The sequence below is a fragment of the Peromyscus eremicus genome, chromosome 7 (assembly GCF_949786415.1).
Source record: "Peromyscus eremicus chromosome 7, PerEre_H2_v1, whole genome shotgun sequence".
NCBI lineage: Eukaryota > Metazoa > Chordata > Mammalia > Rodentia > Cricetidae > Peromyscus > Peromyscus eremicus.
In genome coordinates this window covers 5,989,297-6,102,668 of record NC_081422.1, presented here as the reverse complement: position 1 = coordinate 6,102,668, position 113,372 = coordinate 5,989,297, and the positions used below count along the sequence as shown (strand labels likewise).

The following is a 113,372-nucleotide window of genomic DNA, read 5'->3' as shown; positions in this document are numbered from 1 at the left end:
TTTTCTGATGGTGAGATTTACTCTGTGTCATTATTTGTTGAGGTTCCTTCCCTGAAACAAGACACAAACATGCTGGTTCATGTTGCACTTGTGCTTGAAGTTTTAACTTTTTAGATTTTTTTCTGTTAATTACCTGTGTAAGGAAATCGTGACAGTATATTGGAGAGAGGTTAGAGCTGCTTTCTCCATGAAGTGAGTATCCTACAAATGAAGCATTCAGGAGCACTGCAAAGACCAAGACGTGTGCTCTGAAGCCACAGAAGGTTGCTGTGTGAGAGAGCACTGCCAGTCAAGGAAGAGTCATGCCCAAAACTGGGATGCCATTCGAAGCAGTGAAGAGCGGTACCTGTTCAGAGACAGTGGAACATGTTAGAATGGTCATATCCTCACTCTGAACCCTACATGAAACAACACACACCCAGATAACTGCTTACAGTGTGAGGGTGGCGTTGAGGGTCTGGTGTAATCACCGTGGGTGTTTTGTGCATTTGAAACACTGATGTATTTAACAGGTGACTCTTGGGCTATGCCGTCATTCCACTAAGTTTAGTTCACATGCATTAGTCATTCAACTGAACGATTTCCTAATGTATTGTGTGTCAGATTTGAAAAGTAAAATAATCTTTCTATTTCTATAGTGTCCGTGCAGTGTGAAGAAGCGTAAGCTCTGTGTGTGTTGGTTTCCTTTGCTTTGCTACAGGCATGAATGAAATATTCACCAGTAGCCCCTTTGCTGACTGACTCTTCCAGGGAGAGTGGATTAAAGAAATGACATATAAATATACTTTATATTTCTCATAATCCCCATCTATCCAGGCCCCAAATAGTGAAGATAAAAATACGTGAAACCTCCTCCATTTTCTCTTCAGTAGTTAACCTCACATGTTATGACTGCCTACTGAACACCTGCTATGTTGGGAATAAACGAAATCTCTCTGTGCTTCTGTGACTATTCCCTGCTGCTGACCTTGTTCCCAACCACAGGCCTCACATATTTGTGTTGCACAGAGGCTAAGTTAGAAAAGCCATCAGACGTCAACTCAGAGAACTTTAATCTGTAGTGCAGTCTGAGCACACTTTATCTACAATTCTTGGGACCCAAGTCTTTTAAATTTTGAATTATTACATATAAATGAGACATCTTGTATTCTTGGAGATATTCTAAAATATGCAGTGATTATGGGGATGGGACCTAGGTCAAATCAGGAGACTTATTTCTGTTTCATATATCTTCTATACATAGTCTTAAAGTCATTTCAAGCAATATTTTTTTTTTTTTCGAGACAGGGTTTCTCTGTGTAGCTTTGCACCTTTCCTGGAACTCGCTTTGGAGACCAGGCTGGCCTCCAACTCACAGAGATCCGCCTGGCTCTGCCTCCCGAGTGCTGGGATTAAAGGCGTGCGCCACCACCTCCCGGCCTCAAGCAATATTTTTAATTCATGTACTGAAATGTCTTTGCAAGTGTTCAAATACAGCAGGTTTGGGGTTTTTGATCAGAGCTCCTTGCCTTTGTACCAAGCTTGAACTGAGGGAGCCTTAGCAGCTAGAGCTCCATATGATTCACCCAGTGTGTTGGCTAACACAGGAGCATGCAACCTTAGGAACAGAATCTGTCCTTTAATTCACAGCACATTAGTCGCTTTTTGCTCTTACCATGACCTCATGTCACCAGGTAAGACATGGAAATCATCTCTCAGTAAAAACAACAACAGGCTTGACTCCTGTCCAAAAATTACATTCCTGGTGACCATAGATGTTCCCCTAAGGGTTGAAATTTCACTTCCTTTGTTTTACTTTTGCTTTTCAAAATCAAAACACTTTTTAAAAATGAGATTAGTCTGCTTGAGCAGTCTACTCCAGCCAGCCGCTCTCTTTTACTCAGAGTTAATATCAGGTACTTATCAACTTCCTGAACACATTTAATGTGTTCATCCATTGTTATCATTACCTTCGCACTTTAAGTGGCAATACCTTTGGGAGAAGAGATTTATGAATGACACAGAAGATCAAGTCATTGAGTGATACTTAAAAAATGAATGGTAAGACAGCCACACCCATCTTTTTACGAAATCACAAGTAGGAATGTTGACAGTACTCACTGGAAGATGCTTGGCAAGGAACTAACCTATATTTGTTCCGTCAGTGTTTGTAAACTTCCCTATAGACTAGGGGCCCAGCAGAGTATGACTTCATTCCTCATGACATGACATGACTCATGACAGATAGGCCACGGTTTAAGGTGGGTATTTCTTGGAGTTATAGGGGAAGGTTGAATCTTGGTGCATACTGGACTGACAGTCAAGGAATCATTTTCCATGGTTTGTGATGTTCATGTGGAGGTCTACTTGAGGAAGTGAAGTGTGGGAGGGAGTTGGAGCTGAAGGTCCCTGGACAAACTCAGTTAGATGGTGGTGTTCTTGCCTTCACACCGTTGGCCATCTCTCACCAGTACTTCCCATAGTTTGCTCTTCCATGGTTGACATGGAAGCCATGCCTGAATCCACTTACCTCTGACGAAGATTGCACTGCTCTCTGTGCCATAGCATGATGGAGTTTCTCTGTGCCCCAGTATGTCCTCTTCCACCTACGTTTTAAGGAAAATGACTTGTTCTCTGAAGGGTCTGAGAGCACTGCTTGTTCATACTCTGTGCCTAAACTCTACAGTTCCAGCACACACTGCAGGATGGAGGAGTTTCAAGAGTCCTTGAACTCTAAGATGAAACCTTTATGAATAGTCTGACAGAGAAGACACCCATGTCTTTCATTTATAATCTATTTATGTACTGTTCAAGTCTATTTAAAAGTCAAATATTTAGGTACCAAACCAGGAGTTTCTTTGCAGCCATTAACATGAAGAATTAAGTAATAAATGTTGTAAAAACTAGTCAATAAATTATCATGCTGAATTTTTTTGCTTATTTTGTAGTGTTTCTGTATTTATCTGCACTCAGTATTTCTAGACATGCATACATATGTGGACACATAAATACCTTCATGTTATCCCTAATCCAACTTGCCACAATAGCTTTGCTGCATGTTTATACTGTGTCTCAAATGACTTTAAAAATAAGCTATATAAGCACATTTTAACTTAGTCTTTGCACTTGAAGACCCACTCCATTGAAGAGTAGCTTTCCTGACTCCATGTTGGGGAAAACCAAGGTTTCCAGTCAGTTCTGTCAACTATCATTTTTTATTTAGTTAAGTGACAAATTGTAGGAGTGCCTGGTGACCTTCTCTTGATAAGCTAGAACAAGAGATTAGGAAAATATTTCTCATGGTCTCAATAATGCATATCTCTCAGGAGAGAGCAGAAATGGGCCATAGAAGAAATGTTAACTATAACAGCTTGTACCTGAAAGTTTGTTTAAGATACTGTGTGTTCACAAGCACTCACCAGGGCCCTATGGAGGAAGTATCGTTGTGTAAGCATCCTTTGGGGCTGGAGAGATGGCTTGAGTTTTAGAGTGCATAATGATCTTCCAAAGAACTAAGTTCAGGTCCCAATGTCCATGTCTTCTAGAGGAGCAGCAAAGCATTAGACAAATGACCATCTTAGACCTTCCAGTTCAGCCCAGGGTCAGCCGAATTGAACTCAGCTGAATGAGGGGCCCCAGACAACTCACTTGTATATCTGTCTTCTCAACCAAGCCATCCCAAGTTCCTGGCAAAGTCACAAAATGTAATTATTGTTGTAAGCCACCAAAATTTAGTGTGGTTTGTTATGGAGCAATAAAAATTGAAAGTGGTCATTGTGAGGCCATGGCTTTAGAATTCCTTAAGCTCAGGCTAGGGAGATAGTTTAATGGGGAGATGGCTGTGCAAACACGAGACCTCAGTTGAAATACCCAGGATGCACGTAAAACTGGGTGTAGTAGTCCCAGTGCTCTTGTGAGATGGGAGGAAAAGAGAGAAGAATCACTGGAAGTTCATGGGCTAGCTAGCCTGGTGGTGTAATGGTGAACACTGAAGAGAATTTGCCTCAAACAAGACTGAAGGCAAGGACCTGAGGACTAGAGTTGTGTACCACATGCATACCTGTACTCACACACCCAAATATTAGATGTGTAAATACACACACACACACACACACACACACACACACACACACACATCGTACATACACAGATACACAGAAACACATATATACATCATGCACATACAAAAGATCATTTAAGATAAATTCCTTAATCTCTTCTGCTTTCTGGCAGCATATAGTAGTGACTGATGCTTGTCTTCTCACATTCTCATTGTTTTCTTTTTCTCTCCAAGTTCTTAGTAGAAGATACAAAAGCTGAAAATAAAGTTTATATTTTCTAGCCTCTTTTGGTGTCTGACCATGTTGGTGGGGAAAACATCCCCACCAACATCCATGCAACATCCTTGTTAAGGACTGGAGACCTCATTCTCCATCTTGCTGCTGAGACAAGGAACAATTTTGTGTCACAAAAGTTAGTACAGTTCAGATTGGGGAAAACAACAAAATAAGACTGTGCATCTTTGCATGATTCCACAGAGGAGAATGGCTGTATAAACTTTTGACATTGTGACATGATACCATCGTTTATGTTTGTGCTTGAGACCCTCACAATGGAGTTACAAAAAAGAAACACCACCCCCAAATGTCATAATATTTATCCTTGGGCACATGTGGTCTATTGGCTTCTTACATGAAAGAGAAAGATGTTTGCTAAATGTATTTTGCTTAGAATCTGTTCTCTATTATATGTATTTGAATTGTTATGTCAACTATTATGTTAGGGTTTTTATGGTCTCATCATCAGGCATCAGTAATGAATAAGGGAAGTTGCACATGTATCATCTCATAGGCTGCTCTGATGGGTAACTGCCATGAGTGAAACTTGGAAAGAGATATGACCAGCTGCTTAGCTTGAGTAGTTAATCATGAGCAAGTATGGTCCCACAGGTGATGAGGAGCTGTGTAGTGCTGCGGGGTGTTTATGTGGCTGGATTGAGGAATATATCTGTGTCTTGTGTCCTTCTTGACTGGGCATAGCCTTCTTGACTGCAAACCCTTTCCTGTGGTTCCATTGAAGGATTTCATGCCTGGATTACATATAACCATTGCCTATTTTGAGTTCACTAGGCTATGAGTGCCATATAACCACATCCAATGAGCTTAGGAAGGAACGCTATATGAGTTAATTACTCACTATCTGAGCCCTGCTTCCTCTAATTAATCCTAGAACTTCTATAGGTCTGTTTGAAAGCCACATCTCTTGCCTTCCTTACAATGCGGGGTTGTTGGATACTGTTTCCACCAATGGGATCCAAGCAAAAATTCTAAATGGCACATCTCCAGGGAAAATTCGGGTTCCTTGTAGTAGGGGCTACCCTTCTTCCTCTTGTGGTCCTCCTGCTCATCCTGCCTAGAAAACAGATGAGAGACTGAAGATGGAGCACCCAATTTGTGGCCCTAAAATTAATGCAAGAAAGGTCATACACAGAACCCAGGCTAGTTACAAATTGCTTATTTTATGAGGAAAGACAAAATAATTCAGGTAAATACTGTAGCAGTATTTATGTTCAGCTTGAAAAATACCTTGCTTCCCTATCAATCTATTAAATCATTCCACACAATCAGAAAAAAAGCACTACATGTAACACAATTTCTGAGAACCACTTTGTTTCACCCATTTTAGGAAAAGCTAGAATTCTGATACAGGAGAGTCTGTGTTTGTGAGTTATGACTCATCTATATAACGCATTTTAGACCTTCACTCACCTTGTGCTTCCCCTCAGAGAGGTTGAAACCATCAACATCGTGTCACAATTGTGTTTTGTTTATAGTAAGGACCTTTATGCGTAATGAATGAGACCATAAGTCTTTCACTTATTTATTTAGTTAGTTTGTTATGTATTTATTTACTTGGATTTTCGAGACAGAGTTTGCCTGTGTAGCTTTGGAGCCTGTCCTGAATCTCACTCTGTAGACCAGGCTGGCCTCAAACTCACAGAGATCCACCAGGCTCTGCCGCCTGAATGCTGGGATTAAAGGCGTGAGCCACTGCCACCTGGGTATAAGTCTTTTTAAAGTGTTGCTCATTGAAGCGAATGCCCATGGCATCACTATTGCCCTAGATAAAGTATGGTCTATGTGGTAAATGACCTCTCAGTGCCTAGTTTTAGACACCCACTTTCAGCAGGGCATCTCTATTTCAGGTGGGCAAGGTGGGCTTGTGGACAGAAAGGCAAAGGAAGATGTTGGGGCTAGGAAAGCTGGATTTGGGGGCCAGTGGGAATGAGGGAGAAAGAGGGGGGCATTTAGGGGCAGCCTCGTGTCAGATGAGGAGCGTTTCAGCAGAACCTTCCACAGCACATAGCCATTTAGGACCAGTATGCTGTGAAATGTTGAAAACAGTTCCAGAGGAGGAGTCTTCCCTCCTAGCTCCCATGGGCACTGCTGCGAATTCCCATGCTGGCCCTGAGAGTGAGGCCAGCCCAGTGTGTGTGTGTGTGTGTGTGTGTGTGTGTGTGTGTGTGTGTGTGTGTGGTTGGTGGTGGGGCGCACGGGGGGGGGGCACATAGGGTCAGGGGGGCTTTCTTAGCTGCATAGGAGGATTTAGCTCAAAACTGCGTTTCACAGTACGAATTAAAAAGACCCGTGTTTCCAGGAGCACGGGGAACCTCAGATGAGACGCTCACGTTCCTGCTGAGTGTGACAGCCTTGAGGAAGAAGGAGGGTTGCAAACACTTGGTTTCAAAACCCTCACGTCCTGGTGGAGGAAGGCGACACTTGTGTAAAACCTTGTTGTGCTGCTAGTAAATTTCAGCACGTAACAAAAATGGTTCTGTTTTCACAGTAAGCCACCTGACTGGTAGCTAGTGTCTCAATAGGTCAGAGCACAATATTCTCATTTCCAAACTGACCTACTCTAAGAGGGAAGAAGCAAGTCTAATCCAGAAGGAAAATGTAGATCTGGTTGTGGGGAAATGGGCCAGGAGGAAGACTGGGGCCTTATCTCTCTTCTTAAGCCCATGCATGTTCCCTTTGATAGGCATAAAGTCTGCCAGTGCCTCATTTTCCACCTGGAGAGTGTAGGGGTAACAGATGCCTGCTTTTCCTCAGGACTGCTTTCCTGCATGAGTTAATGCATGTGGGATGGTCAGCACAGGAGCAGGAAGCTTGTCAGATGTTGAAAGTCAAGCTGGCCTTGATGAGTGGCATACCCTGTGATCCAGCACTAAGGAGGGAGGCAGAGGGCATAGGATCAATTGCCACATGTTCACAGGTTTGAGGCCAGCCTGGGCTACACAGTGGGACTGTCTCCAGAAAAATGTTGGGGATCAATAAAAAGATAAGGAGTTATTAATAGTTCAGCTATAGTTGAAAAAAAAAAGAGAGAGAAAGAAAGCATGCTAAGTTAAAATCTTATTCTCACAGTATGGGATTCCCTTGATGTTATTTAAAAACTACATTCCTGGCACATTAGTTATCAAAGCCTTGACTTTCATCATTAATTGTTCTTATTTCTCTTTATCTTAAATTTAGGGATTTGGGCTAGTTTCATATATCTTCTTTGTAGTTGCTTGGTCACATGGGAATTATCACATGTTAAAGTTGTGTTTTATGGAGCAGATGTAACAAACACTAGACTTAGGGCTCTTCAGAAACACCTCCTTCCGCCTTGAAGCTGGCGTGGCTGCACGAAAGGGAGATGGAAGGAGGCAGGGGTGTGTAGATATCAATACACACTGAACTTACGGAACTTCCAAAGAGTAAAAACATACTGCTAATAAAAATGTGGCAGAGGAGAGGGTAGTGAGGAGATTAACTAAACTAAGGCTTTATGAAAAGCCTTAAGGAAAGCCAATGGACTTGAAAAAAAGGAAACTATCTTGCATGTGTGGCAGTGTCCTTCCTAGAAGTCATGAGTTATGAAATTAAAATCACAGTGTAAGGCAAGGGATGCCTCTTTTATGAGTTATTGGTCATGGTGACCTCATAGGTCTCCAAAACAACTCAGGATATTGCCACTGCCCTTGGTGTACAACCATGGCTCCTTGATAAAACTCTATTGGTAAAGACACTTCACACTTTGGCTGAAGGACATAGAAATCAATCTCAAACTGACTGAGGATCTTCTGCCTGGCTAGCTTATACAGTGTTGGAAGGTGCTAGCCAGGGTACTCGAGCAGAAAGCCGTGGTGGGCTCTTCTCCAGTGCTGGACCCTGCATGATGCAACACTACCCTAGCAGGCAAGAAGTGCCCACTGGTGCAGGAGTGGGGTGAGTGTTAGGGGGTAACTAACCATTGTCTGATTAGATCTGAGGCCTCCACTGTATGGAATGTCATGCCTGGTATGGTATTTCTGGTCAAAAAGCCCAAAGCTGAGGTGATAGGCCCCAGGATAGAACCTGCTACTGTTATTTTGCTAAATGATCATACTGTCAAACTGCCTTCTAAATATTTAGAGCTTATACGTAAAAATACTGATCCATGATTAGAAGTTTAGAACCTTTAACCCCATCTCCTGTCCTGCTGGTAGTGGGAAGATGAGAGCCGAAGAATAAGTTAGTTGATTGTGTCTCCCTGATAAGGTTTTCACGAAACTCTAAAGGATGTTATTCTGAGAGCTTCTGGCTAGTGAACACATCCACTTGTTGAGAGGATAACGCAACCCAAGCCAATGGGGAGGCGTCACTTCTGAACTTGGGATACTTTTGAGCCTCGCCCAAATGTACATCATAACCTATCCTTTCATCTTGATGTTTTATTTTATGTCAGTTTGGCAAACATAGATGTTTCCCTGTGTTCTGTGAGCTTTAGAGCAAATTAACTCTGCCTGAAGGGAGGGTCTTGGGATCTTCTGATTTGTAGGAAAGTTGTCCGAAATTCTGAGTAACCTGGAGCCTCACTGTGCACAGCTGGCCGCTGAGGAGACAGCAGTCTTCTGTGAAGGAACTGCAACTTGTAAGGTCTGAACAACTGCATGTAGGTAGTGTTAGAACTGACTTGGATTACAGGACAGCTTATTTATATCTACTGTGAACTGCAAAGCTGACTGTGGAAGAAAATCTTCCACATTTTTGTTAGCCGCAAAGTGACAAGCATAGCTCTACTAGAAAAGCACCTTGCTCATTCGTCATAACCTGTAAGTCAGTGCCTGTCCCCAGCTCATCCTTGTTCCACTCTGCCCTTACATGAGTGACAGACACTTTGGAATCTGAGGATCTCTGCGATGTGGGCAATAGAGATGATTCTCATTGTTGATCTTTCTAAAGTTTATGGGAACGGTGGAAAACAATGTCATCCAGACATTAATGAGATAGGATTTTCTTTTTCTGCTTCAAAACATGTCTGCAGATCACAGACTGCATGGACCACTTGGTATTTGGGTCTTGTGCCACTCTCATGTCCTGTAGTTCTCTGATCATCTGACATTTGAAGTCTGCCTGAACAGTGTACCTAGAGGTTAAGGAACCACACAAAGGAACAGAGTATTTACGAACAAGGTATTTCAAGCACAACACAGAACTGGGTAAGAAATGTCCATTTGGATACAAGGCTGCAGCTTCAGAATGTGGTGAAATGGTGAATTTGGCATTCAGAAATGAATATTGGAATTCAGAAGTCTGTAGAAGAGATATCAGAGGAAACAAACCAGTGTTTGTAATTATGATTGAAATTTATTATATGACTATTTCCTCATATTTTTCTCATGCCATTCAAAAGTTCATCTAGAACAACACTAATTTAAAGAATAAATTAAAACATAAGACTTCAAATTAATATAGAAGACTTTATTCATTTGAAATATGTATTTTGATTTTTCTTTTAGATAGGGTGTTATGTAGCCCAGGCTACCTTGAGCTTCCTAGGTAGTTGAGGCTGGCTTTACTCCTGATTCTCCTGCCTCTATCTCCCAAGTGCTTGGATCACACGTGTATATATTTTGAAATAACTACTTTATTACATTTGGCAGGCACACTGTTAAATGTTCAGCTGAAATTATTTCACAATTATTTTTAATCAATAAAGCTTCTGCATTTCTGTTTGAGTTTGTCCTTGAAGCATAGTGTATAGCCATTTACCTATTATTTCAAGCAATTAAAGAGATGGAAATTTCTAAATATAGGTGGGAAGAATTAAAGTGCAGATTAGTATTTTGAATTATAATGCCAAAATCAGTTTTAAGAATATGTAATAGAAAATGTTAGTTGCTTTTCAGAGCTAAGGTTCTATTAATGAAGATGGATAGAGAAAGTAGAAAGACAAAAGGCAAAATTGTTTTTTCCCCAGATTAAACAAAGGTTTTACACAGAAACTGTTGTTACAGAACGGCAAGTGTGCAGAAAGATGGAAAAGATGAGCATTCACACTGCTCTTCACTGAGTACAAAGTACTTCAGTGTTAGCATTACTCCCTGATTTTGCCAGGTTGTAACCAGACAGGATCTCATCGTGCAACCCTGATTAGCCTCAACCAGGCTGGCCTCAAAGTAACACAGATCTACCTGCCTCTGCCTCCCAAGCACTGCAATTGAAGTCATTACAAAACCTGGTTTAGAAGGAAAAATTTTGCACAGTCACACAGAATTTTGTCTTGACTAATGGCATCCTTTCTCTCCTTTAAATGTGTTTCATTCATATATGACTCACATTTATTAGAAAAAATTTTAATGTTCAGGGTGTTTATCATATCACACAAGAAATACACAAAAGAATACTTCTCACAGTAAAGATCTGAGTTTGTGATTCTCACAAGTAATTTTTGACATACAAATGATACCGAAATCCTTTAATGATAACAAAATAAACCTTTGGATTTATAATTTAATCTTAGCTATTTAACAAGCAGATATTCTATTATTTTTTTTATTAAGTACATTCAATAAACTCAAATTCCTTCCCTGTGTTCATATTTCCTTTAAAAACACTTATTTAATGTGTTGGGGGACTAGATGTGTAAACGTCAGCTATATCAGGTAGTCCTCCAACGTGCTCCATTTGGTGTTATTTCAAACATAGGAATCAAAAAGTATGGCCACTATTGGTTTTATTGGATTACATCAGGTTTAACTAACAGTGAGAAGGGATGATGCAGGCTGGGTGACCTAGGTGTCCTGTCACAGCACATTCATATGCAAATAACAGAAGCCAGCAGGAGAGGCTTTGCTTTCTGTGGTGTTCCTGTTTAAGCATTACAAATTGCAAACTACTCACACACGATGGAATTCTGCACTTTACAAAATAATTCTCCTTAGGTCAGATCACTTTTAAGATGAGATTTGACCACTTCTGATCAGGTAAAGTAACATCATGCTATGTAGATAAAACATTGTTTAAAAACGTAGACGATTTGATCTTGCACACTAGTAGTAGAGAGAAAGTGATACATACACGCAGGCTTAGGAAGTGACTCCAGAGAGAGGCATACTCTGGCAGCAGGGACTAAAGTCTTGCCTGCACGTTCACTGGGACGTACTGCAGTTTCTTTTTTAAAATCTGAGACAGAGTATCATTCTGAAGCCCTGGATAACCTAGAATTTATGCTGTAGTCTTAGCTGGCCTCAGATTTGCAGCAATCCTTCTGCCTCTGCTCACCAAGTGTTGGGATTACAAGCATGGGTCAGTAGCACACCAGCAGCACATTTTCCTTTTACATATTAAATAGTTAACTTAAAATAAAAATTACTTTATCCATAATTGTAATCAAGTATTTACAAAATAATTACAGCATATCACTTCATAGGTAAATAAGAAGTTTCTCAACATTATTAAAAATTTAACTGGTAATGTATTAATTAATTAATTAATTAATTAATTAATTAATAGGAAAACATAATGCTCAGCCAGGAATAAATGAAGTAAATGTTTTATGCTGTAAGAACAGTTTTGTGATCAAATAACTAAATAGAACATTCTACTTTCTCCAACCTATTACTTGATGGAAATTAAACAAATATATTTATTACAGTTTGTAATATCTGACAGCCAATTAAGTAGAAATCCAGCAAGAAATCTACCCTTTCATCTTTTTGTCTTCAAATCCCAGCATGGCTCACACACACTGCAGGCACTTGGTTTATTTATTGACTACCATTTATTTACAGCTAAATAATATTAATTTAATGAAACCAATGCAGAATAATAGTCTTAACAATTAGATTATACCTTTCCCTTTAATGTTTAGTACATAATTTCTTATGAAAATTAAATTGGTAGAACAACAATCATATTTTGGCCACTGTAACCAATATATATACATACATACATATATATATATTATTTTGTCTCACTAGATACTTGATATGATCTGTTTTGTGTTATCTTTATGATCAAAACAACTAGTTGGCTTCAATTTAATTGTCTTGAGAACCAATCCTTGCTTTATTAAAATGCATAGATTATCAAGAATGCATACCACCAAACCATATTAATATCCTACCTTATGTCACATGGTCTAATGGAAGCTGTAATACTGACTAGAATTAAAATGAGGAGAATGTCTTGACTATGCATATGTACCTGGTATGTAATTATAGTGAGGTTGGAGGTGATTCACTGATAAAGAGCTTATTCTTTATCATTACATGGTATTACACTGGAATCATTTAAATTCCCAATGTTGTTTTTAAGAAATAATTCATTTTAAACCTGAGCCTGTTTAACATATGACCTCATTCAAGGTGGGTAAACTAACTCAACTTTCTTGTGTGAGTCACAAAACATTTCCTCTGAAATCCACCCTTAGCAGAAAAGCTGAGATGTGATTTTTAATAACAGGTTGGAAATAAGTACATGATGATGCTAGTGCTGCATGCTCAGTTTTAACATTCATCACCTGGCCATTTCCAGGGAAACAGTGCCAGGGGTTCACAGATAGGGAGACAATTTTACCATCCTAGCACCACCCCCCCAATTTCCAATATATTTCAAACTATTTTTTTTTCCTACTCAGAAATTAGAAGCCACATTTGTATAATTTTACTTAAGGACATGAGACTAAATATCTAAATGTGCTGAATATTGTTATAAGGGATCTACTATTTACATAAAACAAACTAGTAACAAAAAGATCAGAGAAGGGCATGGGCATGACAGAGCACTGATGACTTCCTCTTCCCGGGCTGCCGTAAACATTATTTTACCAACAAATAACAGAGTATATTTCTCTGAGCCTTTCAACAACTTCAGCTTAAACTGTGAAATTCAGCATTCAAAGTAGTGAAATTATCCCAGGGGAAGCATAGAACATTAGATTAAAAAGAGTGTGTGATAGGTGTTATCCACAGCCACCCCCTTTTCACAGCTCCGTATGTCCCAGCACCCATGGAAGGAAAGCTGACGGGCATTGCAGATGAAGGGCTACCCTTTCGACAGACAACTCCAATAGAAATTCCCAAAGAACTGTGCAGCATATGCTTATATGTGTGTTGGGCCTTCTCAAGACACACTGGAGAAATGCTTAAAGAAAGTCAGTGTTCATCTTCTGACTTCTTGGGTTGGTCTTTGATTGGACCAGAGCAAGGCAAATCTGGAAGGCAAGGCTTTCTAAGAGAAAAGTTGTCCCCTAAGTGTTAAGCATGTAGACCTTGAGTTGGACTTGCATGCTGGGCATGATAGCTTACACCTTTAAACCTACACTCAGTAGGCAGAGATAGGTGGATCTCTGCAATTTCCGGGCCAGCCTTGTCTACATAGTAAGTTCCAGGACAGCCAGGGCTACATAGTGAGACCCTGTCTCAAAATCAAACAAAGTCAAGCTTGATCACAGGTATCTCTGAAGAGATATGACAAGAATCCACCTCAGATCCAGAATCCTGCAACTGACAGGAAGAGAAAAAGAAGCAGCCACAGGTGTGGCAGGGATATCAGATTTCTACACTTGGGGACTGATCTTGAAGAAGACAGTGTGGGCCACAGATAATCTGGACCAGGCAGGAGGAGTCTGTGAATGTGGTGGCTAGAGTTCAGTCAAGCTTTAAAACTAGGATGTCTCAGAGAAGCCTCTATTCTGCCAGCAGGGTGAGGTCACAGCAGGTAGTGAGAGGACAAAGTGACCCTACAGAAGAGTCCAGGCAGGAAAACCAGTTCATGTAGGAGAAATCTGCTGAGCCAGCGCAGATTAGAAAGTATCATGTCAGCAGACAACATGCTCTGCAGTACGGAGCAGAGACCTGATGATTTCAAAAGCCATGGTTGTCTACAGGAGATGACCCCTTTGCATTTGTGACCAGGCTTGGCAATTGCCAGAAAAGAAGAAGAGTCAGAAGAGTGGCCAGGAGGCCCCAGTTCCCACGGTCACCATGCACATAGAAAGCTTCTTCCCCTCCTCGCTGCTCTCTCGTTAGTGGGAATAAGGAGGAAGGTGAACTGAGTGAGGTAACCAGACAGTGCTCTGTTAAATTAAAAGAGACAACTAGAGCTTAAACTGCCAAGTTACTTTCCGGGCTATTACCCATCTGCTTCCTCGGATGGATCACGAGCAAGACCCCGAACAGGTAGTTAACCTTTTTATTCCTGTCCCATACAGCCACACTACTGGATAGTGGCATCTGAAGGAGTCATCAGACATGTTTGTTTTGTATATGTTTGTAGCTCAGTGTCTCTACTTCTCATTGCTGAGCTTGGAGCTATTTTGGCTTTCTCTCAGCTCCTAGACCAGGGCTTCGAGGTTGTAGGTACTCAAAATGGTGGGGATGTTGGAGGAGAGGTACAGCTTCTTAGGGTACTTATTTGGATTCTAGCAGTTGGTAAAACTGACGTTTCTTAGTTTTTATTTTCTTCCTCGATGAGGAATTTCAGTTTCAACACAGGAGCCAAACAATTAGGCATCTGGCCTCCTGTTGAGATGTTTATCTGGTGTGTTCATCTACTTTCGTCATTCGTCAGTGCCTCTCTGTTATGTCTTATAAAGCCTTCTGGAAAATTAAAGAGGTCATAGTCACCCCCAGCTCTTCATGTTTATGACCCATCATTTCACAGAATATTGTAACTTCCTTCAAAACATGCTCACTGCCTCCAGGATGAGCCTTCTCTAAGCCCACCATCTTTACTGCAGAAGGGAATTTCTAGTGCAATCACACAGAGGATGCTGTTTTCTTGCTCACACTGAGTCCTGTCTTGTGTGATAAGATGGCACACATGGCCACAGATGTTTGGGACTTGGTTTCTTTCCTGAGTCTCATCATCAACTTTGGCTCCATGCTCTCTGTGAGCATCACGTGCGTGTGCTCTTTCCTGTTGCTTGTCCCCTACTGTTAACAAGTTTGGAGTGTGCTTCCTTCCTTCTTGCCTGCATGCTAAGCTAATTCCCCAACCACTTCACATACAAAGTTTTAAAGGATATCTGGGCCCACCTGGAGTCAGCTATTCTAGGAGTTTCCTGTGTGTTTTCCACTCTCTTGTTCACAGTGGTACCCAGCTATCAAAACATCTGTCTTTTCTCTCCACCCAACTGTACCTCAGAGAAGAGGGAACTAGTCACTGCTAGGGTCCAGCAGGGTGACCGACCTACTCTCTAGAATTGCTCATCACTTGCAGTTGAGAATGAGTGACGCCTAAAGCACCACGTTTCAATGTCACCACCATCATCACTATCACCAACAGCATCATGTTGTTGCTGTGTTCAGAACAAGTTTTTCCTATACTGACAGAGACAGCAGAATTGGTCATGGTGCACCGATGTAAACGTTATAGAAAGTGGGAAGTTCCCGAGTGAAAAGTGGTGCTTTGATTAACTTTGGGAGTTGAAATAGATAATTTGCTTCTTGCCATTTTCTTCTCTGTTTCAAGTGGAATGTTATGATCTTAGAAAACTCAACTAGTTGATATCTAAATAGATGGATTGGTAACTTTCCCCCTAAACGATGTAGCCTCAAATTAGAACAGTGAGAGACTCTTTAAACACGACCAAAGCTCTGAGCATATTTACATTTCGTGTTTGGATAATGACTGGTAATTCTTCGAACATTTCCCATACAGTTATCACAGCACATCATCTTTTGGAGTTTGCATCATCCTGCCATGAATGTTGCTCAATAATCAAGGAGACAATATCTGCTTTTATGTCAGTGACCTTTCCAACTGGCCTGGCAAGCCACACCCCTTCTCAGCCCTTGCTTGAATCCTCTGTCTGTTTCAAAGTATCAATTTAGAAAAAAAAAATTAAAAATTGTTGTTCTGTTGAAATATTTTAAAAATAGAGGCCTGACTACTCTGATTTTTCCTGGGAATATGATCACCCCAGAAGAGTTAAGATTTACAGAATATTTGGGTCAGAAGGAGATACAATACTGATTAAAATGATGACTGGGTCAAAAGGAGATACAATACTGATTAAAATGATGACTCTAGAAGGCAGCCCATGGAGCTCTTTCTACCACTGCTTGCCACCTGAAACTCTGGGCAGGGTTTCTGCCCCATGTAGAAGGAGCAGGGTGCACCTCTGACAGCTATGTGGTGCATTGCTGTTAATTCACATACACTTTTCTTTCTGTCTCCCTTATCAATTGTACAGGTCTAGGAGGAAGAAAAGCTAATGCTCTATAATGGTCCTTGACCCCAAATCTCTAGTTGCCAACCTAGCTCAGGAAGGCTATGATAGAAGTTCATTAGCTGTTTTCCTATTTAAAAAAGTTAAAATTTGTGTTTACCAAATTAAGCCCATATTTTAAAAAATCCAGTCACACTTAATGTATTGCTGCATGGCTCAGCAGCTCTAATTGCTATGTATTGGAATAAGACAGAAAGAAAACAGAGCTTTAATAGAAACACAGTTTGAAGAATAGACATTTTAAAAAATCAAAGCCTTCCTAGGGCAAGGAGGATAGCAAAAGTTACCTTCAATGACAAGACACTTCAAACCACTGCTGGTTAAAATAGCTAATAAGAAAAACTCAAAAGAAAAACAACAGTCATAGACAAAGATGTGTTAAGCTTCATATGTACCTCACAAGAGAAAATCATATTAAAATGGGTCTCATTTAAAATACTGTTTGGAAAGTTGGCTACAGTTGGGGTTAATGAACAATTTCAAAAGACAATTAAAAAGTAAGCTACAATGTATTCCTGAAGACTATAATGCTGCTTACATATTTTACTTACATCTGTCTAAATATGGGCCATGACACCACTGTCACCCCCAGAGAGTTAATAGTATGGTTCAGCTTCCTGGAAGTACTGAGCAGAGTGGCCCTCCATAGCTGCCCTCTTCCTGTTTCTCTGAAAGTGCCCTGTCAGTTAAAAGCTTTCAACCAGCTTAGAAGTAATGTGTTCTCCATTTCACCATGAGTCGTAAGAAGGCAAACAAACCTGTGTTTAACAATAAGGTCAGCGTGACACAGGCAACCAGAGCCAGTAAATCGAAAATGAGGTTGACATTCTGGGACTCATCCAGCAGTCCTGCAAAGGTTTTCCAGACTCCCCAGCTGCGTGGAGCTTGGATGAGCCTGGGTGCATCCTCCAGCCATGGCCAGAGCTCTGCTTTGGAATGCTGTCAACATTAAGGGGGAGCAGTCCTGTTTGCCTCCCTTCAAAGCAGCCAGGCTGTTACTGTTGTTTAACTCATCATCAGTGCCCCATAAATGCTTAAATTCTTCCAGGGAAGAGAGGATAAGCAATGAAAGGAAACTACTCTTTGCCTTTTATTTTAAAAATTAAGACGAAGTCTAACTGTGTGGCCAGGCTGGTCTAGATTGTGCAAGACTGTCTCAGCCTACGCAGTCCAGGGAGGCATCGACACACAGCATTTAACATTAGCTTTGAAGACCTAACTTTGGAGATGGGTAGCCCAGGAACCTGGTGGTCTGCAGGGCCTTCCCCCTGAGTCTAACCTGAATCTGATTGTTTAGGTTTTGTTCATCTTGGATTCACAACATGATGTGGAGTGTAATCCATATTGAACTGTGTATTTCATTCTGTGGGTGGATCTATGATCTACGGCTTTCTACTTATTTTTATTTAACGGTCAGGGTGTGTGAAGCAATGTTACTCTAAAGAAGTGGCAGGTTGAAGGTAGAGGCAGACATTGCACTTGGTGCCCAACCTCAAATAAAGACAACAGCAATGTCACAGAACCCTGGTGATCTGCTAATGAAAATTATGCCATGATCTAGTCTAGCGCAAGTGAGCAACTTGGGAGTTTACACACCTTTTCTAGAGTATTTGCCTTTGAATTACTTTTGGAATTAAAAGATGCAGATGTTTCCTACATCTGAGAGGTTGATCATAGGAAAGAGAAAGCTGCACCTTCCTGGAGTCTTCCCCTCGTCCAACAAACTCAGTCCTTAGGGGAGTGGTTGCTGAATTATGGAGTAAAACAAAACCAAAACAAAACCAAGGTATCTTCAATATTGAAAACATATTTTCTAGTCTTGAGTGCTCCTTATATATGAGGCTATGGAGTTTTAAAGATATTTGAAGTATTCATATTTCAGCCTACAATCTGATTGAAAAGGGCAAACAGAGATGAGGCAAAGTGCCACGGTATTCATAGCGTCAATGGAAGGTGGAGCAGTTTTCAAAGGAATTGAAGCGCTCAGATCAAGCAGTCAGGGAGGTCTGGTATCATCACCAAATAGCAATGCTGTTTGGGAAGTTGATTTCAGCATGAGTTTTAGATCCCATTGTCAGACGTTATAGATGGAATTCCAGCCTAAGTTTTTGGAAGAGCTGTGTTCTAAAAAATTAGTACTATTACTGTTAGATATCATAAGCAAAAGGTGATATGTTCTTTAGGTTTCCTTCTCCCTTCCTTCTTTCTTTCCTTCCTACCCTCCTTCCTTCCTTTCTCTTTTAGTTTTTTCAAGACAGGGTTTCTCTATGTAGCCCTGGCTATCCTGCAACTCGCTTTGTAGACCAGGCTGGCCACAAACTCACAGAGATACACCTGCTACTGCCTCCCAAGTGCCAAGGTTAAAGGCATGTACCATCAGCACACGGCTACTCTTTAGATTTCTTATGAAACAGGCCCTAAACTCAAAAAGCTATATTCTTCTCAGGAAAAGAAATAAAGTAAATACATCTCAAATTAAGTCAAATATTTCACAGTAAATAGCAGAAGAAAAGCAAGTAGATTTTCCAGATTTCTTTTTTCACTAGCTTATAGAACTGATTAGTTTGACAAAATTATAGCCAAAACTATGGCATAATGAAAATGCATTTACGGCAATTGGCATTTCTGACTGCTTGTATGGATGGATGCAGATATATATTGTGTGCCTATTAGTTGCGAAGGAGTTGGGTAGCTCTAGCTTACACTCATGTAGCCAGCAAATGACCAAGACGTGGGCATAGTCCCAAGTTAGCCCTTTATATACATTGTTTAGTCCATCACTATAGTTGGGAATAAATTAGAAGTTACAAGTTGATGCACCATGGCTATTTAAAAAATATTTTATTTCATACCTGTACAGGAATAAAAGTTAAGGATAAGGGTGAAAAAACACAGTGGAAAAGCATCACCTAACTAAAGGTGCCATGTTTTTAAACACTGGAAACAAAATAGTTCCACAAAACAGTTAATACTGGCCATAATCATCTTTTGAGACACAGATGGTTTTTCTAACTTTTGTAAGGAAATCTATCATTAAGTAAAAAATCTGCTTCGGTGACATTCAAGTATTTCATGATATAGAGCCTGTGTTCTTATGCTTTAATTTTACTCTAGAGCAACCCACAGAACATGACCTGCAGAGTGGAGACAAAGGTTACGATGACTAGATAGGAATGGAGGAAAAGACTCAGCGATGAGGTAACTTCCATTCGGTCATGTCATGTTCTTCTGGGAATGTTTTTCTTTCTAAGCTTAGCCTTAAATAGTAAATCGTGGTGTTTAGACATCTAAACTATGGATGGAGATCAAAATCAAGAATATCAAATGTTTTTAGGCAGTTGCAAAACAGGGCCATAATAAACTCCAGCCCTGAAGACAGCACACTTTATTTACCCTTAGTTGAAATGAAATTAGAAAATTTTCATTATCTTAAAAATTAGACTGTGCTAGTAGACAATGGTAACTGTTATCAAATTAGTCCAAATTCAAAGGAAAAAGAATATGTTTGCATCCAGTGTTCCAGGGGCCATTACTTGAGTAAAAGAACTCGTGACATTAGTCTTGGCTACATTCAATTAATCAATCTTTCCCAGTCCATACAACTGCCACAGAAGAAAATTTTCCCTAAGTATTCTAAAAATTATTTTTATTGTGATTATATTTGTGGGGAAATGGTATTGAAAGCTTTTCCAATAAACAAATGTACATACCAATTTAAAGCAAATGAATTGATGACAGTTGCCTAGATTATACAGTTATTATTTTAAAATTCTATCCTTTTCTAGAACTTATCTTATTCAAATTGTACATAAATAATGTCTTGCACATATCAAACCTTAAGAATGAAGTTTATATATCCCACAAATATCTGATGGCCCTCTACTCAACAGACACTAGATTTATATTACTCCTGGGCTATACCTTTCTTGAGTTATATACAGTTTTTCTTAAGCTCCATGTTCTATTAAATCTTGTTAACATATTTTCTTATGCTAATAGTAGGTACTCAAAAATAGTTGTTGAATAAAATCAGAAATAAGGAGACAATTTTACATCAAGGTTTGCAATATAAAACAGTAAGAGTACTTAACTATTTGTAGATTCCTTTATAGGGAAGGAAATAATATTCTATTCATTCTGTTATAAAGTTCAGAACAGGAAACAGATCATTGTTCTGAATCCATATAAAATGTGCTCCCATGTCATAGCTAACAAAGGGCAAGATGTCACAGGATAGGATAAAAACAGCTTAGAAATGAAGAGAAGTGAACCTGCAGGTCAATTGAGTAACAAAGCCGTGAGAAGTGTCTCGATGTAACCCAGGAGAGCCACAGCAAGAGGACAAATATGACTGTCATCTCTCTATCAAGAAAATGTGGTTTTTCCTCAGCACAGCCCACAGACCTATGGGCCATCAGAGCGGGGCCGCAGCATATTATTGTAATTTAGATAGCCACAGGGAAACCTAGGGGCGATCTAATCACTGTGTGACAGACTGAGGAAGACTACAGAAACAATGCAGATATGGAAGGTTAACACATGCCTGGGTCTAGAGTGAGAATGGAGAAATTCTGGCAGAAAAGGTGATGTCACATAGAGACTGGCATGGCAGGAATGTAACAGCAGGGTAGTAAACTGACAGATTAAAGGGTAACTGTTAAGGATGTAGCTCAAGATTTTTTCTTAATAAATGTGAGGGTTTTTTTTCAAAGCCCACTTGGAAATTCTGATGTGTAGATGAGTGACGGATGAATGGAAGTCCCTGAACAGAAATAACAGAACCAGATCCTTTAGCCTGAAAAGTGACATGAGAATGTGTGTGTGTGTGTGTGTGTGTGTGTGTGTGTGTGTGTGTGTGTGTGTGTATGTGTAGATTATGAAGAGCCAGTCAAGAGTGTAGTGTATTTCAGATGCTGGGCAGGAGAAGGTATGTAGACTAGAGAGGAAGAGCATCTCTTTACTAACGCTGATGGCTGGAGTACCTGGTAAAACTCTGTTTAGCTACTCTACCTGAGGTACCGCACAGCAGGTAAGCCAGTATGATTTTCTCATGTATGAAATGAAAGAAGCCAATGAGTCCTGATTGGTCCCTTATTCTAATCCCTCTTCTAAATATGCTAAAGAACTTATTGTTTATGGATATACCACAGTCAGTTCTTTTTTTAATTTAGAGAATTTATTGTTAATTTAGAGAAATTATTGTATAATATACATATATGTATATATTATATATATATAGTATGACTGGAATTGATATCAATGATTTGAGAAAAGCAAACAGTAACGGACTTTTATTAAATTCACCAGTGGTGTAAACTTGGTATGTACACACATGTGAGACTTTTATTAAACTATCAGATCTCCAGGAACTCACTGCAGTAAAGAACTGTTGTCTGTCTTTCAAATGAGTATTTTAAGTAGAAATGATAAAGCGAGTTGTGTGTTTGATCATCACTGTATCTGGTTGTGCTATTTTCAGCAAGTATCTAGGATTTCCTGAAGCAACTCACTTAGAATTGGGTCATAGGCACTCAAAACTTTCCACCTGAGATTTGTCTGTTTCTAGAGCATGTCTTTCAGATTCAGAGGCACTAAAAATATTTTCCACCTGAGAGTCACTACTCATATTTCCCTAAAAAACCCACTATCCCCAAGAAGGGAATGTATTTACCCCTCCCCTCCACCCTGCTTCCCTGCCCCCACTCACTTTTGCCCCCTTCCCTCCCAGTCTTCTTTGATAAAATGTTAATAAGAAGTGACAGAGATGGGCAAAGGAAGCATTTGCCAGAAAACACGCTGTCACACTGGCAAGGACATGGGACTACCAAGGGTGACGTCAGCCAACAACAGGGATTCCAATGAGAGAACAGACCTCCTGATTTCTACATCCACAGGACTGTATCTGAAGGCATCTTCTCCCTCAGACCCATCCTCAACAGTGTCACAGCAACTGTGTGGCTGTTTATTTACTCTGTCACAAATCTGCTTCCAACCACAGTTTGCCTAATTTCAAAATATCAACCCATTTCAGCTCCCTTTCTGTTTTCCTGTTTTGTTTTGTTGTTTTTCTTCCTTCCTTCCTTCCTTCCTTCCTTCCTTCCTTCCTTCCTTCCTTCCTTTCTTTTCTTTTTCTTTCTTTCTTTCTTTCTTTCTTTCTTTCTTTCTTTCTTTCTTTCTTTCTTTCTTTCTTTCTTTCTTTCTTTTCTTTTTTTCTTTTTTCTTTCTTTCTTCATTAAAAACTCTTTGAAAATCTGTTTTAGGTTATGAATCTTCTCACAAAATAGTTACATTTTTGGCTGCCATTTTAAAGGCTCAGTTTTGGGAAACCAAAACAACTACCTAGAAGTAGCATGTATGGTTTATTGTTAAAGGTAGGGGTGTTCTTCCCCCTATAGGGGAGATTTGTTAGATGTTAGATGCAAAGGTTAAAAAAATTCTCATCCAAAAAGTATGAAATAATATAGATGAGATATAGTTTACTTATACAATCAATTTAGTCCTTTTTTAACTATGTAAACTCTCAAAGAAAATACGGGTACCTAAAACACTTTAGAAACTCCACTTAGACATTACAAAGGAAAATCAGAATCTCCCAAGTTTTCTCATAATTTACACAGTGTGATATGTATACATGTAAGGCTTTCAGAAGAACATTATAAAGACTCAAGACTTGACCATCCTAACCAAGACAAAAAGGACATATCACAAAACTCAATTTTTGTAAAGAAAACAAAGCAAAGACATCACTTTTTATGAAAGAGAAGAGGCTTCACCATGCCCGCCAAGATCTTGGGCAACTGTGCAGCAATAACTTCAGACATCATTTCTGGAAATTCCACAGCTAGTGTCCGAGACTGGATGAATGTGTTCAGGCAGTACAGGTGGAGCTGTTTCACAAGCTGTTGGTTTAACAAGTGGGTAGGTAATGTGAGAAAAACAATAAACCCACACACTGTTCAAACATAATAACTTATTTTTTTAATACTGGAAAAACCTGTCCAGTTGTTTGTTCTTGCCAATACTCGAATAACTCTCTCTGCTCTCTAGGATAATATGAAAAATGTTTTATACTCATGATGGAGCATGCTGGTAATATGATATTTCAGGGATTTATTTCTGTCTTCTGTGTATGAATGCCTGCATTTATGTATGTGCACTAATTGCATGTAGTACTCATCATAGTCAGGAGATGGCATCAGATCCATTGGAACTGGAATTACATGTGGTTATGAGCCGCCATGTGGGTACTGAGAATTGAACCCGAACCTGGGCCTTCTACAAGGAGCAAGGGCTCTTAACTATTGAGTCATCTCCCCAGACCCAAATGTGTAATATTTAAAAGTAATGAAAATTAGGCCGGGCGGTGGTGGCGCACGCCTTTAATCCCAGCACTCGGGAGGCAGAGCCAGGCGGATCTCCGTGAGTTCGAGGCCAGCCTGGGCTACCAAGTGAGTCCCAGGAAAGGCGCAAAGCTACACAGAGAAACCCTGTCTCGAAAAACCAAAAAAAAAAAAAAAAAAGTAATGAAAATTAGCGATATTCCAATGTTCCAAAGTGAACATTTGATTTAATTTTCATCCTTTTTTCTTTTTATGCATGTATGCACATATACACATAATATTGCAAATACATAAAGGTATACATTTTCAAAATGCAATAGTTTCATAAATCCCATTTGTTAATCAGACTTTTTCACACAACAATTTACTGATTCTATTTCAGTAACTCAACATAAATCATAAAACTCAGGGCCTCAGGCGTTTGACCTAAGAACTGTATCACTGAGTAATATAGCCAGCTTCTCTTTAATATTTACTTTTTATTTTGAGACAGGGTCTTGCTAAATGGCCCAGACTACTGTAAACGTTCACTGTAGCTCAGAGAATTCTGAGTTTGTGAGCTTTCTGAATTGGCCTCTTAAATGTTAGGGAATGCAGGCCCATATCAACAGGCTCAACTTTTATCTTAATGAAATATGCTATTTACACAATTTAAGTCTCATAGTACTGTAAGATAGATCACAAAGGAAACAGCAAAAGCAAAATCCAGAAGTTCCTCAGGAAGCATCTTCCTACTGTTACATTCAGTTTTTGACTAAGTCAGTATCCTACATTTTTACTAGAAAGATTGGTATTGTTTCCTGATGTACAGCATTTCCTTTCTTTCACCATTTTCATTTTGTGGGATCTGATTACCTTGTATCTTATTTCTTTTACTTTTCTCTCCATTTGGCACAAAGCCATAATCAACTTCCCTGACAGGATGGTGAAAACCACCTCAACATAGTTGTGCACATTAGCGACCCCCTGGCTCCATTTTCACCCTGGAGTCAGTGTGCTGGAGTCTAGTGCTGTCTTACTGGTCACAAATCAGAACAGACCCATAAGCAGAGACTTACTGCTCCTCCCAGTCATGCTGGGGCATCACCGTGCATACTTCCTGGTTTGAATCCTCTTTACCTACAGCTTTCTGTTCAATAGGAGCACATCCTAGGAAAGGTTACATTTGAGACATCCTCTGAAAGACTTTATGAGTGTGAAACACATTAGTGTTGGCATTGCAATTGTTTGGCTGTTTGACTGGTGATTTTCCTCTCTTTGGGATTCTGAAGACACTGCTCAGCCATTGTCTTAAATCCAATGTCACTCAGAATGCTGGCAGTTTGCATATAAGTTAATTTTTTTTCTCACTGGTATGCTTAGGATATTCTTCTCATTCTTGGTATGATGGGCTATTATAGTGCACCTTGGATGAATTATGCATTACCCATATTGTAGTCCCTTACATTTAGAAAATTCACATCTTTAGCAAAGAGAAGGGACCCAAGGCTGGAGGACTGCTACCAGAATGAAGGTCAGTATGGGCTACATGGCAACTCCATGGCTCAAAAAATGAGAAAGAAAAGTGAGAAAAAGAGAACTCATATCCTTCCATTTGAGAAACTTCCCTGATAATTCCCCTGCCTTTGTTTTTCTATACTCTTTCTTCTGCAAATTCCTATTAAACTTGAATTTGAGAATGAAATCTGATTTATCATGTCTTAGGTTTTAATATTTTCTACTGAGAATGTCCTTTGTATTTCATGACTTCTGTTGATTTTTTTCACTTTTGTTGAATTTCAATGCCTTCAATTGTGCACTTAATTGTCCCGAAGTTTTATTTATTTATTTTTTATTGTTTGCTAAATGTTCCTCTTTGAAGGCTCTTGTTTCTTTCTTTGACATAGTACCATTGTGTTTCTTTGAGGCTCCGTGAATTTTTCTCCTGTCTCCTGTACTGATGCTTTATCCTTCAAGTTTCCTTTTTCCTAGGCTTATTCTGTTCTCTGCTTTTTATTGTAATGATTTAATTCAAGTAGCTTATCATGGTCATAAAGTGTTCATAATTCAGGCTCACAAGCTGACCTGCTGAGTAGGTAGCTTTTCTATGTCGTTGACTCTCATTTTCACGTGGTTTCTTATGCAACAGCAATAAAAGCTAGTATCTAAGATGTCTCAGTTAACACACACACACACACACACACACACACACACACACACACACACATATCTGTTAAGTTTTACCAATCTAGCTCCGCGGTGTTGGGCATTTCTGGGCTGCTTATCATAGCAGAGTATAGAAACAATAACCCAGAGAGAATTTAAATAATTTAATTTATGATTTCTTTGTGCCTTTGAATGGAATCTTGGAAAGCGTGAAGCTCTTACCTGACTGCCATCAGCAAGAGTATTTACAAATACACACAGAATGGCATAACAGCGTTATTTTCTATACTAATATTATGAAGCAAAAACTTATTTTAGAAACTATTCTGAAAAATATATGATAATTTGTCTTGGCCATTAAATTATCCTTAAGTGATATACACACTTTGAGAAGTCAACATTGAAAATAACAGCGTGTGTGATGTAGTCTTTTAAAACCCAACTACAAATAAGAATTTGGGGAAACAATACTGTGAAGACTAATACCAGTCATCAACTTGACAAGATCTAGAACAATCCAGAAGACAAGCTTTTGGACACATTTAAGAGGGATTGTCTAGATTATATTAGTTTCTAGGCATGCTGTGAAAGAATATGTTGATGGCACCATACCCCAAGCTTGGGTCCTGAACTGTCTAAAAGGAAAAATGCTATCTGAGACTCAGAATTTATCACTTCATTTTTTTAAGAGATTAGAGAAATTCACAGCATTCTTACCAATAATCTGGAAAACAAAATACTTACATCATGCAAACTGTCAAGAAGCTTCGTAAGTTGATAGAAGCGCTGTGAACTGGGGACCACCCCTTTCTGCCTTAAGCCTATTGCCTTGATCAGTTCCCGGATATAGCTTGACCTCATCTCTTCAAACTGGCTTTGGCTCCTCAGTCCTTCCAGAGGAACTGTACAAAAAATAACAAGAAGTGGCAGCTATGTTAAAAAGGGGACACTAACAAGCCAGGAAGTGGTGAGGCACACCTTTAATCCCAGCACTCAGGAGGCAGAGGTATGTGGATCTCCAGGTTCAAGGCCAGCCTGACCTGGAGAGCTAGGGCTACACAGAGAAACCCTGTCTCAAAAAAAAAAAAAAAAAAAAAAAAAAAAGATACTAACAATGTATGAATTTCTGAGTTAGATAACTGACGTATCATTTATATAATTTTTAAGTTATATACACTCACACACACATGTCAGTTTAAATGGGAAAACAATAGTGCAATTGGTAAAATCTTTTAATTGTGGAATAATGTATGAACAACTTACGTTTCAGACTTGTATCTATGAACTATGCATTTAATGTAGCATTTGCTCAAAAGAGCCGTTGGTGTTATTATACAGTCTTGCTTCAGATTATCTGGTTTCATTTGACTTATGGTTCCATTATGGGTCTTCTTATTTTAAATTTTTTTCTTTTGAACAACTATTTGAATTTCTTTATATAGTTTTGCCTTCTTGTAAATCTCAAGTATTTCTTATTACAATTGATCTTGGAAACTTATCTTTTTGTTGTAATTTTAACATTGCTTCATTTTCTACTGCTTCTCTGCTGATGTGGGAAAAGCTGATCATATTTGAGTATTTATTTGTATTCATTGACTTAACTATTTATTTTGTACTCATTGACTCAGTCACTTGGTTTTCTCGGTGTATTTCTAGGCTCATCTTTCCTGTTCTCATCGCTGTTAGCTGCCATCCCTTTTCCTTCCTTCCTGACAGCATCTCATGTAGCCCAGACTGCACTCAAACTCACTGTGTAGCTTCAAATGACCTTGAATTCTTGATACTCCTGCCTTTACTTTCCACATGTTATGATTATGACATGAATCAACATGCTCAGCTCTTCTAGCTATCACTTATCAATCAATTAATTGTACTATTCAACATTTTCCTAACAACAGTAACACATAATAGTGAAGGTAGATATTCATGTTTGATTACTTACTTTAAAGAGAATTAACTTTTTCCCATATGTTCACTAATGGTTCAGGTAGTTTCCTCTGGTCTGCCTTTGTGTACTTGTGTGCTGGGACTGAGCTGAGCATCATCCGTTCCTACTGAGCTACACACACAGTTTTAGCTCCTTTCCTTCCCAATCCTCCACGGATCTTACAAGTGTTGGCTCTCACATTTCCCTCCACTTCCCACCCTCTGTCCTGTCTGCTTCCCGAGCTCCAGCTTTCTCCTTCACCTCTTCTTTCACTACAATCCTGCACATGAACCTTCAGCCTCAGGCGACCTGGTTCTGGAGCCACGTATGGATGCCACGAGGAAAACACAGAACCTCCTCAATTTACAGTACTACACATTTGTGATCTTTACTCAGCATTATTTCTGTAAAGAAGTGCATTCGTATTAAAGAGAACTTCACATACCAACCACCTCATTCCTCAGTGTTGGCTGCTTTCTACTGCTCTTGGATAAGGATACAAACTAAAGAGAGAATAAAACAGTAATTCTTCAGCTTTCAGTTTTGAGCTGTTCAGATCCTGAGTATACAGGAGGTCCTCAGGAGTAATTTTTGCAATAGTTAATGAACATTTAATTCTTGTATACACATCTATACAGATATGGGACATGCATGCCTACAGTCTTCTCTTCAGTTACTCCAGAATACAGTCATTTCAAATCCATATACTTCTCTTTAAGCTTCCAAACTAATCTCTGTAGCTAACTCACCCTGATATGTGAATATGAAATTATTTTTCTTGGTTAAACCCCTTTACTAGGAAATTTGATAGAGCATGTGTGTAGTCTGCTACCTATTCCTAGAGAGTTTTGCTTTAATTTTTCATGGCACACAGGAAATTAAATTGATAACAATCAACTTATCAAACTTTCTCATTTCATTTTTTTAAATTTGTTCTCTCTCTCTCTCTCTCTCTCTCTCTCTCTCTCTCTCTCTCTCTCTCTCTCTCTCTGTGTGTGTGTGTGTGTGTGTGTGTATGTGTGTGTGAAGGTATATACACAACTGTGTATGAGTGCTTCCATAGACCAGAAGAGGGTGTTAGTTAGATCCCATGTCCCTGGAGACACAGGTGGCTGTGAGCCATCCTACAGTGATGCTGGAATCAAACTATGGGCCTCTGTATAAGCACAAGCACTCTTAACCTCCAAGCCTCCTCTCTAGACCCATAGCTTTTGTTTTGCAAAGGTATTTTCTATTTGAGATTTGAAAAATTTATATTTCTTTATTTGTTTTTAAACAATTTCAGCATCTACGTTTAACTGAATTATCTGGATATATAAAGATATCATTTGAGCTAAATAAACTTTTTTTTTCTAAATATAAAGCCATTTCTCTTAATACTATTTTTTTTACTCATTGTTCATTATAGTGTTTAAGTATCTGCTTGGCTGCTGAATGTAATCATCCATCTCATAGACTGTAAGAAGTGCCTGGCATTCTAATTCTCTTCCTATCTTTGCAATGCTTGCTTATTTATCCCCATAGATTTTTTTTTTTTTTTTTTTTTTTTTTTTTTTTTTTTTTTTTTTTTTTGGTTTTTCGAGACAGGGTTTCTCTGTGTAGCTTTGCGTCTTTCCTGGAACTCGCTTTGGAGACCAGGCTGGCCTTGAACTCACAGAGATCCACCTGGCTCTGCCTCCCGAGTGCTGGGATTAAAGGCGTGCACCACCACCGCCCGGCTAAACTTATCCCCGTAGATTTACAGATGCTTTTCCAAACACTTTGTATAGTTCTCCCCACTGGCCAAAATATTATTCAAATTTTCATTCAGATGCATAGGATATGTTAAGTACATTCACATGGACTCCACAAAAGTACCTTGTATTCTAAGGGACTGACTCTTCCTTCCCATCCCAACCTCCCGACCTGTCATCTGAGATCTGTGCCACTAGGGGAAGTCCCTGAAAAGATGATGCCGAGAAAGCACTCAGGTCAGCTCATCATAAGTAACTCCGTGTGTCTCTCTTGCAAATCAAAACATTGATTATCCATATGCAGGCTGAACCTGCCATGTGTAGGAAGGTGCAGAAAGGCTCAGTGCATACATGTGACATAAGACTTGATTGTCATTTGTACCCTTCTCCCTGCCTTTCAAGTCTTGCACCCTAACATGCATCCACTTCTTATGTGTTCATTTACAGTCAGATGCAACAGAGGATTGCAGGCCACATGATACAGTGTGGCCACTATGTGGGAGGAACCTGTGTCTTTCTTGTTTACAGCACCCCCACTCCACCCCTACACTCCCACTCCACCCCCTACCCCTACCACCACCACCCCCCACACTGCTGATGCACCAAGTCAGTGATCCTTGTGGCCATTTGCTGTAACTGTCAAACTGTCCCCATACCCTGAGAATATTTCCAAACGTGTCTGTGTGTGTGTGTGTGTGTGTGTGTGTGTGTGTGTGTGTGTTGCACAGTGAATCCTTCTGTGTATGTGTGGTAGGTTTAATAATGGGAAACATAGCTTGTGTTCATGTCATATTAGTTAGCTTGTAAAGCTAAATTAAGTAAATAAATTTATAATTCTATTTCATGGAAAATAAAGAAATTGGCTAGGCTATTTTAGTCTTGCGTGACAGAGAAATATAAAGAAATGCCAAATTGCTTTCTTAAGGTCAATGACAATATATTGGAGATTACTTCTTCATAGTTATGATCTAAGTTTTATACCTGGTATATATGACCTTTTTTTGACACACTGTGAGTTCAAAAGTAAGGTACTAAGTACACTTGTGTACTCACTTGTATTAAGAAGTAGCAAGACTTTCATACAGAGGAACTCCTCGTGAGTCACTTGAAGCTTGACAAACTCCTGTGGGATTTGCCACATGGTAAGGCACAGTGAGTAGAAGGATGACTCCTTCATCCTCTGTCTTGCAGCACACACAGCACATAAAAGAGAACCAGCACAAAGTAAAAACCACAGCCGATCACCCAGGTGGTAATAGAACTTGTCAGTGAACAAGATTTTGGTACTTGTCTTTCCTATTGTTGGATTTGCTGATATATTTAATAAGCAGACAATATTTGGAATTTTAAATGTTTCTAAACTTTTTCATGGAGTGGCACTAAATTTTTAAGGCAAAGAAAATTTAAACATAAAAATGACATTAAATACACACTGATCAAAGTTAATATTGTTTCTTGCTTTTATTATCACACTTTAAACACCTAAATCGAGTAAGAGCAATGTTGTAGGAATTGAGCTTTTGGAGCCAGAAAATGCTTTATTACTGAATACTATGTGTATGTGTAAATACAATTTTGTGCACAGTTAATGGATTGCTTCAGTTTATGAAAATTTACAACACTGTGACTTTTTCTAGGGAATATGTGTGGTGACACTAAAACAAATGGAAGAATGGTATTGAACATTAAATAATTGAAAAGGTTAATATAGGTTCTGAAGATAGAGGTCCCTTATTTGAGGCATTCTCTCAGCCATGTGCTATTTTGTGATGTCAACTTTGTTCAACGTAGCTAAAGGAATAGTGGGATGAAGACAAGATACCCACACTGAAGGATTAAGGTTAATCCTGGCCCCTCAGGTCTGTGCCAGGTTATCCAGTTCTCCCGAGCCCCAGTTTCTTGAACTGGAAAGATGAAGGATGCTGAGTCCTTGCCTAAGTCAAGGGACTATGAGTTAAAGAAGAATGAATGGAGCATGAAGATTGATAGCTGTGAAGACATTAGACAAGTGTCAGTTATTAACTTAGATGCTCACAACTTGACATTCACTATTAGAACAGTGTAGACAACACCATGGACAAAGTCTTACCACCAGAAGACTACATGCAGAAAACTATTTAGATATAATAAATCACACTGAAATATTTACAAAAGATTTTATGCTTAATTTCTTAAAGTAAACCAGTACTGTCAAGCAAAAATATTTCTGATATATTTCATAATCTCCACAAGCACAAAAATCTGAAAACTTAATTTGATATGATAAACATTTAATTTTATATTGAGATGCTCATCTCATTAAGTTTTCAAAAAAATTAAAAATATTAGTTTGAGATAAAAAATACATTTCTAGACAGGAGAAAAGGGCTCTAAATATCAAATTAGTGATACAAAGGATTTAACTAAATTTTTCAAACAAATAATTAAAAACTTTCTAAAAGGACTCCAAACTCTCAGAAAATAATGCCAAGGATTAGCAAATTGGATTGCATGAAATTAAGTTGCTTCTGTACAGCAAGGAAAAAAATTAAGTAAAGAGAAAGCCTAAAGGATAGGAGAAAATCTTTGTGAACTACATGTTTGACATAGGATTAATATCTAGACTATGCAAAGATCATAAACTAAAAACAAAGAAATCAAATAAACCAATCAATAAATGAACTAATGAAATGAACAGACAGTTCCCAAAAGATGGAGGACAAATGGCCAATAAACATATGAAAAATGTTCAACCTTATGAGTCACCTAGGAAAAACTAATTAAAGCTATAGTGAGATTCCATCTTACCACAGTCAGAATGGCAGTTAGAAAAACAACCCATGCTGTTGAGGATGTGGCAGAAGGGAGCCCTTATACACTGCTGCTGGGAATATAAACCAGTCTAGCCACTATGGAAATCAATATAGAAGCTACTGAAAACACTAAAAGTAGATCTATCTACGACCTAGCTAAAATACTTCTCAATATTCATCCAAAGGCCACCAAGTCAACACATTGTAAAGACCCTCCCCTCCCATCAATGGTTATTGTTGTATGATTCACAGTAGTCAGGTTATATATGAATAAAGAAATCACGCACATGCGTGTGTGTGTGTGTGTGTGTGTGTGTGTGTGTATGTGTATGTTTCATATATACTTCATATCTATAATGGAATTTTATTCAGCTATGAAGGACAAAACTATGTTGTTTTTAGATATATAGATACAACTAGACATCATATTAAGCAAATTAAGTTAGACTCCATAACACAAATACATTTTCTCTCATTTGTGGATTCTAGATTATACACACACACATACACACACATATATGTATGTATATATTGTGTCATGTATGTATATATGACACAATGACACCAAAGTAGAAGAAAACTGTCCAGAGAAATGAAGAGGGCTGGCAGGAGCTGGGGGGGAGAGATGGAGGGCATTGTTAAATGTATATACTTATTGAAAAAGTTTTTATGAACCCCAGTACTACATACAGTGGATATGGATGAGTAAGTGGTGGTGGAGTAAGTTATGATGGCCTCTCCTGCCAAACCTGCCAACCTGAGCTCAACCCCCAAGATTTCCTCAGGCTATCCTCTGACTTCCATGCTGTGCTGTATGTGTGCCCACCCACACACTCACAATACACAAAATAAATAAACAAATAAACATATAAAATACACACACACACACACACATACACACACACACACACACACACACATATATATATATATAATATATAATATATATATATATATATATATATATATATATATACATGAATAAAGAAAGGCAACTTTATCAAGAGAGGTAATTCTCAGAAACTATTTCAGGAAAATTTTGTTGTTAAGGACACTAAACATAGGATCATCTATTGGAATGTAGTTTTTCAAATCATGCTGTGAACATCACTGTGCTAACAACAAAAGCCACAATGTCACAACTTACTCATTTAGGATTAGATCAGGTGCAAAATATAGCATCTGCCCGCTGACATGCTTGTAGGACCTCCAGCCCAGGCCAAACACCATCAGACTCATCCAGGAGTACTGAATCAGGGTTATCTGGTCATCAATGTGCAAGTTCCGGAAACCTACAAACATTTTGAACAAAAACAATCACAGAAATCATGTGAACAATGTAAAAAAATCTGTAAGGAATTGAAGCAAGATACGGACATGTTTCCCTAAAAGTCAGGAAATGCTCATAAATAACACAGCCTAAAAAGAGGCAAAGAGGGAGCCACTTCATACATTGTGAATATTCGTCACTGTGATTTAGTGCTAGTGGAAATGGCTAACTGAATTAATCATCCATTCTGGATTTAGGCAACACCCATGTACTGAGACCCATTTTCATGCTATACACTATGTTAAAATGATGGAAATCAATGCTGGGATCCACACATGGGTGAAAACATGTGGCATTTGTCTTTCAGTGTCTTCTTGACATGATATCCTGTACTCATGAACCCACAGCAGCTGTGGTGCCTGCATGAGACCTGTCCAAGATCACGCCTGTAGGCAGTCCAGCCTGGAGAGGGGAGACTCAGAAGCCCCATTCCTTGCTGAGGACCTATAGACAATTGATGGCTTTTCAGTGAAGGAAAGTCAGTTTCCATTAAGGACGTGGCCCCTGGTAAGTCAACCAGACTCCAGTGAATGGCCTCATACCAATGAGTATATGAGCAGCACAAATTTGATCCAGTGAGTTATTATTGAAAAAGCCAAAAAAAAAAAGAAATAAAGATGACAGGATGTCCAGAAGGGAGTGGGGAGAGTTAGAGAGAGAAGTGGGGGTGAGTTTGCATCAGCGAAACACTTAAAGAAGAAAATACAAGATACTTGTTTTGCACACAGAGGCAAGAAGGATTTAAACACTTCAGTAGCTTTCCTCAAATTTGAAATAAGGGCAAAGAAACAATTTAGGATAAAAGTACCAAATTTTGGACATGCCTGAGAGACCTCAAGAATTTTGATTGCAGTTGGGTATATGGACTTGAAGCCTGTGGTACATCAGGGAGAGAATGTGAATGTCACTGTAACTTACAATAGCTGAATAACAAAGCTGGATTTAATATTTTTGCTTAAGATTGAGTAAAAATAAATGTTTTAATGTGAGCATCAAACCCTTTCCATGAAGCTCTTTGAAAACCACTTATTTTCCTTAAAACTCCACGGACACCCATTTACAAATGACCTAACTCACAAATGAAACCAGAGCAACACTTAATCCATTAGCTATTGAGGGAGAAGGCATTTCTTTCTCGGTTAGACACGCAGGTTCTCTGCGCATGCTCCTGATGGCCCCATCATCATGGGAATAGTTATGGTAGACACTTGGGTTCTTTGCACATGCTCCCGATGGCCCCATCATCATGGGGATAGCTGAGGGATGGCACTTGGTCTTGGCGTTCCTTAGCCTCCCCAGAGATGAAAACACAAGTGTGTCCCCTAACCTACGGTATCCCAGCAACCTCCTGCTTTTTTGAGGCACATTCTTCAATGTCTGCTCATCCTCCCTCTCATTCCTTTCTGTCTCTGCTTGACTACTGAGTCCCTCTGTTTGGAGTTTGGTAACAGTAAATGCTGCTACTAGGGAAAATGGATAAAACCCCTGCTGCTCTCGGCATCACGTTCAGTGCGGCCCGTGAAGCAAACGCTACCAGGATATTGAATCTGAATCAGCAACGACAAGGTGTGGTTATTTACCGTGAGTGTGGCAGAGGGTACTGATGGGTCCCAGGGATGTGACACTGGACCATTGTCCCATCACAGATGTCTCAGCTTGGGCCGAATTCTGAACCTGCCCTTCACCTCAGTTGAGTAGATGCCTGGTGCCCCAGAGGTTGTTTTCCTCTTTTCTGATTTGAGATCCAAGAGTTTTTCCTTCTCTCTCTCTCTCTCTCTCTCTCTCTCTCTCTCTCTCTCTCTCTCTCTCTCTCTCTCTATCTCTATCTCTATCTCTATCTCTATCTCTATCTCTATCTCTCTCTCCCTGATTAGATACTTTGTTTTCCTTTGTTATAATGGTGTTGGCATCCACAAATCTAATTTACTTTGTGGCAGAAAGACTCCATCCAGCCAAGAAAAAATGTGGCATACTATTTTCACAATTTCTTATCTTCATAAGACTCATCTACTTTTTCAAGTTCATACATAGCTATATGGTATGTCAATCAGAAAAAGTGTGAATTTTAACACACAGTATAAGTGTTAAAGTATAGTATAAATTTAACACACAGAGAATAAGTACTGCTTGTCATTGACTATTCAGAAAAATGGCTACTTCTTTGATAAAATTCAGAATCAATTGATAAGAGATGTGAATTTTATTTATTATTTATGTATGTATTTACCATGAAGACTCACATTTAGAGTTGTGTGTTGGTATGACTTCAAGGGCCCTGCAGAAAGGCTTAAGCTCCATTGCTGACTCTACATTGACTGAATGCTACATTGAACAATGTAAGCCATGGGATAAAAATGCCAATACTACCAGTTGCTAAAGATTCAGGATAACTGTGCATTTTGTTGAGGAATATGCAAATATTTATTAACCCATCAATGGATCCGGCAACAGACTGTTCATGGGATTAATGACTATAGGAAAGCTACTAATCAATTTTAGAAGAAATTTCCAATTTAAATGAACCATACATGGTATTGCTCTCGTAATCTCAACACTGAGGAGCTGAAGGCAGGAGAATCAAGAATTCAAGTTTATCCTTGGCTACAGATTAAGTTCTAGGCCAGCTCTAGCTGTGTGAGAACCTGTGTATATATATATATATATATATATATATATATATATATATATATATATATATACACATACATACAAAATTCCATAAAATAAAATAAGACCAAAATTATAAGCCAAAAAGCATTTCCTGTATGTTACAGAAGCCATAAAGAAGCCATAAATATAATTAAAATAGAAATACTGTGAATGGCAATAAATTCAGAAGACAAACTAGGCATCACTGGCCTGGGAAGATGGCTCACTCAGCAAACCACTTATCACAGAAGCATGGGGACCTAAGTTTTTATTCCCAGCATTCATATAAAAAAGCCAGGTTTGCTGTGTTGCCTAATCCCAAGGCCAAGGGAATCAGAGACAACTGAATCCTTAGAGCTCTTTGTTAGCCAGTCCAGACAAAAGACTTACCACCAGGCTCAGTAAAAGATCCTGTCCTAAAAAATAAGGTGAAGGACATCTGGGAAAGACACTCAGGGTAAATCTCTGGCCTCCACACATACACACATTTGCTTCTACATGTACACATATCTACATGAACAGATGCATACAAATTACATATATACATACAATTAAGCATTCTTGATGAAATGTATATTCAAAATATTTTCAGAATATTAATTCCATATATATTATTTTATTTATCAGATTGTGTCATATACATATATGGATTTCATTACATATAAAATGACAGGCTTATAGAAAGGGAGGCTCAAGTAATTACACATATAAAAATATTAATAGAATGTTCACTATGATCTCTACTAATTCCTCATTAGTCTCTATAATATTCCTGCTCAGTTATAACTTTTCTAATGTATTTTAAAATATCTAAATATTTGACATAACTATGCTGGAGTTTCAATTTAAGCCTTTGTTTTATGTTAATCTCTCACTGCTTTTAAAACTTTTACCAAGTTATACATATGTGATTCTTTTTTCTTTCCTGGAAACCCCATCCTGTTCTGTTTCTATTCACTTTATGCTTGTTCTTATGTTTTGTTTTGTTTTTTTGTTTCACCCTTGCATTCTAGGCTTATCAATGTCTTAAAACAAAGGAGCACTTTTACTTTCTTGTAGTATAAAATGCAACTTTTATTGAAATATTTCAAAACTTACTCAGTTACTAACATTCATAGCAAAACATATATTTCCATCTAACAGAATAGAACTCAGAAAATAACCTACTTCCTCCACCTTTTGGAGGTGTATCTGTGGAAAAAGTCCAATGTTAAATTGACTTGAACATGGCTGACTCAGAAGTTCGAAGTTTCCCCCCATTAACTGTGATACATTCCATGATTTTGTACAGAAACAAAGCCAGGAACACAGAGATCAAATTCCCGTGGCGATAACGATTAGAGAGATTTAGTGCATTTGAGATGAAAATTAAACTGGAAAAGCTTCTTACAGGGAAGTGATGGATGAGGGCTAATTGTGCTTAACAAGTAGTGTAAAAAAAGGTCCTTTTCTTTAAGTGTCTTGACCTAATAACCTTGAAGAAATGGCCGTGGATTGTCCAAATCTCAATATTTAGGAAAAAAAAGCTAAGTAGAGGACAAGAGATGGCATGTGAGACTTGCTGTGCCTTCCACCATTCTGATAAAAATGTACAAGTTGTACTTCTGTTACAAAAAAGTGTCATGTAGTAGACATAGTGAACCTCAACCAAGGCAGAACATAACAAGGTCTCAGGACCTTGGGGCACAACATGGAAATGTCAACATGTTAGTGCATTTTCAGATCACAAAAAGGCATAGCCAATGCATCACCAACACATTCAGTGACTAACTATGGCCAAGAACTTCAGCATTCATGGAAGATAACTTAGTTCTTTATTATAAATTCCACACTTTAGATTTCTACATCTTTTTATTTGTCCTTTTTGGGACAAGGTATTACTTTTAGCAGAGGCTGGTCTTGAACCTAAGTCCCTTCGCTGCCTATACCTCTTCCCAAGAGTTGGGATTCAGTCTGGGAAGATACAGGAAAAATTAGATTGGAGTGTGGATGCTTAAGGGTAGTTAGAAGCCAGACAGAAGATGTGAGTGCAGGAAAGAGCCTCAGGTACAGAAGACAACTTGGGGTGAGAACAAGAAGAACTGAGCAAAGAGCCTTTAAGCCAATGTACCTTAGACTTGGGATGAGGGGAAGTTAAGAGGAGTGTTGCCACTTCAGGAACTGGGCTACAGAAGGACCGTGGGTTTTAAGGCACAGAATTTAGACTTTATTCTGAAATGGAAAGGGGAAAACATGATTGGTTCCAATTATTTTAGAAAGATGATTCTTGGGTTAGAGTAGAGGACTGTTTGAGAGCTGAAATGTAGGTAAAGACAAAAAGGTTGATGACCAAACTAAGCTGCATCAGTAGCCATGGAAGTAACATTATAACAAGCCATGCATTGAATAAGAGGTGTTGATACAACTGACAACCACCTGGAGGGGGATGAAAGGAGCAAAGATGGTTCTGAAGGGCTGTCTGGGGTGTCATTTCAGGATACAGAAAAAGGATTTTGGCATATGAACTGTAAAGTCACGTTGACTTGAGAGGTCATCTGGGTGGAGCCGTGTTATGAGGATTTGGAATGCTTGACCGAAGGGGCTAAGCTGATGACATTATTCAAGTATCATTGGAGTGGAGTGGGATCATCAAGGCTACAAATGTGCTTATTCAAAATGTGAAGCATGAGAAGGCAGTGGAATAGAGGACAGAGCTCAGGACAGGGGAAATGTACAGTGTGGGTACAAGGACAACTGTGCAATGACTAAACCTTGGTGGGAGAAACCAAGTGCCTGGAAGGAAGAATTTCACTGGGAAGTGGTTATTCTGCCAATAGCCCCACAGGCATTGAAGTTGTCACGGGCTGAGACTAGTAGTGCAACTTTTAACAATTTTAAAAAGTCAACATTGGTGATGGTAATTTCAATGAAATAAAGTTAGGGAACGAATTTTGAAAGACTTCATAAAAGCTTCAATCAGGTCAAACTTTTCTTCTAGCAGGTCACTTTCATTCCTCTCTTATCATTTTTTAAAGTCAATAATTTGAAATATTCATTCATTCATGGAAGAAAGAAAAAAATCTTCGTCACATTGTCACTGACTCATGCTTCAGAGTAAGAAAATGATGGAAATATTGTCCCTGTCTTCAGATCCTTAATGTCAAGAAGTCTGGTTCATTTGAGGCCAAGAAGTGATGTACTCAAACGGGCAATGGTAGGAGTGTCAAAGCACAGTCTTGGACAGATATCTCACTGAGTAGGGGACACAACAAGGAAAGGTTTGCCCTGCACTTTTCTATTGTTTTCATTCTTCTATAGTTTATTGACAGAGAAGGTGAACTTGAGTTTTGAATGAGTACTCATTAATTTAATTTTGTCTTACTATGACTTTCAAGACCCTACTCGATCAGCCTACAATTTTTATCTGTGCTGTTATTCTCCACTACTAGTAACCAAATAAATTTATTACTATTGGTTTCTGGATAATTTGGTGGTGAAATTCTCAGAAGGCCAGCATTTACTGCAGCAGTATCCAATAGTTCATCTACACGGATGCATTTTCTCAGTAACTACTAAAAATCTTTCATTGCTCTCTTGTGGGGTAACTGAAAAATGCAACTTTGAATGTTATTTAAGAAACCCCATATTTGAAAGATGGGTAGCCACTGTCTCCTGTTCATTACTAACCAAGTTTCATTCACAGTTTTCCTTTCCTATACCCTCAGGCACAGACTCTTCCAAAGTGCTTTCTCTTTCCACAGTTAATTCTCCTTTGCCATTCCTTTAGAAGTCAATGCTGAAGGTATTCATCTGTCTCTATTTCCTTTATTTCTGTGTCCTATGATATTGCTAGGCATCCTAGATCTCTCTGTGGGTTAAAAGTTCTTTAACAGAAGAAAGGTGTAGTGTTAATTTTTAAATTTTATCAATGACACATCGCTTCATGCTTTAACTGGGAATACAGTGCTCACTGAAGAGCAGATACATTCCCACATAAAATCATTCACAAACAGATGCTAAACGTCAAATGGAGTGTATTCTATGAGGTGGTTCATAAATATGACACCTTTAGGCTATAGCATCTTACAAGTTCCCATTAAATTAAAAAAAACTCCCTGAAACATTATTAGAGAGAAGTAAAATTAGCTGCAATTATGGTAGCATGCCAATGAGAGTGCAAAGAAGAAGAGAGGAAACCTGTCTGGGAAATAAAGAAAAGCGCAGCACCTGCGGAGTCATACCTAGAGCACCACTGACTCGCTCTGAACATATGCTTTTAATTTGACTTTGACATACACTTTACTGATTCAAAAGAATGAGCGTTCCTGTCAACGGGTTTTCCAATAGCATATGTACAGGGATAAATGCAACTATATCTTCACTGTGAATATGTAAATCCACAATCTGGCTTATTGTTAAGGCTTCTTTAACAAATGTCCATTTTCCACACAAGTAATATATCATTACAAATGAGTAACTGATTATAATAAATTTCTCTTCCGTGCAAAACCGATGCCCACATTAAAGTGTGCTACACCTAGTGCATTCACGCCGTGAGCCTGTCGTCTGGCTTTTCTTCCCAGCAGCACTACTTAATTGCTAGGATCTGCACTCAGCAGGTATGTGGTAGGCATTCATTGAGTCACTGAAAAAGAACTTTGTGTGACTAATCTTGTACAGAGTCAGCTGACATGCAGTTCAGAGGATCTAATAACACTGGCCATGGCCTCTGGACTACTGACTTGCCTGGGTTTAGAAGAAGATAGGAGCCCAAACCCTGGCCTGTCTGTGAGGAGAGAGAAGACTTACCATCCATGCCTGAGATTCAGAGTGGACACAAAGGCAAGCGCACACTGAACAGCAGCGTTCACCTCTCTCTCCTGACTGTGGGCACAATGGGACCATTGCCTTACCCTCAGACCACCATGCCTTCCCTCTGCGATGGACTGTGCCCTCTTATGAGCCAAAATAAACCTTTGCTTCCTTAAGTTGCTAGTTAGTGGTTTACAGCAATGAGAAAGGCAACAACACTGAATTCATGTCCCTTTCAACTCTTCTCAGAGACCATCTCTGCACCCTTCCGTAGTATTCCCTTTAAACACACCATTTGCAAGTGTTCTTTAAAGACAGCAGTCAACACAAATTTTGATCATCTCAATGTTGCCCTTGTGCATCATTAACAGAAACAGAGGGACTCATAAAGGTTTGGCCATTGTTTTGATTTGCCACATATAAATTATACTCTGCAGAAAGAGTTGACACCAAATTCAATACACAAATTTCTTCTCATTGTTTTTAAAGTTTGTGTGGAGGTCAAAGTATCTTGATATATAAACACTTTTACTTAAAAACAGCTTTCATCTAAAATGAACAAATGTTCTTTATAATTGCTTTCTTTTCTAAATTTACACTAAATTTCCTAAACAATAAAGAGTCTGTAAAAATAGACCCATAGCAATGACAGCCAAGGGATCAGCATCTCTAATAATGGAAAATTAAAACCACAGATGAACACCCATTTAAAAACAATTATTTTTATCAACACTATGATGACATTTGCTTAGTAGAGATCTATCACTTCACAGTAAGTTTTAAATATTCAAAACTTTCTTTGGTGGAAAAATTTGCCTGTCCAAGGCCTGTCATCTGCAACAAAGCGAATGAAAACCTGGGCATTCTGACCCATCTGTAGAATTACTTCATCTCCATTAGAATAACAAGTTTTATTAACTTTCCTCAATACATGTCTTTTTGAAGGTCTAACAAAAGGAATATGTTTTCTGTTTCATAGAACCTTGGATGTTCAATAACAATTCATCTATTATATTTCAAACCTTTCAGGTAGAGTAACAGCCAAGAAATGTATTCAGGCAAATTGAAAAGGAATTATTTAAAAAAAAACTAATTGAATATCTTACAGGACAAAGAGGACATAATGTGTTTAGTTCTTGACCATGTGTCAGAAAAATGAACTCTACAGGGATGCTACTGGTGTGAGCAGCATGTGATTTTTGAAAGAATTATTCTGCTTCTAATCATGAGGTTAAGGCCCACATTAACAATTGCTAATCTTTGCTTGGTTCTGCCATCTAAGATTCAACCAAGTGAGAGATTTACCCTTATAACTGTACCAGCCACTTGGCTGCTAAAGAGCTGTGCTAAGGGACACATTCTGCTGATAAAGTAAGCAAAATACTTCCATGCAAACGCACAAGTTCTCACTACAGCTGGGCCATATCCCCCTTCTTTGGGTGTGATGAGAGAAAACAGTGATTGAAATTCATTTGTCTTTCCAAATATCTTATTAACTTCAGGAATTTTGTGTTCTTCACTGACTTTAGAAATTACAGGTGCTCGGAGTGCTGTTGTGATTTGTTACATGAGTAGGCACATTTGACTTTATCTTGAACAGACTCAAAACTTCAGTTAGGTTTCAGAATGAAGTCAACATTGTAAGGAGATGACTAACACATCTTTTTCTGAATTGCTCTATCTGTGGTTTAACACATACACCACGCTGTTGCTTAGCTGAGTCATGTAGTTAGTTGTCCACCATCCTCAACTTCATTTGAATTCCAATGTCTACATGAATCTTGCATGTGTGCAGGTGTTTTTGGGGATTGGTCCCAGGGCTTATACATGCTAAGCTAGTGTTCTACCAACTGAACCAAGCACACACGTGAGACTCTAACAAGAACTGCTAAACACATGGTGCTATTTACATGATGGTTGACTTACTGTACAGACTGTTTTAACATTCAGCTAGTGCCACAAACATAATACCTTTTAATGTACGTTACTACATACAAATTACCTGGCAGTGACTTAGACCATTTGACTACTGAGAGCAGCTGCCTCTCGCCTAGTTGGTTGAGACTGGTCAGCAAAGAGCTAGAAGTGTCGGGTTTTGTGTTGTCATGCCCTGCGTAGATCACGTCAGGCTCAATGCTCAGGAGCAGGTTGATGAGTGGGGGAACCAGCTGGATTTCTTGATTTGGTGAAAAGGTGATTCTTTGGCCTAGGGTCTGGCTCTCATTAGGAAGGCCCGCTGACTGAGGGAGAGCAACGCCATCAAGGGCTCTCATAACTCGGACTTTATTGAACTTCTTAAACTTCCGACCTACAGAGAGGACAAAAGGGAGAGAACTTTGTGTAAACACAGGAATTCATCATTCTAGCAGTGTATTGTTTTCTTTGAGCCTTATAGTCACTGTGCATACATTTTACCACCTATCTGAAAGTAAAACAAAGCCAGGCAGGTGTGGTGACACAGACCTGTAATTCCAGTTCTTGAGAGGTGGAAGCAGGTGGATCAAGAGGACTTCAAAGCATCCTTCCTGAACTACACAGTGAGTTCAAAACCAGCCTGTATTACATAAGACCTTGTCTCAACAAAAGAAAGAGAGAGAGGGGGAGAGGGTGAGAGGGAGGCAGAGGGAGAGGGGTAAATGGGAGGTGGGGGATCTTAGGCATAAGATTTGAGTTAAATAAAATCTGTACTCTTTGGGTTATCAAAGTATGTGTAGTCACATCAGGACCAAGCAGAGGTTATCAAGCTCGTGAGAAGATGTATGGGATGGCAAGTAGCATTTTGGACACCAAAATCAGGATTGGTCAATTGTGTAACAGGATTGCCTTCCAAAGATCGTGGCCCAGGCTATGTTCATGCAAACAGGGTTTACCACAATTGTGAGTCTTCTTTTGGATTTTATTCTTTTAAGAATCTGTTATAATTCATGCACATCATGTAAACCCCACATCTTTCATATAACTTTGGTAGATTCATACGTTTCTTGAAATCAACCCATGTACTGCTATAAGATCTAAATAAACAAAATTAATACTATTGTGATAGTTTGAATGCAATTGGCTCCCATAATCCCAAAGGGAGTGGCATTATTAGGAGGTGTGGCCTTGTTGAAGTAGGTGTAGCCTTGTTGGAGGGAATGTTTCAGTGTGGGAGCAGGCTTTGAGGTCTGTTTTGCTCAAGCTTTGCTCAGTGGGACAGACAGATAACTTCCTGTTGCTTGCAAGATGTAGAACTCTCAGTTACCTCTCCAGCACCATGTCTGCCTGTATGCTGCCATGTCCCACCATGACAACAATGTACTGAACCTCTGAACTTTAAACGAGCCACCCCAATGCAATGCTTTCTTTATAAGAGTTGCCATGGTCATGGTGTCTCTTCACAGCAATAGAAACCTAACTAAAACAATTATCTTTCTTAAATTAAGGGAAGACATAATTTTCACCCTGTGATCTGTGCTTGTAGAACATATGTATTTCTAGTCAACTCATAGAATTCCTATTTTGGTGAATTATTTTATGTTCAGAAGAAAAATCATGATGGCAAGGGACCAGAGTTTGTTTGTTTTTTTTTTTTTTGTTTTTAATATTTTTTTTTATTTTGCAATATAATTCAGTTCTACATATCAGCCACAGATTCCCTTGTTCTCCCCCCTCCCACACCCCTCACCTTCCCCCCAGCCCGCCCCCCATTCCAATCTCCTCCAGGGCAAAGCCTTCCCCACAGACTGAGATCAACCTGGTGGACTCAGTCCAGGTAGGTCCAGTCCCCTCCTCCCATGCCGAGCCAAGGGACCCTGCATAGGCCCCAGGTTTCAAACAGCCAACTCATGCAATGAGCACAGGACCCGGTCCCACTGCCTGGATGCCTCCCAAACAGATCAGGCCAATCAACTGTCTCACCCACTCAGAGGGCCTGATCCAGTTGGTGACCCCTCAGCCATTGGTTCATATTTCATGTGTTTCCGTTTGTTTGGCTATTTGTCTCTGTGCTTTACCCAACCTTGGTCTCAACAATTCTCGCTCATATAACCCCTCCTCATTCTCGCTAATTGGACTCCCAGAGATCCACCTGGGGCCTAGTCATGGATCTCTGCATCCAGATCCCTCAGTAGTTGGATGAGGTTTCTAGGACGACAATTAGGGTGTTTGGCCATCCCATCACCAGAGTAGGTCAGTTCGGACTGTCTCTCGACCATTGCCAGCAGTCTGTTGTGGGGGTATCTTTGTGGATTTCTGTGGGCCTCTCTAGCACTTTGTTTCTTCCTATTCTCATGTGGTCTTCATTTACCATGGTCTCCTATTCCTTGTTCTCCCTCTCTGTTGTTGATCCAGCTGGGATCTCCCACTCACCCAAGCTCTCTTTCCCTCGACCCTCGCCCTTCACTACCCCCACTCATGTCCAGGCTGTTCATGTAGATCTCATTCCATTTCTCTGTCGTTGGGCGATCCCTGTGTCTTTCTTGTTTTGAGAACATATTGATCTGTTGGCAGCCATACCATCCTGAAAAGACCCATACTCAGCTGATCTCAGAAGCTAAGCAGGGTCAGCCCTTCTTAACACTTGGATGGGAGAACAGATTGATGGGCACCTGGATGCTTACGTAGGCTGCTGCTTTTCAGATGCATGGTGAGTGAATCAGAGAAAGTCTTTGTGACTGAGGACAGGCTGGATTTCAGGCCCGACCTCCTAGGTCAGGCATAGCTTTTCACTGCGAAGGGGATATGTGTCCTGTGGCTGAGGGAGTCCTGGTTACTGTGTATAATGGTCCAGTTTTGTCCACCTGTGGCCAGTAGGCAACATGTGTTCAGGACAGCTATCACTGCATGTTATGTGATATTTGGAATTGTTTTGCTTGAAGTCAGACAGCAGAGATAGCCACTAGTTAAACATAGAAGTTTGGAGTTATAGATTATATAGAGAGGGACAGGAAGTGGTAAAAGAGGGCTGAGACAGGATCTAGGCCCTTTTAGTCAGAGAAACAGAAGAATCACTGGTGGCTGCTCCCCTGTTTCTCTGATCTTTCAGGTTTTTATCACAATATCTGACTACTGGATTTTATTGAGAAGATTATTTAGATTTACACATCATCTGGCATCGAATTTTGGAGAACAAATTCACGAAATAGCCACTTTCCCATGGCTTTGCAGCCATCAGCACCCACTGGAGCTGCACCCAGGAATTGCACCCAGTGGAATCACTGCACTGCCAGCTAGCTTTCCCTTTCTTCCCCAAGCCCACTGATTGAGTATGGGATTTTCCTGTTGCAGCCTCTCTGCAGCAATCTCCACAGGCACTTGGGCTCCAAATGCTACTGGAGTTAGCCCCTCACCACTGGCCAGCTCTGTCTTCAGGCAGCTCCACCACATGTGCTTTTCTGTATGATCCCTTGTGTGTGTTTTTCAGACAGTGGGCTCCCCCTCCCTGTGGGTTGTGGGCTTCCCCTGGACCACCTCCTTGTGCTGCACCCACACTAGGTAGCTGCCTTGACACCCACTTGGGCTTCTATTGTTGTTGCAACCACCACACATTCTCAGCTCACAGCTACACACTAGCAGCTGCAGCTGCCCTAAGCAAGGCTGTGCCCTCCTGTGTTCTCTACTCAGATGTGCTACAAAGTGGCAGCCATCTTTACACTTCACCAGCAGCAGCAGCAGACTTGGTGATATAGTTGGAAATTCTTAAAGGGGGGAATTAGTTAAAGAGAGAGAGAGAGAGAGAGAGAGAGAGAGAGAGAGAGAGAGAGAGAGAGAGACTTTCCCACTTAAAAAAATGGGAAACACTATTACCATGAAGAGAGTTAGGTCTGTATGATTGCATAATGGATTGTTTAAAAAGGGAACAATTAAATAAGTGGATAATTAACTTAGCTGTGCTACACATAATGTTAATTATAAGTATGATTGGTTTGATAATTCTTGTTTTATCCCTAAAAATGTTGGTTGATATGAGTGTCAAGATATAGGCTTTAGGAAAAGTAACTAGAGCCAGGTGTTGGTGGCGGCAGTGCACACCTTTCATCCCAGCACTCAGGAGGCAGAGTTAGGCAGATCTCTGTGAGTTTGACACCAGCCTGATCTATAGAGTGAGATTCAGGACAGGCACCAAAACCACACAGAGAAACCATGTCTCAAAAAAGAAGAAGGAAAAGAAAAGAAAATTAAAGAAAAAGTTACTAGAGAAAACATTGACATTTTCACTGGTGTCACAAGCCTTAGAAAAACATATTAAAATAGGTAATAGAGATATTCAGTCAAAGACAGAGGAATTAAAAGGAGAACCAACCTCACCATTACATTATAAAATTAGAGAGGAACATCCCAAGGTTATCAAACAACCAACCTTAATTTATCCAGTCACCTTATGGGAACAAGTGACACGTGACAAGTATCCCCAAGATTATATAAGAGCTGACTGGATTCCTGTGGAAATGCTAGATTTGAGGACATTTAAGGAAGTGATAGACTCATGTGGTATGCATTCACTTTTTGTCATGGTTGACTAGAAAAACTTGGTTACAGCAGTATTGGAACCTGGTCCTCAATTACAGTGGAGGACCTGGTAGAAAGATGAGGCTATGATCATTGAACAATGAAGTAGGGCTAGAGGTATTAAAATTTCCTAAAACCAACTTCTTGATGAGGGTGATTATTTGGATATACAAAGACAGTCTATATATGATGACCACACCCTGGCTTTACCATGCAGCAGCTTTGAATGCTTGGGACAGAACTGAAAAAGCCAGAAAGAAAACTGAGTCATTTACCAAAGTTATACAGGGTCCAAAAGAAACGTTCACTGATTTTTTTTTTTTACAAAGATTGACTTTTGTTGTAAATAGAATGAAACCAAATTCAGAAGCTAGACAAATCATAACTGAATTTTTGCTTTTGAAAATGCTAATCCACAATGCAAAAGGGTAATTAGGCCTTTAAAGGCAAGATCAGCACCCATAGAGGAATGGATCTGAGATACAGTCAATATTGAATCTCATAACCATGATGATATGTGGTTAGGAGAGGTGATTTCCAGAGGCTTGAAGAAAAATCAAGATGTCAGGTGTTTTAATGGTGGCAAACAAGGTCACCTAAAAGGGATTTTAGACAGGGCATTCCTAGAAACAATGTTTCTTCTAATCCAAACAAAAGGCCTTTGCCTTCTGGAGAATGCAGAAGGTGAGACAAAGGCTGACATTGGACCAATGAATGTAGATCAACAAGGGACAGACAGGGTAACCCTGTGCTGTTGGAAAATGCCTTGAAGGGAGCTCATGCAGGCCCCCATGTCAAATTTGATCAGTCATTCCCTGTCATCATGGGGGAAATTCCTCCCCAGAACAATAATGCCTATTGAAAAAAAAAAAAAAAACATACTGCTCTGGATGATAGAACAACTTTAGAAGATAAAACAAAAATTTCATAAGAAACCATAAAGCATATATTTTGACAAACTTCTATAAATGATCAAAAACCAAAGCTAAAAATACGAATAAATAGCATTGTTATTGAAGGTCTTGTAGACATATGTGTAGATGTAACAATAATTGCTCCAGAATCTTGGCATCCAAATTGGCCTCTTCAGGAGGTAAATGTTCAGCTTTTAGGGATTTGAACTTTATCTTAGGTAAAACAAAACACAAGATGGGTCAAATGTATAGAACCAGAAGGACAGAGGAAAATAAAAGCCATATATGGTTAATATAGCAATGAATTTATGGGGATGTGATTTGTTACAGCAATGGAAAACCCAGATCAATATTCCTCCAATCTCAAAAACAAACCATAAACTAATACATGTTTCTGGGAAAAATATTAAAAGGTATTATTATGAACAGTCATCCACCATTAAGTTTGTATAAAAACAGGGCACAACAGATGTTGATCTTTCAAAGGTACCAACAGTCCTACCTTTAAAATGGTTTACTGACCAATCTGTCTGGGTGAAACAATGGCTTTTGACATCAGAAAAATTACAGGCCTTTGAACAGCTAGGACAGGTACTGGGGATGCTGTGAATGCATTGCTCTGATTGATTGATAAATAAAATGCTGATTGGCCAGTAGCCAGGCAGGAAGTATAGTATAGGCAGGATAAGGAGAGAAGAGAATTCTGTGAGGTGGAAGGCTGAGTCAGGAAATGCTGCCAGCTGTCGCCACCATGGAAAGCAAGATGTAAGGTACTAGTAAGCCACAAGCCATGTGGCAACTTACAGATTAATAGAAATGGGTTAATTTAAGACATAAGAACTAGATAACAAGAAGCCTGAGCCATTAGGTGCTGTGGGATGGTCTGTATGTCAAATCTGTTGCTCTGATTGGTCAGTAAATAAAACACTGATTGGCCAGTGGCCAGGCAGGAAGTATAGGTGGGACTAACAGAGAGGAGAATTGAGAGAACAGGATGGTGCTGCCATGACAAGCAGCATGTGAAGATGCTGGTAAGCCATGAGCCATGTGGCAAGGTATAGATTTATAGAAATGGATTAATTTAAGATATAAGAACAGTTAGCAAGAAGCCTGCCATGGCCATTCAGTTTGTAAGCAATATAAGTCTTTGTGTTTACTTGGTTGGGTCTGAGCGGTTGTAGGACTGGCGGGTGACAGAGATTTGTCCTGACTGTGGGCCAGGCAGGAAAACTCTAGCTACAAATGGTGTCCATTGTGTTGGCAAAAGTTTCCACCTAAAACCTGAGTAAAAAAGATTCTAAAATAGAGCTAAAAACAGTTCCTAGTTGTCTCTTTCAAGCTAGTGGCAGCTTGTGTGTTTGAGCTACTAGCTACTATGGTGGGTTCCTGGCATGCGCGCTTGACTTGCAGTATGGGGGGAATGAGGCCTCTGCAAGTGGCACATTAAGCTGTGTGATAGATATAGCCTTTGCTAGTACAAAACAAAAAAAGAGGTTTCTGGGCTACACGCTGCTTTGATAGAAGCATAGACCCACTATTTCTAAGAGTTGATGGATCCCAGAGCTGGCGGAAAATGTACCACCACCATGTTGGGAAGCTGAAGTGGGCGGAGCCAGCAGCCACAGTGCTGTTTTAGTCTTAGAATGCTGCAGTTTAAAGCAGTAGGTTCAAGGTAATATAAAAAATAAGCCACGTAAAGATGGCTACCACACAGAAAATCTGGATTATGTTCTCTTTGGTATTTTTAACTGAAGAAAAACATTTGATTGCAAAAGCTGTTGAGTTATGCCAAAATGTATATTTTAAAGGTACCTTGACTTCAAAATTTGGATGTAAGGATATGTTGCTTTGGAAAGGAGGCTCTTCTTTTGTTTCCACAGAAAGCCAGAGGCTATGGATTTGTTCCAGATTAAGATACATCAGGTTTGACCAGCCAAGACCCCCTGAAAGGTCTCCAGTGACATCAAGGCCCAGATGATCCAACATCCAGAATGGTTTGAAGGCAACTGGCTCAGACAATACAGCCTCACGGACTACTACATAATCCTAAAATATTCTTTGTGTCCCCATAAGATACAGCGCCCCCCTCCAGCACAAAGTAGTAAGAGAAGCTACGCCCAAATTCCCAAATATACCAAGCTGACTTTGGAGATGTGTAAAAGTTAAAAACTTCCTTTAAAAAAAAAAAGAAAAAGAAAAGGGGAAGTGCTGTGGGATGGTTTGTATGTCAAATCTGTTGCTCTGATTGGTCAATAAATAGAACATTGATTGGCTAGTGGCTAGGCAGGAAGTATAGGCAGGACTAACAGAGAGGAGAAATGAGAGAACAGGAAGGTGGGGGGACACAGCCAGCTGCTGCCATGACAAGCAGCATGTGAAGATGCCGATAAGCCACGAGCCACGTGGCAAGGTATAGATTTATAGAAATGGATTAATTTAAGATATAAGAAGAGTTAGCAAGAAGCCTGCCACGGCCATTCAGTTTGTAAGCAATATAAGTCTTTGTGTTTACTTGGTTGGGTCTGAGCAGCTATAGGACTGGCAGATGACAGAAATTTGTCCTGACTGTGGGCCAGGCAGGAAAACTCTAGCTACAATTAGGCTAAACAGTTTAAATAATATAATAATAATTAATATAATTATAATATAATATAATAATTAATATAATTATAATATAATAAGCATCTGTATGTTTATTTGGGTCTGAGTGGCTGCAGGTCTGAGTGGGACTGGAGAAAACTCCAACTGCAGACAGGAGCAGCTAAATGCTCTCTATATTGAAGAATTATCTAGTCCATGGAATTCTCCTTCAATTGTTCTTAAAAAGAAATCTGGAAAATGGTAACAGATCTAAGAGCTATTAATAAGATAATTCATCCAATGGGCTCTCTACAGCCTTGAATTCCCCTGCCTTCTCTATTACCTAAAAATGGTCTGTTATAGTTATTGATTTAAAAGACTGCTTCCTTACTAATCCTTTACAAGAAAAGGACAGAGAAGAATTTGCCTTCACAGTGCCTACTTATAATAATTCTCAGCTTGTTAAGAGATATCAATGGAAGTTTCTCCCACAAGGCATGTTAAATAGCCCTACCCTGTGCCAGTATTTTATATAATAGCCATTAGAAATGATTCATGTACAGTTTTCTTAATCTATAATTTACCATTGTATGGACAATATTTTACTAGCTGATTCAAATGTAAATACTTTAGAGAAAATGTTTGAAGAAGTAAAGAAAATTTTGCCTTGTTGGGGATTACTAATTGCTCATGAAAAACACAAAGAGGAGATTCTATTAATTACTTAGGATATAAAATAGGTTTACAAAAAATTTAACCCCAAAAGGTACAAATCAAGAGAGATTAATTATGGACTCATAATGACTTTCAAAAATTGCTGGGAGACATTAACTGTGGTCCACAATTAGATTAACAGCCATCTTGTTTTGCTTTCAAAGTATTCAATTGTGCTTTAAAATACAATAACACAAAAAATGTAGAGAGAAGCATGACAGAAAACCCCCTTAAACCTTAGTCTCCTCATTATGACAACCAGCCTGTTTCACATGGCAATCCTCAATCCTTTACATTTTACTACAATTCATTTTACCATTCTTTCTCCTTTCTCATACACCATTTTTTATCTTTTCATCAGTATTTGATTACATTGTGGAAATATATGTTTCCTTTTGAAAACCAGAGCAAACATTTTACACACTGACCAGATTTAAAAAGAAAATTATCCCCAAATAAAAGAGCCTAACTTCCTGACATGCTGATTATTTATAAAATATAACTGGAATCAATATAGAAAATATTCACAGTTATGCTCATGGTTCCGTCTTTTCATGAGTGAAAGAGTGATCCAATGTTGAACTAGGTCACTCAGCTGTCCTTATTAACAGATCAATTTTTAAAATATTAATATTTGTATTTTAGAGGTGAGTTTTATTGAAGTCTAGCATTTTGCCAACTTTATGAGGTTAATATAGACCTGAGCAAATGTGTCAACCAAAGGCTATTTTCACTTATTCTTTTACTTTCTAGTGAAATATTGAGTGGTGCTATGTGCTAGGTTCTGGTCCAAATATGAGTTCACAGCATAACATTAAACCTGCTTTAATTGGTCTTTTATTTTGAATGTAAAAGACAGAGAGTGCCTTTAAACAAAGAGGAAACTCATGCCAAACAGTGGCCATACTACAACAAAACAGATGTAGCGTGATGCCCAGTGAGTTAAGGGAATATGGCAACAGTAGCTAATACACTCGGGGAAAGAGTTTGTGCTTGACCCTCCTGAGGGCTTTCCAATTGCCTTCATTTTGAAATCTTCAGACTGATGACTCTTTAGGAACAAATCAAGCAATGCATCTAAAGGAGGACTTTTAACACCAGGAGAATTATTTTTAAGATTTACAAAAACGTGTAGTGTTATTAAGAGATATTTTTCTTAAAGAGAGAAATTGTTATAATCTTCCTAACTCTATAATCTACCTCCCACCATGAGTGTTAGCCTGTTCTTCTGAAAGTGCTTAGAAAAGATACAACAGCCCTTCCTACATCTGTAATTACAGCATTATATCATAATAAAAAGTGAACTTTGGGTTGGCCATATTTGCTATGAATCCTGCCATTTTACAAAAACTTGATTACTATGGTCAATTATTTTACCTATCTAATTCTAAGATAATAATTTTAAAATTAGTGTATGTATTTGACACAGGATACAGTAAAATTTTGCATCTTAGATTGCTCATACACAATGACAGTCATTTTAATTACTTTTTTCCTTTATCCATTGTGGGGTGTGTGTGTGTGTGTGTGTGTGTGTGTGTGTGTGTGTGTGTGTCTGTGTGCATGTGTGAGCATGTGTGTGTGTACAGGTGTGTGTGCAGGTATGTGTGTGTACATGTGTGTGTGTGTACAGGTGTGTGTGCAGGTGTTTGTACAGGTATGTGCAGGTGTGTGTGTGTGTGTGTGTGTGCAGGGTGTGTGTGTACAGGTGTGTGTGTGTGCAAGTATGTGTACAGGCTTATGGAAGCCCAAGGTTGACATGGAGAATCAGCCTCAGTTGCTCTTCCAGTCTGTTCACTCAAGCAGGGTCCCTCAGTTGAACCCAGAGCTTGATGATATGACAAGTCTCATCAGCCAACTTGAGACTGGAATTACAGCAGGGTTGCTTCATGTTGACAGCACGTTCATGGGTCCTGGATGTCTGAACTCCAGTCCTCACACTTATGGAGCAAGCAGTTTAACTAACGGGCCATGTCCTTAGCCCTTAATTACTTTTGATACTTGGAGGGAAAGAAATGAGAGATGAAGGAAAATCACTTGTGTTTATTTTTCATTTCTTTGATCATGTATTTCCTCCAACACTCACATGTACTGTGGCATCTATTGTCTTAGGTGAGCTGTGTTCAATTAGAAGAGGCATCTTTACCTTACCTACATTATTCAATACATGGCACCTAAGTTTCAAGAATTTGAAGAGAAACAAATAAAAGAAACTACAAATGAGAATAAGGCAAAATGAGGTGGCAGAGCAAACAATGGGACCATCACAAATTTAAGAATACAGCTGGAAAAACTACATGAGAAATAGTCAGTGTAAGAAATGATGTCAGCAACATGGAATTTAGATGAGAAAACTTACCAAATTAGGTTTTTGCAGGACTAAGACTAATGTGGATGGAGGAAAGATGATGGATGTAGAAGCAGACAAGTACAACTCCCAGATACTGATCAGGAACCATGAGGGGAAGGAACAAGGGAGCCTGCCTTTAAGGCAAACACTAAGAGCTTCTACAAAGACTCGAGTTTTCAGATAGAAATTGTTTATCATTGCTCAAGAAAAACAGGCCCATGCAGAGTTACAACTTGACAAAGTTATTCCCTGAACTTCAAGGATTAAGAAAAATATATTTGACAAGAAACAGCAGCTCATCAACAAAAGAGAACTATAGATTCCTGGGGTTTTGGTCACCAGGATTGACACCTACAAGGCAATGTGTGGATCTAGGGGACAGAGAAAAGGCAATTCCACACGTTACCTCTTTCCAGAAAAGGTCAATGAAGATTTGGGAAGTTGAAGAAGGAACACACACAGCCAGCACTTCACCCTCACCTCCTGCCTTTTTGCCCCTTCCTCAGCAACACAGATTCCTATCCTTTTTCTTCAGTAGGTCAAATTTTTGTAACTTCAGCATGCTCCTGGAGTCGTAGACTCTATTCTGAGCAGTTCATCAAGTCACTTCTAAAATCAAAACATGTATGGTACTGTCCTCTAAGGGGAAACAGAATCTTCAACTGACAGACAGGTTTTACCCATTTACATGATTTTTCTACTATTTGAAAAGGTACATACTGTCTTTAAGATTATGCTCCTGTGTGTAAATATTATTTGAGGGTATAAGTATATGTAATATACTGCCCAACAGCTATTAAATTAATACCTATATCAGTGTGTATCTAAACTCTTGGAAACTTCAGATAGTCATCAGGAGGTTTCAAATAAAGGCCATCTCCACGCACTAATTGGGCCTGGAAATGAAGCAGTTCTTTCTCTCTCCACTTGGTGTGTGGTGAAGGAAAGTCTCCATCAAGTTCATAATCACAAGCCTCCCTCACAGAGCTCTGGGGCTTGTTATTATCCTTCTTCTAAGATATAAGAAACCAAGGGCAAAAGTAAATGTTAAAGGCTATCTTTCACTGATGTAATCTCCAGGTGTCTGGAATAGCTAAATGTAAATTATCTGCGAGAGATACACCTTCAGTTAAGGCCACCCACACAAGACTAACTTCTACTGAATGTGAGCCTATGGTCCAAAATTTAAAAGGTACTGTAAGTGAGAAACAGCAAAAACAGCCAACAGTCAACCCTGACTTTGGCTCTCTACCGTGTATGAGACTTGATTGCTAGCTTTTTCAGGAACGCTAATGGGCTGAATGTTAAAAGTCTTGAGTGACCAATGGAAACCAGATGGAATACTGACACCACCACCAGTGGAAAAAATGTAAGAAAGTAGGATGTATTTGCTTTTTAAGGCAAGAAATGGATTGGGTTTGCCAACATGCTATAGTACTGTTAAACAGATACTTTGGGATCTTAAAATTATTGTTTGCAATATAAATAAAAACACAAGAACACAAAAGCTGCTCTCAAAGAAAAAGACAACTTTCTGAAGGAAGCAAGTACAAATCTGATATAAAGGAAACACTAAGTCTGGGAAGCTATCTTGATGCATGTATTTCCAGGCAGGCATGGTGGCTGTCATAATCCTAAGACTTAGGAGGCAGAGACTAAGATTCCTAGGGCAAGCTGGCTAGCTAGTCCAGCTTGAATTAGGAAGCTTCGGGTTCATAAGAGACCTCAACTGAATAAATTAAGTGGAAAGTGATTGAGAAAGTCACCAGCATAAACTTTGGGCCTCCATGCACACATATGAAAACATGTATGCACATATTACACACACAGGCACACATCCATTTGTTTAAATCCTCATTAAGATAGAAAAACAAAAAAAAACCAAAACAAACAAAAACCAAAGCACACAACCCATAGAAGAATGATGAACTAGAATACATAACCGACTGAAGTATCCAAACAGTAGCAATGGTACGGGGAATAACAAAATGGACAAGGAAGGACGGAGGTTAGATGATACATCTAAGTGTCCCTGAAAGGGGTAACAAATCAGGAAGTGATAGGAGAATGTTGTTTGATGTGGTCCCCACACTACTCAGCTGTGAGTAAACTGAACAAGAATGAAGAACCGATACAGCTCTGAGATGAGTCTGCGTGCCTTGTGTACCTGCGTGCCCTCCATTTTGCTGCTGTTTCTCTTCACCCCTGCAGGAAACATTTCATCTTGAAAGTATGATGTGAGATCTTCACACAAGGCACTTGATGCCATTGTAGGATGTGAAGCACCAGCATGATGTCAGAAGCTAAAATGTAGCCTTGATGAGATCCCTAAGCTTCTGGGAAAAGGACAAGGCATTAAGGATGGGTAAGGATCCCTTGACCTCATGAATGTCATAATGCACATGACTCTAGTTTGGAAGACTTTTTAGGTGTCTTCTCAGTACTTGCAAGGAATTACAGAAGAATGTTTTTGTGATGGTTATGAGTTCAGATTTGCAGAGCACCATGACCACTGTGCAGGCCAGGACCGCTGCTCCAGACTAAGCTGTAGCAACAACTGGTGCCCTGATATCACCTGGTCCCTCGCTTTCATGTCAGCATCCACCAACAATTTCTAGTCTCATCAGTATGTCTGCACATACCCTTCAAAGGAAACACTGATGTCGACGCAACCATTTGTCCAACTATATAAGCGTTGACTTTAAAAGTCTATATTACTCAATGCTACATGAAAAATCGAAACTTGAACCCCTGAATCTGTACTCAAGCTGGACCTGGAGAATAGAAGGTTCTGGTAGATACCACAAGCAATTCTAGACAGCAGTGAAAAAAAAGTAGCTCTGAAATGAAAAGAATGTTAAACACAAAGGCAAGACTGAAACGCTAAAGGTGGTTTCTGGCTCAGATGTGTGGGAGGGCATGTAGCAGGCACACCTAGACAGTGATCTGAAGGCAACACAAGGCTGCAGAATCAGGGAGGTGGATGGAAAGCCAGATCATGGGTGTGGGCTCCCGATAGGCTGGCTCAAAGCTTAGAAAAGACTGTTCGTGAGGGGAAATCTGGGCAAAGGCCAGAGAAAAAGGAGGTAGCCACCATCCACAGCCATTCTTGTTTTAAGAGGGGGACATGGCTTCAGTTGTTGTTGTTGTTGTTTTTATAATAATAAAAGGTCAGAACAGGCCTCTAGACTTCTGAGCTGAACTCAGATTTGGGGGATTCTCTAGTGTGGTGGTGGAGTGCAGGGGAAATGTCGAAGACAATGATAAAACTTTTGCTATACAACTCATCCTCTTCAGCGCAGGACATCATTCGCTACATGAAGAGAAGTGAGACTGACCCTTACTTGGAGAGGTGAGGGCAGTGTCCAGCAACTGTTTCCTCACACAGCTTTCCAAAGTTTGAGTATATGACTTTCTACAAACAAAACAAAACAAAAACATAGCTACAGAAATATTCTAATAAACGTTACTTATTCATTTAATTAGTAACTTAGTCATCTAATTACTCCTCTATGTAAAAATTTCTTTATTTTTGAAAGAGCTAGTTACTTTTGTAGCTCCTTAGCATTTCTTTCCACAAATGTAAAAGAACTGTATTCCTTTCTAAGTGTGTGTGTTTGTGTGTGTGTGTGTGTGTGTGTGTGAGAGAGAGAGAGAGAGAGAGAGAGAGAGAGAGAGAGAGAGAGAGAGAGAGAGAGAGAGAGAGTCATTATGCAGAAATATTTTCTAAAGAAGTTAGACACATGAAACCCTACTGAGAAGATATATCACCATCCTTAGGGGTGGAACTATCTTCCTACTCAGTAATGCACAGCAGTGAACTAAATGTAAAAGTTCACTGTGACCTGTGCAAAGCCAGAGAAGTGATTCATAAAAACAAGACTCACAGGCACTGGAAAAACCAAGAGCTTCATCATCATTCTTAGGATAAGAACAGTAACTGGGGCAAACAGGAACAAACAGCCCATTAGCAGAATCTATGCCTTGACACATCAAAACCATATTTCTTCTGACTTTCTCCCATAGGATTTTATTAAATCCTGGACAAGATTTTCCTCTCATATGTCACCTTTATTCACAGGTTTGTATATGAAATGGGAAACTTTGGGAAGGAGGAACAAATGTAACTGAAGAAAGAGAGAGGGAAGAAGGGAGGAGAGGAAGGAAGGAAGGAAAGGCTAGAAGGAAGGAAGAGGAGGGTTCAGCTCCTTGTTCAGCAGTGTGTGAGTCGTGATTACTTCCACAGTATCCTCCTCTTAATGTGGAGGAAGCCAGCTCTGAACTACCCAGACAGATGTCAATCAAAAGTGAACACATCTTCTACAGCCCACAAGCATAGCCCTCTCTACTCCAGAAACTTGAATTTAAACTCTGCTGACACTGAGTCTGGTCCTTTGCAGTAATGACCTTCTTCCTGGGTGACATGAGTTGGATTATTTGTTCTGCAGATTCCTGTCAATGACTCTTAGAAAGGTTCTGCTATGTTTGAATCCCAGGAGACCCAAGTGTACTGACCACTTCTTTCTGATAAACTTCTGTGTGGATCCACTATTGAAATAATTAGGTAGGCCATTGTTGTATTTTTGTTCCTCATACTGTCCCTGGGCTACCACTAGATTTCAATGAATTTTTCTAATAGCCCTGAAATATACTAATTTTTTTAATCCCCAAATTATCTCTCTAAAAATTCTCTATGCCCGGTACTGGAAACCTAGCTAAGTACTCAGTGCTAGTAAAATCATGGTTATTGGAGGAGAGTCTACAAACACTAATTTATTAAACCAGCATTTGTCTTTATCCCCACAGTTAGGTGTAGTCTTTACCCTTCACCAAGGGAATTTCTCTTTGCAACAGACAGAGAGCATTACAGAAATCGGCAACCAACCAAAATGCAGAGTTGTGGAGCCCAGTCTCAATGGGAACATCTACAAAACACTCCCACACCTAAGGCTCTAGGAGCATTGCAGAAGAGGAGGCATAAAGGCTGTAAGAGCCAGAGGATCAGGGAGTTTGCTGTGAGATTGTGTATCCTAGTAACATTAGATGCTACACCCATAAAGTCCCACCGACATGACTGACTAAACGTCAGTTGAACCAAAACGACATCACCAAACATGACAAACAAGCTGGGGGAAAGCCCACAAGGCCTCCTCTGCACACAAAGAACTACAGACAACTGAAGGAATCTGGGAGTAGGAGAGCTGGTCCTCCCCAGGAAAGAGCACACCAATGGCCTGGTGCCAAATGGTCATTCCTGAAATACACATACAAGTAACACTATTCGGACTCAACAGGTTATATTTAGGAATATATATGTATATACAAAAACATACATGCATGTGATAACAGTTAATGAAAAAGAGACCATGAATTCGAAGGAAAGTAGGGAGGGGACTTTGGGGGAGGGAAGGGAGAAAAGAAGTATTGTACTTAAAACACAAACTCAAAAACAAACCAACAAACCAAAATGCTGTATTGTTAGTCCTTATAACCCATCCACACTATGAAACTCAATTATTTTGAAGACAACATGTTGTTTTGAAAGATAAACTAAGTTGAAACAACTTCAATCAGTTTGGGACATTGTTGGAAACATCTGGGTTTTTTTAAGAGGAAAAATAGTATATATTTAACTATTTCTAATGGTAATGACTCATGCACAGAATAAGCAGTGGAGACTACTTAGGAAAACATACTTTAAATATGACCTTAAAGAATTAATTCCTGTCTTTAATCTACAAATCCTTATTTAACTGAGTTTATGCATTAGATAGTATGTAACAAAGCTCTTACTATTTTATCCACATCCCCAAGAGAATAGATGTTTGTTTTGGCTACTTTGCATATTACATTAGGAAAATGGAGAACCAATCTACATACTGGCTAGTCCATAAAAGTTCCCATTTCTATCCCTTGTCACATTTTAAACATTAATAGTTTCCCTTCGTTCTCAAAAGGCCATTGCACACAAAAGTAGTTCACTGACAGAGGCACGCTCTACAAAGGGGTTAACTTCTCAATGATTTCAGAAGCTCTGGGACACAGGGTCACAATAAGAAACAGGAGTCAGGGACAGACAAACTAGAAGCACCGACAAGGAAGCTTGGCCAACAGGCTGCTAGCTCGGTGTGTTTCTCTGATCTGTGACTACTTTGGTATGCACCCATGGCGTGGAATCCTTCCTTTCTCCATGTTCTGGGTCTTCCCTGAAGAAATCTTCCACTGGCGTTCCATTTTCTTTTGCCTTCTCTCTCTCTCTCTCTCTCTCTCTCTCTCTCTCTCTCTCTCTCTCTCTCTCTCTCTCTCTCGTGTGTGTGTGTGTGTGTGTGTGTGTGTGTGTGTGTGCACACATGCACACCAAAGATCAGCCTCAGTTGTCTCTCCTTAGACGCTATCTACTCTGTTGAATGTTACCCCTGAACTTATGATAAAACATAAGTCAGAGTTCATGAGCAGTGCAGAGAAAATGTGCAGGCAGAAGCAAACCACGTGCACACAGATGGAGGTGACCCACAGCACAGGCTTCAGAAGGGTGGTGGACATGACTGAGGAAGAGAGAAAGAGGACTTCAGGGATGGAAGACCGGGCAGAGTGTGAAAAAGGGGTTTATTCACAGGCAGACCAAGGGTAGTTGGCTTGAAAAGATCACTTCTATACTGTCTGATGATCGGAGTTCAAACTCAAGATTGCTGTTGTTCCAACGTACTTCCAGGCTTCACTTCTTCCCATTCCACTGACTTACATCTAGAAAAATCCTCACCAAGCTGTGCAACATTGTACTTCCTCAGATATACAGTTTACTTTATATACACCATCCTCCTTTTCCTCTCATAAAGTGTTCACACTCTGGGGCTCTTCCTGGAAACTTTCGCCATATCTCTCAGAATTCACTCTCTCCTTATCCTTCTTAGCATAATACTGTGTGGCATGTGGGTGTGTGGCATGTGGGTGTGTGGCATGTGGGTCAAGTATGCTGCCTTCCTGTGGAGGTAGGAGAGTAGGGAGTAGAGAAAGCTCTAGAAAGACCAGCATGTGCAGGAGACCAGTTTGGAGAGGAAGCCCATACTTACCTGGGCCCCACTGACTGGAGGAGCTCTGAAGGGTGATAGGCACCACAGTAGTGGCTCACAGCAGGCCCACGTGGATCTTGCCCCTTTCTCTCCCCACTTCTAGCTCTCTTGAAACCAGGCCACAGGAAGGATATGGTACACTCCTGGCTCCTCTAGATCTTCCCCTGGTGAACTCTGCCCCATGTTCTCCAGACTGAGACCCACACCTTTTACAATTCGGTCATCTTAGTAGAGATTAGACCATTCTGTGAGTAGAACAGCAAGGGCAGCTCTAAGTATGGTGTGTAACACACTACACAAACCACACTGGCCTAATCTATTCCTCCCCTGGAGGAGTAAAACCACTTCTGCTACATACACTGTTTTTGGCAGTACATTGAATGTACATTAAAGCCGTTCGGAATGTATTCACTCTGCTTTAGGAAAGTTATCACTATCAAACTCATTGTTTCAAGAAACAGCTGAGTCAAATGAAGATGTGGACCGCTGTAAGGCTCAGGGACATGCTGCCCCCCTGACACTCATGCATATATCCACCTGCTCAACAGTGTTCACAGAGCCTTTGTCCTTTGGTATGTGTGTCACTTACCTCACTGCAGAGTGCAAGCCCCAGGAGGACTGGAGTTTGTGAGGCAGTGTCTGTTACAGTCCCAGAGTGTTCCCAGTAGGCTTGCCTGCCTGGCCATCACACTCCACTGATGTGCTGATCTTCACCGCCCCAGAACTGGAATCACCCTGCCCGACCTTTCTAAAAAGGTGAGTTCTGGAAATCAAGCTCAAGGACCCCTGCTTGCAAGACAAGCATTGCACACAGTGAGAAAATTTATTTTCTGCTGTTATCAAAAAAGAGGAAGAAATAGAAGTGAAGGGTAGGCAGGAAGAAAGAAAATTAGGAAGGAAGGGAAAGGAAGGGAGGTGAGAAAAGAAATCAGAAGATGGAGGAATCCAAGCTAAAACAGTGATAATGTAGAATTATGAAAATATAGTGGTAATTCTGGAGGTGTTAGGGTATGGCTTGAATAATGGAGTAAACTGACAAGATGTATGTATAGAGAGGGCATTGAAAGACTATACAAGCTTGGATGACAGGGCACAGCTCAAGAACATTATGAGAGAGCATGAGACTCTCTAGGTTGACCTTACATCATCAGACATACTCTGAATACTCTGCCTGAACTCTATTTCTAACCTGTGGTCAAAGGGAAGAATCCTTTAAAGGGATTTAAGGGAGAATCCCAGATTAAAGTTCCTGATGGATGGGTCAACCAAGCTCCAGTGGCTGACCCCCACCTCATACCCGTTAGTATGTGGGCAGTGACAACTGGACTCTGTGAATTATTATTTTAAAGGGGGAAGAGAGGAAGAGACAGACAGACAGACAGACAGACAGAGACAGAGAAACAGAGAGACAGAGAGAGATGGAGACACAGAGACAGAGACAGACAGACAGACAGAAAGTTGGGTAAGGTAGTTCTAGGAGGAGTTGGGGGAGGAATGGGGGTTAAGCATTATCAAAATCCATTATGAAATTGTCAAAGAATTGATAACCATATTATAATCCTGATGGAAGTGGATCATCAAATTAGAGGCCATGGTGTTCTCTAAGGCAACCATGCTGTAGAAAAAAAAAAAACAGCAATGGAGCCAGGGAGTGGCCACAGCATCTCCAAGTCCATTTTGCAGCTCCAACAGCAAGAAGTGTGACTTGTGAGAAAGCCCTGGCTCTCTAAAATGTGGGAGGTCACCAAGACCGTTGAGGACAAAGCTGAAAAGTAAAGAGGAGGAAACTGAGGTGCAGGACTTGAGAAGTACTGAAAATGGGTGACTGATGTAGTCACTGCCTTCTGAGCACCTCCCCAACCAGGCATTGTATGGACACACTTGAGACTTGGGCGTTTACTTGGGGAAAATAGTCTTTAGTCATAAAACCATAAAATACTAGGAATGCTGCAACTCGGTGAATTATTGCAGCTCAGCAAAGTGGCCAGAATGTTGAATGGGTGTTAATTTTACCCAAGAACATTGGCAAAATTTTTAGGGAGGAAATAACACTTGGGTGAGGTTTTAAATTTGAAGAATATTGGTCTAAAAATAACATTTCCCAAAGGAAGAAATGTGGAACAGTGAGGGAACACACGCAAGCTTGCTTTAGGCGGCTCCGGGAAGAAGAAATCCTTTCATCTCAACATGTAGTATATGTCTCACTGTGCTTCTGACAGGTCTTCTCCACACACAAAACTGATTCCTAGACATTCTTGTGTAGGCTACGACTCTCCCCTCCCAGTGCAACGACACTGAGTCTGTCAACCACACTCCACGGCAGGCCCTGTGCACAGGAGGAGTCGACCAACACACACTGGATCCCATGGCATTTTAGTCTTAAGAGAGAGAGAAAGAGGAAGGGAGAAAGAGGTAGAAGCTGTGTGGTAGGGAGGTGAGGGGAAACCTGGGAAGTGTTATGGAGGGAATGAATATAACCAAAATATATGAAATTCTCAAAGAATAAACACAACCATTATTTAAAAATGACTGACTCTGATATGTTTGTGTGTATGTGTATGAGAGCATGTGTATGTGTAAGAGTGTTCACGAATTCTTGTGCATGTGGTTGTGGAGGCCAGAGGACAACCATGAACGACATTCCTCTATTTTCTCTTGTGAAGACAAAGTCTGCTCACAGCCCTGGAGTTTGTAAAGTAGGCTGGAATGGCTAGCCACCAAACCTCAGGGAAATTTTGGTCTTTATCTCCCTAGAACTTGGGTCATAAGTCAGTGTTTCCATACCCAGTCCTGTAAAAAAAGGTGGATTTTGGAGATCAAACTCAAGTACTCATGCTTGCAAGACAAGCATTTTACTATCTCTCTAACTCATGACTTTAATATATTTCATTAAGTGTGTTTGTGTGTGTGTGTGCATGTGTGTATGTGTGCACATGAATGAAGGAGCACACACATAGGCACAAATATGCCATGTTGCATATATGGAGGATAGACTACAAATTTGGGAAGTTGGTTTTCTCCTCCCACCACATGGGCTCTGGAGTTTGAACTTGAGTCATTAGGCTTGGTGGCAATACCTTTAGCTACTCAGTCATCTGCTAGGTCCAACTTTAGTGCATTTACTACTATATTATTAAAAGCTGTAAGAGCCTAAAAACAAAAATACAGTAGGGAGTTACTACTACGTGTCTATGAAATGGATTCTTCGTCCATGGTGGTAACCTTGGTTAGTTAGTCATTACTTAATTTGCATCTCACAAACTTTCACAATCAAGTTATGAGCTCAAAGAGACCTCTGGACTCTCATTCTACAGTTAAAAAGCCTAATGGCCCCAAAGGATTGGTGGATTATTTAACATCGCATAAGTAGTAAGTGGCAGAGCCTAGACTCTAACCCATACTGCCTACAGACAGGTCCAGGCCCTATCATAAAGTCTACTGATAAACAGCAGAGACAGAGGGGTTCCTCTCCCAACAGAACTCAGCATGCTCGAAGTCTCCAGAGTTAACAGGATTGTATTGTTGGTTGTTTCAAACTGGAGTATGAATGCTCATTACCAATAAACAAGAAAAAACAAAAATAAAGATGAATGAAAAAAGGGATTCTCGGACTCAGTGTTATAAGACACTATACTATGGACAAAAAAACGTCAACATTACCTCCAAGGACCATGCCAGCCTGACAGCACTTTCTCAGGCGACATGCTGGGCAGTTCTTTCTGCGGATTTTATCAACAATGCAGTCATTTCTTCCAGCACATAAATAGTTATGTTGCCCTAAAAAATGAAAAAGTACAAGTTACTCACAAGTGGTAAAGACTCCAAGTCATAAGGTAGACACAGGGCATCAAGTTAATGGCCCCCACATCCAGCCTCTTGCTGGCCACCATTGCATCCTGGAAATGGGACAGACCTCACCTGTGGCTTCAGGGCCTCAATGAGGTGATGGTAAGTGCTATGAACATTCAAACAACTGTTTACACCTAAATAAGGAAGCTATGATTATCAAATTGAATGCAATTTTTATGTCAAGACAGGCAAAGAGCTGGGTAGTCCAGCATTTAAATTCAAGTAGAAAGGGGCATTTCTGATAGTTGAACACACTGACATAAAGTTACAATATTAACGAGTTGACATAGTCCATGTCACCCATCATCTGTCACTCCAGTGGCACCCACAGAAGATTGGAATGGATACACAAATGATCTAAATGGTTTCATAATATCTGGAAGCTCAGTCCATTCTAAATTACGATCATCTTTGGAAATAAATGCTGGGCCATTAGAACCACGAAGCGGACCGAGCATAACCTAAGGTGGTTACAAGTTAGTATCTATGCAATTTGTTTGGCTGAAGGAACAACACAGTCATGCAGTCCCAACAAGAGTTGGCTAAGAACGATGCATGGAACCCAGACATGGCCTCTGTGGTACAATGCTTGCCTATAACTCCCAGCCATTAAGAATGTAAGGGACCTCATCACAGGGGCCATTCCTTCAGGCACCTGGTGCATGTTCAGGTTAAAAAAAAAAAAAGCCAAGAATAAGTGGACTGGCTTTGTCTCACTTTTATTATGGAAATCTATATAGCCTTGAACTTTGGGGGTGACAACCCAGTAAAATGTCTGTTGCCTCCACTTTTCTACCAATAATCTTTCCCAGCTTATATTTGGTTTTAATATTGTACCATGCTCAGGCCTATTTGCTTGTTCCTTATTTTGGTGGTTCAGGTTATACATCATTGCTTCCCCTTGGTCCAATGTAACATAGTCACTCTGCAAGTCTAAAACAAGGCAGTCTACTAAATTACTGGGCTATCTACCCACACATATCCAATAGGAGTTAACAGGATGTATGTCACAATGATAAAACCCCAATACAAGATGCCACCTAGCTCCCAACTGATGTTGATGGCATCTGCCTTTGTTGAAACCTGGGGAATAAATGTATAACATATGCTGTTTCTTTCTCTTGGGGAAATCTATCATCTATTTCTGAATTGGAAAAGAAGGGAGAAAATAAAAACTATTATATTATATTATACCTTTTCTTTGTATGTGTTATTTTGTGTGTATGTGCAGATATGAGTGTATGTGTGTGTGTGCGCGCGCGTGCACACGCACATATGTTCATGCATGTGTGCATGTTCCTACATGTGTGCACAGGGTCTACATATGTGTGTGCAGGTGTGTGCATGTGGGGGCTAGAAGTCAACCTCTCTAGTGTCATTCCTCAGGAGCTGTCCCCCTCGTTTTTGAGAAATCATCTCTCAATGAGACCTGGGGCTACGTTGGCTGGCCAGAGAGCTCTTGGAATCCACCTATCTCTGCCTCCAGCACTGAGACGAGAGGCACACCCACCCATGCATGGCTGGGCCTTCTTGCTTATGGAGCAGCACTTTTCAGCTGAGCTTTCCACAGACACATCTTTTCTTTTAAATTATTTATATGCTTTTACATTCTCCAGAGTCTCATAGTCTCACATGCTAATTATCCCTGTCTTACCAGTGATGCTCTCATGCCTCTGTGACCGCCTCCCTTCCTCTGACTCGTCTTTCAAGGCTCTATTTATCCTTTTCCATCTGGTCTAACCTGGCTAATCCAAGAAAACCTTAGACGCTTTTCTGTGTACCAAGTGCTCATTTCATAAAATCCACATGCCTGTTTTTCCCAGTGGAAGCTGACCATAGGGTGGCTGTCCACAAACTGACAGCAAGGTCCCATTGCTGAAGACAACACCTATATTGAACATGATGTTCAGCTGGTGCCTACACAGAGCCTCCACCACTATGTTCCAGCCTCTTTGTTACCAGAAGGTATTCTGCATGCTATCAGAAGAGTAACATAAACTCCAAGGGAACCACAAACCCCTTTTCTACGAGGGTGTATATGCTGGGGTAATGATGGCACAAAGCTTATGGAAGAACTGATCAGGGACTGATCTGACTACAGGCCCACTCTACCAGATGTAGTCTATACCCAACACTGCTTGGGTGACCAAGAACCTGAGACTATATAGCCCAGAAACTTAGGGAAAAACCAAATAATACTGGTCTAAAACCAGAAAGAAATGTAGTGATAAAATGACTCCTAATGATATTCTGCTGTACCCATAGATCAGTTCAGCTATCATCAGAGAAGTCTCCTCCTGCAGCAGATGGAAACAAACATAGAGACCCACAGTCAGGCATTACACGGAGAATGAGAGACCTAGGAACACTCGGCCCCAAAGGGGATGTCTCCATCAAATCCTGCCCCTCAGAAACCCATGGACGAGGAGGCAGAAAGGGTGTAAGAGCAGAAGGAAAGGAGAACACCAAGAAAACAAGTCTCTCTAAATAACAGAGATGGAAGCAGCATGCACAGGGCCTGCACGGGTCTGCACCAGGTCCTCTGCATAGATATTGTGACTTCTAGTTTAGTGTTCTCCTCGAATGGTTGAATGGGAGGACCGAGTCTCTTTATTTGAGACAGAGTCTCTGACTGACCTAGAACTTTTCCGTGAGTTTCCATAGGTCTGTCTGTCATACCCCCTCACCCACTCCTCGCCCATCTTGCCAGCCTTGGGTTAGAGTGGGCCACTCTGACCAAAGCTCTGTGTGTGCTCTGGGGATTGAACTCAGGCCTTCCTGTTTGCAGGGCAAGGGCTTTTCAGAGCCCAACAACCCTTGCATTGCTATCACCTGCAGAAAGACAGATTTTCATCATCCCCAAAGAACTATGTTTAATGATCTGCAGACGAGGTATTGTTAAATAATTGTATTTACATATTGTTTCTAACTGCTCTCTACATTTAACTTCCTAGTATTTCTACCATTTTAAAAGTTCTTATTATGAAAAAATGAAGATTAAAATGTGACTGGGTAATTTCATTGCTAGTGACTTGCAATATTTTAGTTGTATTACATGGCCCCATTTTAACTGAAATGAAACTTTTTTATTGTAAACTAGAAAAAGGATTTCCTATAAATTAAGAAATCTGTATTGTGTTGCCTGTTTTTGAAGAATTTTTTTCTTTTTTCTTTTTTTTTTTTTTTTGAATCAGGAGTTTATGAGTATGGAGGGAGGGATGCCCACATGAGAACAAGTGCCCTCAGAAGCCATGTGTGCCAGATCTCCTAGAGCTGGAGTTACAGGCAGTTGTGTGCTGCCTGACAAGGGTGCTGGGAACCAAACTCAGGTCCTTTGTAAGAGCAGTACATGGTCTTAAACACTGGGCCATCTCTCTGGCCTTTGTGTTGCTTTTTAATAAGAGCATAGTGAACACATTTCATTTGTGTGTATTTTTTGGAAATAAGAGGGAAATATACAGAAAAGAATCTGTATAAGTGTGGTGCGTCTCAGGAACTATGACCAGGAAGTGGAGGCTGAGGCAGTGTGAACTGGTACACATGGATAAATGCCTCCAGCCACAGACACAGTAGTCCTGGATAAAACACTATAGAGACATATTTCATTACAGTCTTGGCTACTTTTCAAAATGAGTCAAATTCTGTAATCCAGAAGTGAAGACAGAAAATAAGATATAGATAATCTCAAATGGTTCAAACAGAGCTAAGAACTGGGGTTTCAAACACATGGGTGAGTGTCACTGGGTATATCAAGCACACCCCATGGCAGACCCCAAGCCCAGGAGCAGTTGGCCAACACAAAGTAAACTCCATGGATCTTTTGTGGGATTTTATTTCATTTGGGTTTTTATCTTTTTTTTTATGTCTTACTGTATTTTTTGCTTGTTTATTTTGGTGTGTGTGTGTGTGTGTGTGTGTGTGTGTGTGTGTGTGTATGTGTGTGTATGTGTGTAAGAACAAGAAAAAGCAAGAGAGAGAGGTAGAGAAAGAAAGGAAAAGGAAGAAAGGGAAGGAGGGTAGGAGGGAAGAACATAAAGTTGAGTGGGCAGGGAAGATGGGAATCTGAGAAGAATTGGGGGAGGGAAAAACATGATTAAATATGTATTGTATGAATAAATGTTTTAGAGGAAAAACAAAAACACATGAGTGAGAGGTTAAGACATTACCTGGGCAGGCTTAAAGGAAAGCACTGAAAAGTGAATTCTGTTTAAAGAGGCTTGTTGTAGAATATTATTTTAAGTCATGTTACTTTGTTTATGCTACATTTGTTTAACTCTCTGAAGCTGTGTTACTGTGCCTGTCTAAAACACCTGATGGTCTAATAAAGAGCTGAACAGCCAATAGCAAGGCAGGAGACAGGATAGGCATAGGTGGGATTGGGAGGCAGAGAGAATTTATAGGAGGAGAAATCTGGGAGGTGGAGAAAAGAAAAAAGAAGGAGTGAGAGAAGGAGGAGGAGGAGCCAGCCACCCAGCTACACAGCCAGCCACAGAGTAAGAGTAAGATTTACAGAAGTAAGAGAATGGGATAATTTAACAAAAGCTGGCTAGAAACTAAGCCAAGCAAAGACCAAGCATTCATAATTAAGAATAAGCCTCCATGTGTGATTTATCTGGGAGCTGAGTGGTGGGTCCCCAAAAGAACAAAAGAATAAAAACAAACAACAGAGGCTGACCACCTTAGCCATGAAAACAGGGTTAGGAAATACAGCAGGGCAAAGCCAATGAAGTCACAGACACTTCCAAACTTGGGATGAGAAGACAAATTGTCTACGACTAAAACCAAGGCAAACAAAATAAAGCCTTGGTTACAATGAGAGGTGAATCTGCAAGTAGTGGGTAGCTGGAAGCATGCCTCTGAAGGTTGTGCTTAATTTTTCTGGCCATTCCTTTTTTAGTTTCTGTGAGGTGGAGGGCTTGCTCCTCTATGTGTTTCTGCTTCCATGATTTTATTCCCAACTTGGGCCAAATTTCCATGTACTGAGCTCTACAAAACTGTGAGCCAAAGCGAGTTATACTTCCTTTAAGTCATTCTGGCAGTTATTAGGTCACAACTGTGCAAAACAGTAATAATACAGTGTTTATCTTAATGTTACTAGAAATGCAGATATTTACCAATAATTTCTAACTAAGGATATTTTGTAGAATTTAAAAGATTTATGCAATCTTAAGAGAAACCTGAGCAGTTAGAGGCAATTTTCTCAACCCTCTTCAAGACATTCTACAATGGATGAATACAACTGTAACTGATCTACTTAGGTAGGTGCTTATGGGGGAGACCCCTGACACCATGCCAAGCATCCTACAATGGACAGATCATCCCTCACAATGAAGAATTATGTGGTCCCCAAATATCTGTAGGATAGCATTGTGAAATCATGGTATATATTCATGGCCTCTTCACTTTTTCAAAAGGTATTTTCCAGGTCTGCCCAGTGTGGGCTGCAACAGATACTAGGAGTCAGAATATTGAGGACTAGTCTTTTCATCCAAAATAGCCTGCATCCCTTTGGATAATTGCTGATGACATAGTAGACAGGGAATGGCAGAGAATTTGACTTTATGGTAGGTTGAGAAGAATGTGCCAAAGCCATGCTGATGCTATGCCCTAGAGGTGGTTTTTGCCCTCAAAAACTCATGCAGATGTTTAATACCATTGAGAGGTAACAAGAGGCAGGAGCAGGTAGGATGGGTGATTAGAGCTTTGTCATAAGACTGAGTTAACTTGTGAGTGTCGTTGATGCCTAAGGAGAATAGTGAGTTCATGGGTTACTGTCATTGTTTCTTTCTGCTCTTTTGGGGGGCCCACCACCCAGCTCCTAAATAAATCACACACGGAGGCTTATTCTTAATTATGAATGCTCAGCCTTAGCTTGGCTTATTTCTTGCCAACTTTACTTAATTTTAAATTATTCCATCTACCTTTTGCTTCTGGGCTTTTCCCATTCTCTATTTCTGTATACCTTTCTTTCTTACTCTGTTGCTTGTTGTGTATCTGGGTGGCTGACCCCTGGTGTCCTCCTCCTTCTCTTGCTCCTTCCTCCCCTTCCCCCAGATTTCTCCTTCTATTTATCCTGCCTGCCAGGCCCACTGATTTCTCTCTTCTGCCTCACTATTGGCCATTCAGCTTTTTATTGGACCATTGGGTGTTTTAGACAGGCAAGAAACACAGCTTTACAGAGTTAAACAAATGCAGCATAAACAAAAGTAATGCACCTGAAAATAATATTCTGTAACAGGTTACCTCAGGAGAGGGTCTGCTGTAACATCCAGTGTTCTGGGTCTCAGTTTAGCTCCTTGTCTCAACATGTATCCTTTACTACCTCAGGACTCAGGAACCAAGAAGGAATTAGGTGCATCCCCTCAATTTGGACCAGAACCATGAGCTAGAAATAGATCTCTTTCCCTTGTAACTCACCCAGTCTGTGTATTATGTTGTTAGCAACAGAACATGAACTAAGACACTGGATAAAGATAACTTACATAAATTCAAGTGATTAAAGCACATTGACTGTATAAACATCATAATAATGTAAAAAGGAACAAGTGGAAGAAAGACATGAAACTCACTGGAAAGCTCTAGAAGTTTCTGGGACACACACACACTGATCACCTTGAACATTGATAATTAAATTTTAAAAATTGCCCAGCTCAGGATTTCTATTATAAGTTGTATTTTAAAAATAGCAAATTTCCTTTTGGAAGAAAGAAAGATGAGAATGATTTGTAGGAGATAAAATCAGAAAGGATAATAAAAGTAGAAAACCATCTGTGTGCAGTCTCTAAAGAAATAACCTCCACTTGTGATGCCTAAAAAGTCCTCAGAACACTCATCCATCTTACAACTGTTTGTCTTGTGTGGCCACCTCTTCACAGGCTTCAACCAAACCAGCAGAGTCAATGCAGATGCAGAGAAGAGACTCCAGCTGTCTTCTGTGAAGGCCAATATTAAAATTACTTACAAACTTGTGAAAAAAAATGCCATTCTTCTTTTGGTTTATGAGTATATCTTAATTTCATTTAAAAATAACAAATAGGATTTGCTGTGCATGTATCATGTCAGAGATTCATGAAACTCTAACAAAACAATTATACTAATAATCAGAGACACTTATAATTACAATTTTATTTGCCATTCTTCTCGTTGAATTTTTGGCTCAGAAAATTAATATCTGGTGGGATTATTATTTTTTAAATGAAGAAAGCAAAGTTTAAAACCTACAACATCACAGGGCTGGAGAGATAGCTCAGTGGTTAAGCATGATTTCTGCTCTTCAGGAGGATCAGAGGTGGGTTTCCAGCACCCACACTGGGTAGCTCACAACCACCTATAAGTTCAGCTTCATGGGAGTCAATGCTCTCTCCTGACCTTCATAGGCATTACACACTCCTGGCATACACTGTATTTTATATATATATATAAATATATATTTTATATATATATATATTTGTGAGATGCCAGAGGCACAAGGGTGCTGGGATCTAAATTGTCCTGTGATTGAGTAGCAGGTGTTTTAAGCACTGAGCCATCTCTCAAACCCCTGTAATATCAGTTTTAGTTTCTACTATGGTCAACATTTGTGGGCATAATCCATATATACACAAGATCTTTGGGGGTCTCAGTAATTTTAGCATTCCTAGGACACCCAGAGTCCTGTTGTTCTTCTAAATATGATTTTTATATAGTTGTTAAACTTCTGCTATTCAAATTCCAATTTCTCCCACCTATTAGGTCTGTGGCTTTGAATAGCTCATTTAATCTCCTGTGCTTTCATTTTCTTATCAGAAAATAGCAGTGCAGTGTACAATGATGTAAATAAAATCTGCAACACCCTAGCAGACACAGCCCAAATATTCATTAGTAGTTTTGATGGTCCAATAAGCGAATGCTTATTTACCATCTACTATGTGCCTGTATAACTCTATTTGAAAATATGCCAGAAGTTTATTTTCTATAACCACTGAAAGCTTTCACTGGATTTGGTTTTCATTGTCTGCTATGGATATCGCTCTGTATGCTGTGAATGTGTTGCTCTGATTTGGTTGATAAATAAAATGCTGATTGGCCAGTAACCAGGCAGGAAGTACAGTATAGGCGAGACAAGCAGAGAAGAGAATTCTGGGAACAGGATGGCTGAGTCAGGAGTCGTCAGCCAGACACAGAGGAAGCAAGATGTGAAAGTACTGGTAAGCCACAAGCCACATGGCAACTTATAGATGAATAGAAATGGGTTAATTTAAGATATAAGAACTAGATAGCAAGAAGCCTGCCACGGCCATACAGTTTATAAGTAATATAAGTCTCTGTGTGTTTACTTGGGTCTGAATGGCTGTGGGAGCTGGGTGGACACAGGAAATCTTTAGCTACAATTGTCTTCTTCAGACACTTATTATTTAATGGGTTAAATATTAACTTTCTGTTCATCAGATTCATTATGAAACTACAGAGTGAGAACATCACATTCACTACAGTCAAATAGATTTCCATTGAAATTTAGCTCAATCAGTATCTACCCTGTAAGATGATTTGTTCAGTCTATTTTCCATATATAGAGTTGAAGATAAATGCTATATGTAGCCTCTGAATTGAGAAGCTAGATGAGAGAGAGGCCACTATAATGACTGATATGTAGCATAAGCAATAAATTATGAGATAATTTCCAGCAGTTCGTTATTTTCTCACCATTCTGAAACAACACCTTCACTATGAGGTCTGTACAATTGGGTCACCTTCTGCTCTTTCCAGCTTCCAGTACAGATTTTAATTTCCTTGCTGAGGTTTGGGATTTACTGTTGTATTTCTCTTATCTAAGTTCATGTTTTAACCTCATCTAGTTCTTTTTTTTCTTCTGACATTAATTCTTGTTTCTCAGATGTTGTTCTCATTTATAGCAATCTGAAGGTTATTCTTCACAGTTTCCTTCTGTTTCTTCCATTTAATGCATGTTAAGTGTGCCTTTCTAAGATCTAAAGGGATGATTACTGGAAAGAGTGTTAAAATGCATAACCTGCTAGGATGCCACAGAGAAGAACATGGAATGAGAGACCAGAGGTTGCTAAAACCTGACACGTTTCAGTTCGTGCATTTGAGCTGGGTGAGAAGGAGATGCTAGGAAGAGCAGCTGGAGAAGGAAGAGCGAGCTAACTGTGGAGATGACGAGACTCACCCCGGTTGTTCAAGGAAGCCTGTGAGGCTGTCAGAGGAAACAACAGCAGCACGTGAAAATGAGACTACCTGCATGGGCATGGGATGGGACTGCGGAGAGGAATGATATATCCTGACTTCTGTTTAAGGAACATCACTGGTATCTAAGATGGGAACAGAACCTGGAAGCAAGGATAGAGATGAGACCATTTCAAGCTGTCACAGTGACCCCTAAGTGTTATCATGGGGGACTGCAGCAAAGTGGCCAGGTGGGTGGTCAGAACAAATGAGGCTTTGGACACATGCTGAGGGTGGGGCCAAGTTACTTGATAACACATCCTAGCATTTTACATTTTATTTATCAGTTATCTTTCTCTGTGAGGAAATGGAAGGGGAGGGGAGGGGAGGGGAGGAGAGGGAAAGGGAGGGGAGGGGAGAGAGTCTCCCAAACAACATGGAGAATAAATGAATTGCGTACCAGGTAAGATCCTTAGTTAAGATACTAGTTTCAAATATCTCCTCCCATTTAGGCAAATTTTCCTTTTAAATATTCAGTTATCTAATCTGTACCTTCTTTGATGTCAATGAGTTTTCATTATAAATGCTGATGAACACTAGACACTAGCAGATGGGCAAGATGTAATATAATAGGAGAGAAGGCTCCTATCTCAGTTCCACCATTTCCATACTGTTTGCCTAGGAAACCTCCTGGCATGAAGAAAGTAATTACTAAATGCCACTATTGTTAAATTTGCTCATAACCTAATTAGGCAAATTAACAATCTAGAATGTCTGTTTACAAGTGTTTAAGCATGAAACCATGGGCACTTGGCCTTCATAGCGCCTCTATCTTGGGGAATCATGCCCAGGTACTTTTGCTTTCAAAACCTTCTTTATAGAACAAAGATGGCTCCCAATGGGGACTTATTTTCTTTTTTTCTATCAAAAATATTATGTTTATCTCCAAGCCATATTGTGTGTGCTGTCGGCCCATAATCTGCCATTCTACTGGGAAGGTTGTCATCATAGAAAAGGTCAGCATCATAGATATCCTTCTACCAAGGACAACACAAAGCTTGTCTCTAAGTTTAAAAACTACTATTAAGTATCATGAAGAGAAGATATGACTGTGTGTGGTGAGAGAGTCTTTAGCATCTTACACTCCTCAACACTCTACTCTTTCCTCTGTACCTTTTGTTTAAAATTAATTGCAGTGGCTCCTGTAAGGCCTGACCTATGTGCTGTAATGAGTAACTTCTCTGAGGGAAGCAGTCAATGCAATTCCATATCACGTGACCTATAACCTTAACTTGAAATCTCTTTTTGCATCGCTTCAGTAACTCTCTTCTGGTTTTGCAGTCATTCCATAAGATAGTCCTTATAGTATAGGAAGCAATGATGATTGAAACTACATCTTGTCTGGACATGTCAGCTTTATTAATTCATCAACTATCCCCATATATTTCTTTATCGAAACAGGCAATGTACACTTTGAAAAAATTGAGGCCCAATGAGCAGGCACCCAAATGCATCTGGTCCCATATGCACACACCATGTTCAAATGTCAATGGAAAACTTCCTTGACTCCTGGACAGTCTAGAAAGTTCCTGCTCAGTTGGTCTCTGTTTTGCCAGCTCATCAGGGAAGATTAGTAGATTGACTACCTGGGGTTCCCTGCTTTTTTTCTGTTCAAATTCACTTTCCCCTTCATTTTTGAGATCAGATCTAGCTCAAGCCATTGAGGATTACATTCTCTGAGTTAACAGCATAAGATGTATTGTGACATAGTTGTAACAGCTCCTAAGTTCTGCTTCAATAAAGAAATACATGGAAGGACAGGAAGGGTCCTAACAGCCTACCTTTTGCTTCTGTGAAATGAAATGAGTGCTCTCTTCCAGGACTCTCTCTCACTTGGAGAACTTGATTGACATGAGTCCTGAGCCCTGCTCTACTTACCTCTGATGTGGGAATGCTAAATTCTATTGAAGGATTGTTGTGAAGGATACAGGTCATAATCCAAAGTATTTAGTACGGTTTCTACCATATAAAGACAGCAATGGTGACCATTTGTACTTTCTTTCCACTTCTACTGACTGCTCTCCAAGTTTCCACTCCACCAACCTGCAGTGCTGCTGTTAATTGGCCACTTCCCCATGCACTCCAATCTCTTTAGAACCAAGGACTGTTGTATGGTATTTTGTTTGTGTTCTAACAATTAAAGTTTGCCTGGGGATCAGAGGGCAGAGCTAGCCACTAGTTAACCATAGAAGCCAGGAAGTGATGGTACACAACTTTAATCCCTGCACTTGGGAGGAGGAAGTGGGAAGATAAGGAGTTCAAGGCCACCCTGGGCTATACGATATTGAACCAGTGTAAAAGAGAAACAGAGCCTGGTGGTGGTGGTGATGGTACACACCTTTAAGCCCAGCACTAGAGGGTGGAGACAGGAACATAAGGCAGGTGGAGACAGGGTCCTGCCCCCATTCTGTCTGAGGATTCCTGAGGTAGGAAGTCCCTCTGGTGGCTACCGCTCTGCTTCTCTGACCTTTCAGCTTTCACCCTTGATATCTGACTACCGGTTTTTATCATTAAGACTAATTTAGAATCATGCTTCAGAGGACTGTGTCTTCTACTGAAGAGGCAGTACCCAGCAGACACTGAGAGGGTGAGGCTTCCTGGAGGGGGATCAGCTCTGCTGTTCCTTAATACCATATTTATACAGAGGGAAAGAGGGCCTGCCTTACAGTTTATTATGTGGCTAATCATGCATTAGTCCACAGAGCAAGATCAGAAGAGGCCCTTCATTTATAAATTAGTGATAGCCATTCTATTATTTCTTTTATGTTGTTCCTTGGTTGTGGAACAATAAAGAACATGGAAAGTCTATGTATGTTTTCCTGAAGACGATATGATTATATTGTATAATGTGCCTCCATAAAAATGGTGTGTAATGAAAATATGTCAAGGAAAGAGCAGATGTAGCAGCAATTGAGATGAAATGAATTTAAAACTTAATAGTATGTTAAAGTTTGTGAACATGGACATTTGCTTCTTTAGTCTATAGAAGTTAAAGTGAAAGAAAGAGAAAAAAGAAAGAAAGAAAGAAAGAAAGGAAGGAAGAAAGAAAAAAGAAAGAAATGCTGTGAGATAATGCTTTTGTACACTGGTTTAATAAAATGCTAATTGGCCAGTAGCCAGGCAAGAAGTATAGGCAGGATAAGCAGACAAGGAGAATTTTGGGAAGAGGAAGGCTGAGTCAGGAGATGTCAGCCTGCCATCCAGGCAGCAGCATGTAATGGCACACAGGTAAAGCCACAGAACATGTGGCGACATATAGATTAACAGAAATGGGCTGAGTTTAAGTGTAAGAGCTAGTCAGTGGTAGGCCTGAGCTAATGGCCAAGCAGTTATAATTAATATAAGCCTCTGTGTGTTTACTTGGGTCTGAGCAGCTACATACTGGGCAGAACCCAGGAAAACTTCTAACAACAAATGGTGCCAAAACATGGGCAAGAATTTCCACCTAAAACCTGGGAAAGCTTTAAAAAAACAGACAAACAAACAAAGATTCTAAAACGGAGCTAAAAACAGCTTCCTAGTTGTCTCTCTCGGGCCAGCTGCAGCCTGCAGTCTTGAGCTACTCTATGTTGGGTTCATGGCATGGCATGTGGGCTTGACCTGCAGCATGACAGATTCCTGCCTCAGTACACAGAAGTGTCTCCAAACTGCAAATCATACTGCATAGAGGTTTTAGCCTTTGCTAGTACAGACCAAAAAAAAAAAAAAAAAAAGAGAGAGAGAGAGATTTCTGGGCTACATGCTGCTTTGACAGAAGCATAGACCCACTGCCTCCCAGAGTCAGCAGACAGCCTGGCTCCCAGAGCTGGCAGTGAATTATCTCCACCATGTTGAAAAGCTGAGATGGGCGGAGTCAGCAGCCAAGGCTTCTGCTTCAGTACTAACCACTGCAGTTTAAAGCAGTCGATTCACAATAAGACAGATTCAGATGGAATGAGACTTTAAATGGTTTACAGTGTGTCTAAAAATGTACATAGGTTTAAAAGAAAGAAGAAAAGAAATATAGACAGTTACATAAAGAAATAGAAAGTTTTAAAAAATAAAGTCTTTAAAGAGAAAGTAAAAGTAATATAAAAAATAAGCCACGTAAAGATGGAAATCACACAGAGAATCTGGATTACATTGTCTTTGGGATTTTTAACTGTAGAGAGACATTTGATTGTAAAAGCTACAGAGTTAAATCAATATGAATATTTTAAAGATATCTTGATTTCAAAATTTATGTCTAATGATACATTGCTTTGGAAAAGAGGTTCTGCTTTTGTTTCCACAGAAGATGAGAACCTGTAGATTGCTTACAGGCTCATATGGTTTGATCAAGGAAGACCCCCGAGAGGCCCAGGTGATCCAACACCCAAAATCAGCTTCAAGGCAACTGGCTCAGACAATACCGCATCACAGACTACTCTAGTTAGGACTTGACCATAATCCTAAAATTTTCTTTGCAACCCCATAAGACTACCCTCTATCAGCAGGAAGTAGCCTAGAAAACTATGCCCACATTCTCAAAAAATTGATTATGGATGTTTGTGTTTGTTTAGATTGTTGGTTACAAATTGTTATTGGTCATGGTCAATATCTTTCTAAAAGAAGAAAGAGGGATATGATATGGAAATATAAGATATAGATATGATAGGGTAAAAGGGTGCATTGTTGAACCTACTTTTAAAGAGCAACTTGCTTAAAATGTTTTACATTGGTATAGATTTTAGTTTATTGATGCAAATTTAAAGTTAATTTTGTTATACTGTATTTATATTTCTACTCTTGTTTAAGTTATTATGTTTATGCAACTCATTTAAATTATAATGGATAATTAAGAAATACAAATTAATAATTAGTCTTCTATGATAGTCAAACTTGTAGTCATGTTAAGTTTTCTAGGTATACATAGATATAATTCAATTAGGTAGATAATCTTCAAACACTTCAAAGCACTACAGAATATGGCATTTAAAATGTTTTAAAGACTTAGACTTTCTGGATAACGAGACACATCTGCTCCTGCCAGCACTGATTTACTTCAGAAAGAAAAATGGACATTGAAGACACTCCATATGGAGTTTATCTTCTTCTTGGCAAAAAGTAGCCATTTGGACAAGAAACTATTCTTGCCTGGACTGCTGATAAAATGTTATATAAACTGAACATGCAGGACCCATAGGAAGGCGACCACTGAACTTTGCAAGACAAGATGGTCCTTCAGGTTCCTGCTTCATAGAAGAAACTGTCAAACATTCTACAAGACACAGAGAAAAGAGACTGAGAGATTCTAGGCTTGTAAGCTGAAGAATGGATGCCCCAATGGCGCAGAAGAACTTTGGGTAGATGTCCAGGCAGCTAGTTGTCTCTGTCATTCTAGATTTTTGGAAGTTGCTTATAATGCTCTTCCTGTTTACTGAAGTAATATTGTATCCTTCTGGGGTCTTTGATGTAGTTGAAGACTAGATAGTTATAATTATAATTTTCTTTGGTTATGATAAAAGATAAATTAGGTATGGAACTTTAGACTTACAAATATAGGATAGATAGAATATTTTCTTTAATTTTACAAAATATAAATAGATTAGATATTGTAACTGTAATCCTTGCTTGATATATGTAATTTTACTATGTTAAAGCTAAAACTTTCCTTTTTAATCAAACAGAAAAGGAAAAATGCTGTGGAATAATGCTTTTGTACACTGGTTTAATAAAACGCTGATTGGCCAGTAGCCAGGCAGGAAGTATAGGCAGGATAAGCAGACAAGGAGAATTCTGGGAAGAGGAAGGCTGAGTCAGGAGATGCCAGTCCAGAGAGCAGCATGTAATGGCACACAGGTAAAGCCATGGAATATGTCGCGACATATAGATTAACAGAAATGGGTTGAGTTTAAGTGTAAGAGCTAGTCAGTAGTAAGCCTGAGCTATTGGCCAAGCAGTTATAGTTAATATAAGCCTCTGTGTGTTTACTTGGGTTTGAGTGGCTGCAGACTGGGCAGGACCCAGAAAAACTTCTAACTACAAAGAAAGAAAGAAAGGAAGAAAGGAAGGAAGGAAGGAAGGAAGGAGGGAAGGAAGGAAGGAAGGAAGGAAGACAGACTATGGGCTTTATAAGAATCATCATATTATAAAATAACGTAGAACAGGTCACTGAAAGGACATACTTCCCAAAGAGAACTTAAATGGAGCATGCATCGTATATTTACTTGCATGAACATATTCAGCAACAGTAGATATTGCATTCATCTCTCCTCCTATAAGTTGTTAAGTAGATATGGAACAAGTACAGACTACATGACTTCTTTTGAAAAACAGGGCCTTGTTTTGTAGATTAGGATGGCTTTAAACTCACAGTTTTCCTGCTTCAGTCTCCCTAAGGCTGGAATTACAGGAGTACACTATTACTTTCCTATGTGACTTTCTAATATTTTAAATGATGACAGGGTTTAAAAACCAAAAGAAGTGACCCATGTGTCCATTTTAAAATCTGTCTTAATTAAGATCCTTGGAGACACTGTTTTACTGACAAAAGAGGCAGTTATATGTTTCAGGCATGGTTTTCAGGCATCAGTGTTGATGCCCTACTAGACTGTGGGGCATTCTGATGCTAAATCTTGACAAATAGTATCCTCTTATTTGTTACCAGATGTCAAAGATGTTCTCAGAGTGTAAGACCTGCCCAGGATTTGCTCTGGCACCACTAAGCACTTGACTGAGACCTAAGGATTTCCTGTCACAGAAGATTGTGTGTGTGTGTGTGTGTTGGCTTAGAATCATTTGTTTAAATAAACTTTGGAGTAGAATCATAAATCAAATAAACAGCACAATGCAGAGCTGCTCTGAGCAGAGAAAGGATTAGAACTGAGTTAAGGAACACAGTTCTAAACTCAGTCTCTAGGGGGAGGCCATGTTGACTTCTGAAAATGTAATTAATATTTGTTCAAATGCAAAGTAATCTGGAGACATCAGAGAAGTAGGATTTAAAAGACAGAGACAGACATTAGAGTCAGACTTAATGGGAAATGGTAACTCTGTGTATTTCTTGATAAAATTCAGATATAATATAGTACTTCTACCTCATTAGATTCATAAAGGAGTTACATGTGTTACACTGGTGCCCAGGCACAGTCTGTGTACCATTTGATTTGGCAGTGAGACATCCTGCACCCCCTGGACTCCTGCAGTGTAGTGTTGTCTTCAACAGCTCCAGGATATCCCATACCAGAGCATTCTCATGTTCCTTCCACATAACAATGTGTGTGTATGCACATGTGTATGCATGTGTGTATGAGTGTATGCACATGTGTATGCACGTGTATGTGAATGCATGTGTGTGCATATGTATATATGGACATGTGTGCATGCTCCTGTGTAAATATGTGTGTCTTTGTGGAAGTGAAGATTCATGTGTGGATCCATACGTATGTATGTGCTTGTGTTTATGCATGTGTATGTATGCTTGCGCATGTTCATGCATACATGCATGGCATGTGTGTATATGTTTGCGAAACCAGATTTGGTGGTTTTTGCATTTGACTTTCCTCTTCCTACTTTTGTGGTGGTTGGAGGCAGGGATTACATACATATTCTTCTCTGTAGTCCCAGTACAACCCATCCCTAAATGTAGCAAAAATAGATAACTGTGAAATGAACAAATGAGCAAATGAAATAGTGTTGGCAGTTGGAGGATTTAGCATGTTTGGAGCCTCATCAAAGGACTTAAATTCTGGAGAATGGAGCAGGAGTTCACCAAGTACAAGAAATGTTCACCTCAGCAGTGCCTGGGGAGGAGTTTCATCCTATGAAGCATTAGAGATAGCTTAAAAGACCAAGTTAGAACTACACTCATACACTCACACATGCACCCCCCCACACACACGTACACTTACATATGATACACACATGCACCTCAACCCATACACATGTATGAATACACACAGGTATATACACAAGCATGCATAAACACCCATTCATATATATGTACACACAAGTACACACTTATGTAAGCATGGGTACACAAATGCCATGCATAAATGAATGAAAACACACATGCATGCACACATACGGGCATGCACACATATTGTGGTGGCTTCAACATGAATGGCCCCCATAGGTTCATATGTTTGAATGCTTAGTCATCAGAGAGCACCAGTACTATGGGAGGTGTGGCCTTGTTGGAGGAAGTGTGTCACTGGGGGCAGCTTTGGGGTTTCAAATGCTCAAGCCAGGTCCAGTGTCTCCCTCTTCCTGCGATTCAACTGAGCAGTGGGATGACAGACAACAGTGTGTGGTGAGTGTGCAGATGATAGGGCACTGGTGAGTGCCTACCATTTGCCAGTAAGCCACAGAGTCAGACCGCACCCTCTGTGGGCAAACTAGCTTTAGTGTGGGGGAGGGTGGGAAGGTGGGCGTGGGCTGGTGAAGGTAGTGGGGCCGTGATAGCAAAGCTTTCATAACTTCTTTCTCTTCAATAAAGACTGAGCTCGCATCTTGCTGTCAGTAAGAAGTTGTTCCTAAACTTTGAGTCGCTTAAGCTCACCCACCAAGTGAGACGTGCTGTCTTCCTCCTCCCTGGGGAACGTTTGCCTGTAATACCTCAGTGTCCAGCAGCCCTCGGTGCCTGACAGCTCTGACCTTATCAAACCCTTGTGCTGACTGCGGGGACCTGAGCTCCTTCCCTGAATCACGGCCTCGATGCAGTCTTCCTTGTGTCCTCCCTGATGTAAAAGTGGTTAACGCTTCCTGGCTGTAGTGGGTAGCAAGCGGATAAGAATTTAACTGGTTATTCTTGAATTTCTTTTACAATAAACCAAATTTATAATCTTAAAAAAAAAAAAAAAGAATGGTCAAACCTAGCTTTTCTGGAGTTGTGGGTTGTAGTCTGGTTATCTTTTGCTTTACATCTAGTATCCACTTATGAGTGAGTACATACCATGTTTGTCTTTCTGAGTCTAGGTTACCTCACTTAGAATGATATTTTCTAGATCTATCCATTGCCTGCAAATTTCATGATGTCATTGTTATTTACAGCTCAGTAGTATTCCATGTGTAAATGTATCACATTTTATTTATCCATTCTTCGGTTGAGGGGTGTCTAGGTTGTTTCCAGGTTCTGGCTATTATGAATAATGCTGCAAGGAGGAACCTAACTGTCATGATAGAGCCTTCATCCAGTAACTGATGGAAGCAGATGCAGAGATCCACAACCAAGCACCAGGCTGAGCTCCGGGAGTCCAGTTGAAGAGTGGGAAGAGGGATTATATGAGCAAGGAGGGTCAAGATCATGATGGGGAAATCTACAGAGACAACTGAATCAAGCTAGTAGGAACTCATAAACTTTAGACCCACAGTGGTGGAACCTTCACGGGACCGGACTAGATCCTCTGCAGACGGGAGACAGTTGTGTAGCCGGGTCTGTTTGAGGGGCCCCTGGCAGTGGGATCAGGGTCTATCCCTGGTGCATGAACTGGCTTTCTGGAGCCCATTACCTATGGTCGGACACCTTGCTCACCCTTGATGCAGGGAGGAGGGGCTTGGTCCTGCCTCAACTGAATGTACCAGGCTTAGCTGTGCCCGCATGGGAGGCCTTACTTTGTTGGAGGAGTGGAAGGGGATGGTTGTGGGGGAGATGGAGGGAGCAGATGGGAGGGGGATCTGTGATTGGTATGTAAAATGAATAAAAAAAGAATGGTCACACATATGCCACACATGCCATCTTTCTACCTCCTCCTTACTTCAGTGTGCCATAGCTCTAACCATGATCATCCATCTTCAGTGTTAGAATGACCTCCTGCTTGAGAAGAAATTGGGTGTAGAGTTTGGAAATGAAGTCCGATGAATTACTGCACATTTATTTTTAGGGTAATGGGGAAACTTCCAGAGTCAACTCTTTCTGAGAGCACATTAAACCAAATATGATGATTGGTGGATTATTAGCAAAAGAGCCCAATTGCTAATTACATAAATTATAGTGGAGGAGATTGTTGGGTAATTTTGTGGACTACAGAAGATAAAGCACTACTGAACTTTAAAGACAGAAAATACAGCTTATGCAGTTGTTAGTGAATACACTTCTATCATTTCTCTTTATGAAACTGTATCAAGAAAAAGGTCAATTCTAAGTCAATCTTATTTAAACAATCAATTATTTTCACCAGTTGAAAGAAACATTTTCTTAATAAAACAATTGCACTTATGTCCTGGTTTCCACTGTGGCCTATCCATGACAGTTCTTCTCTAATTGAGCAGTTTTCTAAATGCCCTTATTTCTGACAAGGGGCCAGTGTTTCAGGGAGTCAGACACTGCATGGATAAATCACTATATGTATAATCAGTTATAAGCATGTATTCGTGGCATGTCCTTTTCTGAATGTCACTGCTCAAGCAGTGGCCAGCTGTATGCATTCTGCCTTAGTAATCTCCCACCAGCACCTAGCATAGGGCCTTGGCATGACAGGTACTCAGTAAGTTAGTGTATGAGCTAATGTACTTCAGGTAACTAATTCATGAATAATTAATACCTAAATTAAAATGTTATAATATTACAAAACAATTACAAATGCTATGTAGTCTTGAGTGTTATAAATAATACATTTCAATTATATTATAGTATTTGCTCAATCCTACCACATTGAATGTCTATACTATTGATGTTATCACATAGTAAAACATCAAATAATGAGAATGTAGCATAATTACTTATGATGACCAGTTCATACTGAAAAATATTTATTTACCGAATACCTAGTATTTTTCTGGCCACTGTGCACACAGAGTAAGCCAATAAGAAATGCTTCCTTCCCTGACAAGACCAGGTTGTTGGCTTGCACTAGCAGAATTGGTGGGTGTTCTTCTTTTGCATCTCTTTGATAGATGTTGTCTGATTCCTGCCCATTTCCTGGTTCATCCTGACCCTGTCAAAGTCTTGGTAAAGGAGTGCAATAGTCCTTTCAACCAACTGGATTCACTTAGCTTAAGAGAAGCCATTTCTCCTCACTCCTCTTCTCCATTTCCTGAGTGTTTTCCCCCTCTCTTCTTTCTTCCATGTAAAATCAGTTGTCCTAGGTGACTGTCTCCCATTCTTAATGTGGGTGAGGAACCAATCAGAACACTCTCTCCACACCTGGGATGCCTTTTCTTCAGGGCTCTTCACCAAATGTGAGGCTAATGGGACGTACATCTTTCTATCACACATTTTGGTTTGCCCCAGCTTTATATTTTAATATTCTTGTTTAGCTTTCTAGACGTTGTCTCACTTGACAAACATGTCTAACTATGTTTCCTCTTATGAGAAAGGAAGTGCTGTGGTTGAGGGCTGAGACCTGGAGCACACCATCTGGGTTTGGATCCTGACTTTACCACTTCCTAACTGTCATGAAGGCAGCTTGATACCCTCCTGAGTAAGAAGGGAGTAACAGCTTGCCTCTGTGTGGGGATGAAGCAAGTCCAGTAGAGCCTACGACACTAGTCACCAGAATGCAAGAAGCACTTTGCAATGTCAGAGCTGCCATTCACATCCTCGGTTCAGTTAACTGATCTGCCCTTCCCCTTCCGGTCCTGCTGCCTTATACACAGCCCTCTGCCTTGAACTAACTCACAGTCCAGCTCTGTTGTGATTTCTACCAGCCCCTAAAGTCTTGGTTATCTCTCATTTCCAGAAACTTCTACCTTCCATCTACTCACTTGGATTTGCTCACTGATTCCCAGTTCATCCAAGTGCTCCTTAACTCTGTCTTCCCCAAGTGTGTGTACAGCTCTCCTCGGGGATTAGAAACTTCTTTGTCATTTAGCCAACTGATGTCCACATGTTCCCTAAAGCCTCCCTTTATTATCCTAGAACCTACAAATCCCAGCTCACAGGCGAGCAAGACGGCTCAGTAGTTAAAGGGCTGGGCATGCAGGTCTGACAGTGTAACTTTGGTCTTCAGAACCTATGTAAAAGTAGGAGCAGAGAACTGACTCCACACACGGTCTTCTGATACACACACAAAGTTGAAAAAGAAACAGAAAAGATTACAGTTCTCAAGCACCTCCCCACTGCTCCCACAGGAAACCATATAAATCTGCTAAACTTCGTGAGTATTTATCCAGATGCTTAATGAGAACCTTTATTGAAATGTCTTATTTTTTTTTAATATGGTAACCCTTCAGCTACATTATAAACTTCTTAAAGGTGAAACCACCACCAAAGGAACCCTTTGAATACCATATGTATAAATTCATTTAATCTGCATCTTAAAAATTATCTGCCCTTATTTTGTGTTCAAGACAGAGGGAAATGAAGTCATAGAAGAGTATCTTTAGCATAAATCTAAATATAGGAAGCATACAGTAACTGCAACATGCATGGGTTACCCAGAGTATTACAACCTTGCTCTAACTTCATGAATGATTTATAAATATCTACTTTTGTTGAATAAGGTGCTTCATTTTTGCTACTTCATTTGAAAATAGCGTCCTCTGAAAGGAAACTGGGATGCTGCTGCAGGCAATGACAGTTAGTTGGTCCTCATTGTGTGCATGTACTTGGTGGAGAGACTTCTGCAAAGCAAAAGCACATGTTGTGGATACCGTCTCTCTTAAAGCATTAATGTATATCCACACTGAGAATCAGCTAATAAAAGATTGTGTCTTTGAGACTTGCTTATCCCTAAAACAGAAATAGGCTAGAATAATTGGCCTTTGGAGGATCCAAAAAGGGCTGCTCAATTATAAATTCATACTACTCTAAGGATACTATAGAATACAGGGAACGCTAACGTGGAAGAAGCTCAAGGCTCCACCTACAAGTCTGAAAGATAAGATGCTCTTGCTCGCCCCAGATGTGCTGTTGTGTGGTGCCACAGTGAACGTGAGGGTCCTTGAAGCTGAATGCATTCAATATTATCTAAATAATTTATGTATTTTCATGCAGAGACCCTCCGGAAGCCCCTAAAGTACTAATGCTCCAATTCCTCCTTCCCTCACTAATGCTCGTAAGTGGGGGCGCTGTTAAAACTCAGACTCCCCCCCAGGAAGCAGGGAGACCAGACAGGAGGCCAGACAGCTGATGTGCAATCCTCAGCCTTGGCTCACCCATGACAGCACTCTGTGTCAGCTTGTTAGAAAATACATTTATCTCCTGCATCAAAATGTGACACAATCTTTAAATGTATTCTTACCTTCAAAAGCAAACATGTTTGACTTGGCATTTACTTAGGTGGAAGAAATTTTAAAATGTTTCTATGGAAGGTAACTAAAAGTTTCTTTAAAAATGTGCAAGTTTTACTTAAAGCGAGATACTCCTGGGAAAACCATTACTGTGACGTCAGGTTGTGTCCATTTATTCCAAGCAATTATTCCTGTCTTGTTGTACACATAAGGCTATGCTAAACAAAAAAACAAACTAAACTTTTGTTTAGAATTATTATGCATATATTGTATCAATACGTATTTACAGAAAAGACAGAGAATTTGCAATTGTATCATATGTTCTCCTATGTGTATATACATGTCATGTATTTGTAACCATACTCTGAACATGTAATATAACTTTAATTACTATAATTTTTCTTTTGGTAAAAAACCTGGTGTTGTCTATGCAGTAGATACATATGAACATGTCACTAGAGTAAAACGGTGTATTGAGAAGAAGGGAATCACTGAATGTCAGGACTGGGGTGTCCTGTTGAAAGTATGAGTCACAGAGTATGAAGTCATAACAGCCAACCACATTCACTCTTGAGTATTGTAGGCAACACATAGTGTTAAAATGGCATCGCATTTTAAGGTGTAGAGAAATGTCACCATTTCTTGGAAATAAGGAATAATTAACATGTGTAGAGTATTGGGTGCTCTCATGACGACGACCTGGAGGAAGAATGAGGAAGAAGCTTCCTACCTTCCATTGCCCTCTTGAAGAAGACCTTGCAGCTGCCACAGGTGAGCACTCCATAGTGACAGCCAGATGCTTCGTCCCCACAGATTAAACAGATCTTCTGAGGTAAGGAATCGAAGCCATACTGTGGGCTCTGGCTGGTTTCTGAATCTGGCCTTGAAATGCAAAACAGGCTCCATTTAGTTTTAGGTTCACTGCCATCTGGTAAAGAAAGCTTTCTTAAACCAGCATTGATGACACCAAAGATCTTTTTTTTTTTAACATAGAAGCATATTATTTATTTATGGTTTTGGTTTGTGTTTCAGTTTTTTGATAAAAGTCTCCTATAGCCAGGTTGGCTTTAAACTTGCTACATACCAGAAACTGGTCTTGAACTCATGAACTTTCAGCCTCCAGCTTCTAAGTGCTGGGAACAGAGGCATTTGCCGCCGTGCCCAGTTTATTAGGCTCTGGAAACAGAGCTCTGGTCTTAGTGTATGACAGCTAAGCAAACTTTCTAGGAACTGGACCACATCCTCAGTGTCCCAGGAAAACACACACACACACACACACACACACACACACACACACACACACAAACACACACACATACACACACACAAGCACACACACACATACACACACACACATACACACACACACATACACACACACACACGCATTTCAAAGTCAGGTGAACTAAACTTGCTACTTCATATCATAAACTACCTATAACGGATTCATTGGACATGTAAATTATTAGCCATTCATTAATAGTAATAAAAGAAGAGCCAGTGCGTCCTTTCACGTTCAAAACAGCTAGAAACTCTCATTTAAAAAGAGCTCCTTATACAGAAGTGATTTTGCCTTTGGCGGATGAAATATGACATCCTTCCTGAGTGCTGGGTCATAACAAGCACGACTGAGCCTTGGGAGTTTAACTGGACTCAGCAGTGGTTCCGTTTTGAGAACATAGCCCCGCAAGGATTGATTGCTCCAATATATAAATATAGATGTTATTTTAAGGTATTTGTTAACACACTGACTATTTTGCCTAGTCACAGAGACTACAAACCGAGCATTCTTTTCTTTTCTCGTTCCATTACTCCAGTATGTGAAGTTAAATGTTTTTGAAAACACATATGAGAAAAATAGGGGTGTCTGAAGCAGCAGGAGGATGCTATATTCTGGCTGCACTGCCCTTGAGTTTAAACCCACCTGGCAAACACTTCCCTCATACAGTTTACTTCACTCTTGAGATTTCTAGGAAAATTGGGCCAGAGGCCTGGCCAGATCCTTGGGGTGTTTCTGCTTTCAGTTCTGAAGTCACATTTAGGCCCCAGCCCTCCCAGAGGAACTATGCCTTTGCACCTCAGCCTCTCCAACACACACACCCAGGGTCCATGTCCTTCTTACCAAGTATTTATTGAATTCAACGAAGCCCCCAACCCACTAGATGGCATCCCGGCACCCTTATCCTCCGGACAATCAAGGGTCCTAGAGTGACACCACACAAGTTTTGGACCAGGATGGTCCTGCTTCCGAAAGTTTTCAGACAATATTTGGGGATGGTGGTGGTGGGGGTCCTCAACAAAGCTATCTGCACCTCTTCTATGCCCCCTGAAAACGTAAGAAGAAGGGAGCACCGGAGAGAGGGTGTGAGGTCTCCAAGGCCTAGCCCTCCCTCAGCCACCCTGCTACCTTGAGCTGCTGGAGGGGTGGGGCAGGGCAGGGCGGGAGGCAGGTGCTCACCTCAGGTAGTTGAGATAGGGCTGGTAGACCTGGGGCAGGCTGTCCTTGAGCACTGCGGCCTGGTAGCCCAGCTGCGGGAGCCCGTTGAGGCCGAGCGGCGGGTAGATGGCGGGGGCTGCCGAGGCGGCGGGGGCGGCGGGCAGGCCGTCCCTCGGGAGCAGGCAAGAGCCGGAGGCCGAGGGCTTGCAGGACAGCGGCGGGAACGGGCCTTGCGTGGGCGGCGCGCCCTCCGCTTTGTACAGGATGCACTCCAGCGCGGACCCCGAAGAGGACGCGGGCGACACTGAGGAGCTCCCGGGGCCGCCGGCCACCGCCGCCTCTCCCGGCCTGGAGGGGGGAGCTCGCGGCGGCGCCGGCGCCAGCGGGAAATCTGGAAAGGTGGCGCCGCTGGCTCCGGCCACCAGGTAAGGGCGCGGCGAGCGCGCAGCTGCCTCGGCGCCTTCCTCCTCCTCCTTGATCTTCAAGCCCGGCGGCTGGAAATCGCCGTAGAGAGGGAACGCGTCCTCTTTGGGGTCGCCGTCCTGCGGGTAGGTGCAGTCTGGGAAGTCGCCGCAGGGCACCGGCGGGGATGGCGAGCCTCGAGGCGGGGCAAAGGAGCCCTGGGCTGAGGCCCCGCCGTCGTAGCTGTCCCCCTCCAGCAGCTGCCGGGTGCGGGCGGCCAGGAGCGCGTGGTTGAGAGGCAGGATGGGCACGTGGATGAAATCCACCACTGTCGTGGCCAGTGGGGAGCGCCCGGGCGCCACAGGAGCGTCTTGCTCCAAGGAGACCCTGGGAGCAGAAAATCGGGAATCTTCCTTGGGAACCAGGGTGACGCCTCCTGGGGCCGCCGCGGGCGCGCTGGCTGCAACTCCTCCTCCGCTGCTTGTGCCTTCCAGTGCTCGAGGTTTGCTCTTCAGAAGCGGACCCGTGGAGCCCCCAGTCTCTAGGCCACCGTTCTCCTCCACTTCCACCACAGATGGCTGCGGAGAGGGCTTCACCCCTGGCCCGGGCCAATGGGCACTCCCTGAGGTCGGGAGCAGCAGCTGCCCGGGTGGTGACAGCCCCTTAGGCAGCACCTTCTGGCCCGCTCCTGTCCCGGAGCTGTCGCCAGCCTTGCTCTCTACCCGGCTCATGAGCGGGGACAACAACCCCTTGGTAGCAGGGACACTGCGGGGGTCTTCTGGAAGCTCTGATCCGAAAAGACACCAAGACGTGATGGCCTCGCAGGCTGGAGGGTTGCCGTGGCTCTGCTCGGTCCCCGAGGGCGCCAGCAGCGTGTCTAAGACACTGTCTAAGAGTCTGCTGTCCTTCTCCGGGGCTCTGGGATTGCTGCCTCCTCCCCCACGAGTGGCTTCGGCTCCAGAGAAGGCTCCCTCCACCTCCGACAGCGACTGCTGGTTCTGTGCCTTTTCTCCTGGGAGCTCCGGACCCTGGCAGGACCGAGGGAAGAGCAGCCTGTCCTCCAGGGAGATGGATATAGACGAGCCTACAGACGATGCGTCCGACGGCTGGCTCCTCTGGAAGGGACAGGGGTCCAAGCGCCCAAGCAAGGGGGACCCGACGTGGGTGGGGGAGGGCGCGGCTCCCGACGCGTGGGGTGCCCGCGGATCCTTTGCCTGCAGCTCAGTCATGACGACCCGAGCTCCCCTTTTCTCCTCCCCTGTCTCCAGGGAGGAGGGAAAAAGGAAGGAGGAGGGGGTGCTGGTGATATAGGGGCAGAAGGAGGGGGAAGTGGGTATTGAATCGCAGGACCCGTGGGATCTCCACCTCCCGGTCGGGAGGGGCGGTGCTGGTCAGCTCCCGTCCTTACCCTCCACCCAGACTCAGAGGAAGGGTGGCAGTCGGGAGGCAGTCGCGCTGTCCCGGCGGTGGGTGAGGGTAGGAAGAAGTAGCTAGAGTAACTAGAGGAGTTGGTCAGAAGACTTTTCTGTGTTTGTCCGGGTGCTCACGCGTCCCGCGCTGGAGTGGCCGGTGCTGTGAAAACGGCTCCTGCTACCCGCGGACCTGTTCCCTTGGTAGAAACCCGGGCATCTAGGAAGTCTGCATCCCAGTCCTCGCTAAAACCCTGGGGCTGGCTGCAGCCCATTCCAAGTCATGCTCCTGCAGCGGCAGCTTCTAACGCTCCCTGGGTTCTCTCCAGTCCCAGCAGGCGCTGACTTCAGGTTTCTTAAGCCCGAGGGAAGCAAGTTCTCTTTGGGCTTGCAGAATCCTCCCTTTCGCAAATACTATGAAGCCTAGCTGATAGTGACAGTCTAGACTAGCTCCATAGCTTTCTAGCAAGGCTCGCGCTCTAGGAAGGCCCGCCCAAAGCCCCTCCCTAACCAATCGCCAGCTAGATCCCAAACGCTGGAGTTGGCATTCCTGCCACCCACTAGTCTGAGTTCCACTGGGAATATCAAGTGTTCTGGGAAGAAACCTCTTAAGCATCTCAGATTTTATGCTATCAATTAAGTATGGTAGGCCCCGTGGGTAGAAAAAAAAATCCTATCAAAAGCAAATTGTAAGGATTTCAGGATTTGAAATTTGTAAAGATTCTATTTATCTTTTAAAATAAACGTATAGAAGATGATCCCAAATATTTTAACTTTTATTACTTGTATATATCTCTGTGAGTGTACGCTACATTGTGCTCAGAGGCCAGAAGAGAGGGTAGGGGCCCTCAGAGGCAGAGTTACAGGTGGTTGTGAGGGGTGTGATGTGGGTGCTGGGAGACAAACAAAAGCCCTCTGAAAGAGCAGCGAGTGCTCTCGTGTGTGTGTGTGTGTGTGTGTGTGTGTGTGTGTGTGTGTGTGTGTGTGTGTATTACCGGCTACCTGTCTAAACTGCTCCTAAATTAGGAAACACATTCAAATTATTTTTGTGACAAGTGGGTCACACTCTTTTTGAGGGCCACCAATGTGACTTAGCAGTTGAGGAGCAGAAGGCAGTTGGTAACACATTTTTACCTGTGTGGGGAGTTTGGATGTTGAGTGTCATAACTGGCTTGTCCTATTGCACCTCTGTATTTTCATAAGGTTCCCTTCAGCCCTAACTAAATACCCTGCATCACATCTGAAGATCTCCAGTGGGGAGGCTAAACAGTATTTTCTCCTCTCAATGTTTCTACTCTTAGAATAATTTTCATTGAGCTTTAAAAATAAATCATATTAAATTCATGAGAACACTGTGGAGGGGAGTGACTTATGTGATATATTTCATACACAGTCATAAATCATATACATACATAATAATTTACATGCTCAACCCAAGATTGGTGGACATCTTGACACTATCTTAAATATGCCTTATTCAAAACTGAACTAGTCATTTGGAAAATTACCCGAGTGTGTCCAGGTCCTAGTTATGCTGATGCCTTGCAATTATTCTCACCCAGGTCTAGAAGATACGTGCAAGACTCCAAAACTCCAGGGCAGGTGGGGCTGCTAGAGGCACGGAGCCTGAAGGCCTGAATCACCAGGGAGGTACTACATATGAGAAGTAAATCTCTGTTGCATTGAACCACTGGGTTTGGGTGTTGACTATTCCAGCAATGAGTTATCGCTGACTAATTCAGATGTGAGAGAATTAGGGAGGTAGAAGAGAATTCAAGGAAGCAGTTATTGTATGTCCTTAAGGCATCAAATGGTAAAATGGAGTGTGGGAACTGCAGGGGGCATTAGGGACAGCACATGGAATAAGTGTGGGAAGGAAAGAAATGAGGCTGGCAGGTGGGGCCTGTACATACATATGTATGTGTGTATGTATGAATGTATGTATGTATGTACATATGTAGGTATGTATGTATAATGTGTATGGGGAGCCTTGACTACAGACTAAGTGAGATGCAGAACTTCTGCCTCAAAAGTGCACTCATGCTCTTTAAAATCCCTTCATCATTTCTCATCTCTGCCTTGGGGTGTCACTGCCCACCCCGCTAACCAGCGATCTGCCTCTGTCATTGTGTGTTAGGGCTTCTAAAGAGCTCTGCCTGGTTTACTGTTGTGTTAAATTATTCTATCTCTTAGATATAAGTGCTTTTAAGACTTTTATTAATAGGCCTTACTTTTTGGAATAATTGTATATTTATTGAAAATCTAGAAGAGAATAAAGAGTGTGTGTGCATCTTCTGTGCAGCCTCCGATACAGAATGCATGTGGCCGTTAGTGAACTGCTGACTAGTGCCCAGGGTGTATGCTGTTTTCCTTTAATCTCCATTTTGTTTCCCAAGATCCCACCAGGACACCTTGTTTCATTGTTTTAAGGGCTTCCCAGGCTCCTCTGGGCTATGATGGCTTCTCTTGTATTTCATGACCTTGTTAGTCCTGAGAACTCTTCTAGGATGACATTCTCTAGGTAGTCAAGGCTCATGGGTTTGGCAAAGAAAGTCAATGTTGGCAAGTGCTGTTTCCACTACCTTGCATCAGGTTCACAGTGAACAGGACTTGAAAGCTTTATGTGTAATTCTGCATGGGGGAGCACCCTTTACCCTCATTCCTATTTATTCTGTCTTTGGTATGTACCACTATGGATACATTTTGTCCCTCAAGTCTCTTCAGCTTTGAGGACTGGGACTCCTTCAGCCATCCTTTATGTCAGTTGATGTATTTCACTATTATGTGTGGTCAAGACGGGAGGGCATGGGGTGGAGTGCTCTGAACACTTTTTTGGTTTTCTGGTATTACAAGCTTCTCCAGACATGTTTTGCATACTATCTATACCTTCCTAAAATAAGCCATTTCTATGGAAATTCACTCTATTTATTTGAAAAATATATGGTATTATAAACAAAGACTTTTATTACAGCTTATATAATGTGATCTACATTAGATTTTATCTCAGATTTTTTTGTATTAATACTTTGATTTTCAACTCTATTATAGCATGTATCAATAATTTGCTCTCTGTTGCTAGGTAGAAATCCAATGAATGAATATATTATGGTGTATTTGCATATGCACCTGCTGATAAACAGTTGTATGATTTATAAGTTTTCTAGAAATTGCCTAACAAAATGTGTATACAAGTCTTGTATACATATGTTTCCAGTTTTCTTGGATAAATGTTTAGAAATAAAATGGCTAGAACTATTCACGTGTTCTGTGGTCTGCTTATGATCTTCACGGAATTCATACATTGACTCTGTATTGCCAGCGTGACAATCCTGTGAGGTGAGGCTGTTGTGAGAGCGATATGCTGTGGCCAGCTGCCTAGTCCCTCTTACCCCACGGGAACACAGTGAGAAGTACCGTCTGTAAACCAGACAGATTATTACCAGAAATTGGGTCTGCCACTTTGATGATACCCTGACTAGTGCTATAAATTCCTGTTGCATCTAAGCTACACAGTGAGTGCACGGAGTTTTGTGATAGCAGACCCAAGGACCAACATAATAGGTGTACACAGAACTGTCAACTCACCTCCCACAGTGGCTGTGCCATATCCCATTCTCCTGAGGGTGCTAGAATTCTAATTATGATGTAACCTGAAAACAGTTGGTGAATATTTGTAATTCCAAAAAATATAAGAAGTGTGTGATGAGATCTGAGTGGGGTTCTGGGTTTTCATTCCCTGTGTTTGTTTTCTGGGTATTTTCTTCCACATATCTCTGGGTCTGATCACATTGTTTATTGTCTTTTAAAAAATTATCTGCTTACAATGCTGAGACTAAGTGACAGATTTCCAGCATGGAGTGGGGAGGGCCTCCTAAGACTCAGTCCTAGCTAGGGGTTGTTAGCAGTTGGCAGCTGCCGGGTAAAGGCCAGCCATTTGGGGTAGGTGTATGTCCATTTATAGGCTGCTCATGATCCCGTGGGCGGCCTCACACTCACATACTTTTGGGCAGCACCAACTGAACTCACTGCATATAAAACCAAAGAAAAGACCATGAAGGGAGAAGGGGTGTTTGTTGGAGGTAACCAGGGAGAGTAAGAGGGGTTTGAGAGGAAACCTGGGATGAGTATGGATATGATCAAGTACATTGTATACGTGTACAAACTTGTCGTAGGAGAAATAATATATTATTGAAGAAACATCTGCTAATATAATTTTTAGTTCATGTTTAAGCTCTCCTAACAGTGTCTATTGGACATTTCCTTGTTTCTCATTGTTGTAGGAGGGCCCAGCCCACTCTAGGAGGTACCATCCTTAGGCAGGTGAGCCTGGCCTGTGTAAGAAACGTAGGTGAGCACGAGCCTGGCACAAGCCAGTAAGCAGCATTGGTCTGTGGTTTCTGATTCAGTCCCTGCCTTGGTTAGGCTCAGTGATGGAGTACAACCCTTAAGATGTACCAGCTCTTGGGTCAGTGTGTGTACGACAGCAACAGAGGAGCACACTAGGACTGTCATTTAGAGTCGGGTCTTCTCGTACGCATTTTTATGTGTCTTGTGACTTGAGGTCATTCCGCAGTTCTGTCATTTTCTGTGGACTCCTAACACACCAGGTTTTCTGCAAGGCTTTGCTACCAGTTTTGCTTTTTAACAGCATTTGTGTAAACTTCGGAGGTAGTTTCTCTGTCTTCTGCCTTTCCTGAAAATTAATTTTTATTGTTATTTCATCCTTTTTATTCCCTTCCACATGATCTTTTGAACTAGTGGCATGATTCATAGCCAATCTGAAACCAAAATCTGGATGGGAGTTATAACATCATTTACAGCTTTTCTTTTCCTTATTATATGGCTAGTTATTTAAATGTGTTAAGCCAGGCTTTACTTATTGCCAAAGTAGATTAGTTAATATCTGTTAAGATGCTATAGGAGCACACCACTGAGAGGTTGGAATTGGTGTTATGTCTCTCTCTCATACAAAGATAAAGCAAGAGAGAGACAGACAGACATACAGACATACAGACAGAGACACACACACACAGAGAGAGAGACAGAGACAGAGAGAGAGAGACAGAGAGAGAGACAGAGACAGAGAGAGACAGAGAGAGAGAGAGAGAGAGAGAGAGAGAGAGAGAGAGAGAGAGAGAGAGAGAGAGAGAGAGAGAAAGAGAGAGAGAAGGTTGCTATCTGCAATCCAGGAAGCAAAGTCTCCTTATAACCCAGCCCTAGGACCATGACGCTGGACTTGTAACCTCTAAAAACTGTGAGAGACACAAGAACTGTGGGGAAAATCATCTGCTTAGAAGTATTTTGCTATAATAACCCAAAGAGTGCTCACTCTAGATTATAATCTGCTAATAATAATAATGAAATTGACAATGATCCAAGTCCATGTCTTCCTAAAAGAGAAGTAGAAGGATTCATTTTGAGTTGATAGGGACTTTCCAGAAGGGAAAATGTAAGTCTCCTCTTCAGCTATACTCTTATATCCTTGCATTGAGTAGATTTACAAATATTTGTTTCCATATAGCAATAAAACAGCTCATCATGCATATGGTTATTTAGCATTTGTAGCAAATTGCCATGGACAGAAATCCTGTGTACCCCACAAATCCATCTGCTGAAATGTCCTCGTCAACATGATGTCTATGGGAGGTTGAACTTGTGGGGACAGAGTTTTGTGAGTGGGTTGACTGTCCTTGTAAGACACCCAGGAGATCTCATTCCTCCTGGCCTGTGCATAAATAGCTTGGTGGTACCATCTATGAACACAGACCCTCAACATGAAATTCCACTGTCTTGATCTTGTACTTGCTTCCATAACCACGACAAATGAATTTCTGTGGTTTACATACACCTCTGTCTAGAGTACTTTATTATATAGTGGCCTGGATGGACTGAGATACTCTCCCTATTTATGCTGTTACAAATGTCATCATAGTCATAGAGCCCTGTGCTATTGAGGTCTGGGTTGCAAGAAGGAGGAGGAGGAAGAAGAGGAGAGCAGGGAAAAAGAGGAGGAAGAGGAAGGAGGGAGACCAATAGAACTAGGAAGAGGTTAACAATGGGTCTCTCCACTGTCTTTGAATGTTAGAAGTCAGTTTACTCTTCTGATCCTTAATCCATCACTAGAAGGTTTTTCCTAAATGTGTCTGTTTCTATGTGAATTTACCCATCTGAAGATAAAGCAAGAACTTTTATCCAAACACAGAGCAAATAGAGTATGGGCCTCCTCAATTGTATATCACACATGTAGATCTATTTAGATATGTGTGTGTGTGTGTGTGTGTGTGTGTGTGTGTGTGTGTGTGTGTATACATATTTCAAAGAAAGTCTCTAAATAGTGTGCTTTCTGAACTTATGCCAGTGGTTTAAATTACAGGTGTTTAGGAGGCAATCATGTCAAATGAAGCAAAGAAACCATTTAAAACAAAGGCTGAATTTTTCACTAAATTTGGTGTTTACAGATGCTTTGTGATTCTGGTAATGCTGACTACATCAAATAAGGTGACCTGGCTTGAACGCCACCAGGTGGAGAGCTGAAAGCAAGATGAGAATGTGTGGAAACGTGCCCTCCACTTTCTGTGTCTCCCTTACAAATATCTAACTTTGCACCTTTGTTTGTCACCCTGGGTTCTTCCACAGCAGGAAAGACACATACGCAAAGGTCCTGTTCTAGATAATCAGAACAGAAGACACAGCCAAGCACCCAATGGGCACTTAACATCCAATCCACAGGGAAGGAAGGAGGATCAACCGGTAACCAGGGGTTTTTGAGGAGAGAAGATACTAATAACTGGAAGGTTTGATGTTATTGTTCTTGCAAGAAGAGAGAAACTTGAAAATATGTAAAAGAAAGAGGCCCATGGAGATGAGATATTGGAAATATAAGAGGAAGGAAAATTAAACCCTGGCAGATACAGCAACAACATGTTACAACCAATTCAGTGTAAACTGAATATCAGTTTACACTCTTAGGTTTTTACACACTCAGCCTTGGAAAACTCACCTAGGTTTTATACTCTCAAGATTATCCTCCTCCCAAGACAGTAAGAAGCCAAGGTTTCCTTCTGATTGTAGCATGTAATTATCATGAGCAGTGTTTTGTATTCTTCTGGCATTCTTATTTTTCTCTCCCACCTACCTGGCATCTAGCAAAGCTGTCAGCACACGTTTTGCTTAGTACAAGTATGTGTTGACTCTGAGTAATTTTTCCTTTGCCTCCTTTACTTCCCCGTGAAGGTCCCCCTCTATGCTTTTGGTTGCAACTCCATCTTCATCCCACACCATCCAGAATTTTTGCATGGCAGGACCCTGCTTTCACTTGTTCATTCTCAAAGTTTCAAGTGGAACTTTTACTCAGCGACAGATACCCTGTCACTCTGCTGAGATGCACACACCATAATCCCTTCATTTCTGCTTTCTGACTGGCCTCACTTGAAAATTAACACATTATCTTCTTGGTTTGGCTACCATGATCCTCAGGCAGCCCTGGAGATGGAAGTGTTGGCAGAGAACTCTGTGATAGGGCTCATTGGAAACAGAAAGCATCTGGAGCTAGAACAGATTCCCATTTCCTGTTGAACTCAGCTATGTGTACCATCCTAGCATCATATATTAACTTATTCTTTCCTGTACCAAGTACAATCTCACTAGGCATCTGTTTTCTTCTACTATTAAATTTTGAAATAAAAATGAATCATTGCTAAAGCAAAGGAAGAAGAATGATGTGGTGCTAACCTCATCCCTCAGACAGCCTGTGTGTTTAACTGCACAAACGTCCTATTTATGTAGAGGGGCTTTCACCTGGATGATAATATCAATGTGATCAAGTGACCAGGAAAAATAGTCCGTCATTTAAATGGTGCACAACATGTTCTAGGAATGGCAAGATGGCCCATTAGGTAAAGGTGCCTGCTACCAAGCTTGCAACTTGAGTTCAGTCCTTGGGGGCCACTTGGTGGATAAAGAGAACTGACTCATGGAAACTGCCCTGTGACCTCTACTCATGCTCCATGATACACACATAAACACACACACACACACACACACACACACACACACACACACACACACAGAGAGAGAGAGAGAGAGAGAGAGAGAGAGAGAGAGAGAGAGAGAAATATTATAGATATGATAGGATAAAATGGTAGATTAGCCGGGCGGTGGTGGCGCACGCCTTTAATCCCAGCACTCGGGAGGCAGAGCCAGGCGGATCTCTGTGAGTTCGAGGCCAGCCTGGACTACCAAGTGAGTTCCAGGAAAGGCGCAAAGCTACACAGAGAAACCCTGTCTCGAAAAACCAAAAAAAAAAAAAAAAAAAAAAAAAAAAATGGTAGATTATTGAATCTGCTTTTAAAGAGTAACAACTTGTTTGAAATGTTTTACTTTGCTATGGATTTTAGTTTATTGATACAAATTTAAAGTTAATTTTGTTATACTGTATATATTTCTACTCTTGTTTAAGGTATTATATTTATGAAACTCAATTAAAATCGTAATGTATAATTAAGAAATACAGATTTTTTTAGTCATCTATGATAATCAAACTTATAGTCATGTTAGTTAAGTTTTCTAGGTATACGTAGATATAATTCAATTAGGTAAATAATCTTCAAACACTTCAAAGATCTACAGAATATGGCATTTAAAATGTTTTAAGAGCTTTTCTGGATGTTGAGGCAGCACCAATCTCCTTCAGAGAAGATGAAGGGCATTGAAGAAACTCAATGAGTTTGCTTTCTTTGTGGCAAAAGTCGGCCATTTGGGTGAGAAACTGCTCTTGCCTGGACCACTTGACAGTGTGTTGTATAAACTGGACATGCAGGACCCATGGGAAAATGACCACTGAAGTTTGCCAAAACAAGGCAAGATGGTCCTGCGGGTTCCTGATTCACAGAGGAGACTGCCAGACATTCTACAGGACACAGAGAAAAGTGACTGAGAGACTCTAGGCCTGTAGGCTGAAGATGGATGCCCCAACATTGCAGAGGAACTTGGGACTATCCAGACAGCCAGATTTCTCTGTATTTTCTAGAACTTTGGAAGTTTCTTGCAATGCGCTTCCTGCTTACTTAGGTAATAGCCTTCTGGGATCTTTGATGGAGTTGAAACCTATATAATTATAATTATAGCTTTCCTTAGTTGTGATAAAAGATAAATTAGATACGAAACTTTAGACTCACAAAAATAGGATGGATGGTAGAATATTTTTTAATTTTACCAAATATAGACTAGATATTGTAACTGTGATTCTTGCTTGATAACTGTTTTTTACATGTAATTTCACCATGTTAAAGTTAAAATCTTTCTTTTTGATTAGACAGAAAAGAGGAAGTGCTGTGGGATGTCTTTCTGTATGCTGTATGTGTTGCTCTGATTGGTTGATAAATAAAGCTGCATTGACCTATGGCAAGGCAGGATAAACTTAAATGGTACATTCAAATTGAAAACAAGACAAAGAAGGGTGGAGGCAGAGGAGATGCCAGCCTGCCACTGAAGGAGTAACAAGATGCTGGCAGACCAGCCACATGGTAACATATAAATCAATAGAAATGTGTTGAGTTAAGTAATAAGAGCTAGCTAGCAAGAAGCCTGACCCATAGGCCATATAATTTGCAATTAATATTAAGCCTCTGAATGATTATTTTATAAGTGGCTGTGAGACTGCATGGCCGGGCAGGACCTGAGAAACTTATGGCTACAGAAATAAATATATAAAAATGTAACCAAAGACACTCTAATGTTAGTGTTTTCTGTTACCTCTGAATGGTTAATGAGGATGACTAAAATTAACAAAGCTTTGAGAGAAGAGGACAGTCATTAGCTTGACTTAGAATAAGGAAAATCTTTTCTCATCCGTGAAGCCCACCTTTGTAATGGTGAGGGTGAGGAAAGAGGTTCTGCCCACACAGTCAGAGCAGCAAGGTCAAGAAAGCTCACACATCCATCTCCACACAACTGTGTGATGAATGCTGTAAGTATCCTGTACTGTACTTAACCTGCCTTCAGCATTTACTTCTGTGTGGTACGTCAGGTTTGGGACAAGTGACAATGTGATGCTTTTAAAACCACACATCTTTTTCTTCTATAAATTATATATGTATGAATGTATCTCTTGCTGATGCTCTTGCTTGATTTAGGGCCTTGTGCACACTACATAAGCACTTAAGCACTGATTTAGAACCTTAACAAATACCATATTCTATCTTGATAACTGATTTCCCAATGTGTTAATAATTAACTGGCATCCAGAGACTCATATGTATTTCCACTTTAAATTTCAAAACAATATAAAAATATTTATGAACAATTTTAATTTTATGTCAAATACATACAAGAGAGGAAATCTGGGCTGTAGTCAGAACTAAATTCAGAACTAATTAAAGATCTGAATATGAAAAAGGCAATAAATACACTTTTCTTCCTAATGCCATACCTCTTTTGTTAAGCACAGTTCCCGAGGATCTGATTTTTCTTTTCTTCCTTCCATTTCCTCAACAATCTGGTCCCTTTATTAACCAAAGAATTTCAAGACATTGAGATAAACAATGAGAAGTATGTTAGAGAAAAACTCAAGGTGGAGCTTCAGAGTAAAGATATACAGAGAAGCCAAACTACCCTTACTTGGCTGGCAGACTAGAAGACCCCTTTGACATGCAGTCACAAAATGCAGACCCCTCTGAGAAGCAGTTGGCAGAAATGAGACAGGAGAGGAGGATCGACTTCCATGGGCTCTGTAGCAAAAGGACCTTCAGGGCTTTGAGCCTTTTCTTCTGTGGCTTACTTCTACTTGTGGGTATTGTGAGGCAATTCACAGATTCCCATTTTTAAAACTTAGCTAGTTTGTCCAAAAACTAGTAAATAATTAATTCAAAATATCTTTTAAAATAATGGATTGGGCATTGAAGTTGAAAGAAGGCAGGATTAATCTAAACTGTAACATTGTACATCTACTTCAACCTATAATTTACTACTGATACGAGCACATTCTTTGCCTTCACTCAGGTAACGGGAAGCACATGTACAGTACACTCATATGCATGGAAAATTAGTAGAGGTGGGTTTTATAAAGAATTCTGCACGGGGTAGGAAAATCTGGAATACCCTGACTAGGCAACACACTTTAAAGTGAAAAGTATACGGTAGAGTTTATGCAGGACTTCAGCGCGAGAGTCCTCATCGTCACTCCGTACTTATCTTGGGAAATGTCCCTCTAAAAATGGATTGTGTCAAATTATTTACTATTGTCTCTGCCTAAGCATTACAATAGGCACCTTCATTTACGTTTCAATTCAATCCGTTTCAACGGATTCATTTTACGTAACACTCTTCCCCCGACTATTTCAAACTAACTTAAATATGACTCATTCTTTTTTTTAATAATATTTTTATTTAAAAAAATCTTCCTTTCATGTTCCCCCTCTGTCCTTTTCTCCCGCTCCCCCCACCTATCACCATCCCACCCCCATCCCCTCCTCAAAGAGGGTTAAGGGCTCTAAAAAGCCAGGTTGTATACCCAGAATAAGTCCTGGTCCCATTGCCAGGGGACCCACAAACACATTAAGCCATGCAACTTTCACTCACATTTAGAGGGCCTAGTGCGGTCCCATGCAGGCTCCCCAGCTGTCAGTCCAGAGTCCATGAGCTCCCACTAGCTTGGGTCAGCTATCTCTGTGGTTTTTCCCATTATGATTCTGACCCCGCTTGCTCTTATAATCCTTCCTCCATTTCTTCAGCTGAACTCCAGGATCTTGGCCAAGTGCTTTTGGCTGTGGGTCTCTGCATCTGCTTCCATCACTCATTAGATGTAGGTTCTATGATGACAATTAGAGTAGACATCAATCTGAGTGCAGGGGAAGGGTAGTTCAAGTACCCTCTCCACCATTGCTATGAGTCTAAGCTGGGGATAGTCTTGTGAGTTCCTGGGGTTTTTCCCTAGCTGCAGATTTCTCCCCATCCCCTTAATGGTATACTCTGTCAAGATATCTCTTTCATTGCTCTGCCTCCCCATCTCTTCCCCAACTTGGCCACCTTGAGCCCTCGTGTTTCCACCTCCCATCCACTCCTCTCTATTCCCCCTCCCAGTTTACCCAGGAGATCCTAACCCTTTACCCTTCCTGAGGTGATCCATGTGTGTTTCTCTTAGTATCCTCCTCTTTACCTAGCTTCTCTGGAGTTGTGGATTGTAGCCTGGTTATCCTTTGCTTTGTGTCTAATATTCACTTATGAGTGAGTACATGTTAATGTTTGTCTTTCTGGGTCTGTGTTACCTCACTCAGGATTATTTTTTTCTAGTTCCATCCATTTGCCTACAAATTTCATGATGACATTGTTTTTTACCATTGCATAATACTCCATTGAGTATGTGTACCACATTTTTTTTAATCCATTCTTCAGTTGAAGGGCATCTAGGTTGCTTCCAGGTTCTGGCTATTATGAATAATGTTGCTTTGAACATAGTTGAGCAAATGTCTTTGTGGTGTGCGAAGGGGAAAAATCAGTAGCCCTCTTGAACGTTTCAACCCACTCCATCTAAAGGTATATGCTGATTTATAAATGAACCCAGAAGGACCAGCACTTTAGAGCTGACCAGAGTTTGAACTCATGGAAAAACAGGACTGGAACAATAAATCTGAATGTATGTATCCTGGACTCAGCAAAACAGGATATAGGGAGTAAAAAAATTATGTCTCTGTACATACCCTGCATCCTGTCAGCCGTTAGTAATGTCATACTTGTAGTTCAGCCAGTAACTTCAAAGAACTGCCTCACCCCTGCCCCCCTCATCCAATCCTGAGATATGTAACCCACTGCACGTAAACTTTCCCTACATATATCCCTTGTAATGAGGGCTTCCTCCCTCACTTGCTATAAAGAGATTTTGGACAAAGTCCCTCCCCAGGCTTGAATAAAGAAACCTATTGTTTTTGCATCCGAAGTTGGCTCCTTGGTATTCTTGTTGCGGGGAACTCACAATGTGGGCATAACAGTGTGGTTGAGCATCTTTTGAGTATATGCCTAGGAGTGGTATTGCTGGGTCTTGAGGTAGGTTGATTTCTAATTTTCTGAGAAACTGCCATACTGATTTCCAAAGTGGCTATACAAGTTTGCATTCCCACCAGCAGTGGAGGAGTGTTCCCCTTTCTCTACATCCTCTCCAACGTGAGCTGTCATCAGTGTTTTTGATCTTAGCCATTCTGACAGGTGTAAGATGATATCTCAGAGTCATTTTGATTTGCCTTTCCATGATGGCTAAGAATGTTGAACATTTCCTTAAATGTTTTTTTGTCATTTGAGATTCTTCTGTTGAGAATTCCCTGTTTAGCTCTGTAGCCCTTTTTTAAAATCGGATTATTTGATATTTTGTTGTCTAGTTTCTTGAGTTCTTTATATATTTTGGAGATCAGCCCTCTTTCAGATGCGGGGTTGGTGAATATCTTTTCCCATTCGGTAGGCTGCCTTTTTGTCTTATTGACAGTGTCCTTCACCTTACAGAAGCTTCTCAGTTTCAGGAGGTCCCATTTATTAATTATTGCTCTCAGTGTCTGTGCTACTAGTGTTATATTAGAAAGTGGTCTCCTGTGCCAGTGCACTCAAGGCTACTTCCTACTTTCTCTTCTATGAGGTTCAGTATAACTGGATTTATGTCAAGGTCTCTGATCTGTTTGGACTTGAGTTTTGTGCATGGTGACAGATATGTATCTATTTACATTCTTCTACATGTAGATATACAGTTATGCCAGCACCATTTGTTGAAGATCCTTTCTTTTTCCCTTGTATAATTTTGGCTTCTTTGTCAAAAATCAGGTGTTCACAGGTGTGTGGATTAATGTTAGAGTCTTTGATTTGACTCTATTGATCAATGTGTCTGTTTTTTTTTTGTTTTTTTTTTTTTTTGTTTTTTTTGTTTTTTTGTTTTTTTTTTTTTTTTTGGTTTTTCGAGACAGGGTTTCTCTGTGTAGCTTTGCGCCTCTCCTAGAACTCACTTGGTAGCCCAGGCTGGCCTCGAACTCACAGAGATCCGCCTGCCTCTGCCTCCCGAGTGCTGAGATTAAAGGCGTGCACCACCACCGCCCGGCTCAATGTATCTGTTTTTATGTCAGTACCAAGATGTTTTTATTATTATAGCTCTATAGTAGAGCTTGAAGTCGAGAAGTTGATTTGTTGTTTAGGACTGTTTTGGCTATCCTGGGTTTTTTGTTTTTCCATATGAAGTTGAGTATTGTTTTTTCAAGGTCTGTGAAGTATTGCATTGGGATTTTGATGGGGATTGCACTGAATCTGTAGATTGCTTTTGGTAAGACTGCCATTTTTACTATGTTTATCCTACTTATCCAAGAACATTGGAGGTATTTCCATTTTCTGATATCTTCTTCAATTTCTTTCTTCAAAGACTTAAAGTTCTTGTCATACAGGTCTTTCACTTGTTTAGTTAGAGTTACCTGAAGATATTTTGTATTATTTATGGCTATTGTAAAGGGTGATGTTTCTCTAATTCTATCTCAGCCCATTTATCATTTGTATATAGGAGGACTACTGATTTTGAGTTAATCTTGTATCCTGCCACATTACTGAAGGTGTTTATCAGGTGTAGGAGTTCCTTGGTAGAATTTTTGGGATCACTTATGTATACTATCATATCATCTGCTAATAGTAAAAGTTTGTCTTCTTCCTTTCCAATTTGCATCCCCTTGATTTCCTTTTGTTGTCTTATTGCTCTAGCTAGAACTTTGAGTACTATATATTGAGTAGGTATGAAGAGAGTGGACATCCTTGTCTTGTTCCTGATTTTAGTGGAATTGTTTTGAGTTTCTCTCCATTTAGTTTGATGTTGGCTGTTGGCTTGCTGTGTTATGCCTTTATTATGTTTAGGTATGTTCTTTGTATCCCTGATCTCTCCAAGATCTTTATCATGAATGGGTGTTGGATTTTGTCAAAGGCCTTTTCAGCATCTAATGAGATTATCAGTTTGTTTATATGGATTACACTGACAGATTTTCATACGTCAATGCATACAAAATCCTGCATCTCTGGGATGAAGCCTACTTGGATGATTTTTTTTGATGTGTTGTTGGACTTGGTTTGCTAGCATTTTATTGAGAATTTTAGCATCAATGTTCGTGAGGGAGATTGGTCTATAATTCTCTTTCTTTGTTGCATCTTTGTGTGGTTTGGGTATAAGGGTAACTATAGCCTCATAAAAAGCATTTGGTAATGTTTATGTTTCTATTATGTGAAATAATTTGAAGAGTATTGGTATTAGCTCTTCTTTGAAATTCTGGTAGAATTCTGCACTGAAACCATCTGGCTCTAGGCTTTTTTTGGTTGGGAGACTTTTGATGATTGCTTCTATTTTCTTAGAGGTTGTAGATCTATTTAAATTGTTTATCTGATCTTGATTTAATTTTGGTATGTGGTACCAATCCAAAAAACTGACTATTTCTTTTACATTTTTCAATTTTCAAAGCTTGACCTAATGATTCTCTGGATTTCCTTAGTGTCTGTTGTTATGTCCCCACTTTTGTTTCTGACTTTGTTAATTTGGATATTCTCTCTCTGCTTTTTCGTTAGTTTGGATAAGGGTTTGCCTATTTGTTGATTTTTATCAAAGAACCAACTCTTTGTTTCATTGATTCTTTGTATTGTTCTCTTTGTTTCTATTTTATTGATTTCAGCCCTCAGTTTGATTATTTCCTGTTGTCTACTCCTCCTGGGTGAGTTTGCTTCTTTTTGTTCTGGAGTTTTCAGGTGTGCTGCTAAGTCACTGGTCTGGGATTTCTCCAACTTCTTTATGTAAGCACTTAGTGCTACAAACTTTCCTCTTTGCACTGCTTTCATAGTGTCCCATAAGTTTGTGTATGTTGTACATTCATTTTCATTGAATTCTAGGAAGTCTTTAATTTCTTTCTTCATTTCTTCCTTGATCCAGTGGTGATTCACTTGAACATTGTTCACTTTCCATGAGTTTGTAGGCTTTCTGCAATTTGTGTTGTTGAATTCTAACTTTAAGCCATGGTAGTTCAATAAGATACAGGGGGCTATTCCATTTTTTTTTTGTTAATTCCTGTTATTTTTTTGGTGGTAGTGTGTGTGTGTTTCCCTTCTTTGGGATTTGCTAGTGTGAGGTTATCTACTGCCTGTGTTTTGGTGGTTGCAGCTAACTTCCTTGGGTTGGAGTTTTCCTTCTAGCACTTTCTATAGGGTTGGATTTGTGAATATATAATGTTTAAATCTGGTTTTTCGTGGAATATCTTGTTTTCTCCATCTACTGTGATTGAAAGCTTTGCTGCGTATAGTAGTCTGGACTGGCATCCGTGGTCTCTCAGGATCTGTATAACATCTGTCCAGGACCTTCTGGCTTTCAGAGTTTCCACTGAGAAGCTGGGTGTAATTCTGATAGGCCTGCCTTTATATGCTACTTGACATTTTTCTTTTGCTGCTCTTAATAGTCTTTCTTTATTCTGTATGTTTAGTGTCTTGACTATTATGTGGTGAGGGGACTTATGGTGGTTCAATCTATTTGGTGTTCTATACACTTCTTGTACCTTCATAGGCACATCTTTCTTTAGGTTGGGAAAGTTTTCTTCTGTAATTTTGTTGAATATATTTTCTGCACCTTTGAGCTGGAATTCTTCTCTTTATTCTATCCCTATTATTCTTATGTTTGGTATTTTCATGGTGTTCCAGATTTCCTGAATGTTTTATGTTAAAAATTTGCTGGATTTAACATTTTCTTTGACCAATCAATATATTTCCTCTATCGTATCTTCAACACCTGAGATCTCTTCCATTTCTTGTGTTCCACTGGTTATGCTTGCCTCTGTAGTTTCTGTTCGTCTACTCAGATTTTCCTTTCCCTGAACTCCCTCAGTTTATGTTTTCTTTATTGCTTCTATTTCAACTTTCAAGTCTTGAACTGTTTCCTTCATCTGTTTGATTGTTTTTTTCTTGGGTTTTTTTACTTTTTTTAAGAGATTTCTTGATTTCCTCCAAATTTTTGTTTGTCTTTTCCTCCATTTCTTGAAAAGAATCTTTAATTTCCTCTTTAAGGGCCCCTATCATCCTAATAAAGTTGTTTTTAAGGAAATTTTCCTCTGGGTCATCTGCTTTGGGACGTTCAGGTCTTGCTGTTGTAGGATCACTAGCTTCTGATGGTGCCATATTGCCCTTTATGTTGTTTAAAGTGCTCTTACACTGTGGTCTACCCATTTCTTCCTTTAATCCAAACAGGTGGAGCTCCAGGTCACTCTTCTTCCAATTGGTGCAGGTGAGGCCTGTTTGATCTTCTTCTCCATCAGTCCAGGAGGGGCGTATGGTTCCAGTGGTCACTAGTGTGGCAGAAGATGGTTGGCTTGGTTTGGCAGAGGAAGGGGGCTGCTGCCCAGTCTCTGGGGCTCCAATGGATGGGGGAGGGGCACAGAATGTGTCCCCAGGGCCTACAGGCAAGAGAACTGGGCTGACCAGTCCAGAGACCCAGGCCTTACCTGTTCCCAACTGGTGCAGGGTGGGCATATGGCTCCTGTGGTCACTGGTCAACTCATTCTTGTTTTAGAGATGTGCTTTATTTTTCTTTTTCCTAATGGATTCTGTTCTAGCCCTTAAATCCTTTTATTATACATGTGACCTTAAGACCATCAGGAAAATGCTGTTGCTACAAACAAGTCACCAATTTCTAGGGGTTCTCCAACTAAACTTCACTCTCACTGGAAGTCGATTAATGGTGGAGAGTATCCCTCAGGGGCTTTCTGTACAGAGTCTCCTTGTAGCTCGAGACTCACTCAATCCTACAGGGCCCAAGTCCTCTGGATTTAGCCTCCAGATTAGGAAAAGGGGACGCTTTTACATGGATCAATCCTGTAAATAGGGCTTATCCTTTATGCTCACTTTACACTATGCAGAGTTTAGCTTCCTGGACATACTAAACTGTAATGCAGGCTGGGAAAAGTAGTCTAGTTAAGTCTCTAAGAAAATTACTTTGTAAGTTTGATGGACATCTTGTAAATGCCCATGACACTGTGCTTTCCCTTTCTTCTTTTAATAATGGTTTTTCATTCCTTTTAATTTAGCAGTGTATTAAATCAACAGATACTTAATGAATGGACACTACATGCTATGTCAAAGCCTGTGTCATGGGCAATTGTGAAGCATGGGTGAGTATTTCCTATCTGAGGTTTGTCTGATATCATGCTTCTGTGTGCCCTGCGGCCTTTGCTGTTGAATGTGCATCACGATGGACTTTTGATTTCTTCTCCCCATCCCTATCAAGGGACCCTCAAAGGACACTCTCTATAAAACCCTCTTGGCAGATCCTGATTGTCAGAGAGCCTCACCATCCACAACTGTCGTCTGGGAAGGCAGATTTCTGGAAAGATGAGTTTTGGGTGAGATCACTTGATATCTGGATGTGAGGTCACCCCATCACTTTCCTGGGTGTGAGTGTGGCAGCGATCTACTAGTTAAGATTCCTGCTCATGGGAAGCCAGGCTTATAAATTTGTAGAAGGGAAAAAGAAGCTCTTTCTGCATTCCAAGCATCTGTAAAAAAAAAAGAAAGAAAGAAAGAAAGAAAGAAAGAAAGAAAAAAGGAATTACAAGAGCATTAAAATGAAATGACTCTTGTCAAGCTCCTTCAACAGGTGGGTACACTAGAAAAATGAGAAAAGACTAAGACCAATTTACAGTCAGTTTAAATCCAGCTTTATAGCATAAAGAGGTCTTAATTGCTAGAAGAGGCAGGTCATAGGAAGCTGAATCAGACATAGAACTTAACCTTGCCCCACATTTTGAAGAAGGAACTTCAAAGATTGCTATGAAAGAATATGACATATGCAATGTGTAGACGTGAATTACGGCTATAGAAAGTTTCAATTCCCTAAGGTTCCATGAACCTCCAAGCTCATAGGATTGGAATCTAGGGGAGCTCTGGGTGCTGTCTCACTGTTGTATGCTTCATACTGAATTTATATAAAATGTGATGTGCGTTCTATGTTGCACTTTCTCAGAAAGCTATTGCCCACTCACAACACATAAAGCCACTGACTATGATGTGAGGAAGGTTTATGGAGACAGCATCACTGTGCCCATGTGCAACTAAATCAGCACATTATACCAAAGTGCCTCTTTCTTTCTTTCTTTCTTTCTTTCTTTCTTTCTTTCTTTCTTTCTTTCTTTCTTCCTTCCTTCCTTTCTTTCTTCCTTTCTTTCTTTCTTTTTTTTAAAAATTTATTGTTTTATTTATTCATTTTATGTGGACTGGTGTTTTTGCTTGCATGTGTCTATGTGAGGGTGCAGATCCCCTGGAACAGGAGTTATAGACAGTTGTGAGCTTCCATGTGGGTGCTGGGAACTGAATCCAGGTCCCCTGGAAGAGCAGCCAGTGCTCTTAACTGCTGAGCCATCTCTCCAGTGTGTCCCCAAAGTGTCTTTCTAAGACATGCTATAGTAGTCTTTACTACAAAAGCCATGCTACAAACATGGTGGAAGCAGCAGATCCCGATGTGCACGTATCCCAGGGGATTGCAAGAGTTACGAAGATAAAAATCAAGGAAAGTTGATACCTTCCAAGGAGCACCATTGATTAGACCTTAAAGTGGGAGAAAGTGGAGCAACTACGTGATGAAAATCAAAGCACTGATTCTAAGGAAACTTGATGAACTGCATTGAGAAGATAGAAATTTCAAATAAGCAAGATAATTCACATCACAACTAAGAAACTTGGCTGTGAGATAGAAATCATGGAAAAAAGCCAAACAGAAGTCCTGAAATGAAAGAACTCAACTGATAAGGTTCAAAAACAGGGCCCAGTACCTTAAGTACAGAGCAAGAGTGGAAGAGAGAATTCCTGAACTTGAAAGTAACCTCTTAAAATAAGTCAGTTGCACAAAAAGCAAAGAAAAGGGAAAATGAAGAAAATCTTCAATCTTATGTGATACATTAAGCAAATATTGGCATTCTGGGTAGTCCAGAACAGGAAAAAAGGCATACACAGTTACAAAATAGCTTAGTTAATGAAATAGCCCCAAACTTCCCATCATATGAGAAAGATGTGGACCACTAGATCTACCAGGCTCAGAAGACCTCAGGAGACTTGACTGAAATTAAAAATAGAGCTTGTGTAAGCCAAAAAGATGCACCAAATCATCCAAGTCTAAGACAGAGGAAGAGTTCTAAACACAGGAAAAATGCCAAGTCATGCTTACAAAACTCCCCACTGAAGCCAAAGCATAATTTTCAGGAGATAACAGGATGGGATGGCCAGAGCCCTGAAGAGAAAGAATGGAGAAAATCTTGGCAACCCAGGGGGCTGAATTCAGCAAAGCCTTCCTTCAGAAATAAAGCAGACGTACATTCTCCTCAAGATGAGCAGATTGAGGGATTCATTCCTGTTGTACCAGTCTTAAGATATTTGAGGGAGCCCTGTATTCAGAAGCAAGAAGACATTACCCGGCACAAATGTGTACAGTGCCCCTAGAAAACAGATATACAGAAGAAAAGAGGAAGCAAACATTAACCCAGAGTGCCACTAAACCACAAAGACAACCAAGAGGAGAGAGGAGTGAGGGCACATAAAAAGCACAGATAGAAATTACAGGATATAAAAAGTAACCTTGAACGTAAACAGAATGTCCTAACCAAAAAGTGTAGGTTGCATAAATAAATGGCATAAACCTCTCTCCCTCGACTCTCATCACACACAAAAGTCAACTCAAAATGAGCCAAAGACCTACATATCAGATATAAAATCATGAAGCTACTGGAAGAAGTTATATGCTTTAAGATCAATATAGGAAATAGTTTTTAGCAAAGATTCATAAAGTATACATGGTACTATATCAACCCATGAAGTTGCGATAAAATTTAAGAAACAACCAATCAACAGTGTCAAGAGGCAGATAACTAAGTGGGAAAAGATGTACACAAATTGTGACACTTGACAAGGGATTAATATTTTCATTTAACAATTTCTTGACAATTATTTTTCTGACATAACCACAGACACCCAACAATGTGATTCTATGTACTTGTTGATAGACACTGTAGAATATTTTTCCATCTCATGTCTTCAATTTTAGTTACATAGATTCATTTGAAGAGTGTGCATATTACACTTTGAATACTCAGTGGGAATCTCTAAAAATATCCACACCATCAGATATTTTCTTGGTAAGGCATATATTTTTATATAATATATCATGTATTTATTTTATATATGTTATGCACACTATAAACTTGGCTGGCACAAAACTCATCTGTGTTAAGGCCAACAGAACTGTGCCATTTCTGCCTTTGCCTGTGTTTTTAACAACACAGCTCATGTCCACATGGCTGCATTTGCTCTTGTTCCAAAAGCACGCACCATAATTTGTCTATATTGTTTCTGTGCTGTTAGTAAAAAATTGACGCATTTTTTTAAGCTTTTAAAATTTTTGTTTGAGAATTTCATATGTGAGTACTGTATTTACATCATTTCCACCCCTCCCTCTCTCCCTACAACTCCTCCTGTGACCCCCTCAAGTGCATGCCTCTTTAATTGCTGTACACACACACACACACACACACACACACACACACACACACACACACAC

At 40.5% G+C, this 113,372-nt stretch overlaps 1 protein-coding gene across 1 annotated transcript; it reads right to left on the bottom strand.

The window, feature by feature from the left end:
- Window positions 1-22,792: 22,792 nt before the first annotated feature.
- Window positions 22,793-91,615, bottom strand: Pgr (progesterone receptor). Its single transcript, XM_059267301.1, has 8 exons — window positions 90,006-91,615; window positions 88,278-88,429; window positions 65,006-65,122; window positions 43,234-43,539; window positions 33,609-33,753; window positions 30,723-30,853; window positions 26,754-26,911; window positions 22,793-23,423 (listed from the first exon to the last, which is right to left on the bottom strand). The coding sequence occupies exons 1-8, from the start codon at window positions 91,613-91,615 to the stop codon at window positions 23,268-23,270; spliced, it is 2,775 nt and encodes a 924-aa protein (XP_059123284.1). The 3' UTR covers window positions 22,793-23,267.
- Between the last annotated feature and the right edge of the window lie 21,757 nt (window positions 91,616-113,372).

Excerpts from the sequence above, each read along its gene's own strand:
- Pgr (XM_059267301.1), bottom strand. The coding sequence starts at position 91,615 with ATGACTGAGCTGCAGGCAAAGGATCCGCGGGCACCCCACGCGTCGGGA. Across the intron at positions 30,854-33,608 it reads CCTGATCTAATCCTAAATGA|ACAGAGGATGAAGGAGTCAT; the intron begins GTAAGTTGTGAC and ends GTGTGCTGCAAG. Across the intron at positions 23,424-26,753 it reads TTCTTGACAGTTTGCATGAT|CTTGTGAAACAGCTCCACCT; the intron begins GTAAGTATTTTG and ends TTAAACCAACAG.